This window comes from Carcharodon carcharias, chromosome 11, assembly GCF_017639515.1.
Source record: "Carcharodon carcharias isolate sCarCar2 chromosome 11, sCarCar2.pri, whole genome shotgun sequence".
Classification (NCBI taxonomy): domain Eukaryota; kingdom Metazoa; phylum Chordata; class Chondrichthyes; order Lamniformes; family Lamnidae; genus Carcharodon; species Carcharodon carcharias.
In genome coordinates this window covers 4,478,958-4,611,767 of record NC_054477.1, presented here as the reverse complement: position 1 = coordinate 4,611,767, position 132,810 = coordinate 4,478,958, and the positions used below count along the sequence as shown (strand labels likewise).

Below are 132,810 nucleotides of genomic sequence, written 5' to 3'. Positions count from 1 at the left end.
CAGGCAGCCAGGGCAGTGCGGTTTGCCCCAACCGCGGGACTCCCCAAGTGCAAGGAGCAATTAACTGTCCAGACATGGCTCCGAGAGTCTCTGGGACCGCCTGCAGCTTTCATTAACAGATTGGGGTTTCACTCCCTCAATGCAGGTCTGTGATCCCAGGAAACGAATCCTTCAGGCATGTGTGCGCTACCCAGGGACCTCTCACGATGCTCACATCCTGAATGACTCCCAGGTGCCACAAGTGTTTGACCATCTCCCCCACCCCCCACCCCCCCCCCCCACCCCCATTGACTGCAGGGTTGGTTCCTTGGTGACAGGGGGATGCTCACAGAGGATTTGGCTGCTGACCGTTGTGCAGAGCCGGCAAAGTGCCGCCAAGGAGAGGTACAATGCTGCCCATTCCTCAGTCAGGACAGCAATAGAGCAGATCATTGGACCGGTAAAGGTGAGTTCCCGCTGGACCTCTCAGCTTCAGTGCTGCAGTACTGGCCGGAAAAGTGTCCAGGACCATTGGGTCCGGCTGCAGCCTGTACAACCTCCCTCAGCGAATTTTCAGAGGGAGAGATGGAGGAGCCAGGTTTCTCCTGTGACCAGGGATGAAGGGGGAAAACAATGCTGCTGACAGGGGACTGGATGTGGCAGAAGCCGGGGCCAAGGTGGGAGGTGGGAGACAGACCCCACGAACCCCTCTCATCAGCACCAGATTCCAGGCCGAGGGAGGCACCGATATCGACTGCGCTGTGGGTTCAAACCCGCCTGTTGGCTGGGTGGCCGATGCTCCCGCTTTTGCTCCATTTCATTGTTCTTATGTCCTGGTGGCCGCATTAAATTTGACATTTTCACACTAAATTGCTGGTATTTTGATCCTGTGTACGGGCTGATCTGAAATAAAACGTATCCCACTGATCAGGAACAAACACACTTAAATACAGGTGACCATTGCAGCGACTAGCAGCGTAAAGAAAATACAACATACACAGATAAAGTGAAATTAAATATACATTTACAAGTGTGTTTAATACATACAGTTATGACACACCTGTGCCACCTTTGTGCCCTTATGATTTCTTAATCTTTCTTTTCCAATCACTAGGTCTAGGTGCAGTCCCGACATCCACAGCTGAGGTGGAGGCCGCCTGCTGACTGCTACGCCCTGTTGACTGTGATGACTTTGGTGGGTGTTCTCTGATGGCCCAGCCTGCTAAGGGTCTCCTGCTCAGGTACAAGTGCACCCTCCTTGGCCTGACCTGCTGGAGGAGATGGGGTCACTGGCGGAGGGAAGGTGGAATGACAGGGCACCCTTGGAGTGTCCTGGGCTGAAGCCCCCAGGGTGCCTGACTGGGACTCCCCCCTCCCCCCACTCCCTGTAAGGATGGCACCTCCCTGACACATTGCAAAGGGCTACCTGGAGGGAGGTCAAGATGCCCTGTCCCCCTCTCGCTTTGTCACTGCTGCGCTGCACACATGCCTAGTGTGAGTGGAGGTCTGAGTGCAAATCAGGCAGCCACTGAGTACCCTGACAGACAGGCCCTCCATGCTGGCTGCCATCTTTTCCATGGAGGAAACCACAACAGTCGTCCAACTTTCAGTCCAGATTCTTCATGCCCTCTGGGGTGGGGGTGTTGTTGCGGGTGGCAGTGTGGTTGGGGCTGGGGTTGGAGGTGTGGTTGGGGTGGGAGTGTGGTGGGGGCTTGGGTTGGTGGTGGGCATGGGGGTGTGATTGGAGATTGGGGTGGGGGTGTGGTTGGAGGTGGGGGTAGAAAAACTTAAACATACACACAAGATTAGAGTTACACAGTTACAACAGTTCCCAAAATTTCTACTTAACCAGGCTCCCAACTACACATGCCCTTTAAGGCAACAGTCCAAATAGATTCCAAATTTATAAAGTCATCCAGTAATATTACCACAAGCACTCACTTGACAATGGACTTCCAAAGGCTTTTAACACAACTTTGGTTACTGGAACAGTAAACATCTTCAGGGTGGCTAAAGGCTATTTTTCCAAGTCTGTTTCACACAGTCACATTTCAATTGATGTTATTTGATATTAAATATCTTCCAAAAGGTTTAATTTAATTTAAAGGGGTAAGTCATGGCAGAAGAGCTCAAAGCTGTGTTGTGCTCCTCCTGTTCTATGTGGTAATCTTAGAACATTTCCAGTGCCTGGGACCAGCATGTGTGCTGAAAGTGTCTCCAGCTGCAGCTCCTGGAAGCCTGGGTTTCGGTGCTGGAGTGGCGGCTGGGGACATTGTGGAGGATCCGTGAGGCAGAGAGTATCATGGATAGCATGTACAGGGAGGTAGTCACACTGCAGGCTAAGAGTCCACAGGCAGGAAGGGACAGGGTGACCACCAGGCAGAGCAAGAGGACTAGGCAGGCAGTGCAGGAATCTCCTGTGGCTATTCCACTGTAAAACAGATATACCGCTTTGGATACTGTTGGGGGGAATGGCCTCTCAGGGGAAAGCACCAACAGCCAAATTTGTTGCACCGCGGTTGGCTCTGCTGCACAGGGGAGGAGTAAAAAGTGTGGGAATGCAATGGTTATCGGGGATTCAACTGTAAGTGGAATAGATAGGCGTTTCTGTGGCCACAAATGAGACTCCAGGATGGTATGTTGCCTCCCTGGTGCTAGGGTCAAGGATGGTCTCAGAGCAGCTACAGCTGAAGGGGGAGGGTGAACAGCCAGTGGTTGTGGTACACATTGGTACAAACAACATAGGTAAAAAAAGGGATGAGGTCCTAAAAGCAGAATACAGGGAGTTAGGAAATAAGTTAAAAAGTAGGACCTCAAAGGTAGTGATCTCAGGATTATGACCAGTGCCACATGCAGTCAGAGTAGAAATAGCAGGATATATGCGATGAATACGTGGCTGAAGAGATGGTGTGAGGGGGAGGGTTTCAGATTCCTGGGGCATTGGGACTGGTTCTGGGGGAGGTTGGACCAGTGCAAACTGGACAGCTTAGACCTGGGCAGGACTGGGACTGATGGCCTGGAGGGAATATTTACTAGACTGGTTGGGGAGGGTTTAAACTAAAATGGCAGGGGGATGGGAACCTATGCAAGGAGTCAGAGGAAGGGGAATCAAGGACAAGAACAAAGGACAGAAAGGGGAATAAGATAAGTGATAGACAGAGAAATCAAGGGCAAGAATCAAACAGGGCCTCAGTGAAAAATAGTGGGAACAGGACAAGTAATGTTAAAGAGACAAACCTTAATTAAGGCTTTGTGCCTTAACACAAGGAGCATTCACAATAAAGTAGATGAATTAACCGCGCAAATAGATGTAAACAGGTATGATATAGTCGGGATTACAGAGACAAGGCTGCAGGGTGACCAGGGATGGGAACTGAACATCCAGGGGTATTCAGTATTTAGGAAGGACAGACAATAAGGAAAAGGCGGTGGAGTTGCGTTGCTGTTTAAAGAGGAAATTAATGCAACAGTGAGGAAAGATATTAGCTCCGGCGATGTGGATCTGTATCGGTCGAGCTGAGAAACACTAAGGGGCAAAAAACATTAGTGGGGATTGCATATAGACCCCCAAACTGTAGTGGTGATGTTGGGAATGGCATTAAACAGGAAATTAGAGATGCATGCAATAAAGAAACATCTGTAATTATGGGTGACTTTAATCTGCATATAGATTGGGCAAATCAAATTGGTAACAATACCATAGAGGAGGAATTCCTGGAGCGTATACGGGATGGTTTTCTGGACCAATACATTGAGGAACCAACTAGAGAACAGGCCATCCTAGACAGGGTATTGTGTAATGAGAGAGGAATAAATGGCAATCTAGTTGTACGAGGCCCCTTGGGGATGAGTGACCATAATATGATAGAATTCTTCATCAAGATGGAGAGTGACGTAGTTGACTCTGAGACTAGGATCCTGAATCTTAATAAAGGAAACTACAGTGGTATGAGGTGTGAGTTGGCTATGATGGATTGGGAAACGTTACTTAAAGGGATGACGGTGGATAGGCATGGCAAACATTCAAAGAGTGTATGGGTGAACTGCAACAATTGTTTATTCATGTCTGGCGCAAAAGTAAAACAGGAAAGGTGGCCAAACCATGGCTTACAAGGGAAATTAGAGATTGTATTAGATCCAAGGAAGAGGCATGCAAATTGGCCAGAAAAAACAACAGACCTGAGGATTGGAAGCACTTTAGAACTCAGCAAAAGAGGACCAAGAGATTGATTAAGAAGGGGGAAATAGAGTACGAGAGTAAGCTTGCAGGGAACATAAAAACTGACTGTAAAAGTTTCTATAGGTATGTGCAGAGAAAAAGATTGGTGAAGAGAAATGTAGATCCCTTACTGTCAGAAACAGGGGAATTTATAATGGGGAACAAAGAAATGGCTGACCAACTAAATACATACTTTAGTTCTGTCTCCACAAAGGAGGACACTAATAACATACCAGAAATGTTGGGGAACACAGGGTTTAGTGAGAGGGAGGAACTGAAAGAAATCAGTATTAGTAGGGAAGTGTGAGGTCATGCACTTTGGTAGGAAGAATAGAGGCATAGACTATTTTCTAAATGGGGAGAGAATTCAGAAATCTGGAGTGCAAAGGGATTTGGGAGTCCTAGTCCAGGATTTTCTTAAGGTTAACTTGCAGGTTGAGTTGTTAGTTAGGAAGGCAAATGCAATGTTGGCATTTATTTCAAGAGGACTAGTATATAAAAGCAGGGATGTGCTGCTGAGGCTTTATAAGGCTCTGGTCAGACCACATTTAGAATATTGTGAGTAATTTTGGGCCACATATCTCAGGAAGGATGTTCTGACCCTGGAGAGGGTCCAGAGGAGATTCACAAGAATGATCCCAAGAGTGAAAGGCTTAACATATGAGGAACGTTTGAGGACTCTGGGTCTGTACTCAATGGAGTTTAGAAGGATGAGTGGGGTTCTGATTGAAACTTACAGAATACTGAAAGGCCTGGATAGAGTGGACGTGGGGAAGATGTTTCCATTAGTAGGAGAGACTAAGACCCGAGGGCACAGCCTCAGAGTAAAGGGAAGACCTTTTAGAACAGAGATGAGGAGAAACTTCTTTAGCCAGAGAGTGGTGAATCTATGGAATTCATTGCCACAGAAGGCTGTGGAGGCCAGATCATTGAGTGTATTTAAGACTGAGATAGATAGGTTCTTGATTGGTAAGGGGATCAAAGGTTACGGGGAGAAGGTGGGAGAATGGGTTTGAGAAAGTTATCAGCCATGATTGAATGGCAGAGCAGACTCGATGGACCAAATGGCCTAATTTCTGCTCCTATGTCTTATGGTCTTATGGAAATGATGCTGGGGAAATTGATGGGATTGAAGGCTGATAAATCCCCGGGACCTGATAATCTACATCTCAGAGTACTTAAGGAAGTGGCCCTAGAAATAGTGGATGCATTGGTGGTCATCTTCCAAGATTCTATAGACTCTAGAACAGTTCCTACAGATTGGAGGGTAGCTAATGTAACCCCACTATTTAAAAAGGGAGGTAGAGAGAAAACAAGGAATTATAGACCAGTCAGCCTGACGTCGGTAGTGGGGAAAATTCTGGAGTCTATTATAAAAGATTTAATAGCTGAGCACTTGAAAAACAATGGTAGAATCGAACAGAGTCAGAATGGATTTACAAAAGGGAAACCATGCTTGACAAATCTACTGGAATTTTACGAGGATGTAACTAGTAGAGTTGAGGAGGGGGAGCCAGTAGATGTGGTATATTTGGACTTTCAGAAGGCTTTCGACAAAGTCCCACATAAGAGATTGGCGTGTAAAATTAAAGTGCATGGGATTGGGGTAGTGTATTGAGATGGATAGAAAACTGGTTGGCAGACAGGAAACAAAGAGTAGGAATAAATGGGTCTTTTTCTGAATGGCAGGCAGTGACTAGTGGAGTACCGCAGGGATCGGTGCTGAGACCCCAGCTATTCACAATATATATTAATGATTTAGATGAGGGAACTAAATGTAATATCTCCAAATTTGCAGATGACACAAAGCTGGGTGGGAGGGTGAGCTGTGAGGAGGATGCAGAGATGCTTCAGTGTGATTTGGACAAGCTGAGTGAGTGGGCAAATGCATGGCAGATGCAGTATAATGTGGATAAATGTGAGGTTATCCATTTTGGTAGCAAAAACAGGAAGACAGATTATTATCTGAATGGCTATAAATTGAGAGCGGGGAATGTTCAACGAGACCTGGGTGTCCTTGTACACCAGTCGCTGAAGGTAAGCATGCAGGTGCAGCAGGCAGTAAAGAAGGCAAATGGTATGTTAGCCTTCATAGTGAGAGGATTCGAGTACAGGAACAGGGGTGTCTTGCTGCAATTATACAGGGCCTTGGTGAGACCACACCTGGAATATTGTGTGCAGTTTTGGTCTCCTTATCTGAGGAAGGATGTACTTGCTTTCGGGGGAGTGCAACGAAGGTTTACCCGACTGATTCCTGGGATGGCGGGACTGACATATGAGGAGAGATTGAGTCAGTTAGGATTATATTGGCTGGAGTTCAGAAGAATGAGGAGGGATCTCATAGAAACCTATAAAATTCTAACAGGATTAGACAGGGTAGATGCAGGAAGGATGTACGCGATGGTGGGGGAGTCCAGGGCCAGGGGTCACAGTATGAGGATATGGGGTAGACCATTTAGGACTGAGATGAGGAGAAATTTCTTCACCCGGAGAGTGGTGAGTCTGTGGAATTCGTTACCACAGAAAGTAGTTGAGTCCAAAACATTGTATGTTTTCAAGAAGGAGTTAGATATAGCTCTTGGGGCGAAAGGGATCAAAGGATAAGGGGAGAAAGCGGGAGCAGGCTATTGAGTCGGATGATCAGCCATGATCATAATGAATGGCAGAGCAGGCTCGAAGGGCCGAATGGCCTACTCCTGCTCCTAGTTTCTATGTTTCTGACATCTCACGCCACACCTCACACAGCCTTCCATCCTTCTTTAGATATATTTTACCCTTTTGATTTGTCTATCCAATTGTTTCCACTTGTCTTTAGAAGTTACCTTTCCCATGATATAAAAATCTTTCATGTTATCATTATGGTCAGCGCTTTTGGGAAAAATCAACGTAATAACCTTGCCTTATTTATCTTGCCAGTTGTAAACATTTCCCATGTCCCTTTGGAAATCAAATACTTCTCTTACCTAAAAATGCAAATTCCATTCTCACCCTAGCTTTACTGAAGTTCATTTGAAACACCTGTTTTACACCTCATTTCTTTGATATTTTAAACCTTGCAGTCTAATCATCTCTAATTTAATTAAATTAGTCACACACAGAGAAGCATACACCCACATACTAGGGATGGGCAATAAATGCTGGCCCAGCCAGCGAATCCCACATCCCATGAATGAGTAAAACACACAGACACAGAGAGACACAAATGCACACAGATAAGCCTGCTTTAAAATGTCCCACAATAATATTAGGAAACATATAATAGTTTCTTGGCACCATTGTGTCTATACTGGCTTTCTGAATGAGCAATTCTCCTAGTGCCACTCCCCTACCATCTCTCCAATGGCCCTGCATATTCTTCCTTTCCAGGTCATAATCTAATTCCCTCTTCAATCTGTCTCCACCACACTCTCAGGCAGTGCATTCTAGATCCTAACCACTCACTGCATAAACAAGCTTTTCCTCATGTCACCAATGCTTCTTTCAGTAATTACTTTAAATCTGGTTCTCTGGTTCTTGATCCTTCTACCAATGGGAACAGTTTCTCTGCATCTACTGTCCAGACCCCTCATGATTTTAAATCTCTATCAAATCTCCTCTCAACCTTCCCTTCTCCAAGAACAGTCCCAATTGTTTGACTTAAGTGGAACATTGAGAGATACAAGACAGAGAAGATGTTACAAGTGCCTATAGAAAAGTATAAGCTTATCCACTTTGGATCCAAGGAGGACTGACCAGAGCATTTGTTAATGGGGAGAAGCTGGGAATTATGGAGGAGCAGAGATTTGGGTATCTTGTATTCATTTATGGGACCTGGCATCACTGGCAAGGCCAATATTTATTGTCCATCTCTAATTTTCCTTGAGAAGGTGGGAGTGAGCTGCCTTCTTGAATCGCTGCAGTCCATGTGGTGTAGGTACATCTACAGTGCTGTTAGGGAGAGAGTTCCAACACTTTGACCCAGCAACAGTGAAGGAATGGTGATGCACAGTAGCAGCAGTGTGTACCATCTACAAGATGCACTGCAGCAATTCACCAAGGCTCCTTCAACAGCACCTTCCAAACTCATGACTGCTACCATCTAGAAGGACAAGGGCAGCAGACACATGGGAACACCATCAATTGCAAGTTACCCTCCAAACCTCTCACCATCCTGATTTGGAAATATATCACCGTTTCTTCACTGTCACTTGGTCAAAATCTTGGAACTCCCTCCCTAACAGCACCGTGGATGTACCTGCCTTCTTCTTCTCAGGCAAGATCCAGGATGACTCCCCTCCATTCCTGTTGGATGGGTTCTGAGATGGCTGATAGGTCCAGTCGACTATCTGCAGACTCTGCCACATGTGGGGCAGATGGCGTTTGCAGGGTTGGGTGGATGAGTTGTTTGGAGGTTTGTGCACTCCCTCCAATGCCTCAGCTTTACCTCTGCTTTTTCCTAAGGAATTCTCTCGATGTGTTCGGTGCCTTCCCGTTTTAATCTTCTACAAGTTGGCTGGTCACAAGCCAGGGTCTCCCTTGGTGGAAATGTCTGACCTCTTCAGGGATGCTTTGAGGACATCCCTAAAGTGTTTCCACTGTCCACCTGGGAGTCTCCTGCTGCGACCAAGTTCTGAGTAGAACGGTTTGCTCTGGTGTTGGACGTACAAATGTCCTGTCCAACAGAGCTGGTTTTAAATGTTGAACATCTCGATGCTGGGCATGTTGGCCTGGGAGAGGATGCTGCTGTTGGATCACCTTTCTTGCCACCAGATTTGAAGGATCTTGCGAAGCCACCGTTGGTGGTACTTCTCCAGTGGTTTGAGATGCCTCCTGCAGGTCGTCCAAGCCTCTGAAGCAAAGAGGAGCGCGGAGATCACCACTGCCCAGGAAATCGTGATCTTAGTCTCAGGTTTGAGATCCTGGTCCTCAAATACTCTTTTCCTTTGTCGGCTGAAGGCTGAGCTGGCACATTGGAGGCGATGATGAATTTGAATACTTTTAAGGCAGAGGTGGATAGATTCTTGGTAAGCAAGGAGGTGATACATTATCGGGGATAGGTGGAATACAGATTTCAGGTTTCTATCAACTATGATCTTATTAAATGGTGGAGCAGGCTCGAGGGGCTGAATGGCACACTCCAGCTCCTCATGTTCGTATGATCTTTTAATTCAAGGCCTTTTCCCCAGTCTCTACCCACAGATATACTATTGTTTTATTTGAATTTACCCTTCTATTTCTCTTGCCTTAGTTGGCAAGACTCACCAGTTGTTGGCTCCTGGTCCAGCATTGCATTGATTTTGAAATTCTCATCTTTGTTTTCAGATTCCTCCATGGCCTCATCCCCTATCTCTGTCATCTCCAGGCCTGCAACTCTCCGAGTTCTCCGCACTTCTCCAATTCTGGTCTGCTGTACATCCCTGATCACTCCACCATGAATGGCCGTTAGCTTCAGTTGTCTGGGCCCTAAGCTCTGGAATTGCATCCTTACACCCTGCCACTTCTCCCACTCCACCTTTAAGATGCTGCTTGAAACCTACATCTTTGACCAAGCTTTTCCAAATACCTCATGTGATTTGGTGCCAAATTCTGTTTGATAATGCTCCTATGAAATGCCTTGGGGTGTTTTATTATTTTAAAGGTGCTATATAAATCCAGGTTACTGTTAACTCAGAAGGTTATGGATTAGGGGAGGCAGTGGCGTAGTGGTATTGTCAATGGTAATCCAGAGACCCAGGGTAATGCTCTAGGGACCCGGGTTTGAATCCCACCATGACAGATGGTACACCCTGTCTCACAAGCAGCAGAATTGTACTCAACCACAATCTGTAACCTCATGGCCCGGCATATCCCCCACTCTACCATTACCAGCAAACCAGGGGTTAAATCCTGGTCCAATGAAGAGTGCAGGAGTGCATGCCAGGAGCAGCACCAGGCATACCTAAAAATGAGGTGCCAACCTGGAGAAGCTACAACTCAGGACTACTTGTGTGCCAAACTGCATAAGCAGCAAGTGTTAGACAGAAAAACCAATGGATCAGATCTAAGCTCTGCAGTCCTGCCACATCCAGCCATGAATGGTGATGGACAATTAAACAACTCACTGGAGGAGGAGGCTCCACAAATATCCCCATCCTCAATGGTAGAGGAGCCCAGCACATCAGTAGACTGATCATTTTCAGCCAAGAGTGCTGAGTGGATAATCCATCTTGGCCTAGCATCACAGATGCCAGTCTTCAGCCAATTCGATTCACTCCATGAGATATCAAGAAACGGCTGAAGACACTGGATACTGTAAAGGCTGTGGGTCCTGATAATATCTTGGCAATAGCAGTGAAGACTTGTGCTCCAGAACTTACCGTGCCTCTAGCCAAGCTGTTCCAAATTAGCTACAACACTGGCAACTACCCGGCTATGTGGAAAATTGGCACCACACCCACAAATATTCACTGCCTCCACCACCGATGCACAGTAGCAGCAGTGTGTACCATCTACAAGATGCACTGCAAAAACTCACCAAGGCTCCTTAGGCAGCACCTTCCAAACCTACAACCACTACCATCTAGAAGGACATGGGCAGCAGATAGATGGGAACACCACCACCTGGAAGTTCCCCTCCAAGTCACTCACCATCCTGACTTGGAAATATATCGCCGTTCCTTCACTGTCGCTGGGTCAAAATCCTGGAACTCCCTCCCTAACAGCACTGTGGGTGTACCTACACCACAGGGACTGCAGTGGTTCAAGAAGGCAGCTCAGCACCACCTTCTCAAGGGCAACTAGGGATGGACAATAAATGCTGGTCCAGCCAGCAAAGCCCACATCCCATAAATGAATTAAAAAACTCCAGGGCTGAGCACATAATCTAGGTGAGTAGGGGGAAGGTGAGTAGGGGGAAGGGGAGTGTGAGTGCTGTGTTGTTGGAGGTGCTGTCCTTTGGAAGTGGTTAGGTGGGTGTTAAAGATCCCATTAAATTATTAGGTCAGAGGGGGAGTTCTTTCAATGCCCTGGACAGCAGATAACTTTCAAAGTGACTGTAAGTGGAGCATTTCAAGATTTTAAGTGATGCACCAATACACACTATAAATTGGAAATCGGTCTCTCTTTAATGCAAAGTCCATAAAGTTAGTTTCAATAAAACAGCAGTGACTTGTAAGAATAAATCAGAAATACAAGTGTTATATAAATTATATAAATGGTTAGCAATTTCCATTTGAGTAATGCTGCCTAGCCCAGGAACTCAACAGTAGTGTGTTCAGGATCCAGTAGGTGGAAACAGTGGGTAGACGGGTTAGTGAATATTGACCATTGCACAGGTCACAACAAGGGACAAGGAGGCAGGCACAAGGTCTTCATATTTCCCACACATGCACCAGTGAGAACAGGATGTAAATAGCAAGGGTCCGAGCACAGGGATTACACAGGCTAGCACCATGGCTCTAGAACATTGGGAGAGTCTCCCCAGTCCAGTCCCGACCTGATTGAAAGTTTCTAATTGCCAAGGGTTCCTCTCTGACAGGGACAGTGGGGGTCAGACATTGACCTTTCACTCTCTGGAACCTGGGGTCAAATTCAGCTGCAGAGAAGATACAGGTTGTAACTGGAGATACAGGTTGTAACTGGAGGATGACTGGAAGAGAGGAAGTTTCAGAATGTTTGCACAGGTAGAGTTGCAAGCAGATCCAGGTTAGGAGTGTACTGCAAGTAATAAAACTAATGTCTGTAGCTGACTTTTACAAATATTGTTCTTTAACAATGATGAAAACAGTCACCCGTACCAGTCCCACCCTGGAGAGTCACAGACAGAGACAGACAGTGTTTCTGTACCAGTTCCACGGACAGACAGTGCCCCTTTCCAGGAATAAGCACTGGACCATGATCAGGAGCAGTAACCCGGGTTGATTTCCCCTCTCTCTCTCTCTCTAACCCAGGGATAAGTTAACAGGCTTCTTCTCAATTTGAATTTAAGTCTCTGATGTAACCAGACTGGATGATAATGAAGGCCTTGTACCCCCAGGCATTAGCAGAGTTCTCGTCAATATAAATCAGGCAGTGAGAAAAGGCTGCAACAGACACACTCACTGTAAACAAATGGAGACAGTAACATGTTTTTGAAACTCAGAGATCTCAATTCAGAGTCCAGGAGCAGTGAGAGTCTTCATGGTGGAATAGTCCTGCATAGGCTGCGTGTGGTTACTGGAAGCTGTAAGGCTGACGGGTTGGGGGTAAAGGGGGGCAAAATCCTTCCATCCCCTTACTCTACTTGTCTTGCATCTTTTCCATTATAGGCACAATCATGTCGAACTTTGGTCTTTTCGCTGGATCCTCATTCATGCAGATCTTCATCAGTTTGCAAATGTGAGGGGAGATTCCAGGGGGGATGGTGGGCCGGAGACCTTCCAGAGACACCTGTAAAATCAGAGTCATCAGGATCAAAAACTTCAAATACTCTATTTAATATAACAGCTCATCTGAAAGAAAGGCCCTCAAACTGTGCAGCACTCCCTCAGTGCTGACCCTCCGACAGTGCAGCATTCTCTCAGTGCTGACCCTCCAACAGTGCAGCACTCTCTCAGTGCTGACCCTCCAACAGTGCAGCACTCCCTCAGTGCTGACCCTCCAACAGTACAGCACTGCCGTAGTGCTGACCCTCCGACAGTGCAGCACTCGTCAGTACTCACCTTCTGACAGTGCAGCACTCCCTCAGTACAGACCCTCCGACATTGCTGGATCCTACAGTACTGATCCTCTGACAGTGCAGCACTCCCTCAGTACAGACCCTCCGATAGCGCAGTGCTCCATCAGTATTGACCCTCCAACCCTGCGGCACTCCCATAGTACAGGCGGGAGGCGATGACGTTGTGGTATTGTCAATGGACTAGTAATCAAGAGACCCAGGGTAATGCTTTGGGGATCCGGGTTCAAATCCCACCACTGGAGATGGTGAAATTTGAATTCAATAAAAATCTGGAATTAAAAGTCTAATGATGAATTAAAAGTCTAATGATGATCAGGAAACCATTGTCGATTTTGTAAAAACCCATCTGGGTCACTAACGTCATCCTGTCAAAATCTGTCATCCTTACCTGGTCTGGCCTACATGTGACTCCAGACCCACAGCAATGTGGTTGACTCTGAAATGGCTGAACCAGACACTCAGTTGTAACAAACCGCTACAAAGTTACAATACAGGAACGAAACTGGACGGACCACCCGGCATTGACCTAGGCACCGGAAACAACAACGGCAAACTCAGCCCTGTCAACCCTGCAAAGTCCCCCTTACTAACATCTGGGGTCTAGTGCCAAAATTGGAAGAGCTGTCTCACAGACTAGTCAAGCAACAGCCTGACATAGTCATCCTCACGGAATCATATCTTACAGATAATGTCCCAGACTCCACCATCACCATCCCTGGGTATGTCCTGTCCCACCGGCAGGTCAGACCCAGCAAAGGTGACAGCACAGTGGTATACAGTCGGGAGGGAGTTGCCCTGGGAGTCCTCTGCATCGACTCCGGACCCCATGAAGTCTCATGGCATCAGGTCAAAAATGGGCAAGGAAACCTCCTGCTGATTATCAGATACCACCCTTCCTCAGCTGATGAATCAGTGCTCCTCCATGTCGAACATCACTTGGAGGAAGCACTGAGGGTGGCAAAGGCACAGAATGTACCCTGGGTGGGGACTTCAATGTCCATTCCCGAGAGTGGCTCGCTAGCACCACTACTGACTGAGCTGGCCGAGTCCTAAAGGATATAACTGCTAGACTGGGTCTGCAGCAGGTGGTGAGGGAACCAACAAGAGGGAAAAACATACTTGATCTCATCCTCATCAACCTGCCTGTCACAGATGCATCTGTCCATGATGGTATTGGTAGGAGTGACCACCGCACAGTCGTTGTGGAGATGAAGTCCTGTCTTCACATTGAGGATACCCTCCATCGTGTTGTGTGTCACTACCACGCTAAATGGGATAGATTTTGAACAGATCTAGCAACTCAAGACTGGGCATCCATGAGGTGCTGTGGGGCATCAGCAGCAGCAGAATTGTACTCGAACACAATCTGTAACCTCATGGCCCAGCATATCCCCCACTCTACCACTACCATCAAACCAGGGGATCAACCCTGGTTCAATGAAAAGTGCAGGAGGACATGCCAGGAGCAGCACCAGGCATACCTAAAAATGAGGTGTCAACCTGGTGAAGCTATAACACAGGACTACTTGTGTGTCAAACAGCATAAGCAGCAAGTGATAGATAGGCCTAAGAGATCCACAACCAACGGATCAGATCTAAGCTCTGCAGTCCTGCCACATCGTGAATGGTGGTGGACAATTAAACAACTCACTGGAAGAGGAGGCTCCACAAATATCCCCATCCTTAATGATGGAGGAGCCCAGAACATCAGTGCAAAAGATAAGGCTGAAGCATTTACTACAATCTTCAGCCAGAAGTGCCGAGTGGATGATCCATCTCAGCCTCTTCCGGAGGTCCCCAGCATCACAGATGCCAGTCTTCAGCCAATTCGATTCACTCCATGTGATATCAAGAAACAGCTGAAGGCACTGGATACAGCAAAGGTTATGGGCCCTGACAATATTCTGGCAATAGTACTGAAGACTTGTGCTCCAGATCTTGCCACACCCCTAGCCAAGCTGTTCCAGTACAGCTACAACAGTGGCATCTACCCAGCTATGTGGAAAATTGCCCAGTTATGTCCTGTACACAAAAAGCAGGACAAATCCAACCCGGCCAATTACCGCCCCATCAGTCTACTCTTGATCATCAGTAAAGTAATGGAAGGGGTTATCAACAGTGCGATCAAGCGGCACTTGCTTTGCAATAACCTGCTCATGACACCCAGGTTGGGTTCTGCCAGGGTCACTCAGCTCCTGACCTCATTACAGCCTTGGTTCAAACAAGGACAAAAGAGCTAAACTCCCGAGGTGAGTGAGAGTGACTGCCCTTGACATCAAGGCAGTATTTGACTGAGTGTGGCATCAAGGAGCCCTAGCAAAACTGGAGTCAATGGGAATCAGGGGGAAAACTCTCCGCTAGTTGGAGTCATACCGAGCACAAAGGAAGATGGTTGTGGATGTTAGAGGTCAGTCATCTCAGCTCCAGGACACCACAGCAGGAGTTCCTCAGGGTAGTGTCCCAACCATCTTTCAGTTGCTTCATCAATGACCTTCCTTCCATCATAAGGTCAGAAGTGGGGGTGTTCGCTGATGATTGCACAATGTGCAGCACCATTCACAACTCCTCATATACTGAAGCAGTCCATGTCCAAATGCAGCAAGACCTGGACAATATCCAGGCTTGGGTTGACAAGTGGCAAGTAACATTCATGCCACACAAGTGCCAGGCAATGACCATCTCCAACAAGAAAGAATCCAACCATCGCCCCTTGATGTTCAATGGCATTACCATCACTGAATCCCCCACTATCAACATCCTGGGGCTTACCATTGACCAGAAACTGAACTGGACTAGCCATATAAATACTGTGGCTATAAGAGCAGGTCAGAGGCTAGGAATCCTGCGGTGAGTAACTCACCTCCTGACTCCCCAAAGCCTGTCCACCATCTACAAGGCACAAGTCAGGAGTGTGATGGAATACTCCCCACTTGTCTGGATAAGTGCAGCTGCCACAACACTCAAGAAGCTTGACATCGTCCAGGACAAAGCAGTCCGCTTGATTGGCACCACATACACAAACATTCACTCCCTCCACCACCGATGCACAGTAGCAGCAGTGTGTGTACCACCTACAAGATGCACTGCAGGAATTCACCAAGGCTTCTTCGACAGCACCTTCCAAATCCATGACCACTACCATCTAGAAGGGTAAGGGCAGCAGATAGATGGGAACATCACCACCTGGTAGTTCACCTCAAAGTAACTCAACATTCTGACTTGGAAATATATCACTGTCGTTGGGTCAAAATCCTGGAACTCCCTTCCTAACAGCACTGTGGGTGTACCTACACCAGATGGACTGCAGCAGTTTAACAATACAGCTCACCACCACCTTCTCAAGGGCAACTAGAGATGGGCAATAAATGCTGACTAAGCCAGCGAAGCCCACATCCCATGAATGTTTAAAAAACCCTCCGACAGTGCAGCACTCCCTCAGTACTGACCCTCTGACAGTGCAGCACTCCCTCAGTACTGACCCTCTGATCGTGCAGCACTCCCTCAGGACTGACCCTCTGACAGTGTGGGACTCCCACTACCACAATGGGAATTTCACCCTGGATTTCCATTTCAAGTCTCTGATATGGGACTGGATCCCATGATTCAGAGGTTAGAGTGTTACTCACTGGCCATAGTTAACACCCTGTAATTTTTGCACCTCAACCCTGAAATTTGTAAATCCAAGGAAATTTCAGCAACCTGCCTTCATAACTGAACCCTTTGATTCCTGCAGAACACCTGACATACCCACGTGACACTTTATATTGACTATGTGTTCAGAGGGATGGGAGCAAGGAGTTAAATCTTTTTCCCTTGGAGAGCTCCCACTCCAGGAGTGGAGACAAACTCACCTTCATCCCGATCTCCATGTTGGAGAGATCTGCAAAGGGCACCTCCCGGGTTACCAGCTCCCACAGGAGAATGGCAAAGCTCCACATGTCCGCAGAACGCCTGTTAATCTCTTCTGGCTTTTTCTGAAGAGCTGCATTCAGAGAAGGGAAACAATACAGAAGCACAGCATTATAATTAATATTATCTGAGCTTCTAACAAACCACAGCACAACAATTCAACCTGTTACACCACAGGCTTACAATAGTTCTATTTAACATTGATATTAGCAGGCCAGAGAGGGAGGTAATGAGGGTTTGGTCAAGTGCTGCGGTATTAAGTCACCAGCTGATCTCCACAATTTATTCACTCAACACTGAACCTGAATGGCAATCTGGATATTGGACAATGAGTCTAATCCGGATATCGGACAGTGAGGCTAATCCAGATATCCAGCAGTGAGGCTAATCCAGATATCCAGCAGTGAAGCTAATCCAGATATCCAGCAGTGAGGCTAATCCAAATATCGGACAGTGAGGCTAATCCAGGTATCCAGAGTGAGGCTAATCTGAATATCGGACAGTGGGGCTAATCCGGATTTTGGACAATGAGTTGAATCCAGATATCCGACAGCGAAGCTAATCCGGATATCAGACGGAGTCTAATCCAGATTTCGGACAGTGAGGCTCATCTGGATTTCTGACAGTTGAATCCGGATATCCAGCAGTGAGGCTAATCCGGATATCCGACAGAGTCTAATCCCGATATCGGACAGTGAGTCGAATCCGGATATCTGACAGAGTCAAATCCGGATATCCAGCAGTGAGGCTAATCCAGATATCCGACAGAGAGTCTAATCCCGATATCAGACAGTGAGTCGAATCTGGATTTCTGACAGTGAGTTGAATCCGGATATCCGACAGTGAGTCAAATCCAGATATCTGACAGAGAGTCAAATCCGGATATCCGACAGTGGGCTAATCCGGATATCCGACAATGAGTCTAATCCGGATATCCAACAGTGAGTCAAATCCAGATATCCGACAATGAGGCTAATCCGGATATCCGACAGTGAGTGGAATCCGGATATCCGACAGTGAGTCGCATCTGGATATCTGACAGTGAGGCTAATCTGACAGTGAGTTGAATCTGGATATCCAACAGTGAGTCGATTCCGGATATCCGACAGTGAGGCGAATCCGGATATCCGACAGTGAGGCGAATCTGGATATCTGACAGTGAGTCCAATCCGGATATCTGACAGTGAGTCAAATCCGGATATCCGACAGTGAGTCGAATCCGGATACCCGACAGTGAGTCGAATCCGGATACCCGACAGTGAGGCTAATCCGGATATCCGACAGTGAGGCTAATCCGGATATCCGACAGTGAGGCTAATCCGGATATCCGACAGTGAGTCGAATCCGGATATCCGACAGTGAGTCGAATCCGGATATCCGACAGTGAGTCGAATCCGGATACCCGACAGTGAGTCGAATCCGGATATCCGACAGTGAGTCGAATCCGGATACCCGACAGTGAGGCTAATCCGGATACCCGACAGTGAGGCTAATCCGGATACCCGACAGTGAGGCTAATCCGGATACCCGACAGTGAGGCTAATCCGGATACCCGACAGTGAGGCTAATCCGGATACCCGACAGTGAGGCTAATCCGGATATCCGACAGTGAGGCTAATCCGGATATCCGACAGTGGGGCTAATCCAGATATCCGACAGTGAGGCTAATCCAGATATCCAACAGTGAGGCTAATCCAGATATCCGACAGTGAGGCTAATCCAGATATCCAACAGTGGGCTAATCTGGATATCCAACAGTGGGCTAATCCGGATATCCAACAGTGGGCTAATCCGGATATCCGACAATGAGGCTAATCCGGATATCCGACAGTATGCTAATCCGGATATCCAACAGTGAGGCTAATCCAGATATCCAACAGTGGGCTAATCCGGATATCCGACAATGAGGCTAATCCGGATATCCGACGGTGAGTTGAATCCAGATTTCTGATCAAGAGTCTAATCTGGAGATCGGACAGAGAGTTGAATCTAGATATCCGAATTAGGCTCATGGAATGATGCCTCCCTAGTGCCAGGATCAAGGATGTCATTGAGTAGCTGCAGGACATTCTGAAAGTGGAGGATGAACAGCCAGAAGTTGTGGTCCCTATTGGTAGCAATGACATAGGTAAAAAGAGGGATGAGGTACTGAAAGCAGAATATAGGGAGCAAGGAAATAAATTAAAAAGCAGAACCTCAGTAGGTAGTAATCTCAGGATTACTCGCAATGCCACATGCTAGCGAGATCAGGAATGGGAGACTAGATCAGATGAATACGTGGCTAGAGAGATGGTTTAGCAAGGAGGGATTTAGGCTCCTGAGGTATTGAAACTGATTCTGGGGAAGATGGGACCTGTACAAGCTGGACAGGTTGCACCCCAGCAGGACCGGGACCAATATCTTTGCAGGGGTATTTGCTAGTACTGTGGGGCAGGGTTTAAACTAGATTGGCAAGGAGATGGGAACCTGAGCGGGGAGACACAAGAGAGGGAAGCAAAGATAGGAATGAAACACAGAGAAGTAGAAAGTAAAAGTGGAAGGCAGAGGAAACAAGGGCCAGCAGCAAATAGTTCAAAAATAGATGTGTAAAAATGTTAAAAAAATACATGTCTAAAGGCACTGCATCTGAATGCACGGAGTTTTTAGGAAGAATAGGCAAAAAGGAAAAGGTGTTGTTAGTTAAGGATGAAATTAGTGCAATAGTGAGAAAGGACATTGGCTCAGGTAATCTAGATATAGACGCAGTCTGGATGGAGGTAACTAGGGGTGGGAGTTGGTGATAGGCCTCCAAACAGTAGTGGTAAGGTAGGGGATGGCATTAAACAGGAAATTAGAGATGCAGGTAACAAGGATGTTACAGTAATCAAGGATGACTCTAATCTACATGCAGACTGCTCAAACTAAATTAACAATGATACTGTGGCAGATGAATTCCTGGAGTGTGTGTGAGATGTTTTCTTTTCAGCCAGTATGTCAAGGAACCACCTAGGGAGCAAACTATCCTAGATTTATTTACATGGAGAAAGACTGCAGAAAGCTGCAGCACAGAGGGATTTGAGGGTCCTTGTGCATGAACCCCAAAAAGCTAACATACAAGTTCAGCAGGTAATAGGGAAGGCAAATGGAATGTTGGCCTTTATTTCAAAGGGAATGGAGCATAAAAATAGCTAAGTCCTGCTAAAACTATACAAGGCGCTAGTTAGACCACACCTAGAATACTGTGAACAGTTTTAGCCCCCTTATCTAAGGAAAGATATACTGGCATTGGAGGCAGTCCAGAGAAGGTTCACTAGGTTGATCCCGGGGATGGAGGGATTTTCTTATGAGGAGAGGTGAGTAGGTTGGGCCTGTACTCATTGCAGTTTAGAAGAATGAGAGGTGACCTTATTGAAACATATAAGATTCTTAGGGGGCTTGACGGGATAGATGCTGAGAGATTGTTTCCCCTTCTGGGAGAGTCTAGGACCAGAGGGCATAATCTCAGATAAAGGGCGCCCATTTAAAACAGAGATGAGGAGGAGTTTCTTCTCTCAGAGGGTAGTGAATCTGTGGAATTCTTTACCACAGAGGGCTGTAGAGGCTGGGTCATTAAGTATATTCAAGGCTGAGATAAACAGGTTTTTAATCAGTAAGGGAATCAAGGGTTATGGGGAAAAGGCAGGAAAGTGGAGTTGAGGATTATCAGACCAGCACAAACTCACTGAATGGCAGTGCAGACTCAATGGACCAAATGGGCCTACTTCTGCTCCTACGTCTTATGGTCTTATTTGGTACTATGCAATGAGAAGGGGTTAATTAATAATCTTGTTGTGTGGGTCCTTTAGGGAACAGTGATCATAACATATTAGAATTCTTCATTAGGATGGAAAGTGAAGTAGTCCAATCGAAACTAGGGTCCTAAGTCCAAACCAAGGAAACTACGAAAGTATGAGGTGTGAGTTGGCTACGATAGATTGGGAAACTTCATTAAAAGGCATGATGGTGGAGAGGCAATGGCTAATATTTAAGGAATGAATGTATCCATTGCAACAGTTATACATTCCATTCTGGTGCAAAAAGACAACAGGAGAAGCAGCCTAGCCATGGCTAACAAAAGAAATTAAGGATAGTATTAAATTCAAAGAGGAGTCATATAAAGTTGCTAGAAAAAGTAGCAAGCCTGAGGATTGGGAACAGTTTAGAATTCAGCAAAGGAGGACCAAGAGATTGAATAAGAGGGGAAAAATAAAGTATGAGAGTAAACTTGCAAAGAACATAAAAGAGGACTGTAAAAGCTTCTATAAGTCTGTAAAAAGAAAAAGACTGGTGAAGACAAATGTCGATCCCTTATAGTCCGAAATGAGAGAATTTATAATAGAGAACAAGGAAATGGCAGGACTTTAGTTCCGTCTTTACTGAGGAAGACACAAGTACCTTCTCAGAAATACTAGGGAATCAAGGGTCTAATGAGAAGGAGGAATTGAAGGAAATTAGTATTACTAAAAAATAGTGCTGGAGAAATTAATGGGACTGAAAGCCGATAAATCCCCAGGGCCTGATAATCTACATCCCAGGGTACTAAAGGAGGTGGCCATGGAAATAATGTGTTGGTTGTCATCTTCCAAAATTCTGTAGATTCTGGAACCGCCCTGGCAGGTTGGAGGGTGACAAATGTAACCCCCCTATTTAAAAAAGAAGGGATGGGGGGAGGTAGGAAACGGAATTACAGGCCGGTTAGCCTAACATCAGTAGTAGGGAAAATGCTAGAGGCTATTATAAAGGATGTGATAACAGGACAGTTAGAAAATATCAACGAGAATAGACAAAGTCAACATAGATTTATGAAAGGGAAATCATGTTTGACAAACCTACAGGAGTTTTTTGAGGACATAACGAGCAGAATAGATAAGGGAGAACCAGTGGATGTGGTGTATTTGGATTTTCAGGAAGTTTTTGATAAAGTCCCACATGAGGTTAGTGTGTAAAATTAAAGCACACGGGATTAGGGATAATATATTAGCATGGATTGAGAATTGGTTAGCAGACAGGAAACAGAGAGTAGGAATAAATGGGTCTTTTTCAGAGTAGCAGGCAATGACAGTGAACTTTGGAAGATGACAACCAACACATCCACTAGTGGGGTACCACAGGAATCAGTGCTTGGGCCCAGCTATTCACAATATATATCAATGGTTTGGATGAGGGAACCAAATGTAATATTTCCAAGTTTACTGATGACACGAAACAAGGTGGGATTGTGAGTGGTGAGGAGGATGTTAAGTGGCTTCAAGGTGATTTAGACAAGTTGAGTGAGTGGTCAAATACATGGCAGATGCAGTATAACGTGGATAAGTATGAAGTTATCCACTTCAGTAGGAAAAACAGAATGGCAGAGCATTATATAAATGGTGATAGATTGGGAAATGTTGATGTACAAAGGGACCTGGGTATCCTTGTACACCAATCACTGAAAGCAAGCATGCAGATGCAGCAAGCAGTTAATGCAAATGGTATGTAGGCCTTCATTGCGAGAGGACTTGAGCACAGGAGCAAGGATGTCTTCCTGCAGCTGTACAGGGCCTTGGTGAGACCACACCTGGAGTATTGTGTGCAGTTTTGGTCTCCTTACTTAACAGAGGATATATTTGCCACAGAGGGAGTGCAGTGAAGGTTCACCAGACTGATTCCTGGGATGGCGGGATTGTCGTATGAGGAGAGATTGGGCTGACTGGGCCTGTATTCACTGGAGTTTAGAAGCATGAGAGGGGATCTCATTGAAACATATAAAATTCTGACAGGGCTGGACAGACCGGATGCAGGGATGACGTTTCCTCTGACTGGGCTGCGGGGGGGGGTCTAGAACAAGGGATCACAATCTCAGGATATGGGGTGGGCCATTTAGGACTGAGATGAGTAGAAGTTTGTTCACTCAGAGGGTGATGAACTTGTGGAATTCTCTACCACAGAGGCTGTGGAGGCCAAATCACTGAATATATTTAAGAAGGAAATAGATTTCTAGATCCTAAAGGCGTCAAGGGGCATGGGGAGAGCGTGGGAGTATTGCACTGAGATAGAGGATCGGCCATGATCATTCTGTATGGCGGAGCAAGCTCGAAAGGTTGAATGACCTACTCCTGCTCCAATTTTCTATGTCTATGTCTATCCAACAGGGAATGAGTCCAATCTGGAAATCCAACAGTGAGTCTAAACCTGATTTCTGACAGTGAGTCTAATCCAGATATCTGACAATGAATTAGCCTGATTCGGACATCTGACACTGAATACCCAGCTTTAGGAGCGAGCATGTTTCTATTCCAGCGCATGTTAACGTGGGACCCGGAGAAGAAGAAACTCGCTGGGTGTTGCGATGTCTACGGTTCAATTGTCAGTGATGAAGAGACGAGTGGAATACTTCACCTTCTGGAGCAACCCAGGCTGGGGCGTACATTCTCCCTGGGCACTGGAAGGAGAATTTGACGTCAGCCATGCTGATTCGAGCTGTCATGTCCTCGTCAATCTGCTCATTGCAAAACAAAAAATGATAAACAGGGCTGAGCCATGAGGTACAAGGGGAGAAAAGGTTCCTGCTCATGTTTCAAAGTCAATGTGAGATTGATCCAGGAACACAGGAGCAGGAGGAAGCCATTGAACTCCTTTAGACTGTTTCATCATTCAATGAGATCATCCCTGATCTGCAAACAAACTCCAAATGTCCACCATTGTTTGATATCCCTTAAAACCCATGGTTAAGCAAGATCTATTAACATCAGGTGTAAAATTAACAATTAGAATCACAGAATGGTTATGGCACAAGCGGAGGCCACACTCTCGTCTGCTCCACCCTCCTATTTTTCTACGCACTTGCACGCTGTACCGGGTGTAATACAGGGGTTACTATCTTTGAGGTGCTGCTCGCTTGTTTCCCTCCCAGCTCCCTAAACTCTGCCTGCAGGATTACATCCCTCTTTCTACCTATGTCATTGGTACTGATGTGCACTACAACTGCTGGCTGTTCACCCTCCCCCCTCTGAGTGCTCTGAAGCCACTCAGTGATACCCCTGACCCTGAAACCAGCGAGGCAACACACCTCCCCGGAGTCAAGTCCACAGCCACAGAAACACCTGTTTGTTCCCCTAACTACTGAATCCCTTTGCACTATTGCTTTCTCATTCTTCCATCTGAGCCAGCTGTGGTGCCTTGGACCTGACTCTAGTTCTCTAGTTGCACTCCCCGGATATACCAGCACTTTCACCAATATTCCAAACTGACCCAGCATCAATTGCCACTTGTAGAAGATAGTTCCAAACTCCTACCAACCTTTGTGTGGAGAAGTGTTTCCTCATCTCACTCCTAAAAGGTCTGTCTCTAATTTTCAGACTCTGCCTCCTAGGCCTAGACTCCCCAACCAGTGAAAATAGTTTCTCTCTACTGACCCTATCTGTTCCCCTTAACATCTTGAAGACTTTGACCAAATCATCTTAAACCTTCCAAATTCCAGGGAATACAGCCCTAGTTTGTGTAATCTCTCCTTGTGAATTAACCCTTCAAATTCAGTTATCATTCATGGGAGGGTTTACCCCCTCAGACTTGATTTATAAGGAAAACACATCCCAGCACGTCCCCCACCCTTAAGGGGCTGCATCACGGAGAATGCCCTGTGATGCCCTGTTTATGGGGACCGTGGATCCACCAACCTTGCCAGTGCTCCAATGGAACCCCTGTTTTTGCTGGATATATCCTCTGGTACTTTGCTATTCAACTACGGGGAGGCAGAACAATGAACCCTGGTCCGCCCCCTCACCTAATCCAGGAACTGGTGGCTGTTGAGAGCAGGAAAAATGAATGAGTGTGTGTTCTAAACTGAGGGATGCTTAGGCCATTTGTCTGTGGCTGAGATCAGGAAATTCTGTTTAAAATTACAACACTGACATTTTGCATTCCTCACCACAGTTGCTGCTCGATACTCCACTTCCCCACACAAACCCTATTGTTGCTCCCCCCCCTCCCCCCACCCAGCCCTGTACACAGGTCTGAGGCTGGCTGGTGTAAAATTGCACAAGGTCAGTTTTTGAGTGAATCAAGATGCAGACAGCTCACCATGATGCTCTTGCTGTTGACGTAGTGTCTGGGGATAAGGGGCTCGAGGGTGTGCAGAAAGGCCAACCCCCGGGCAATGTCCAAGGCAAACTTTACCGCCTGGGTCTGGTCCACCACAAAATCTGAAAAGGTGAGAGCAGAAGTTCAGGAGACAGCTGTTAATCCCCAAGTTTAGCCCAAGAAGTAATGTGCTCCAGTCTAGCGAGCAGACAGTGCTAGGTTGCCTTTAAGTTAACTGAATTTCAGTCGAGCTGAAATAAGTTTCTGCCTCAGCCCCAGCGAGCATAATGCAAGCCCAGGGTCTCTCACACAGCTTTAAACAGGCAAGTCCCAAATCATACGCTGCTATTCCAACACAGAGTCAAAACCAGGGCTCCGGTGAACAGCTCCCGCTGATGGATGTACTGATGGGTGGGAGAGGGAGTCATGGTAAATTGTGTACCTTTTCTAGGATGTTGACCATGACTCAGCAGGCACACCTCTTAGTCAGAAGGCTGTGGGTTCAAATGCTACTCCAGAGGCAATAAGGCAATTCTGAGGGAGTGCTGCACTGTCAGAGGGTCAGTACTGAGGGAGTGCTGCACTGTCAGAGGGTCAGTACTGAGGGAGTGCTGCACTGTCAGAGGGTCAGTACTGAGGGAGTGCTGCACTGTCAGAGGGTCAGTACTGAGGGAGTGCTGCACTGTCAGAGGGTCAGTACTGAGGGAGTGCTGCACTGTCAGAGGGTCAGTACTGAGGGAGTGCTGCACTGTCAGAGGGTCAGTACTGAGGGAGTGCTGCACTGTCGGAGGGTCAGGACTGAGGGAGTGCTGCACTGTCGGAGGGTCAGGACTGAGGGAGTACAGCACCGTCAGGGAGTAAGTACTGGTGGAGTGCTGCACTGTCGGAGGGTCAATACTGAGGGTACGCCACACTCTCAAATGCAACGTTTAGGTGCCTTCTTTCAGATGAAACACCGTGTAGCCCTCTAAGCTGAAAGTAAAGGATCCCACAACACTGTTGGAAGAGGTGTTTCAATACTTAACTATTCCAATGCACTCCTAACCATCCTCCCACATTCTACCCTCTATAAACATAAGGTCATCCAAAACTCTACTGCCTGCGTCCTTACTCGTACCAAGTATCTATCACCTCTGCTTGCTGATTTGCAATTGATTCTCAGTAAAGCAATGCCATTTTAGGATTGTCACCCTCATTTCCAAATCCCTCCAGAGCCTCGCCCCTCCCTATCTTTATAATCTCAAACACACCCCTCTGAGATTGCACCCCTCCCTCTGCACTCCTCTAATTCTGGCTTGATTTTAACTGGTCAGTTTTCGCTGAAGATGTTAAAAACTGGCAGTGAAGGACAACTCTAAGTGTCTATTCTGTGTGTGCGAGCTTTTAACAGTAAAGTTTGGCCATCAACTAATGGGGGATATCACAGCCCAGTCTTCCTATCAAAGTCCAATTCTCACACACAGATTTTCCCACAGGGAATACTGGATGGGGATTAGAAACTCTGGATGACATTTCCCCAATTAAACTTAGGGAAGGGTCTGGCAGGGCAGGGGAGCGCCGAGTTAACAACACTAACTGCATTCTGTAAATAACTCATGAACTATGAAACACTGTAAAGGCACGAGATAAATGCAAGTTCTTTCTTATCCAGCAATAGCTCGAGTGCTGCCCAGGGAGAGATCAATGCACAGGAAGCTGCAACCTTCTCAGTCCAAATGGTGGGAGTTAATCAGCAGAAATTTGCTTTCAGGGGTTTTTACAAACACTCACTTGTTCCCTCATGCAGGACATTATACAGAGATCCATAAGGCATCCAGTGTGTGATGATGATGGGGTGTGGGGCTGGTGGTGATTGACAGGCTCCAAGAACAGGCAGCACGTTGGGATGTGAGAATATTCTGTGAAAAGAGAGGTGAACATTAAAACAAAGAATCGGTACAGAGAACAGACTGATTCCACTGCTCACACAAGCTCACGCCTCACATACCAGCCCATGCTCACGCCCCACATACAATCCCACGCTCACGCCCCACATACAATCCCACGCTCACGCCCCACATACAATCCCACGCTCACGCCTCACATACAATCCCACGCTCACACCTCACATACAATCCCACGCTCACACCTCACATACAATCCCACGCTCACGCCCCACATACAATCCCACGCTCACGCCTCACATACAATCCCACGCTCACACCTCACATACAATCCCACGCTCACACCTCACATACAATCCCACGCTCACGCCTCACATACAATCCCACGCTCACGCCTCACATACAATCCCACGCTCACGTCCCACATACAATCCCACGCTCACGCCCCACATACAATCCCACGCTCACACCCCACATACAATCCCACGCTCACGCCCCACATACAATCCCACGCTCACGCCCCACATACAATCCCACGCTCACGCCCACATACAATCCCACGCTCACGTCCCACATACAATCCCACGCTCACGTCCCACATACAATCCCATGCTCACGCCCCACATACAATCCCACGCTCACGTCCCACATACAATCCCACGCTCACGCCCCACATACATTCCCATGCTCACGCCCCACATACATTCCCATGCTCACGCCCCACATACAATCCCACGCTCACGCACCACATACAATCCCACGCTCACGTCCCACATACAATCCCACGCTCACGCCCCACATACCAGCTCACGCTCACACCCCACATACAATCTCACGCTCATGTCCCACATACAATCCCACGCTCACGCCCCACATACCAGCTCACGCCCACGCCCCACATACAATCTCACGCTCATGTCCCACATACAATCCCACGCTCACGCCTCACATACAATCCCACGCTCACGTCCCACATACAATCCCACGCTCACGTCCCACATACAATCCCACGCTCACGTCCCACATACAATCCCACGCTCACGCCTCACATACAATCCCACGCTCACGCCTCACATACAATCCCATGCTCACGCCCCACATACAATCCCACGCTCACGTCCCACATACAATCCCACGCTCACGCCCCACATACATTCCCATGCTCACGCCCCACATACATTCCCATGCTCACGCCCCACATACAATCCCACGCTCACGCCTCACATACAATCCCACGCTCACGCCCCACATACCAGCCCACCCTCACGCCCCACATACAATCCCACGCTCACGCCCCACATACCAGCCCACGCTCACGCCCCACATACAATCCCACACTCACGCCTCACATACAATCCCACGCTCACGCCTCACATACAATCCCACGCTCACGCCCCACATACAATCCCACGCTCACGCCCCACATACAATCCCACACTCACACCTCACATACAATCTCACGCCTCACATACAATCCCACGCTCACGCACCACTCACCTAAGCTTTGGATACTCCTCGTTGAAGTCCCGGCTTTTCCGTGTGGTCCAGTCACGCACCTTGAGGACTTTGATCACAATGTCATTCCCCTGCCACCTGCCTTTCCATAGCTGGAAGCAAAGTAAAGACACCCTTGATTAACAAACGTGACTCATTCACTGTTCCATAGTCTAAAGCTCCCTCCCTTCTAGCAGAGGAGAATCAACAATAAGAGATGGGCCACAAATGCTGTCTTTTCCAGCAACACTCACATCCCATGAATAAATTTAAAAAATACTCTTGAGCCTGAGGATTGAATGACTTTGGGATTGATTTGATTTGCAAAGTTTCAGCTGGTTAACTTGGCACACTGACCTGCCCTTTGCAGGGTTCTGCTCCAGTAGGGATGTGTGAAGTGCAGGGGTAATTAAGGGGGTAGAGCAAATTGTGATGGTTTAAATAGTGAGGGCAGGTTGCATAAACCCAGCTTTTCCACCTCTTGAGTTTAGAAGGTTGAGGGCTGATTTACTTGAGATGTTTAAAATGATAAAGGAATTTCATAGGGTTGAACAGCAGCTAATATTCATGTGTTCATGTGGGTGAATTCTTAGGGGTGACAATGGCATGGTGGTAATGTTGCTGGACTAGTAACCCAGAGTTCAAATCCCACTACAGCAGGTGTGGTGCTTGAATAAATCGGGAATAAAAAGCTATGGTGACCGTGAAACCATTGCCGGCTGTTGTAAAAATCTATCTGGTTCACTAACTCTGGTTCCTCCCCTTTAGGGAAGGAAATCTGCCGTCCTTACCTGGTCTGGCCTACATGTGACTCCAGACCCACAGCAATGTGGTTGACCCTTAACTGTCCTCTGAAATGGACGAGCAAAATACTCAGTTCAAGGGCAGTTAGGGGATAAAGAAAAAGAAAAAATTCACTCAGTGCAAATATAGGTAGGAAAGCAAGTTGTGAGAAGGACACAGAGTCTGCAAAGAGATATAGGTAGATTGCGGGTGGAAATTTGGCAAATGAAGTATAGTGTGTGAAAATGTGAGGTTGTCCACTTTGGTAGGAAGAATCAAAAAGCAGAATATTAAATGGAGAGAGACTGCAGAATCCTGCAGTATAGAGGGATCTGGGTATCTTCAAGTCACAAAACGTTAGCATGTTAGTTCAGCATGTAATCAGGGAGGCAAATGGCCTTTATTGAAAGGATGCAGGAGCATAAAAGGGAAAAATTGCTACAACTGAACAGAATGTTTGTGAGACCACACCAGGAGCACTGTGTACAGTTTTGGTCCCCTTACTTGAGAAGGGGTATATTTGCATTGGAAGCAGTTCAGAGAAAGTTCACTGGGCTGTTTCCTGGGATGAAGGGGTTTGCCTTATTAGGAAATGTTCAGCAGGTGGGCCTATACCCATTGGAGTTTAGTTTGAGATATGATATTATTGAAACATATAAGATTCTGAGGGGACTTGACAAGGCAGATGCTTAGAAGACTAGAAGACGCTTCCTCTTATAGGGAAATCTAGAACTAAGGAGCACAGTTTAAAAACAAGGGGTCCCCATTTAAGGTGGAGATGAGGAGGAATTTCTTCTCTGAGGGCCGTTGGTGCTTGGAATTCTCTACCCCAGAGAGCAGGGGAGGCTGGTCATTGAATATATTCAAGGCTGAGTTAAACAGATTTTTGATCTACATGGGAGTCGAGGGTTATGAGAAGGGTGGGAAGGAAAGCGGTATTGAGATCACAGTCTTCCATGATCTTATTGATGGTGCTGCAGGCCTACTCCTGCTCCAATTTCTTATGTTCTTAGGTTCTGCGTGGAGATATATCTGTTTAGCCCTATAAGAATCCTATATTATTGCTGTGCACATGGTCCCTTCCTGTTCCATCTTGCCTGTCTCCCCGTTAATGACCCGTAATCCATACTGTGTCAACAAAGCAAGAAATTATAATATTTTTCTTTTGGTAATATCACTGTCATATTTAGGTACTGGAAGACAGGCTGTTGAGGGTTGTAAGTATGGTAATTGGGGTAAGAGACAGAGTAACTGCAATAGTCTAAAACCAAGTTAGAAATGGTTTTGATATGTCAATGAACCAAGAAGAACTTCAAAAAGAATTTTACACAAAGCAATAACAGAAGCAGTTTTGAATTGAGTTGTTTTAGTTCAAAGGGGGATATATGCAGGTTGTAAAAGGTGTAAGTAAGCAAGGTAAAGGTAGGGTATAAGCAAAAAACTGCGGATGCTGGAAATCCAAAACAAAAACAAAAATACCTGGAAAAACTCAGCAGGTCTGACAGTATTTGCAGAGAGGAACACAGTTAACGTTTTGAGTCCGTATGACTCTTCAACAGAACTAAGGAAAAATAGAAAAGAGGTGAAATATAAGGTTTAAGGTGGGGGGGGGTGGGACAGGTAGAGCTGGATAGAGGGCCACTGATAGGTGAAGATAACCAAAAGATGTCATAGACAAAAGGACAGAGAGGTGTTGAAGGTGGTGATATTATCTAAGGAATGTGCTAATAGGTGACATTAAGGGTAGAAAGCAGGACAAGCGAGGTACAAATAGCCCTAGTGGGGATGAGGTGGGGGGAAGGGATCGAAATAGGCTAAAAGATAGAGATAAAACAATGGATGGAAATACATTTAAAAATAATGGAAATAGATGGGAAAAGAAAAATCTATATAAATTATTGGAAAAAGGGGGGATCGAAAAGGGGATAGGGATGGAGGAGAGAGTTCATGATCTGAAGTTGTTGAACTCAATATTCAGTCCGGAAGGCTGTAAAATGCCTAGTCGGAAGATGAGGTGCTGTTCCTCCAGTTTGCGTTGAGCTTCACTAGAACAATGCAGCAAGCCAAGGACGGACATGTGGGCAAGAGAGCAGGGTGGAGTGTTGAAATAGCAAGCGACAGGGAGGTCTGGGTCATGCTTGCGGACAGACCGAAGGTGTTCCGCAAAGCGGTCACCCAGTCTGCATTTGGTCTCTCCAATGTAGAGGAAAGATAGATAAGATTGAGAGAGTGCAGAGAAGATTTACTAGGATGTTGCCGGGTCTTAAGGAGTTGAGTTACAGGGAAAGATTAAACAGGTTAGGACTTTATTCCTTGGAGCGTAGAAGAATGAGGGGAGATATGATAGAAGTTTACTAAATTATGGGGGGTATAGACAGAGTAAATGCGAGTAGGCTCTTTCCACTTAGATTAGGAGAAATAAACATGAGAGGACATGGCTTTAGGGTGAAAGGAGAAAGGTTTAGGAGGAACATTAGGGGGAACTTCTTCACTCAGAGAGTGGTGAGAGTGTGGAACGAGCTGCCATCTGACGTGGTAAATGCGGGCTCACTCTTATGTTTTAAGAATAAATTGGATAGATACATGGATGGGAGAGGTCTGCAGGGTTATGGACTAGGTGCAGGTCAATGGGACTAGTGGAATAATATTTCAGCACAGACTAGAAGGGCTGAATGGCCTGTTTTCTGTGCTGTACTGTTCTATGGTTCTATGGTAACCGCATTGGGAGCAGCGAATGCAGTAGACTAAATTAAGGGAAGTGCAAGTGAAATGCTGCTTCACTTGAAAGGAGTGTTTGGGCCCTTGGACAGTGAGGAGAGGGGGAGTAAAGGGGCAGGTGTTGCACCTTCTGCGGTTGCATGGGAAGGTGCCGTGGGAGGGGGTTGAGGTATAGTGGGTGAAGGAGGAGTGGACCAGGGAGTCCCAGAGGGAACGATCGCTGCAGAATGCCACCGGGGGGGGGGTGAAGGGAAGATATATTTGGTGGTGGCATCATGCTGGAGTTGGCGGAAATGGCGAAGGATGATCCTTTGAATGCAGAGGCTGGTAGGGTGATAAGTGAGGACAAGGGGGACCCTGTCATTTTTAAATGTATTTCCATCCATTGTTTTATCTGTACCTGTTAGTCTATTTCAATCCTTTCCCCCCACCCCACTCCAACTAGGGCTATTTGTACCTTGCTCGTCCTGCTTTCTACCCTTAATTAGCACATTCCTTAGATAATATCACCACCTTCAACACCTCTTTGTCCTTCTGTCTATGACATCTTTTGGTTATCTCCACCTATCACTGGCCCTCTATCCAGCTCTACCTGTCCCACCCCCCCCCCCCCTTAAACCAGCTTATATTTCACCTCTTTTCTATTTTTCCTTAGTTCGGTTGAAGAGTCATACGGACTCGAAACGTTAACTGTGTTCCTCTCCGCAGATGCTGCCAGACCTGCTGAGTTTTTCCAGGAATTTTTGTTTTTGTTTTGTTAAAGATAGGGTATGTTTATTTTTTAAAAGCCTAAGAGCTAGAGTAAAGAAACGAGTTTAATCAATTCTGGGAAGAAGGCATTTCTGAAGAGTCTGTTTAAGACAATACAGAGATCAAAGGGAAGGAACGCAATTAAGGAAATACTGAAGCCCAGGGGGCAGCTGCTCAAGTCTCCCAGATGCCAGCAAGATAGTTGGTCAGAACTCCTGGAAGACAGTATGAACAAGGCCAGACCGGGAGAGCCAGTTGCTGTCAGCCTCAGAGGACACTCAAGGAAAAAGGCACAGTGTGGTAAAAATTTCTAGAATTCTATAGATTTTCTATAAGGATAGCTGCTGAACAGTAAAGGGGCTCTGAGGGTAGTTAAAATCTTTGGAACTGTTTTAAAGTACTGTTTACTGTGTGAAGCCACCCTTGTGTTTAAGCGTAATTGTGTTTCTTTTGCTTTTTTTTTAAATAAACGTTTACTATAAAATCATCACAAGTAGTCGAGGACATCATTTCCTGATTTCAGGACCTCTCCTCATACTATACCAATCGCAAAAGCCGTTTTGGCAGCTGTTTCAAGCTTCCCTTTGGGATTTGGGCAGCTTGTTTTCTTGACAACTGTCTCTTAATTGCCCCTCCCCAATTCTCCCCTCCTGTGGGCTGTTCCCAGACAAAAGCATCAGGCATCTGAGATTCACAGTGGAATTTACTGACATTCTACTGTTTGTTGGAAAGCTCTGCCTTAACAGACCTGCACAGTTTGGGACTCATGGCCACAATCGCATTTTGGGTCATCCTTCATCCTCTACTTAGGGAGCAGGTGGCCACATGGTCCATGCCCAGTGCAGATTGGGTTCCGTGCTGTTCACTGTCTTCATTTGGGGGGGGGGGGGGGGGGGGGGTCAGTACCAGGGATCTCTGCTGCTGAGTCAGTGATGAGGTGTTGATTTATGTGCTGCATGTGTCCCTGATTCCATCCATCTGGATTGAGGGCTGAAACTAATTCATTTTTTAGGCCATTCCAGAGGACAGTTAAGAGTCAACCACATTGCTGTGGGTCTGGAATCACATGTTGCCCAGATCAGGTAAAGATGGCAGATTTCCTGCCCCTAAAGGATCTTAGTGAACTAGATGGGTTTTTGAGATAATCAGTGATAGTTGGCATGGTCACCATTGCTGAGACTAGCTTTATATTTCCAGTTTTATTAATTGAGTTTAAATTCCACCAGCTAGCATGGTGGGATTTCAACCCGTGTCCCTAGAGCATTAGAGCCTGGCCCGCTGGATTACTAGTCCAGTGACATTACTACTACACCACATCTCCCCTTAATCTTGCACTGGCCAGAGTGGATGAAGAGCGGTTTATGAAGAAATGCACATGTTTTTGTTGAGCCTTAGCTTGGCTGGTGAAACAGGCAGACAGATTTAAACAGTAAACACTGCCCTGTATGTTGACCATAGGTCAAGGGGCAGGGGGCAGGTCAGGTTACCTCTCCAGAGTGGTTCTCATTGATTTTATGATTGAGGGTCAGCTGCTTGAAGTCGATGCCAGCGTGTTTGTTCAATGTTCCATTTCCTGCACAAAATACCAGAGAGCAAGGAAATTAATTCCAATCTCCAGCCATCCCAGTATCTGATTGTTGGAAACAGTGCAACACCCCCATTCCCCTGCCCCTACATCAGATCACAGTTTCCATCCAATTCATTCCATAGAAGCTGAAGACCTCTCAATACATCATAGACCAAGGGAGCTGGCAAGATCCAAGGCTGAGGTTTTGATGCATAGAGATTTCTCAGGTTGCTGTCGTCTCTCAGCTCTAATGAGCTAATGAATTTAACCCAAATCTTTCAGACTACTGTTTTCCTCCCTCTGACTCCCACCCTGCACAAGCCAGAAGCCGAGTGGTCAATAATTCTATTATTGTACCAGGCCTCTACCAGGCTGATACACAGTTAACTAGGTGAACGCTGCTCTTTCTCATCCAGCCATTCCCACATCCTAAATTCTCCTTAACTCAGCTCAGACACAACAATTATGAATTACACTCTGGTCAAGACTGAATAAATGTTAGGGAGTCACTGACGGGGGCGAGTGCGTGTTGTTCCTTTCCAGAAGGTGTCCTTGTAGGGTACTTTAGTCAGACTCTGGCCCAGCTTCTCTGCACGTTCTGTGGGGGAGGAGATACAAAGGGAGAGAGAGTTAGGGGTGAGAATAAACAAGAACAAAAGGACATGACGGATTCGAGAAGGAAAACAACACACAGGTATTTCAAAGGGAGTGAAGGAACCTCTCAAACCCAGTACCATACACCGATCTTGCAGCACTGCACTGTCCAAACTGGTCCCGCCACTGACACTGGGCCAAGGCAGGGACACCCAGCTTATCACAGGACAGAATGACAAAGCTCCACATGTAATAGGTTCCTTCAAGTGCTTGTGTGGGCCACTGCACTGAACCAGGCATGGGCAGCAGCCCCAGTGCTGTCACATTTGGTTAAAAGTGAGCAGATTCGGTGATTTCAGTCCTCTCCACAATATTTCAGTTCTCTTTCACCAGCAGTTTTTTTTTTTTTACAGTTAATCAATTCTCCTTCTGGATGAATTCAGAATGTAGAAACATAGACAGGAATATAGGGCAGAATGTTTCGGTCGGCATTGGGACATGGGCCCGACCCCCTCAAGGGTAAAGTAGCGTGTGATGACATCGGGCTAGCGTCCCAAAGTCATCCTGTTCGTCGTGCGATATTTCGGTCGGTAGGCGCATGCAAAAGCTGGAAGCGCACTCGCTGACAATTGAGCTCATTAAAGTTCCAATTGTCCCCGACTTTTCATGGTCCGTCCAACCTTATGGTTAGCGGAGGGGCGAATCTGCCAGGCGGACTTTGCATTTTTGATGAAACCTCATCCAAGGGCAGGATGAGGTTTCCATTATTAAATTTTAAAAATGTATGGACAGAATTTTCATCGTTTATATGTACAGACGACTGATTCTGATGCGTGGACAGTTTTTCCGGGTTTTAAAATCTTTATTTATTGGTTTTAAATTCTTCAGCCCCCTGAGGCAGCTCACTGTCTTCAGAGAGCTATCGTTCAGCGCTTCCCCTGCGCCCGTGCTTACGTCAGTGCCCACCCTCCTCCCACCCCTGACCCCGGCAGCACTGAGCATTTCAGCGCGCGCTACACACTGGGTGTTCCACCTCACTTGTTCTGGACTCGCCCTCACCAGAGGGAATAGTTTCTATTTATCGACCCGAGCCCTATCAAATCCTTTAGTCATCTTAAACGCTTAATTAGATCACCCTTTAATCTTCCATTTCAATGGAATAAAAGCCTGGATATGCAACCTGTCCTCATCATTTAACCCTTTTGTCTCAGATATCATTCTGTTGAAGCTGCGCTGCACTCCCTACAATGCCAAAGCCTCCTTTCTGAGGTGTAGTACCCTGAACACAGTTACTCCAAGTTAACTCTGTTTCTATCTCCACAGATGCTGTCAGGCCTGCTGAGGTTTTCCAGCATTTTCTGTTTTTATTTCAGAGTTTTATACAACTGTCGTATAATGTCCATCCCTTTGTACTCCAGCCACCTTCAGGTAAAGGTTTATATTCTATTAGCAATTTTGATTGGTTTTTGTGCCTGTCCACCAGTTATTAGTAATTTTATGTACCTGGACTCCCAAATCTCTGCTTCTCCACAGTTCCTTGCCTTTTGTCATTCAGAAAGTATTCTGATTTCTCTGTCCTGGGTCCAAGTTGGATTATTTCACACTTCTTCACAATGATCTCCATCTGCCAAAGCACTGCCCACTCACTTAATCTGTCTCTGTCCTTTGTAACTTCCAGCTCCTGTCTACAAAACTTACTGTGCCTTCTAACATTGTGTGTTCAGCAAACCTGGAATGGTGAGAATAAACACGTTCTCCTGACAATGCTCATTCTGTATACAGGCTGGGGATACATCATGCAGTATTTCTCCACGCTAACGCTGAGGAAGATTGTGAAAAATCGGGGTCAATTTCAAAATAAATCTTAGAAAATTCTTCCCCAAGTCCCAAAGGCAAATAAGAAGCTCAGTTACCATCACTACTGTATTGAACTAGCCCCTAACCCCATTCATCAGGGTGTCCTGCTCCCAGAAGAAGCTGTCAATTTCTTCTCGAGACTGTAGGATACCCAACAAATCCACTAGTAACATGACCTAGGATGACAACACTTAAACAAGATGCTTCCTACCACTTAATCTACTGCCAAAATATTTCACAAACATTATTTCCATAGTTGTGTTGAAGGGTCATGAGGACTCAAAACGTCAACTCTTTTCTTCTCCGCTGATGCTGCCAGACCTGCTGAGTTTTTCCAGGTAATTCTGGTTTTATTATTGCCATTATTCCTGGCTATTCAGTTTGTATGCCTGAAATACGTTACAAATTCTACCTCCACATGCACTTCCTGTCTGTATCACTTGACTCTCTGTCGTCATGTTTTTTGCCACATTTTATGTGTCAACTTTTCGCCCTTTGTGATTTTTTATTTGCTCTTTGGATGTGGACAAAACTGACAAGGTAACATTTCCCAGCTAGATGCTGTGAGAGCATTTACAATCAACCACAACTGTAGGACTGGAGTCAGAAGGAGACAGTGGCATAGTGGTAATGTCAAGGGGACTAGTGATCCAGAGGCTCAGATTAATCCTCTGGGGGCAGCTGGTGGAATTTAAATTCAATTAATAAATCTGGAATTGGAAGCTAGTCTCAGTAACGGTGAACATGAAACCACCTAAACAGAGTGTGAGAGTATTGGTGAGTTGAGGGAATCTTAAATATCTTTCTAAAAATCTAATACATTTAACTGCAAGTGCTGTTTGAATTCTAAGTCTCATCCAAGGACCAAACAGAGAGATAGAAGCTATCCATTGGCAACACTGAAATAGTTAAGGAAACTATCTTGAACTGGTTTGTTCTGTACCTGGGCTTAATCCCTTTGTTTCAGAACATATAAATTCAGACATTCTCAGTGCCAGCAGCACCGAGTGTAATTTTAACAGAGTGAGAGAGTTTGGTGAGCTGAGGGAGTTCAGTGAGGAAGGGAGGGAGGTACCACTTTGTTTTTTTTTCTAATATTCCACCTCCAGGAATTGGATCTTGCTCTGCTACAGGGAAGAAACTAGCTGTTTGGTAAGTATCTGGTAAGTGGATAAGTTTATTATATTCCGAATGTTCAAAATAGTACAGGAATTTGTGGTAAGATTTATAAAATACAGAAAAGAAATTAGATAATTGAATAAAATAATTAAGTAATTAATTAAATCACATAAAGATGGCAGGACATCAGTGTAAACATGTCTACACGAAGTGTTTGGGCCTTGAGGAGCTTCGGCTCAGTCATTGAGCTGGAGGCTGAGCTGCAGACAGTGTCACATTAGGGAGCAGGAAAGTTACCTGGACAGTTTATACCAGGAGGCAGTTACACCCCTTAAGATAGGGTCTTCTGATTTGGAAGGTGATCAGGGAAACCAGGCTGTGGCTGCGAATGAGGCAGGTAAAGGAATAGAGGCCGGGGGGGTGTCAGCATCTGCACCTGTCCAACAGGTTTGAGGTTCTCTCAGCTTGTTTGGATGGGAATGGGGACTGCAGGGTGATGAGCTAACTGACCGTGGCATTGTGGTACAGGAAGCCATTCAAGTAGGGGGAGCAAAAAGGAATGTAATGATAGTAGGCGACAGTGTAGTGAGGGGGCTTGTAGCAAAGAGCAAGAGTCCAGGCGGCTGTGTTGCTTGCCCAGTGCCAGGGTACAGGACATTGCTCAGGGCTGGAGAGGAACTTGGAGTGGGAGGGGGAGGATCCAGTTGTCATGGTCCATGTAGGTACCAATGATATAGACAGGACAAGAAAAGAGGTTCTGCATAGGCAGTATGAGGAGTTAGGCACCAAATTAAGAAGAACCTCAAAGGTAATAATCTCTGGATTATTTCATGAGCCAGATGCAAATTGGCATAGGGAAAATAAGGTTAGAGAAATTAATGCCTGGCTCTAAGACTCGTGTGGGAGAAGTGGGCAATTCTTCAGTCTTCTGGCAAGGCAAGCGAGAAAGGTACTAATATGGGAAATGATAAACAAAACATGACAGGAAGACAGAGAGTACAAATCTAAGAGTAGCAGATAACGACAGACATAACAAAAATAATAAAGGGACAAAATTAAAGGCTCCGTCTCTGAATGCACGTAGCATTTGAAAAGAAAAGATGAACTGACACGTCAAATAGTAATAAATAAGTATGATCTGATAGCCATTACAGAGACATGGCTGCAGGGTGACATAGATTGGGACCTGAATGTTGAAGACAATGCGATACTTAGGAAGGACAGGAAGTTAGGAAAAGGTGGAGCGGTGGTTCTGTTAATTAATGATGGTATTCGCACATTAGAGAGGGATGACCTAAATTCAGGAAACCAGAATGTAAAAGCAATTTGGGTTGAGATGAGAAACAATAAAGGCAAAAAGTCACTTGTGGGAGAGGTGTACAGGCCCCTTAATTGTCCTACTACCTGGTAGGACAGAATATAAAAGAAGAGATAATGGGAGTTTGTCAGAAAGGTACAGCAGTAATCATGGGGGATTTTAGTCTACAGGTAAATTAGAAAAATCAGAAAAGCAAAGATAGCTTAGATGAGAGGTTCATAGAATGTTTTTGGGATAGTTTCTAGGAACAGCACATTCTGCAGCCAACCAGAAAGCAGGCTATACTAGACCAGGTACTGTGCAATGAGATGGGATTAATAGCAAAAGCACCCCTAGGTAGCAGCGATCATAATTTGATTGAATTTTATACTCAGTTTGAGGGAGAGAAGAGTGGGTCCAGGTCTAGTATTTTAAACTTAAATAAGGGCAATTATGAGGGTATCAAAGCAGAGCTAACTAAAGTGAACTGGCAAATTAGGTTAAGGGATAGGTCCATAGAGATGCAGTGGCGGACATTTAAAGGGATATTTCTGAATACACAGAATACATACATTCCAACAGGAAAGAAAACTTCCAAGGGGAGAACCCACCATCCATGGTTAACTAAAAAAGTGAAAGACAATATCAAATGTAAAGAAAAAGCATATAATTGTGTAAAGATGGGCGGCGGGTCAGTAGATTGGACAGAATATAAAGACTAGCAAAGAATGACAACAAGATTAATAAGGAGAGAAAAATTAGTACGAGAGAAAGCAAGTTGGAAATATAGAGACAGATAGTAAGAGTTTCTTTGGATATTTAGATAAGAAAAGTGTTAACAAGGTGAGTGTTGGACCTATAGAAAGTGAGCCTGGGGAATAAATAATGGAAAGTAAGGAGATGACAGATGAATTGAACAGATATTTTGCATCAGTTATCACTATGGAGGATAAAAGTAACATCCCAGAAATAGCTGTAAATCAGGAAATGGGAGGGAGGAAGGAACTCAGGATAATTACAACCACCAGAGAACTGGCATTAAGCAAATTGTTGGGGCTGTGGGCTGACAAATCCCCGGGTCCTGATGGACTTCACCCTCGGGTCTTGAAGGAAGTGGCTAGTGAGATAGTTGATGCGATGGTTTTAATTTTCCAAAATTCCCCAGATTCGGGGAGGATTTCATTAGATTTGAAAATAACAAGTGCAATTCCTTTATTCAAAAAGGGAGAGAGACAGTAAGTAAGAAACTACAGGCCAGTTAGCTTAACATCTGTCATAGGGAAAATAGTAGTGTTATGGCACAGCGGATGCTAAATGCTGAGCTGCTTCAAATCCCAGAGGGAAACTTGAAACAGCTGCCACAACTGTTTTGCAATTTGTATTTTATTTTAGTTGTGTGCTCTGAACGCAGATGTAATAACACTACCATGACTTCAGAGGTTTTAGAAAATGAAATTAAACATTTATTAACAAACAATTTTAAACACATATACAGGTCAACAAATTACTATTATAATAACTCCTAAAACCCCGAATTAATCTAGCTTCCAGTTACACCTCCATTAAGGCAACAGTAAAAACAAACAGATTTAAACAGACCCAGGCAAAGCAACGCGATGCCCTGAACAATGATATTCAAAGTGAGTTTTCTCAGTTTCGGTTCTTGTAGACAGTTTGATGAGTGGTGTGCCACAGGGATCAGTGCTGGGACCTTGACTCTTTACAGTTTATATACATGACTTGGATAAAGGGGCAGACGGTATGTTTGCTAGCTTTGCTGATGACACAAAGGCAGGTAGGAAAGTAAGTTGTGAGGAGGACATAAGGAGGCTACAGAGTTACATCGATAGGTTAAGTGAGTGGGCAAAGATCTGACAGATGGAGTATAATGTGGGCAAATGTGAAATTGTCCATTTTGGCAAGAAGAATAAAAAAAGGTTATCTAAATGGCGAGAGATTGCAAAGCTCTGAGATTCATTGGGATCTGGGTGACCTAGTGCATGAATCGCTAAAAGCTAGTGTGCAGGTACAGCAAGTAATTAAGAAAGCTAACAGAATGTTATAATTTATTGCAAAAACAATTGAATACAAAAGCAGGGAGGTTATGCTTCAGTTGTACAGGGCACTGGTGAGACCACATCTGGAGTGCAGTGTACAGTACTGGTCTCCTTATTTAAGGAAAGATGTAAATGTGTTAGAAGCAGTTCAGGGAAGGTTTACTAGGTTGATAGCAGGAATAGACAGGTCGTTTTATGAGGAAAGGTAGGACAGGCTAGGCTTGTATCCACTGGAATTAGAAGAAGTGACTTGATCGAAATCTTTAAGATCCTGAGGGGTCTTGACAGGGTGGATGTGGAGTGGATGTTTCCTCTTGTGGGAGAATCTAGAAATAGGGGTCACTGTTTAAGACATAAGACATAGGAGCAGAAATTAGGCCATTCAGCCCATCGAGTCTGCTCCGCCATTCAATCATGGCTGATAACTTTCTCAAACCCATTCTCCCACCTTTTCCTCGTAACCTTTGATCCTCTTACCAATCAAGAACCTATCTATCTCGGTCTTAAATACACTCAATGACCTGGCCTCCACAGCCTTCTGTAGCAATGAATTCCATAGATTCACCACTCTCTGGCTAAAGACGTTTCTCCTCATCTCTGTTCTGAAAGGTCTTCCCTTTACTCTGAGGCTGTGCCCTCGGGTCTTAGTCTCTCCTACTAATGGAAACATCTTCCCCACGTCCACTCTATCCAGGCCTTTCAGTATTCTAAGTTTCAATCAGATCCCCCCTCATCCATCTAAACTCCATCGAGTATAGACCCAGAGTCCTCAAACGTTCCTCATATGTTAAGCCCTTCATTCCTGGGATCATTCTTGTGAATCTCCTCTGGACCCTCTCCAGGGCCAGAACATCCTCCCTGAGATACGGGGTCCAAAATTACTCACAATATTCTAAATGTGGTCTGACCAGAGACTTATAAAGCCTCAGCAGCACATTCCTGCTTTTATATTCTAGTCCTCTCGAAATAAATGCCAACATTGCATTTGTCTTCCTAACTACCAACTCAACCTGCAAGTTAACCTTAAGAGAATCCTGGACTAGGACTCTTAAGTCCCTTTGCACTCCAGATTTCTGGATTCTGTCCCCATTTAGAAAATAGTCTACGCCTCTATACTTCCTACCAATGTGCATGACCTCACACTTTCCCACGTTGTAGTCCATCTGCCACTTCTTTGCCCATTCTCCTAACCTGTCTAAATCCTTCTGCAGCCTCCCCGCCTCCTCAATACTACTCGTCGCTCCACCTATCTTTGTATCATCTGCAAACTTAGCCAGAATGCCCTCAGTTCCTTCATCTAGATCATTAATGTATAAAGTGAAAAGTTGTGGTCCCAACACTGACCCCTGCGGAACTGCACTAGTCACCGGCCGCCATCCTGAGAAGACCCCTCAGTCATCTCATCCTTAATAATGGACTCTAAAATCTTACCAACGACCAAGGTCAGGTTAATCAGCCTGTAATTTCCCATCTTTTGCCTCACTTCCTTCTTAAACAGGGGGGTTACATTAGTGATTTTCCAGTCCTCTGGGACCCTCCCTGACTCCAGTGATTCCTGAAAGATCACCACTAACGCCTCCACTATTTCTTCAGCTATCTCCTTCAGAACGCTGGGGTGTAATCCATCTGGTCCAGGTGATTTATCCACCTTCAGACCTTTCAGTTTTCCTAGCACCATCTCCTTGGTAATGGCCACCATACTCACCTCTGCCCCCGACTCTCTTGAACTTTGGGGATGTTACTCGTGTCTTCCACTGTGAAGACTGACGCAAAGTATCTATTCAGTTCCTCCGCCATTTCTTTGTTCCCCACTACTACTTCTCCAGCGTCATTTTCCATTGGCCCAATGTCCACTTTTGCCTCTCTCTTACCCTTTATATATCTAAAAAAGCTCTTGCAATCTTCTTTTATATTACTGGCTAGTTTGCCCTCATATTTAATCTTCTCCCTCCTTATTTCTTTTTCAGTTGTCCTCTGTTGGTCTTTGTAGGCTTCCCAATCCTCCAGCTTCCCACTGCTCTTCGCCGCATTGTACGCTTTCTCTTTAGCTTTTATGCTGTCCCTGACTTCCCTTGTCAGCCATGGTTGCCTCGTCCTCCCTTTAGTATGCTTCTTCTTCCTAGGGGTCACTCATTTAAGACAGAGATGAGGAGAATTTTTTTCTCTTAGGGAGTCGTTAGTCTTTAGAACTGTCTTCCTCAAAAGGCAAATTAAGCAAGGTCTTTGAATATTTTTACGGTAGAGCTACATAGATTCCTGGTTAGCAAGGGGTGAAAGGTTATTGGGTGTAAGCGGCTGGTTACAATTCGATCAGCCATGATCTTATTGAATGGTGTAGCAGACTTGAAGGGTTAAGTGGCCTACTCCTGCTCCTAGTTCATATGTTCGTATCATTGATTGTTATAAAAACCCATCTGGTTCACAAATGTCCTTTAGGGAAGGGAATCTGCCATCCTTACCCGGTCTGGCCTACATGCGGCTCCAGACTCACAGTATTGTGGTTGACTCTTAACTGCCCTCCGAAATGGCCGAGCAAGCCACTCAGTTCAAGGGCAATTAGGGATGAGAAACAAATGCCGGCCTTGCCATTGATGCTGACATCCCATGGAAGAAGGATTAAAAAAAACACGTAGTCCAGACCAGGCAGGGTTAAGATGGGCAAATGGAGTTAAGATACAGATAGGCCATGATCTAACTAATGACAAAGCAGGCCCGAAGAGCCCTGTAGCAATTTCTGATCACCATTAATCAGTGTAAATGGTACTACTGACCATTATATCGCTAACTTAACAGGCAGAATTTTTCCATTGGCGTGCGGAGGGAGGTGGGACCCACACATCGACGCGTGAAATGACGAGGGGTGATGGCGGGTGGAACTCTCGATGTCACCCCGCATCATTTACATCATCAGCCGACTCGGCTGCGTGCCCGCCAACCTGTCAATGGCCTATTAAGGCCATTAAGAAACCAATTCAGCTCATCAATGGACCTGCCTGTCCAACCTTAGGGGTGGTGGGCAGCTCGGGAGCCCAGGTGGGCTTGTGAAAAAGCATGAAAGCCCCTCATCCGTGGGTGGGATGAGGCTTCCTGAGGGATTGAAATTTTAATGAAAGGTTGCAATAAAAGTTACGGACATGTCCCAACTCGTGACAATGAGGGGACATGGCAGGGAAAATTTTTAAACTCCTTTATTATAAGTTTCAAAACGGAAACGATCTCCCTGAGGCAGCACTTAGTCTCACGCATGCACGCAAGAGCGCACTCCCATCTGAGGGAATATCCCCCCCCCCAGCCCACACGGGGAGCACACAGCACTTCCTGGCGCACGTTGAGCTGGGCGGGCCTTAATTGGCCCGTAAAATGGTGGCATACTCCCGACCGGGGGCACCGATCGGGAACCCACCCCCCCCGCTCTTCCCCCACCCCGACGGGGAGAAAATTTTTCCCAATGCTGCTATGTCAACTGTCACCATACAGTTGCAGACACTGGCCACTAGATGGAGTGAAGTCTCTATCTCAGCTCCATCAGGACAGTGTCAGTGAATGGATATACAGACACACGTATGCAGCAAAGCCACAGGCAATTTACCAGTTTTAGATGAACTTCGAACACCTGACTGGTTGGATAAAGCAGCGTACATACCCTTCAGTAGCTCACGCAAGTGGGCTTTTCCCTTGTCCAATGGAGTCTCTCCGTACTTACTGCAGATGCTGACTAAGGCTCCATTGAGCACCAGATCCTGAAAGGGAAGAGACAGCGGATTTACTACAAGCGGGTCTCCTGTCACACAGAGATCCCTGTGTAGTATGTGACTACGTTGGAGCTTCACCACCCAGTGACGGCAGGCTGTCTCCATACCGTCACTGGGACCCACTAAATATGGCATTTCCCATCATCACTGGTTACATAGGCTTTTGCAATGTTAAATGTGGATCTAAGGCCAAAAATACTCAACAGGAAATGAAGTTTGTCAGTAAGGGATAGGCGTTAACAGCTTTTACAGCTGTTCTGCGACATTACACAGTAAGTGTTGTCTTCAAGAAAGGTGGAATTAGAGACCACAGAATCCAGGACACAGACATCAATGACTCCCATTTTAAGTCAGGCATTCTGCCCTACATTTTATTTTTCCCCTATAATTTCCTGAGTCCATACTCATAATGGAAGCTGCTGCCTTTGCAATTGCCGTAATTAAACCCTCCTGGCAATGGTGGTGCTGTGGTTTTATATACAGAATATCACATACCCAGGGGTGAGTTACAGGCTGAATGTCCTGCTGAAGGATATAATGTTTTCACTACAAGCTTAGTTAATGTAGTGTGATGATGTACTGTCTGGCAAAAAGCTCAGGAACAAGGATACAGCAATCCCTGTCTGAGGCAGACGGTATATTAGCTGTGTTGGTGGCCAGGACAACTCTAGTTCTGTGGGCTGATGATAGCTGGGGCAAAAAGTCTTATTCTTTGCCAAATCATGAAAGGACTAGGCAGAGCAGAGAGAGAGAAAAACAGTTCCCATAAGCAGAACTCAAGAACCAGAAGACACCAACATAAGGCGATGGGTAAATGAATGAATGGCAACATGAAGAAAATCTTTTTCACACAGCGGGTGGTTAGGACCTGGAATGCAACGCCTGAGAATGTGGTGGAGGCAGATTCAATCAAGGCTTTCAAAAGGGAATTGGATAAGGAACTGAAGAGGGAAAGTTGGCAGGGCTATAGGGAAAGGGCAGGGGAGTGTGGCAAGCTCAACTGCCCTGCACCTTCTATGCTGCAACTATTCCATGATTCCTCAACCTGGTCAATATCTCACTGGTGACAATAGTGACAGCACAGAATGTGGAAATGTGATTGAGTAAAACTTGGAACAGATCCACTCATGCTGTACAGTTAATGTTGATTCATAGACATTCACAAAGGTACATTTCGGTATAACAAAGATTCTAGAAGGATTCATCATTCGTGGCTAACTATGGAAGTTAAAGATAGTATCAAATTGAAAGAAAAAGTGTACAATTCTGCAAAGGTTAGTGGCAAGTCAGAAGATTGGACAGAATATAAAAACCAGCAAAGATTAACTTAAAAAATGAGGGAGAAGTTATAGTATGACAGTAAGCTAGCTAGAAATATAAAAACAGATAGTAAGAGTTTCTGCAAATATTTAAAAAGGAAAAGAGTGTTTCTAGACAATTAATGGAATTAATAATGGAAAATAAGGAAATGGTGGATGAATTGAACAGATATTTTGTGTCTGTCTTCGCTGGTGATACAAATAACATTCCAGAAGTAATTGTAAATCAAGAGGTGACAGTAAGGAAGGAACTTAAAACAATTACAATCACCAGGGAAAGGGTCCTAAGAAAATTATTAGAACCAAAAGCTGACAAGGTCAGAGGCCAGGAATCCTGTGGTGAGTAAGTCATGCCCTGACTCTTCAAAGCCTGTCCACCATCTGCAAGGCACAAGTCAGGAGTGTGATGGAATACTCCCCACTTGCCTGGATGAGTACAGCTCCAACAACACACAAGAAGCTGGACATCGTCCAGGACAAAGCTGCCCGCTTGACTGGCACCACATCCACAAACATTCACTCCCTCCACCACTGACACACAGTAGCAGCAGCGTGTACCATATTGCAGGAATTCACCAAGGCTCCTTAAACAGCACCTTCTAAACCCATGACATTACCATCTAGAAGGACAAGGGCAGCAGATAGATGGGAACACCACTAACTGGGAGTTCCCCTCCAAGCCACTCACCACCCTGATTTGGAACTATATCGCTGTTCCTTCACTGTCGCTGAGTCAAATACTGGAACTCCCTCCCTAACAGCATTGTGGGTGTACGTACACCACATAGACTGCAGCGGTTCAAGGAGGCAGCTCACTACCACCTTCTCCAGGGCAATTAAGGATAGGGAATAAATGCTGGCCCAGCCAGCGAGTCCCACATCCTGTAAATGAATAAAAAGTCCCCAGTTTCTGGTGGACAGGATTAATCAATGGCCTAAGAGTAAAGGCACCCTTAGTTACAGCAACCACAATACGATTGAACTTTACATACAGTTTGAAAGGGAAAAGAGTGGGTCTAAGACTAACATTTTAAACCTAAATAAGGGCAAGTATATGGGCATGAAAGCTGAGCTAGCTGAAGTGAACTGGGAAACTAGGTTAGGGGATAGATCAATAGAGAAGCAGTGGCAGACATTTAGGAGGATATTTCAGAATATTTAGGATAAGTACATTCCTACTATTAAAAACAATTCTAAGGGGAGGACCCAACATCCAGGGTTAACAAAAGGAGGAAAACATCAAACTTAAGGAAAAACCATATAATTGGGCAGGTCAGATGATTGGTCAGAATATAGAAATATAGACAACAGGAGCAGCAGTAGATCATTCAGCTCTTCGAGCCTGCTCCGCCATTCAATATGACCATGGCTGATCCTCTATCTTAACAAATACTCCTGCTCTCTCCCCATATCCCTTGATGCCTTTAGAGTTGAGAAATCTATCTATTTTCTGATTTGGCCTTCACAGCCTCTGTGGTAGAGAATTCCATAGGATCACCAGCCTCTGAATGAAGAAGTTTCTCCTCATCTCAGTCCGAGATGACCTACCGGTATCAAATGGCAGAGAATGACTGAAAGGTTAATCAAGAGAAAAAAATTAAGAGTATGAGAAGAGGCTGGCTAGAAATGCAAACAAAAGGATAGCAAGAGTTCTACAGGTTTTTAAAAAGGAAAAGAATAAATCAAGTGAGTGTTGGTCCTCTAGAGAGTGACAGTGGGGAGTTAATAGTAGATAATGAGGAAGTGGCAGATGAAATGGAATTTTGCTTCTGTCTTCACTATAGAGGATACAAAAAACATTCCAATCAGAGCTGTAAACCATGAGGCGGAAGGGAGGGGGATCTTGGTGAAATTATAATCACTAGGGACGCAGTACAGAGCAAACTGATGGAGCTGTGGGCTGACAAGTCTCTGGGTCCTGATGGACTTCATCCTAGGGACTTAAAAGAGGCGGCTAATGAGGTAGTAGAGGCGTTAGTGTTAATTTTCCTAAGTTCATTAGATTCTGGAAAGGTTCCATCAGACTGGAAAGTAGCAAATATAACCTCTCTATTCAAGAAGGGACGAAGACAGAAAAAAGGAAACAATAAGCTGGATAGCTTGACATCTGTTGTGGGCAAGGTGTTAGAATCGATCACTAAGGAGGTTGAAGCTGGGCACCTAGAGAAACTCAAGGTAATCAGGAAGATTCAGCATGGTTTTGTGAAAGTATAACCACATTTAATCAATTAATTGGAGTTCTTTGAAAAAGTAACATGCGCTGTGGATAAAGGGCAACCTATAGACGTACTGTGCTTGGATTTTCAAAAGGCGTTTGATAAAGTGCCACATCAAAGGTTATTGCAGAAAACAAAAGCTCATGGTGTAGGGGGTAACATTAGCATGGATAGAAGATTGGCTGGCTGGCAGAAAGCAGAGAGTATGCATAAATGGGTCTTTTTCTGATTGGCAGGATGTGACGAGTGGGGTCCCACAGGGGTCTGTACTGGGGCCTCAACTTTTTATAATTGAGATCAATGACTTACATGAGGAGAGTGAAGGCATGGTAGCTAAGTTTGCAGATGACATAAATATAGGTAGGAAAGTATGTTGTGAAGAGGACATAAGGAGGTTGCAGATGGACAGAGATAGATTGAGTGAATGGGCAAAAACCTGGAAGATAATGTTGGAAAATGTGAAGTTTTTCACTTTGGCAGGAAGAACAAAAATGCAGAGTATTATTTAAATGGAGAACGGCTGCATAATTCTGATGTACAGAGGGATCTAGGTGTTATAGTACATGAGTCACAAAAAGTTAGTATGCAGGTACTGCAAGTAATTAAGAAGGCTAATGGAACGCTACCCTTGATTACAAGAGGAATTGAACATAAAAGTAAGGATGTTATGCTTCAGGGCATTGCTGAGACAACATCCCAAATAGTGTGTGCAGTTTTGGCCTCCAGATTTAAGGAAGGATGAAAATGTGTTGGGCGCAGTTCAGAGGAGGTTTACTAGATTGATACCTGGAATGAGTGGGTTGTCTTATGAGGAAAGGTTGGACAGACTGGGTTTGTTTCCACAGGAGTTTAGAAGAACGAGGGGTGATTTGATTGAAGTATAAAAGATCCGGATCGGTATTGACAAGATGGACGTGGAAAAGGTGTTTCCTCTGGCGGGTGAGTCCAGAACTAGGGACCAATGTTTTAAAGAGAAGAGGAGAAATTTTTTTCTCTCAGAGGGTTGTGTGACTTTGGAACTCTCTGCCTCAGAAGGCGGTGTAGGTGGGGTCATTGAATATTTTTAAGGTTGAGTTAGATAAATTCTCGACTGACAAGGGAGTCAAAGATGTAGGGGACAGACAGGAAACTAGAGTTGAGGCCACAATCAGATCAACCATGATCTTATCAGATGGCGGAACAGGCTTGAGGGGCTGAATGACCCACTCATGCTCCTAATTTGCATGTTTGTATGCAATGGACTTTTGATCCATGCAATAACTGACCTCTGGTGTTTCAGAGCCCATGAATGCAGTGTTATACAAGCTCTCACCTCAGCGACCTCGTCATGACCCCAGAAACAGGCGTAGTGCAGTGGCGTGTTCCCATGTTCATTCACCGCGCTGACGTCTGCTTTACATTGGATAAGCTGCAGAGAGAAATGCAGAGGGTGATCCACCTGGGCTCCTCACAGATCCTGAATAGCATGAGGGCAAAATGTAATGTACCATTAACTGTTAACGTGATCGACTCCCCCTGCATGTCCATCTAATACCTTGCAATCTCCCTGCATCAGCCTCAGCAACAGGCATGAACAGGACATACAACCAGGGAGAGCATAAAAGCCAAACGCAATCCTTGCTTCACCCAAGACACAGGCCAGCAGATACAAACATGCACACAAATGTACATGCACGCAAACATGCACCCCATGTGTACAAGCACAAATTCGAGACTCACCGATGGCAATCAGAAGTGGGAATTCTGGCTGACTTTTTCTTCTCTTTAACTTGGGAACTTTGAGAGCCCAATTGTGACACCTCCACTCTAACCCACTGCTGAAATTGGCAAACTCAGCACTGGCTAGGGATGGAATGCAAATAGCCTATCCTGTTTCACCCGGCAACACACTGCACCACAGGCTTGGGAGGCAAGGGGTAGTGGGGGATGGGATGGGGGAGATGGGAGCAGTGGGGGAAGAGGAGATGGGGAAACTGGGAATTGAGGAGGGGATAGAGGGGATTAAGGGGTGAGAATGGGAGGGAAGTCTCAAATCAGACTGCACTAAGTCCTTCAACAAATCCTGTTTCACAGAATCACACAGTGAAGTGGCCCTTCAGCCCATCGAGTCTGCACCGACACGTTTCCTCCAGCAGAGGCTGAGATTTTTTTCTAAATTCAAGACTGCAACACTGCCCCATTTACAGGAACTAATAAACAGCAACACCAGACTTTCTAAGCAGAACCAATCCATAATCAGCATGCAGCAATTGAAACTCAGTCCTCAAAACCACTGAGAAAAGTAGGGGAACCTCTGTCTTCAACTGTTGCTTTTTTTAAAAAATAATTATGTAAATAGCTTCAATCGAACAGAGGATGTGTCTGGTCATGAGAGGGAAGGCAGATGTTCCCCTTTTGAAAACTAGATTGTCCTTTGATGACAGATTCACAGCAGTAACAGGTACCTTGTCTGCCAGTGCCAGTGCTGCTCTCAACACCAAGCCCTCAGAAACCCTGGATGGTGAGAGGTAGTCGAGCTACTGTCATGTACAAATTTTCTTATATCTCAGTCTGCTACTTGCGTACAACCCATGAGAAACATCATGAGATAAAGCCACAGATTGGCGAGCAATTAATGAGTGGATGAATTGAAACTCTGCTGGCAAATGCAACAACCCACACTGAAGGTCTCCATATACTTGTGCCAACCAAGCCGAACATGTTCCGTAAACACCGCACATACCTATTCCAACCACATGTTCCTGCCAGAGCGCATATACCTGTACAGTACACACCACATATTCCATTCTGTGATGGAATCCGTGGTTTCAAGGCTTGCAAATTTTTAAGAGAGAGCCTAACTGGAACCGAAACAGAAACTTCAGCTAACTGAAATGGAAAAGGAAACTTCAGTTTTCTGGGGAAACTGACACTGGTTAATAAAGGACTGAGGGATATGAAGAGAAGGTGGGTAGGTGGGGTTGAGGGGTTTGGGGAGAAGGTGGGTAGGTGGGATTGAGGGATGTGAGAGAAGGTGGGTAAGTGGGATTGAGGGATACAGGGAGAAGGTGGGTAGGTGGGATTTAGGGATATGGGAGAAGGTGGATGGGTGGGATTGAGCGATATGCCCTCTGAACAAGGGCAATTAGGGATGGGCAAAAAATGCTGGCCTAGCCAGCAACGCCCATATCCCATGAACAGATAAAACAAAAAGTGGGATTGAAGGATATGGGAAAAGGCGAGTAGGTGGGTTTGAGGGATATAAGGAGAAGATGGGTAGGTGGGATTGAGGGCTAGCAGGAGAAGGTTCATAGATGGAATTAAGGGATATGGAGAGCAGATGGGTAGGTGGCTTTGAGGGATATGAGGATAAGGTGGTTGGGTGGGGTTGGTCTGTGAACAAGAGGTGAAAAGTCTTATTTGATTTTAAAAGATGATAGTGTTCCACAGTATAAGAGGATACCTGTGAGCTCTGAAAAAGCTCTTACCTTCTGTACTCAGGTGCCCGTATCCTTACCTTCTGAACAATGTCCCGATGCCCATGGCTGGCAGCAAGGTGCAGTGGTGTGTCATCACCCCGGTTCATCACATTGATCCGAGCTCCACGCATTATCAACATGTCAACAACATTGGAGCGACCCTCACGGCAAGCCCAATGAAGGGGACTGAAGCCATGGTCATCTCTGCAAAACAGCAATGATCCCAGTCAGACAACAGCGGTGGAGTGCAGAATACCATATGATAGACTGATTAATACACCAGCGAAGTGGAGAATACCGCATGGTATAGTGATTAATATACCAGCAGAGCAAAGCAAATCTCATGCTGTAGGGCAATTCAAAAAGAGCAGGAGCTGAGAGTTAGAGCAGAGACTTAAAAAGAGCGGGAGCTGGGCTCGGGGCTGAAAGTGGCGCGAGGACAGAGCGAGAGTTCCGGGGAGACTCGGGGCTGAAACAGGCAATAGGACATCATGATTCAAAAAGTGACGTGACACAGGGGAGGCAGCTTATTGGTAAGTAGGGTCAGGTGAGTACTTCTACTTCTCTTACTAATTAAACTGCTGCAGTCCATTAGATTAAACAAAATAAGGTGAGGACTTTGGACTGTCGTGGGAGTGTTTAGTGTGGAATAAGACCCCTAGCGTAATTAATATTCTTTAAAGGGAGTAATTAACGAGCTTAATCTAAAGGGAAGTCATGGCAGCAGAGCTCGCACCCGTGATATGCCCCTCCTGTGCTATGTGGGAAGTCATCGGCACTTCCAGTGTCCCTGGCAACCATGTGTGCACAAAGTGTGTCCAGTTGCAGCTACTGGCTAACTGCATTTCGGAGCTGGAGCTGCAGGTGGATTCACTGTAGAACATCCGCAATGCTGAGATTGTCGTGGACAGCTCATTCAGTGATGTGGTCACACTGCAGGTAAAAATCTACAGGCAGAAAGAGGATGGGTGACCACCAGGCAGAGTAGATGAAGGCAGGTAGTACAGGAGTCCCCTGTGGCCGTCCCCCCTGTCTAACAGATTTACCGTTTTGGATACTGTTGGGGGGAGACGACTTCTCAGGGGAAAGCCAAGTCCATGGTACCAGGGGTGGATCTGCTGCACGAGAGGGGAGGAAGGAGAATGGTAGGGCTATAGTGATAGGGAATTCAATAGTAAGGGGAACACACAGGCATTTCTGCAGCCACAAAGGAGACTCCAGGATGGTATGTTGCCTCCCTGGTGCCAGGTCAAGGATGTCTTGGAGGGGCTGTGGGGCACTCTGACGGGGAGGGTGAACAGCCAGTGATCGTGGTACATATTGGTACCAACGGCATAGGTGAAAAGAAGGATGAGGTCCTACAAGCTGAATATAGGGAGTTTGGACGTTAATTAAAAAGTAGAACCTCAGAGACAGTAATCTCAGGATTACTACCAGTGCCATGTGCCAGCGAGAGTAGAATTAACAGGATATATCAGATGAATGCATGGCTGAATAAATGGTGTAGTGGGGAGGGATTCAGATTCCTGGGACATTGGGACCGGTTCTGGGGAAGGTGGGATCAGTACAAACTGGACGGGTTGTATCTCGGCAAGACCGGAACCAATGTCCTTGGGGTGGCTGTTTGCTAGTGCAGTTGGGGAGGGTTTAAACTGGAATGGCAGGGGGATGGGAACCTGAGCAGAGAGACAGAGGAAACAAGGATAGAAACAAAGGACAGAAAAGTAAGAAGCAAAAATGAAAGGCAGTAAAAACAAGGGTGAAAAACAAATAGGGTCATAGTGCAAAACAAAGCTAAGACGACTAACAAGGCTAAAAAGGTAAGTCTAAAGGCATCATATCTTAATCTCTTAAAGCGCGGAGCATTCGCAATAAGGTAGATGAATTAACAGCACAAATAGATATAAACAATTATGATATAGTTGCGGAGACATGGCTGCAGGGTGACCATATTCCTGCTTTCTCTCCCTTCCCCTTGATGCCCCTAATATCCAAAAAATTATCAATATTTTTCTTGAATATACTCAGTGACCCGGCCTCCACAACCTTCTGAGGTAGAGAATTCCACAGGTTGAGCACCCTCTGAGTGAAGAAACTTATCCTTATCTCAGTCCTAAATGGCCTGCCCTGTATCCTGAGACTGTGGCCCCTGGTTCTAGACTCCCCAATCAGGGGAAACATCCTCCCTGCATCCAGTCTGTCTCGCCCTGTTAGAATTTTATACATTTCAATCAGATCCGCTCTCATTCTTCTAAACTCTAGTGAATACAGAAACAAAAAAAATGCCAGAAAAACTCAGCAGGTCTGACAGCATCTGTGGAGAGAAAGACAGAGTTAACGTTTTGAGTCCGTATGGCTCTTCATCAGAGAAATCCTGTGTGGGATTCCAGACGGATCTCAGGAAGGATGTTTTGGCCCTGGAGAGGGTCCAGAGGAGATTCACAAGAATGATCCCAGGAATGAAGGGCTTAACATATGAGGAACGTTTGAGGACTCTGGGTCTATACTCAATGGAGTTTAGAAGGATGAGGGGGGATCTGATTGAAACTTACAGAATACTGAAAGGCCTGGATAGAGTGGACGTGGGGAAGATGTGTAAAGCACAGGTTTCTCTGAAGTTGACTCAATGATTGAAGGGGATTGATGGCCACAGGGGATGAGAGCACCTCCTGAGGGGGCGAGGGAGGGGAAGGGTGTGCAGGTAGAAATTGCGAAGGAGCCTTGGAAGGCATGGGGTGGGGGCATCATGAGGAGGTGGGGGGAGCGAGCACGAGAGTGCCTTGGGAGGGGATAGACAATGGGTGAAGGCACCTCAGGTCGAGGGGGAAGGGGGAACAGAGCAAGGGTGCTTCGGGAGGGTTGACAAGGGTAAGTACTCCTTGGGAAGGGGGAAAAAGGCATCTCTGGAAGGAGTGGATGAGGGGAGCTGAGCGAGGACACCTCAGGAGTAGGGAGACAAGGCTGCAAAGCATGCTTCCTGGTGGATATCTGGCTCAATCTGAATCTACAGCAAGGGCACGAGACATTCCCCTCAAGAAACACAGAAGAACAGAACATGTAGGGAAGCTTTGAGAGAGATGCACAGAGAATAAAAAGAAGCCATAATTACAGAGAGAGGGAGGGGGAGAGACACAGAGAGAGAGTGTGAGAGAGAGAGAGACAGAGGGAAACAGAGAGATAGAGTGTGCGCGTGAGCACTGAGTTGATTTGATAGATTTTGCCCGATGGAGGTGCCGTGTAGCTGGTACAAGAACCTCACCCTGAGCTCTGGGAGGCGCTCAATGAATGCCTGAACCGCACTATTCTCTGGAAATACCACGTTGGCAGTATGACTCAGTGTTTGGCAGCTTGCCAGCATTGCAGACCTCAGCGACCGTAGCCAAGGCTCTCTGAAACAGGAGGCACTGGCTGGGAGAGAGAGGCTGCAGGGGCCAGACCTGGCTGAAGCAGAGAATGCAGCAGAGAGGTGAAACCCACAGGCTTTAGACACATCAAACCTAGTCCCAACATGCTACAATGGCAAACTCCAGCATGCAGCCTCTAACCCCCCACCACCACCATCCCCCTCCCCCGACACCATCCACCCCCCCTCCCCCGAGCTGCTTCACTGCACACTCCACTCCAACACACTGTCCCACACTGCACTGGCATTACAACACCGCACATTGTCCCACCCTGCACTGTCATTACAACACGGCACACTGTCCCATCCTGCACTGGCATTACAACACTGCACACTGTCCCACCCTGCACTGGCATTACAACACTGCACACTGTCCCACCCTGCACTGGCATTACAACACTGCACACTGTCCCACCCTGCACTGGCATTACAACACTGCACACTGTCCCACCCTGCACTGGCATTACAACACTGCACACTGTCCCACCCTGCACTGGCATTACAACACTGCACACTGTCCCACCCTGCGCTGGCATTACAACACTGCACACTGTCCCACCCTGCACTGGCATTACGACACTGCACACTGTCCCACCCTGCACTGGCATTACAACACTGCACACTGTCCCACCCTGCGCTGGCATTACAACACTGCACACTGACACATCCTGCACTGGCATTACAACACTGCACACTGACACATCCTGCACTGGCATTACAACACTGCACACTGTCCCACCCTGCACTGGCACTGCATCATTCACACTCCACTCAAGCACAGGGCACACCCAACCCCCCACTCTCACAATGCCACCCTCCCTGCCTCCCACTGGCTATTGAGAATGAGCCCAGTCAGGCACAAAGGATGCCTTTAAATAGGACAGAGCAATTTACTGTGAAAAACAGCCCCTATGAACCCTCATATAACACCGAAAGAAATAACATTAAACAAGATCGACACATAACGTCTTGGATTTTTACAACAAAATAACTTGCATTTATATAGTGCCTTTAATGTAAAACATCCAAAGGCATTTCAAAGATGCATTATCAACTAAACTAGCCTGAGCCACATCCAGGGATACTAGATCTAGTGTCGAAAAGCTTCGCTAAAGAGGTAGGTTTTAAAGAATGTTAAAAGGAAGGAGACAGAGGTAGAGAGAGAGAGATGTACGGACAGAATTCTAGAGCTGAGGGCCCAGGCAGCGACTACAATCAGAGATGCTTAAGAAGACAGAATTGGAAGAATGCAGATAACTCGGAGGGTTGTAGGGCTGGAGGAAGAGGCTCCAGTAATAGGAAGGAACGATGCCACAGAGGAATTTGAAAACAAGGATCAGGTGTTGATGAAGTTCAGCAAGCATAGGGGTGATAGGTGAATGGGACTTGGTTTGAGATAAAAACAAAAAACTGCGGATGCTGGAAATCCAAAACAAAAACAGAATTACCTGGAAAAACTCAGCAGGTCTGGCAGCATCGGTGGAGAAGAAAAGAGTTGACGTTTCGAGTCCTCATGACCCTTCGACAGAACTAGGTGAATCCAAGGAACGGGTGAAATATAAGCTGGTTTAAGGTGGCGGGGGGTAGAGAGAAGTGGAGGGGGTGGTATGGTTGTAGGGACAAACAAGCAGTGATAGAAGCAGATCACCAAAAGATGTCACAGACAACAGAACAAAAAAACACATAGGTGTTAAAGTTGGTGATATTATCTAAACGAATGTGCTAATTAAGAATGGATGGTAGGGCACTCAAGGTATAGCTCTAGTGGGGGTGGGGAGAGCATAAAAGATTTTAAAATATTTTAAAATAATGGAAATAGGTGGGAAAAAGAAAAATCTATATAATTTATTGGAAAAAAACAAAAGGAAGGGGGAAACAGAAAGGGGTGGGGATGGAGGGGGGAGGTCAAGACCTAAAGTTGTTGAATTCAATATTCAGTCCGGAAGGCTGTAAAGTGCCTAGTCGGAAGATGAGGTGTTGTTCCTCCAGTTTGCGTTGGGCTTCACTGGAACAATGCAGCAAGCCAAGGACAGACATGTGGGCAAGAGAGCAGTGTGGAGTGTTGAAATGGCAAGCGACAGGGAGGTTTGGTTCATTCTTGTGGACAGACCGCAGGTGTTCTGCAAAGCGGTCGCCCGGTTTACGTTTGGTCTCTCCAATGTAGAGGAGACCGCATTGGGAGCAACGAATGCAGTAGACTAAGTTGGGGGAAATGCAAGTGAAATGTTGCTTCACTTGAAAGGAGTGTTTCTGCCCTTGGACGGTGAGGAGAGAGGAAGTGAAGGGGCAGGTGTTACATCTTTTGCGTGGGCATGGGGTGGTGCCATAGGAGGGGGTTGAGGAGTAGGGGGTGATGGAGGAGTGGACCAGGGTGTCCCGGAGGGAATGATCCCTACGGAATGCCGACAGTGGGGGTGAAGGGAATATGTGTTTGGTAGTGGCATCATGTTGGAGTTGGCGGAAATGGCGGAGGATGATCCTTTGAATGTGGAGGCTGGTGGGGTGATAAGTGAGGACAAGGGGGACCCTATCATGTTTCTGGGAGGGAGGAGAAGGCATGAGGGCGGATGCGCGGGAGATGGGCTGGACATGGTTGAGGGCCCCGTCAACGACCATGGGTGGAAAACCTCGGTTAAGGAAGAAGGAGGACACGTAAGAGAAACTGTTTTTGAAGGTAGCATCATCGGAACAGATGCGACGGAGGCGAAGGAACTGAGAGAATGGGATGGAGTCCTTACAGGAAGCGGGGTGTGAGCAGCTGTAGTCAAGGTAGCTGTGGGAGTCGGTAGGCTTGTAATGGATATTGGTGGACAGTCTATCACCAGAGATTGAGACAGCGAGGTCACGGAAGGGAAGGGAAGTGTCAGAGATGGACCACGTGAAAATGATGGAGGGGTGGAGATTGGAAGCAAAATTAATAAATTTTTCCAAGTCCCGACGAGAGCACGAAGCAGCACCGAAGTAATCATCGATGTACCGGAGAAAGAGTTGTGGAAGGGGGCCGGAGTAGGACTGGAACAAGGAATGTTCCATATACCCCATAAAGAGACAGGCATAGCTGGGGCCCATGCGGGTACCCATAGCCACACCTTTTATTTGGAGGAAGTGAGAGGAGTTGAAAGAGAAATTGTTCAGTGTGAGAAGTTTGAGTTTAGATATGGGCAGCAAAGCTTTCGATGAGCTGATGTTTATGGAGGTTTCTGACCTGCAACATATTTATCTCATATCGTCTTCACTCTCTCCTCAAAACATTTAGTCATCCTTAATATTTTTATCCTGTGTCTCTCTTACTGCTGTAATATCACAACTTTACTCCTAGGAAAACATTCCATGGAAAGGGGATGATTATTCTAAGCTGTTGGCAATGCTTAAAAACCAACAGGTCTTTGGCCAGCACTCTCAGAGCTCTGCAAAATATCCTCTTCCTAAAATCCACATATGTGGGCAGGTCCGTTAACTCTGCTACCAACTTAGGAAAAGGAATTTCAAAGCAATCCCTCTCCAGGGATACTGCCAAAGAAGGAAATCTCTCTCATTTCTCCACAGATATATCTCAGAGCAAGTGAGAGGGTGAGAAAGAGAGAAGGAGAGACAAAGACAGAGAGATAAAGAGAAAGCAAGCGAGCGAGGGAAAGGGAGAGAGACAGCGAGAGAGAGAGAGAGAGCGCAAGCGAGCGAGGGAGAGAAAGGGAGAGAGACAGCGAGAGAGAGAGAGAGCGCAAGCAAGCGAGGGTGAGAAAGAGAGAGGAGAAGAAAGAGAGCAATTACATGGAAGATATGACACAAAACAGGCCATTCGGCCCAATCAATCAATGCTGTTTTTTTATGCTCCACTCAAGCCTTCTCCAATCTTTCCTCATCTAAATCTATCCTCATAACCATCTAATAACTTCCCCTCAAACGTTTGTCTAGATTCCCTTAAATGCATCAAAATTAACAATTGTTTGGTGGTGCAGAACTTGAATATTGCCAAAGGGAGAAAGACGTTGGCGAAGTTTTTCATCTGACGGGCATAAGGACAAATGCAAGAATACCAAATATAAACAAGCACAACAATTCATTCTACAGAAGAAAAGAGTGCTGCTGATTGGTTGGCAAGTCGACTTGCACGGGAGAGTGTAAGGGCCAGGTGGGCACATGCAAGGTGTGGGAGGGGTAAACAGGAGGGAGACAGGGCATGCATGCTTGAAGGAGGGGGACACCCAACTATGCTCCCTCACTCCCAGCTGAGTGACAGTCCTGGGATGCAGCAGAGAGCAGGCAGGGTGCCAAGAGCACATGCTGAACATGAATACAGTGGCAGTAACTGGGCCTGGATAATGTGCTCTGAGCTGCAAGCCCCAGCAGCCAATGAATTCCTGACTCTGTTGTATCAGCGGCAATAGCACGGCAGGCATGCGAACAACGGAGGGGGACAGGGCCTGCAGATGCGCCTGAGGGCACCCACACGTGGCCATAAAGGGGGGTGCAGGACCGCCACATGTAACCTGGGGGGGATGGGGGCGGGGTAATCATGGTACCCACACAAGTCTGTGGAGTAGGCACGTGGAGGTGCAGGATGAGCACAAGTGGGTTGGAGGTGCAGGGTGGGCACATGTGGGTTGGGGTGCAGGGTGGGCACATGTGGGTTGGAGGTGCAGGGTGGGCACATGTGGGTTGGGGGTGCAGGGTGGGCACATGAGGGTTGGGGGTGCAGGGTGGGCACATGAGGGTTGGGGTGCAGGGTGGGCACATGTGGGTTGGGGGTGCAGGGTGGGCACATGTGGGTTGGGGTGCAGGGGGGCACATGAGGGTTGGGGTGCAGGGTGGGCACATGTGGGTTGGGGTGCAGGGTGGGCACATGTGGGTTGGGGGTGCAGGGTGGGCACATGTGGGTTGGGGGGCTGGGCGTCATGCGCGAGAGACATACAGGGTACGTTTAAAGGGAACAGGGTGCACAGTACAGTGATGGGGAGTTAGATGTGTGATGTGGTGATGGGGGTTTGGGAGTGTGATACGGTGATGGGGGTTTGGGAGTGTGATACGGTGATGGGGGTTTGGGAGTGTGATACGGTGATGGGGGTTTGGGTGTGTGATATGGTGATGGGGGTTTGGGTGTGTGATATGGTGTTGGGGGTTTGGGTGTGTGATACGGTGATGGGGGTTTGGGTGTGTGATACGGTGATGGGGGTTTGGGAGTGTGATACGGTGATGGGGGTTTGGGAGTATGATACGGTGATGGGGGTTTGGGAGTGTGATATGGGGATGGGGGTTTGGGAGTGTGATATGGTGATGGGGGTTTGGGTGTGTGATATGGGGATGGGGGTTTGGGTGTGTGATACAGTGATGGGGGTTTGGGTGTGTGATATGGGGATGGGGGTTTGGGTGTGTGATATGGGGATGGGGGTTTGGGCATGTGATACGGTGATGGGGGTTTGGGTGTGTGATATGGGGATGGGGGTTTGGGTGTGTGATATGGGGATGGGGGTTTGGGTGAGGAATATGGTGATGGGGGTTTGGGTGTGTGTTATGGTGATGGGGGTTTGGGTGTGTGATACGGTGATGGGGGTTTGGGAGTGTGATACGGTGATGGGGGTTTGGGTGTGTGATACGGTGATGGGGGTTTGGGTGTGTGATACGGTGATGGGGGTTTGGGTGTGTGATACGGTGATGGGGGTTTGGGTGTGTGGTATGGGGATGGGGGTTTGGGTGTGTGATACAGTGATGGGGAGTTAGGCGTGCGATACGGTGATGGAGGTTTTGGTGTGTGATACTGATATGGAGGTTTGGGTGTGTGATACAGTGAGGGGGGATGAGAGTGTGAGATACCGTGATGGAGGTTTGTCAGGTTGAAAAACGGTCTGCCTGTGATCACATCTTCAGAAGGTTTTTGTACGAGCCATCAGTAAACTGGGGTGACTCAGCCTCATTCATGCCACATTTATAATCTCTGACTGTTGTTCTGCCTTTACCACAGGCTCCTTCGATAAAACAGTGACTACACAAAATAACAAGAAAACTAACTGCAAGCTGAGGTCACATACGGCAGTTCAGGCAGGTTCTGAAAGAGGAACAAGGACAGGGTCAGATCTCAGGCAGAACCCCTCAACTCACTTGATGAAGTGGCCTCCACCTGAAACAGAAAGCTGCCTTTTCTCAATTAGCTGAAAGAGCTGTATTGTATATTCAGTGCTCCTACTTTCAGTTAAATGGCTGCATAAACCTGTTTACCTGGAAGTTATCCTGGAGAATGTGATCAGCAGGATCCTATCAGGTCCACCCAATGATAGTCTCTCACTCCCTGCTGAGTGACAGTCCTGGGATGCAGCAGAGAGCAGGCAAGGTGCCAAGAGCACATGCTGAACATGAATTCAGAGGCAGTAACTGAGCCTGGATAATGTGCTCTGAGCTGCGAAACCCAGCAGCCAATGAATTCCTGATTCTGTTGCATCTTACTCAGTCTCACCAGAATATAAAACTCCCAGCAACTAAAAATAAAGGATTCCACAGTCCCAAAAATTACAATATAGGAGTTCCAAGTGAATCTCATTTCATGACAGAGATGGACAGACTGGATGTTTCCTCTAGCTGAGGTGGGGGGGGGGCGGTCCTAGAACAAGGGGTTACAGTCTCAGGATACGGGGTAGACCATTTAGGGCTGAGATGAGGAAAAACTTCTTCACTCAGAGGATGATGAACCTGTGAAATTCTCTAAAGGTGGAAGGGTAGCACTATTAATCAAGGATGGCACTGCTGCTATTGTTAGAGATGACCTTGGTTCAGGAGACCAGGATATAAAATCGGTTTGAGTGGAGATGAGAAATAGCAGGGGAAAGAAATCACTTGTGGGAGTGGTCTACAACACCCCCCAACAGTAACCACAATGTCAGACAAAGTGTACAAAAAGAAATATTGGGTGCTTGTGATAAAACAGCCGGCAATAATCATGGATGATACATATAAATTGGAAAAATCACATTGGCAGCCTTTCAAGGTAGTTTCTTACAGCAGCCAACATGCAATGAAGATAAAGGGAAGCCTGTAGATGTGCTGTACTTGGATTTCCAGAAGGCATTTGATAAGGTGCCACAAGATTGGTGAAGATTTTCAGCAAGGGCAACAAGATGATGTCCGGCCACGGTAAAATTGGAGGGAAAGGGCGTGCCAAGGCCAAGACTCGCTTCTCCGGAGCCGGTCTCCAGTTCCCCGTCGGCTGTATCCACCAACTGCTGCACAAGGGTCACTATGCCGAGCGCATTGGAGCCACAGCTCCCATCTACCTGGCTGGCTTCCTTGAGTACTTGACGGCCGAGATCCTCAAGCTGGCCGGCAACGTGGTCCGGGAACAACAAGACGATCCGCATCAGCCCCCACCACCTGCAACTCACCATCCGCAGTGATGAGGAGCTCAACAAGCTGCTGGGAGGGGTCACCATAGCCCAGCGTGGGGTCCTGCCCAACATCCAGGTTGTGCTGCTGCCCAAGAAAACCGGGCACCCCAGCAAGGTTTATGTCTGAAGGGGCGAGATCAGAAAAAGATCAGAGATTATTATGGAAACTAAAAGCTCATGGTGTAGGGGATAACATATTAGCATGGATAGAAGATTGGCTGGCTGGCAGAAAGTGCAAATAAATGGGTCTTCTTCAGATTGGCAGGATGTGACAAGTGGGCCTGGCAGAGGTGTGTGCTGGGGCCTCAGCCTTTTACTAATTACTTTGTAAATACTTAGATGAGGGGAGCGAAGGCATGGTAGCTAAATCTGCAATGACACAAAGGTAGGTAGGAAAGTGGGTTGTGAAGAGGACATGAGGGGGTTGCAGACAGATATAGATAGGTCATGTGAGTGGGCAAAAATCTGGCAAGTGGAATAAATAATGTGGGGAAATGTGAAGTTGTTCACTTTGGCAGGCAGAATTAAAAGAGTATAATTTACATTTAAAACGCCTGCAGAATTCTGAAGTGCAGAGGGAGCTGGGTGTTCTAGCGCATGATTCACAAAAATTTAGTATGCAGGTGCAGCAAGTAATTTAGAAGGCTAATGGAATGGTATCCTTTATCATGAGAGGAATTCAGCATACAAGTAAGATGTTATGCTTCAGTTATACATGACAATGGTGAGACTGCACCTCAAAAACTATGCGTTGTTTTGATCTCCTTATTTAAGGAAGGATGTAAATACATTGGAGACAGTTCAGAGGAGGTTTACTAGATTGATACCTGGAATGAGTGGGTTGTCTTATGAGGAAAGGTTGGACAGACTGGGCTTGTTTCCACTGGAGTTTAGAAGAGTGAGGGGTGATTTGATTGAAGTTTACAAGATCCTGAACGGCCTTGACAAGGTGGGTGTGGAAAGGATGTTTCCTCTTGTGGGTGAGTCCAGAACTAGGGGGCACTGGTTTAAAATTAGGGGAGGCCCTTTTAGGACAGAGATGTGGAGATTTTTTTTTTCTCTCAGAGGGTTGTGCGACTTTGAAATTCTCTGCCTCAGAAGGTGGTGGAGGCAGGGTCACTAAATATTTTTAAGGCGGAGGTAGATTGAGTCCCTTGTTTAAGAAGAATCTAAGATTATCGGGAGGGTAGATGGGAATGTGAAACTCAAAACACAAACAGATCAGTCATGATCTTATTGACGTAACAGGCTTAAGGGGGCAATTGGCCTAATTCTGCTCCTATTTCATATGTTTGAGGCAAGGAGGGCTGGGGGCTCTGGAGGGAGGGAGGTCCAGGGACTCCGGTGTGATTGGCAAGGGGAAGGAAGGGCCGGGGCTCTGGAAGGTGAGTGGCAGGGTGAGCGATGGGGATGGAGGGAGGGCCGGGGGCTCGGGTGGGCTGCTGGGTGGGAGGGCTGAGATGAAAGCAGAGACAGGCAATATATCACAGAGGCGGAGGCAGACAGTCTTTGAGGTCGAGCGAATTACGAGGTCGGGAAGTTCAGCTCAATTGAATGGGCCAATGGCCAGATTAGGGGGTTGGGGTCAGGTCAGGAGTTCTAAGTTTGTGCCTACATGGGATTCCGAAGTTTGCTTTTACTGGTGAAACATCTTGCTAATGACTATTTATCAGACTGCACTGGCTACAGATCGCCTGCTGGATAGGCCACAAACTCAGATTATCACTCAACTTCCACAGCTCTAGTTTTGGAAATGAGACTGACTTCATACACTATCTGTCAGGCTCTGCACAGCAATGTGACAGTATCATATATCAACAGCTCTGGAATTTCCTTCCTAACCCTTTAGAAAGATAAGCTGTTGAGCTGGTGACAAGAATGGAACAGGTTTGCACATGTAGACTGTTATGGAAACTATACTTACCTTGTTGGGCTCAGAGGTTGGGAACTTCAACTCCTGGCAGACCCCTGACTTTCTATGTGCGCACAGGTCAGGAGCAGACTGAAGATGCTCAATCACTTTCACGTTCTGTGGGCTCAGTGCGCCTGCGCAAGAATGATTTTTTTTTATTATTCATTCACGGAATGTGGGCTTCACTGGCTAGGCCAGCATGTGTTGCCCATCACTAATTGCCCTTGTTCAGAGGGCATTTAAGAGTCAACCACATTGCTGTGGGTCTGGAGTCACATGTAGGGCAGATGAAGTAAGGACGGCAGATTTCCTTCCCTGAAGGGCATCAGTGAACCAGATGGGTTTTTGCAACAATTGGCAACGGTTTCCTGGTTATCTTCAGACTTATAATATTTATTGAATTCAAATTTCACCATCTGCCATGGTGGGGTTCAAACCTGAGTCCCCAGAGCATTACCCTGGGCCTCTAGAATACTAGTCTAATAACAATACCACTATGCTACCGCCTCCCCCCACCAAACAGTGCGGAGCACCATTGCCGACAAGTCTCTCAAGCAGGGGAAAGGGAGAAACCCCAAAAAGAGGAGAGGGGTCAGGGAGAGATCCCAAAAAGGAAGTCCCAGGTAAGGAACTGAGACAAACAACAGAATCAGGTCCCAGTTAAGTTAAGGAAAAAGAGAGGAGCGGAGAAAGAGGCTCCAGTTAGAGAAAGAGCTGTGGGTGCAGACTTTAAGTGAAGTGGGCTTGGGAGAAGCTCTGGTAATCTAAAGGGACCTCGGGAGAAGCACTGAAGATCCAAGAAAGCAGCCGAAGGTTAGTGACTCCATGCTGCGGGCTGTTGGGGCAAAGGTTCCCTTTGGAGCAGTGGTGTTCTTGGCGCAGACAAAGGTGTGAAGTTGTGCCTATAATTTGGTGTTTGAGTGTAGACTTGGGAATCCAGGGAAGCGGAATGTTGAGTGGCGAGACTGAAACCCGGCGAGGTGGGCCGTCATTGAAGCCGTCCGAGTTAGAACAACTTTTGGAGAAAATTCCAAGGCCAGATCTTCAAGGTGAAGGTTGGAAAGCCTCATGAGAGAGATGGAGTTTTAGCGAGATTGGTTGATTCACAATGTTACTGATGTCAGGGTGGGCTGTTGAGAAATCCATGGAATCTGTTTTGGTCTCATTTGGCGTTTATTGTGTAGTATGGTGTGTGCAACCAGGTTGCATATTAATTCATATGCATCTCATATTAACCCTGAATATTACAGTATAAGATAGATATTGTAAATTGTTTTATCTTTCTGACCTTGTACAGTAAAGTTTATTTTTGTTTGTTCAAAACCCCATGGAATCTTATGGCTTTCTTCACTGGGCAAGTGTCTAGAATCTCAAACTTTGTCTACTTTAAACAATACGTACTGGTCCCTAACCGAATATTATCAACTTAGGGGTCTGGCCCAGGATCATAACACAGGATCATACAAGACACCAAGAGAAACACACAGGGACAGAGACCAATATAAAGGCAGAGACAGACACACAGGCTGATGTTCAAGGTTACTGCTAGAGATTGCATAAAAGGAGAATTTTCAAGGGCCATGGGGAAAAGCAGACGAGTGGGATTAATTGGATAGCTCGATTAAAAGAGTCAGCACTGGCACAATGTGCCAATTGGCCTCCTTATGTTCTAACAGGATCAGATACCACATGAAGACAAATCTTGTCACAATCAGGATGGGAGGAGTGCACTGTCTGTCTCTAGTCCCACTACTCCACAGGTCACAACATATACTTAAATGATGTTTCCAGATAGTTATATGGCCACATATGTGATTTCCCTATTAATCTCAGAATGACCACTTAATGATCAGGTTTCTTCGACAAACAACAAAATTATTAGTTTATTACAAAAACAGTCTTGTCAAATAGAAAGACAAAGCTTAGTAACATACAGTATGAAATATGAAGGTATACTAATTACTCTTTTGAACACCCTTAGTCACACACAAAAAAAATAAAAATAGAGGAGTTCTGCCAAAGATCAAAAGTCAACGCTTCAAAGGGTAAAGAATAGATGGAGGAGCTCTTGAAATGGCGTCCTGGTTATACAGTTAGTATCTCAATGCTGATCCGCAAAACAATCGATGACCCTTGCAGTTCTTTTCAAGCAGACTTGAGGGTACTCAATCCCAATACGTAGAGCAACTTAGGAATAGTCTATATCCACTTTTGGCTCTGGACTGCAAAAAGGCTGCTGTCTTCCTCACAAGCAGTTGTTCCTTCTCTTCTCAAAACAAATCCAAAACCCACTTTAGACACAGATTTTCCAGAGCCATAGTTCACCAGGATCAAGACGTTTCCAGCTTCTTTGCAACTGCTTAATTACCTTTTCCTGTAAATGGATGTCTCTTCCAAGAAAAGCAATCAGCGTTCTTGCATCGAGCCTTTAAGAAACAGTGTCCTTTATAACACAGATTCTTCCAGGATGTTTAGTCCTTGAAGATGAACCATTTTCTGTGATTAAAGTGTTCATGAAACTCTTCCTTTCTATTTTATAACCTCGATCCAACAATTATGCAGGTTATTTGATAAATTAATCCATGGCTTGGTGAGTACTCAGCACTGTTGTCTTTGAGGCAGAAGGTGGTATGTTCAAGTCCCACACCAGAGACTTGACACCAAATTCTAGGCCAGCAGTCCCAGTGCAGAACTGAGGCAGAGCTGCACTGTCAGAGGTACCATCTTTTGGAAAAGACATTTAACCGAGGTCCTGCCTGTCTTCCCAGGTGGACAGAAAAGGGTTCAATTGGGAAGAAAAGCAGGAAGGTTTCCTGTGATATCAATGGCCAATATTTATGCCTCACCCGACACCTAAACCAGATCCTTGATCATTTATTTAATTGCTGTTTGTGGGAGTTTGCTGAGTACATAGCGTTTATCACTGTTCCTGAGCTTGTGAAAGGCACCTATAAAAATGCAACTTCTTTCATTCTTTATTTGCATTCATTGAGTGTTTGCGATGTTTCTTTTCAATCATATAGATGACAAATCTCACCACTGTTCCCACACACTCATTGTGGCCAAGTTCCTCATCGGCTGTCCCTCGATTCAAGGGTGATGTCTACTCAGCGTCGTGAGGTCCTGCCATGGGTCGTGTGAATGAACAGGCTATTTACTATCTCACACCTAGTTCACTGATGAGGCGTGGAAGGCAGCTCCAGGCTGTAGGACAAGGTTGGTGCAAAGCAGTCAGTAAGGGTGAGCGAAGAGGTGAAGGATGAAGACCACGAATACCACATAGATACCTGCCCACTAACTGGTGTGCTGCATGACCATCACTAATCTATCTAATCATAGCCAGAGAATCATTTCCAATGGGTTCTCTTTCTGCTCCCACACCGTTACCTCTGGTATCCCTCAAGGATCTATCCTTGACCCCCTCCTATTTCTCATCGACATGCTTCCCCATGTCAACATCATCTGAAAACAGCATCAGTTTTCATACACACACTGACACCACCCAGCTCTACCTCACCACCACCTCCTTAAATCCTGCGTTGCTGATAAATTATCAGTTGGCTTGTCCCACATCCAGTACTGGATGAGCAGAAACTTCCTCCAATTAAATATTGGGAAGACTGAAGCCATTGTTTTCTGTTCCCATTGCAAACTGTGTCCCCTGGTTGCCTACTCCATGCCTCTCTTGTCAACTGCCTGAGGCTAAACCAGTCTGTTCTCAAGCATATGACCCTGAGATGAGCTTCCGACCGCATAACATCTTAGAAACCACTTATTTATGTCTCTGTAGCATCACCCAACTCCATCCCTACCTCAGCTCATCTGCTGTTGAAACCTCTTCCAGGCCTTAATCACCTCTAGACTTAATCGGGGCCCGGGGGTGGGGGGGTTAACATATTAGTGTTAGTAGAAGATTGGCTGGCTGGCAGGGAGTATGCATAAAGGGTTTTTTTCTGATTGGCAGGATGTGACAAGTGGAGTCCCACAGGGGTCTGTACTGGGGCCTCAATTTTTTAGGATTTATATCAATGACTTAGATGAGGGGAGTGAAGACATGGTAGCTAAACTTGCGGATGACGCAAAGATAGGTAGGAAAGTATGTCGTGAAGAGGACATGAGAAGGTTGCAGATGGATAGAGATAGGTTGAATGAGTGTGCAAATGGAGTTTAATGAGGGAAAATGTGAAGTTGCTCACTTTGACAGAAAGAACAAAAAAGCAGAGTATTACTTAAATGGAGAACGGCCGCATAATTCTGAAGTACTAGGTGTTCTAGCGCATGAGTCCAGCAGTCACAGTGCAGTGGTGGGAAGGGAAGCCATTGCAGGGGAAGATCTGGCTACAAGCAGACAGATAATAATGAAATCAAAGGAAGACAGTGACTTGGAGCTGACAGCAAGGGCGAGGTATTCTCGACATTTATACTCATGCACAAGGATCAATTAAAATCAGAATCAAGCAGCCACAGATATCGTAATCCACTAATTTGAAGAAAGAATATTTGGGCAGTGATTATAAACTATGACCCAATTGGTTGAATTAGATTACAGCCTGCTACTTATTGAAAAGGTGCAAGGTCAGTAACAACACAGAGCTAAGGCTCACTGAAGATTATAACCTTTAGAATGATTGACCTAAATGGAGTTGGTGTATTTGGTGACCACTCTGGTGCCTTCGGAGGCGGCATGTTTGGCCAGTTCCCCTGGCAGCATGAGCCAGACGGCGCTCTGGATCTCCCTGGCTGAGATGGTGTGGAGTTTGTTGTAGTGAATGTGGTGCAAAGCATCGGAGGCGACACGCACGAAAATATCAACACAAAAGAATTCCTAACACACCTGGCCTTGGATGAGGTCCTGATGGAAGGGTAGACCTGGGTCAGCCCCCTGTACAGGTAAGCAGAATAGCTCTGCTTGCAAGATTTCTTCTGCTTCTTGGGCAGCTTCTTGGTGACTTTAGTCAGCGATTACATCAACGCCTTGCAGAATGTATCTTCCTTAGCCACAGCTACCACATCAGGCGTTCCACTCGAATTGGACCAACTCAAGTCAGCGCACGGTTGCACTGCCAGAGGATGAGCATCAACAGGAGCTCTGGATTCAGAACCCTGGCCAGGAGGCAGTGACAAAGGACTGATCCAGTCACTGACTTTCCCCCTACCCCTCCATTCTCTCTCCCACCTGTGTGGCCCCCTCCTCTGGGCAGCTGCTCCATCAAACTGGTTCTCTCATTCTCCCCAGCACAACCACTTTGATACTGCTTCCCCGTGCCCCTAAACAACACAGCACACACCCGACACTGGCAGCTGTGAGACCTCACTCTCATTTAATGCTTTCAATAGCCAAGTCTCTCCTCTTTCTTACCAACCCTGTGACCATTTCAAACATTATTGATAGCAGTTTGAGGGTAGTGAGCAGCTGAGGGATTGGTTCCTGTCGTTGGCTGATCACACTATACAGCTGGCTAGAAACCGAGCCTGTCATTTTCTACTTTTTGATACATAAAAGCCTAGATCTGCAATAAATAAGGATTCCTCCCCAAACAGACTGGGAGAAGTGCATTAATACAGCTGCTTAATACACTCATTGTCAGTAATAAAACAGGAAATCTCTAAATAAGAGCAATGACTAGAATCTATTTTGGATGATGTTGTCTGAGAAATAAATATTGGCACCAGGAAATCGGAGCAAACATGCTGGATCTCCTTCAGATAATGCGACATGATCTTTTACATCCACTAGAAAGAAGAAACATGCAAAAGATAGCACCTCCAACAGTGCAGCACTCCCTCAGCACTGACTCTCCGACAGACCGGCGCTCCTTCAGAACTGACCCTCCGACAGTACAGTGCTCCCTCAGTACTGATCCTCTGACAGTGCAGCGCTCCTTCAGAACTGACTCTCCAACAGTGCAGCACTGACCCTCCGACAGAGCAGCGCTCCTTCAGAACTGACCCTCCGACAGTACAGTGCTCCCTCAGTACCGATCCTCTGACAGTGCAGCGCTCCTTCAGAACTGACTCTCCAACACTGCAGCATTCCCTCAATACAGACCCTCCAACAGTGCAGTGCTCCCTCAGTTCTTCATCTCCAACAGTGCAGCGTTCCCGCAGTACTGCATTTCCCACGGTACCAACTCTCCAACTGTGCAGCACTCTCTCAGTACTGACTGTCTGACAGTGCAACTCTCACTTAGTACTAACTCTCCGACAGTGCAGTGCTCCCTCAGTACTGCCCCTCTGACAGTACAGCACACGCTCAGTACTGACTGAAAGTGCAGCACTCCCTCAGTACTGAGCCTCCAATAGGGCAACACCCCCTCAATAATGAAACTACGATATTGTTGCACTAATTCAGTACTGCCCTTCTGACAGTGCGACACACTTTCAGAACAATGCAGCACCTAGGGAGCACTACTCTGGCCGAGGTTGCTCAGCTCCATTCTGGGGCCGTGGTTGCCCACTTCTGCTCCAGGTCGCTCAGTCAGTACTGTCTCATTCAGCTTCTTAACCCAGGGGCAGGTGGTGCTGTGTGCCTTGGCACCTCGCTCAGTCCCTCAAGTTTAATAAAACGCAGAAGGCCGTGTTATTTTTAGCCGGGGGAGGGGGCTGTGGATAGGAGAGGGGGGTGTTAATGGGGGCGAGGGAATGCAGCAGTGGCAGGAGGGGAGAAGGGATGGGGAGGCTACATGTTTTATAGGATAGATTACATTCCTGTGGAACAGAGATCTGCCACTGTGTGTCTGCATTTCTTGTCACCCAATGGCCTATAGCACCCAAGCAAAGGCCTTCACATAAAGCACTCCAAACATCTTTAAATGGAGAAGATTGTGGCTCTAACACAATCGACAGAGAGTCAGCAGGACGCAAGGCAGAGGCTCCCTCCTGGGGTAAACAGTATAATTTTAGAAAGACATCATCTGTCCAGATTTCACTCTGGTTAGAATGTGAAATTCCTGTCAATACCACCCCTCCCCCCATTATACAGAAAAGAATAAAGCGCATTTTTCTCTCTCCTCTTGGGAACACTGCCCCTCCTCAGAGCACTAGGGTAAGGCCAGCTCTGCATGATTCTGTATGATTTCCAATATAGGAAAGGAAGTAATGGCAGTGGGGGCAGTGACAAATCCAGAAAGTCAGTTCAAGAATGAGAGCTCAGAGTTGGGAGGAAACATGAACAGACAAGATTCAGAATGACCTATTAGAAGTTTTAAAAACTGTGTGTAAGGTTTTGGGATGGCAAATTTCCAGCAGTTGGGCAATAGATGACAGGGACAGGATTTTTTTTTAAATCGTTGAGGGAATGAGAGCATCATTAGCAAGGCCTGTATTTATTGCCCATCCATCGTTGCCATGAAAAGGTGGTGGGGAAACTTCTTGTTGAACCACTGGTCATCAGTTCAGTAACACAGAGTGGTAATTTCGGACAGCATTTCAGGGGGTGCTAGGTTGGTGAGGGAGTGGATTCACACACAGGCTCGGAGCAGGTATCAGATTTCCTTTCCTAAAGGACAATCTGACAGCTTCATGGTCACTTTTGCTGACTCCAGATTTATGCTTCCAGATTGTATATTTTGAAACTGAAGTCAAATTCTCAAACTTCCCTCGGAGGGATTTGAACTCAAATTCTCTGAATTACTAGTCCAGTAAAAAGCCACCATGGTATTACTCCTCTTACTCTTCCTAAGTCTACCTCTGTCCCCATTAAACACTCCCAGGACAGGTGCAGCACGGGGTTAGATACAGAGGAGAGCTCCATCTACACTGTCCCCATCAACAGTCCATGTCCAAATGTAGCAAGGCCTGGACAATATCCAGGCTTGGGCTGACAAGTGGCAAGTAACATTCACACCACACAAGTGCCAGACAAAGACCATCTCCAACAAGAGAGAATCCAACCATCGCCCCTTGATGTTCAATGGCATTACCATCACTGAATCCCCCACTATCAACATCATGGGGTTTACCATTGACCCGAAACTGAACTGGACTTGCGATAGGCTACAAGAGCAGGTTTTTTTTATTCATTCATGGGACGTGGGCTTCACTAACAGGGCGAAGGTCAGAAGCCAGGAATCCTGCGACGAGTAACCCAACTCCTAACTCCCCAAAGCCTGCCCACCATCTACCAGGCACAAGTCAGGGCTGCGATGGAATACTTCCTACTTGCCTGGATGAGTGCAGCTCCCAAAACACTCAAGAAGCTTGACACCATCCAGGACAAAGCAGCCCGCTTAATTGGCACCACATCCACAAACATTCATTCCCTCCACCACTGACACACAGTGGCAGCAGTGTGTCCCATCTACAACTGCAGGAATTCACCAAGGCTCCTGGCACCTTCCAAATCCATGACCACTACCATCTAGAAGGGTAAGGGCAGCAGATAAATGGGAACACCACCACCTGGAAGTTACCCTCCAAGTCACTCACCATCCTGACTGGGAAATATATCGCCGTTCCTTCACTGTTGCTGGGTCAAAATCCTGGAACTCCCTCCCTAACAGCACTGTGGGTGTACCTACACCACATGGGCTGCAGCAGCTCAAGAAGGCAGCTCACCACCACCTTCTCAAGGGTAACTAGGGATGGGCAATAAATGCTGGCCCAGCCAGTGAAGCCCACACCCTGTGAATGAATAAAGAAAACTCCCAGGACAGGTACAGCACGGGTTGGTTAAGCAGCTTGTGCTAAGGAAATTTACAACTTTGCAGTGTTGCCATTTCTACCCTGTTCTCTCTCGACCTTACACACAGCCACAGTCACCAATCCCACATAGATTCCGTCTGTGCAATAGCGCAGGAAGCTTGCAGGAGGAATGCAGGAAGAATCTTTACAACTCTGGGCAGAACTCCAAACTCAATGTGAAATGAAATGACAGAATGGCCAAAATATGCGGAAGTGGGAGCTTAAGAGAGAGCAGAATAAACACCTACTTCCTTTGGGACATGGTTTCAACTTACTGCATGCCATGCATTCAATTCAGGGAGAGTTAATGAGCAGGCCAGGGAGCACGAGAGTCTGCAAATATTGATGCCAAACCACACTGCTGAAAGCTGATGACACTGCTTTGCGCATTTTTTTCCTCTTTTCCCTGCAGGCACACATTCTGCTATTGTACATATTGGCCAGGACTCAATGGTGACTCACTCTCCTGAACGATGAGATTATGGCTTCATCCAATACAGAACCTCAAGCCCTAAAGTTCAGGCTGACACACCTCTGCGCATTACTAAGGAAATACTACGCTGTTGGAAGTGTGGCACTCCAGAGCAGCGCACTGTCAGAGGATCAGTACTGAGAGGGTGCTGTACTGTCAGAGGATCAGTACTGAGAGGGTGCTGTACTGTCAGAGGATCAGTACTGAGGGAGTGCTGTACTGTCAGAGGATCAGTACTGAGAGGGTGCTGTACTGTCAGAGGATCAGTACTGAGAGGGTGCTGTACTGTCAGAGGATCAGTACTGAGAGGGTGCTGTACTGTCGGAGGGTCAGTACTGAGAGGGTGCTGTACTGTCAGAGGATCAGTACTGAGAGGGTGCTGTACTGTCGGAGGGTCAGTACTGAGAGGGTGCTGTACTGTCAGAGGATCAGTACTGAGAGGGTGCTGTACTGTCAGAGGATCAGTACTGAGAGGGTGCTGTACTGTCGGAGGGTCAGTACTGAGGGAGTGCTGCACTGTCAGAGGATCAGTACTGAGAGGGTGCTGTACTGTCGGAGGGTCAGTACTGAGAGGGTGCTGTACTGTCAGAGGATCAGTACTGAGAGGGTGCTGTACTGTCGGAGGGTCAGTACTGAGAGGGTGCTGTACTGTCGGAGGGTCAGTACTGAGAGGGTGCTGTACTGTCGGAGGGTCAGTACTGAGAGGGTGCTGTACTGTCAGAGGATCAGTACTGAGAGGGTGCTGTACTGTCGGAGGGTCAGTACTGAGAGGGTGCTGTACTGTCAGAGGATCAGTACTGAGAGGGTGCTGTACTGTCAGAGGATCAGTACTGAGAGGGTGCTGTACTGTCAGAGGATCAGTACTGAGAGGGTGCTGTACTGTCAGAGGATCAGTACTGAGAGGGTGCTGTACTGTCAGAGGATCAGTACTGAGAGGGTGCTGTACTGTCAGAGGATCAGTACTGAGAGGGTGCTGTACTGTCGGAGGGTCAGTACTGAGAGGGTGCTGTACTGTCGGAGGGTCAGTACTGAGAGGGTGTTTTGGCCTCTACTACTTTCTGTGGTAATGAATTCCACAGGTTCACCACTCTCTGGGTGAAATTTCTCCTCATCTCAGTCTTAAACGGTCTACTCCATATCCTCAGACTGTGACCCCTGGTTCTGGACTCCCCCACCATTGGGAACATTCTTCCTGCATCTACCCTGTCTAGTCCTGTTAGAATTTTATAGATTTCTATGAAATCTCCAGCAAATATAATCCTAACCGACTCAATCTCTCTGCATATATCAGTCCCGCCATCCCAGGAACCAGTCTGGTAAACCTACGCTGCATTCCCTTTACAGCAAGAACATCCTTCCTAGATAAGAAGACCAAAACTGCACACAATATTCCAGGTGTGGTCTCACCAAGGCCCTGTATAATTGCAGCAAGACACCCCTGTTCCTGCACTCGAATCCTCTGGCTGTGAAGGCTAACATACCATTTGCCTTCTTTACTGTCTGGTGCACCTGCATGCTTACCTTCAGCGACTGGTTTTAGAGGACACCCAGATCTCGTTGCACATTCCCCGCTCTCAATTTATAGCCATTCAGATAATAATCTGCCTTCCTGTTTTTGCTACCAAAGTGGATAACTTCACATTTATCCACATTATACTGCATCTGCCATGCATTTGCCCACTCACTCAGCTTGTCCAAATCACACTGAAGCATCTCTGCATCCTCCTCACAGCTCATCCTCCCACCCAGCTTTGTGTCATCTGCAAATTTGGAGATATTACATTTAGTTCCCTCATCTAAATCATTAATATATATTGTGAATAGCTGGGGTCCCAGCACCGATCCCTGTGGTACTCCACTAGTCACTGCCTGCCATTCAGAAAAAGACCAGTTTATTCCTACTCTTTGTTTCCTGTCTGCCAACCAGTTTTCAATGCATCTCAATACACTACCCCCAATCCCATGCGCTTTCATTTTACATGCTAATCTCTTATGTGGGACTTTGTCGAAAGCCTTCTGAAAGTCCAAATAAACCACATCCACTGGTTCCCCCTCATCAACTCTACTAGTTACATCCTCGAAAAATTCCAGTAGATTTGTCAAGCATGATTTCCCTTTTACAAATCCATGCTGACTTTGTTCGATTCTGCCACTGTTTTCCAAGTGCTCAGCTATTAAATCTTTTATAATGGACTCTAGAATTTTCCCTCACTACCGACGTCAGGCTGACTGATCTATAATTCCCTGTTTTCTCTCTACCTCCCTTTTTAAATAGTGGGGTTACATTAGCTACCCTCCAATCTGTAGGAACTGTTCCAAAGTCTACAGAATCTCAGAAGATGACCACCAATGCATCCACTATTTCTAGTTCCATACAAATCTCATTCCACCCTGTTTATCTTACACTATCAGCATATACTTCTATTTCTTTCTCCCTCATATTAATCTAGCCCTCCCCACCTCTTAACTGCATTGACACTGATTGCTTCATCCACTCATTTTATACCAAGCCTAAACACTTAACTGTTGCAAAGTACACTTCTCATTAAATGACAAATAATTTCTTCAAATTGCTTCAACATAATCATCAGTGACACATCAAACAATAAATGCAAACAATCCCATGGCACTATTTGAAAACAAAGAGGGGAGTTCTTCCTGATGTCCTGGCTAAATATTTATCCAAAAATGAATATCACGAAAACAAGATGATCTGGTCATGATCACATTGCTGTTTGCGGGAGCTCACTGTGCGCAAATTGGCTGCTGCATTTCCTACATTAGAATGGAGACAACACTTCAAAAATGCTTCATTGGTTGTAAAGCACTTTGAGGCATCCTGAGGTCCTGAGTTGTGCATTAGAAATGCAAGTCTTTCTTTTTATCAGGCACAGAAACCTCGGATTCGTGTAAAACTACTAGAGCTGGCAGAGCACTGAACCTGCCTAGATTCTCAAACACTTTCCTTCAGTTCACTTCAGCTCCACTCAGAACCACATGTTTCCCGTCACATCACTATTTCATAACTCCAGCAGCAATAGTAGCAAGCTCTAAACGAGCACTGCTCAGACAGACATTCAGAGGGAGGGCTGGCTGCCCGGAATCTGGCACTCACCCCTGGTTCAGGTCATTCTCCGTGTTGTCCAGCCAGAGCCGGACTGCAACCGCATTGCCTTCTCGGCACTGGGTAAAGATGTCATCCATCCTGCTCTTCTTGTGTCAGCTGCTCCAACTCTGCTCCCGTTAGGCACCAGGTGTAGAAGACAATCTGAATGTATCAATCCAGCTGGGTCCAGGCATCCACCAGGTCCAATCCCGAGACAGCCAGAATCCAATCTCACCAACAATACAATCTGAAAGGAAGTAGGCGGTTTTCAGTTACAACTGCCAGCACCATCCATATTACAGACCTGGCGTTTCCAGTGTAGGCCTATCAATCAAGTGAACATTACTCAGGTAACCTAGAAGCTGTTTCTCTCCCCCTTTGGCCCCCAACTGTATTGATAAACACCAGGAGGACTAAGACCATGGAATTCAGTCTCCCACATCCCCAAACTTCATTCCCAAGTCACTGACTTCATCACTTTCCCTGGCCTCTTTCTGTGGCTAAACAAGACCATTCACAACGTTGCAGTCCTATTTGACCTCAAACTGAGTTTCTGACCCCATAGGTAAAAGCAAAATATTGCAGATACTGGAAATCTGAAACAAAAACAGAAAATGCTGGAAAAACTCAGTGGTTCTGACAGCATCTGTGGAGAGAGAAACAGAGTTTCGAGTCCATATGACTCTTCTTCAGAGCTGAGAGAAGTAAAAATTTCAAAACAATATAAATTTCATCATATTTTTACTTCTCTTTAGCTCTGAAGAAGTGTCATACAGACTCAAAATGTTAACTCTGTTTTTCTCTCTACAAATGCTGTAGACCTGCTGAATTTTTACAGCATTTTCTGTTTTTGTTTCTGACCCCATAGCTGCTCTATCACCAAGACCGGCTACTCCCATCTCCTAATATATGCACGTTTCCAGTCGATGGAGTTGTGGAAATAAGGAAGGAAAGAGTCCTCAACTGGAGCCATTCACCTCATGTTCCCAAATTACACAGGAGATTGATAGAAATAATAGGTTTTGACAGAAAAGGTGACTACAATATCAGCCATGGCTCAGTGAGTAGTGCTGCACCTCTGAATCAGGATTCAATTCCACTGCAGGCTCTTCAGCACTAATTCCAGGCTGACGCTCCCAGTGTTGTACTGTGGCAGTGCTGCACTGTTGGACGCACATTTATTTGGATGAATCATTAAATGGAAGATGCATCTGCTCCTCAGTGAGGGGCACAGTCAATAAGGGAGACTATGCCTGAGTGAGACGGAGACAGAGTGAATGCTTGGGAATTTGATTCCAAGTGGGGATTTGGTGCATAGGTAGATAAGGTTTATTGCAAGAAATAGAACTTGCTGAGTTGGAAATTCGGTGAGGAGTGGGAGGAGGTGCTCCTTCCTTATGCTCTTTTTCAGCCTCCAGCATTTGACTTCCACTTTGGTGAAGCAGGAGTAGGTTAATCAGTAACTGGTAATTAATTGGAGAGATCTGAGAGCTTAAAGCAGAGGAGAGAGAGAGCTGGGAATTTGCAGATAAAATCTAATAGTGATGTCACTATTAAGTTGATTGGTTGATAAGAATAGGCCTTTCCAGACTCAGCAGAGGAGATGACTGGTGAGTGACAGGTTAGTTATTATTATACCATACTGTCATAAACGCTTTATATAAAGTCTAAGGTACACCAGTGCAGCTTGACCTGCAGGATTGGGGAGTTGTGCTGGTACAAAGTGTCCCTGACAATTACATCTGCAGGAAGTGTTGAAACTCGAATGGTGGCCGGAGTCACTGTGGTGCTTCTGCAAGGTTGAGGATTATGTGGATAGCTTGTTTAGAGAGGTTGTCACTCCATAGCTCAGTAGTACACAGACAGAGAAGGAATGGGTGACCAGAGTGTCTAAGAGAAACAGGTAGTGCAGGGATCCCCTGGGGCTATCTCACTCTTTTCCCATTTTTCCATTTTGGATATTGGTCAGCGAGATGATTCCTCAGAGGACTGTAGCAAGGGCCAAGTTTGTGGCACCACAGGTGGCTCAGCTGCACAAGGGGGAAGGGGGAAGAGTCACTGTCATCGGGTCAAAATCCTGGAACTCCCTCCCTAACAGCACTGTGAGTGTACCTTATGGACAGTAGCGGTTCAAGAAGGCAGCTCACCACCGCCTTCTCAAGGGCAATTAGGGATGGGCACTAAATGCTGGCCTAGTCAGCGACGCCCACATTCCATAAATGAATAAAAAAAGGAAGAGCTATCGTGGTAGGGGATCCCATAGTTAGGGGAGCAGACAGGTGTTTCTGTGGCCGTAGATGTGGCTCCAGGATGGGATGTTGCCTCCCTGGCGCCAGGGTCAAGGATGTCACAGAGCAGCTACAGGGCATTCTTTTGGGGGAGGTTGAAAAGCTAGAGGTCATGGTCCAAATTAGGACCAATGAGATAGGTAGGAAAAGGGATGAAGCCCTGAAAGCAGATTTTAGGGAGTTCAGAAGGGAATTAAAAAGCAGAACCTCAACAGCAGTAATCTTAGGATTACTCCCAGTGCCACCTATTAATGAACATCAGAATAAGAAGACTGAGCAGTTCAGCATGTGGCTAGAGAAATGGAGTAGGAGGGAGGGCTTTAGATTTCTGAGGCACTGGAACCAGTTCTACGGCAGGTGGGACCAGTGGAAGAAGGATTGGTCACATCTTAACAGGACTGGGACTAATGTCCTCGTGAGGAGGTTTGCTCATGCAGCCGAGGAGGGTTTAAACAAGGTTGGCAGGGAGATGGGAACCTGAGGGGCAATTCAGAGTGCAGAGGAGAAAAAACTGGTTGTGGGAAGCAGAGAAGTATTAACTGATAAGGAGGATATATCAGAGTATTATCAAGGTAAATAGAATACTTGGGAAGAGTTTGATAAAACTAGAGCAGGCAATAAGTCATTAGATGGGGTTGGAGTAAGGGGGAAAGTAAAGCCTACATTAGGGTTAAGGTGCGTATATGTGAATGCATGGAGTGTGCTTAATAAGGTTGGTGAACCACAGGCACAGGCTGACAAATGGAATTATGAGATTATTGCCTTGGCAGAGACCTGGCTCAAAGAAGGCCAGCACTGGGCAATAAATATTCCCGGGTACAAGGTGCTTGGGAGAGACAGGAAAGGAAGAAAAGGGAGGGGTGGGGGTGCCAGTATTGATTAAAGATGGCATTGCAGTACTGGAGAGAGAGGGTGTTCCAGAGGGGTCAAGGATAGAATCTCTCTGACTACAGGTAAGGGATGAAAAAGGTGCAATAACATTGATTGGTGTAGTATACAGACCATCAACTAGTGGAAGGGATGTAGAGGAACTTGCAAAGAAATTATAGACAGGTGCAAGAATTATAGAGTAATCATAATGGGCGACTTCAGTTATCCAAATATTGACTGGGATAAGGATAGTCCAAAGGGACAAGAGGGGTGAGAGTTCCCGGTATCTGTTCAAGATAATTTTCTGCAGCAGTATGTTTCCCGTCCAATGAGAGGGCAGGCACTGATGGTCCTGGTTCTGGTGAATGAGTTGGACAAAGTGGATCAAATATCAGTGGGAGAGCATTTATAGGGGACAGTGACCATTGTATTATAAGGTTTAGGTTGGCGATGGAAAAGGGCAAGGAACAATCCAGAGCAGGGAGATTTAATTGGGAGAAAGCCAACTTTGATGGGATGAGAATGCATCTGAGTTGAGTGAGTTGGAATCAAATGTTGGCAGAAAAGAACAATGGGCTACCTTCAAAGAAAAAGTATTGCAGGAAATGTCAAGGTATATTCCCTTGAAAGGGAAAGGTGGGACAAATAAATCCAGAGCACCCTGGATGACAAGAGAGATAGAGGTGAAGATGGAAAGGAAGAAGTGCCCACACAACAGATGTCAGGTAAAAATACAATGGAGAATCAGGATGAATATAGAAGGACCAAAGGGGAAGTGAAGAAACTAATAAGAAAAGCAAGGAGAGAGCATGAAGAGAGACTGGCAGCTAATATAAAAGGGAATCTCAATGCCTTCTATAAGCATATAAATAATAAAAGGGTGGTGATAAAGAGAAGAATTTACAATTGAGAAGCAGGTTTTAGAAAGGCTATCCTGACTTAAACTAGATAAGGTACCAGGGCCGGATGAGATGCATCCAAGGGTACTGAGGGAAGTGAGAATGGAAATTCCAGAGGCACTAGTGATAACCTTCCACAGGGTTGGTGCCAGGGGACTGGAGAATTGCGAATGTTACACCCTTGTTCAAAAAGGGGTGCAAGGATAAAGCTGGCAACGACAGACCAGTCAATTTGACCTCAGTGGTAGGGAAATTTCTGGAAACTATAGCTCAGGACAAAATCAACAGTCACTTAGACAAGGGCAGGGTAATTAAGGAAAGCCAGCATAGATTCATTAAGAGAAAATCATTTTGAGGAGGTAACAGAGATGGTTGATAAGGATAACACTGTTGATGTGGATTTTCAAAAGGAATTTGATACATTGCCACACAACAGACTCATGGAATAAAAGGGAAAGGAGGCACTTGGATAAGAAATTGGCTGAGGGACAGGAAACAGAGTAGTGATAAATGGTTGATTTCCAGATTGGAGGAAGGTCTATAGTGGAGATCCCCAGGCATCAGTTTTGGGTCCCTTGCTCTTCCTGATATATATATATTAATGATCTAGGCTGTGGTATTGCAGATGGTAGGAAGACTGGAAGCATTGTCAACTGTGGCGCGGATAGTCTTGAACTTCAAAAGGGCATAGACGTGTTGGTGAGTTGGACAGACAAGTGGCAGATAAAGTTCAATGCAGAGAAGTGTGAGGTGATTCATTTTGGCAGGAAAAATATGGTGAGACAGTATAAAATAAAGGGAGAAACTCTAAAGGAGGTGCAGGATCAGAGGGACCTCTGTGCATATGTACATCAGTCATTGAAGATGGCAGGGCATATTGAGAGAGCAGCTAATAACGTTGTATGTTAGGCTTTATTAATAGGGGCATTGAGTGCAAGAGTAAAGAGGTCATATTGAACTCGTATAAGACACTATTTAGGCCTCACCAGGAGTAATGTGTCCAGTTCTAGGTGCCATACTTGAGGAAGGATGTGAAGGCATTGCAGAAAGAACAAGAGGAGATTCACAAGAATGATTCCAGAGATAAAGGACTGTCACTATGAGGATAAATTGGAGAGGTTGGGACTGTTTTCCTTGGAAAAAGGCTGAGAGGAGACTTGATAGAGATATTCAAGATCCTGAGGGGTATGGACAAGGTAAATAGTGAGAAACTATTCCCACTCAAGAGAAAATCAAGAACTAGAGAGCACAGATTCAAAATAATTGACAAAAGGAGTAAAAGTGTTGAAAGGAAATGTTTTTTTCACCCACAGGGTGTTTGGGAGTCTGGAATGAACTTCCTGAGAGGGTAGTGGTGGCAGGTTTGATCGAGCTATTCAAAAGGCAATTAGATTGCTATATGAAAATAAAGATTGTGCAAGTTATGGGAATAAGGCAGGGGGGTGGGACTCAGTTGAATGCTCTTTCAGAGAGCCAGTGCAGACTCAAATGGACCGAATGGCCTCCTTCTGCACTGTAAAGATTCTGTGATTCACAGGTGGATGTAAAAGATCCCAATGCACCGTTCAAAAAAGAGCAGCAAGTTCTCCCCGGGTGTAATACTTATTCTTCAACCAACATCATTAAGCACAAATTAACTAAAGCAAAATACTGCAGATGTTGGAAATTTGAAAAACAGAAAATGCTGGAAAAATTCAGGAGTGGCAGAGTTAACACTTTGAGTCGAATATGACTCTTCAAGAAGATGCTGCCAGTCCTGCTGAGCATTTCCAGCACTTTGTTTTTCACTCATGACAGATGATCTGTCTCTCTATCCTTCCCCAAATGCTGGGCCTGACTCTGCAGCAAGGGAGGTTCCACACTGCGGCCCACAGAGCTTGCCAGCCCAGGCAACCCAGTCCTCTCTAATGCAAATAAAAGCAAAACACTGCGGATGCTGGAAATCTGAAACAATAACAAAAATACTTGGAAAAACTCAGCAGGTCTGACAGCATCTGCGGAGAGGAACGCAGTTAACGTTTCGAGTCCGTATGACTCTTCATCAGAACTAAGAAATATAGAAATGAGGTGGAATATAAGCTGGTTGAAGTGGGGTGGGGCAGGTAGAGCTGGATAGAAGGCCAGTGATAGGTGGAGGCAAAGAAGAGATTGCCAAAGATGTCATAAACAAAAGGTTCAAAGGGGTGTTGACGGTGGTGATATTAGCTGAGGAATGTGCTAATGGGGACATTAAGGGTAGAAAGCAGGACGAGCAAGAGACAGATAGCCCTAGTGGGGGTGGGGTGGGGGGAAGGGATCAAAATTGGCTAGAAGTTAGAGATAAAACAATGGATGGAAATACATTTAAAAATAATGGAAATAGGTGGGAAAAGAAAAAAATATATAAATAAAAATATATATAAAAAATCAGAACTGATGAGTCATACGGACTAAAAATGTCAACTGTGTTCCTTTCCGCAGATGCTGTCAGACCTGGTGATTTATACTTTAAACCCTCAGGAGGACAAGACATGTTGGAGGCTGTTGTTCTGATGAGGTCATTGCCAATAGTGAAGTTTAGGAATATAGGAGCCTATTCCACCATTCAGTATGATCATGGCTGAAAAAGTTGCGGTCTCAACTCTACTCTTTGTCTGCCTCCCCACAACTCTCGACTCCCTTGCCTAACAAAAATCTGTCTAACTCCGTCTTGAATAAATTCAAACACGCAGTCATCACTCCTTTCTGGGGAAGGGAATTCTCCATTCTACCCACCCTCTGGGAGAAAAAAATTCTCCTAATCTGTCTCTTAAAAGTAAGACCTCTTATTTTTAAACTCTGTCCTCTAGTTTTAATCTCCCCCACAAGAGGAAACATCCTCTGGATATCCACCCTGTCAAGTCCCCTCAGGATCTTATATATTTCAATAAAATCACCTCTCATTTCTCTAAGCTCCAGTAAGTAAAAGCTCAACCTTTCTTCATGAAACAACCCCTTCTTCGCAGGAGTGAGTCCAGTGTTCCTTCTCTGACTGCTCTTAAAGCAATTATATATTTTCTCAAATAAGGAATCCAAAACTGTACACAGTACTTCAGATGTAGTCTCACCAAGACCCTGTACAGCTGTTGTAAAACTTCCCGACTTTTATATTCCAATCTTCTTGCAAGAAACATCAACACTCCATTTGCCTTCCTAATAACTTGCTGTACCTACATAATAACATTTTGTGATTCATGTACCAGGACACCCAGATTCCTCTGGGCCACTGAATTCTGTAAGTTTTCTCAATTTAAATAATATGCTACTTTTCTGTTCTTCCTGCCAAAGTGGACAAGTTCACATTTCCCCACATTATACTCCATCTGCCAAATTTTGGCCCACTCACTTAACCTATCTCTATCACTTTGCAGACTCTCAACCTCTTGACAACTTACATTCCTATCATCGGAAATTTAGCTACCATACATTCACTCCCTTCTCCATGTCATTGATGTAGATTGTAAATAGTTGAGGCCCCAGCACTGATCCCTGTGGCACTCCACCAGTTAGAGCTTGTCAAACCGCAAAAGACCCATTTATGTAGCCCAACGCAAACTGGAGGAACAGCACTTCATCTTCTGATTAGGAACTTTACATCTGGGCTTAACATCGAGTTCAACAACTTCAGACTATGAACTCTCTCCTCTATCTTCACCCCTTTTTTAATCTCTTTTTTAATTTTTATTCATTGTTTTATCCCTTTTTTAAATCCTTTTTATGCCTACTCTCAGTTTCCTGTTAGCTAATCAACCCTCTATCCATGCTAATATGTTACCCCCTACACCATGAGCTCTTATCTTGGGTGGTTACCTTTGATGTGGCACCTTATCAAATGCCCTTTATAGCTTCAGAATCAGAGATTGGAGCCAAATTTTTTAAATGCTGCACTGGGGAACTCCTTAAACTGCTCAGCTGGCTGATACACAAATCGTAGTGTGATTCTGGATTGGCATCAGGTTCACCAATGTTCATCAAAGTGGAGTCCGCTTGAGCTCCTACACTGAAATTTTATCCAGGGATTTCTGCTGCAAAAGCAGAGCGTGCCAGGACACAATTGGGCTTGCCCATCATGTTTTCTGATACTCCAGGTTCCCTGTGTAACTGAGCGGCCAGGGCTCTGATAGGCCTCAATGAACTGTACTGAAACCCGGCAGGGAATCAGTATCTGCACAAATTCAGAGCTGGGTAGAAAAGGGCCATCCAAAAAAAAGCAATGAATTCCGAACCATGTCCAGCAATCAGACTGTGCTCAGTATACATTGCAGACACTTGGCAAGGTTTAGGAGCTGCCAAAAACAATTAATGTTAAGCACATCCCGTGAGTAAATGCCACGAACAGGTTACCTGCAGAAATGAATCTACTGATTTTAAAAGGAAGACTGTGATGAACTATTTTTTTTAAACACCCTTAGGGAGTTAAACCCAGGAACACAGAGAACAGCAGCTGATGCTGTCTGACGGGTGAAAGTGTTAAACTTGACCAACAGACGTACCCAGAGGTACAAAGGGCACATTTTAAATCATAGCTCAGAGGTGGAAGGTTTCTTTTCAAGGCAGTGGAATGTTCTTCTTCCTTCATCCTTCCACCCTCCAACCTGGAAGCACTTGAACCCAGGCTTGACATTGCCCAGCAAGGCGGGGGGCTGGAGGGGGTGACAGATACACATAGCAAACCTTTAAAATGTGCTGAAAAAGGATGTGAGCCCAATTTGATGAGGGACACCTCTTAACTCACAATATACAAATTAGGAGCAAGAGTAGGCCACTCAGCCCTTCAAGCCTCCTCCGCTGTTCAATAAGATCATGGCTGATCTGATTTTTAACCTCAACTTCACATTCCTGCCTATCCCAGATAACCTTTCACCAAATCATAACTCATACCAAATCCTGTTTCCCTATCACCCTGCGCTAATAGTGCTACACTGACTCCTGGCCACGTAATGTCTTGACTTTAAAATTTTCATTCTTGTTTTCAAATCCCTCCATGCCATGGTCTGCCTCACCTCTCAGTCTCTCTTCCAGCCCCAGGACTTCCGAGAACTCTGTATTCGTCTAATTCTGGCCACTTGTACAACCCCAACTGTAATCACTCCATCACTGGCAGCCATACCTTCAGCACCATGGGCCCCAAGCTCTGGGATTCAATCTCTCCACCTCCCCACCCCTTTCTTTCCCTCTTTAAGACACTCCTCAAAATCTTTCAGCAAGCTTTTGGTCGCCTGTCCGAATATCTCCTTGCGTGGCTAGGTATCACATTTTGTTTTTTAAATTGCTCCCGTAAAGCAGGGTGTTTTACTGTGTTACTTCGAAAAACTCAGCAGCTCTGGCGCCAGACCTGCTGAGTTTTTCCAGGTAATTCTGTTTTTGTTTTGGATTTCTAGCATCTGCAGTTTTTTGTTTTTATCTCTGTGTTTTACTGTGTTAATGGAGCTGCTGAGGTTAATGTGAAAGGCGCTATGTATATGCAAGTCTCTCTCCCTCCACTCTTGCCCTGCCCTGGGTGATGGGGCTCCCAGTCCCTGGAGGCTCTATGTGGATCCCAGAGTTCCGGCTTCCAACATCCCTACACTCTCCGGAGAAGCAGAAGGGAGTCCATTCAGCCCAGCCCACTGCCCCCTCCCACCCGGCTCCCGCAAATGCTCAGAGGTTTGTGCAAAGGGTGAGAAAACTTCCACAACCCCCGCTCCCAAACACTGCCACACTGCCTTGGCCCCTGGCCCCCGGCCCCCTATACCCCCCACTCCAGTGCAAGATGAGACCCAGAGCAAGCCTGGACTTGGTCTGAACCCACAGGCCGACTGGACCCAGGACTGGACTGAAAACAGAGCATAAGGCAAACAGGACCCAGTGAGTCTGGCCCAGGCACAGGCTATGCCCAGGTCAAATGGGATAGTAGGTTTGCAATGGGGCGGGGGAAGCACTAAAAGGCTGACACAAATATTATAAACTTAACAAGAGTTAGTGATTGGAATAGTTACAACATTAATACTTCACAGAGTAACACGATGCTTTTTACAGTCAGTGTTGCACTAACTGGTGCCTGTGATCTCTCTGCCCACTCTCTTTATCTATATATGTCAGGTTTTCCCTGCTGCACTTAAATATAGGTTGCTTGACCTATAAGCAGTAGCATGCCGTCACTCTTATGTCTTACACAGTCCAACAGTCACTCACTCCAACTCATTTTTAAAAGCCTTCTCTATTTCTCATCATTAAAATACATATTTCTCAGGACTACCTGCCCCTCACTCCTTCACCCGCACTCAGAGGCCCTCTACATCGACATTTACCAGCAGCACAGCCTGATCTCAGGACAATCTGGTGTAATGGTAATTTCCTGAGGTCCAGGCTAACACTCTGGGGACATGGGTTCAAATCCCACCACAGCAGCTGGTGAAATTTAAATTTAATGAATAAATCTCTCAGTATAGAGCTAGTCTCAGTAATGATGACCATGAAGCTATCATCGGTTGTCGTTAAAAACCCATCTGGTTCAGCAATGCTCTTTAGGAAGGGAAATCTACTGTCCCTACCTGGTCTGGCCTACTTGTGAGTCCAGGTCCACAGCAATGTGGATAACTCTTAACTGTCCTGTGAAATGCCCTGCAAGCCACCCTGTTCAAGGGTAATTAGGGATGGGCAACAAATTCTGGCCTTGCCAACAATGCCCACATCTCATCAAAGAATAAATAAAAAGGATACCCTACCAACCTGTGTGGTGTGGGCAAGTCAGAGAGGAGCTGAAAAATGCCCTGAAAAGGGAGTTTTATACCTGATGTGGTATTGTAACTCAGTGGATAGCACTCTGGTCAGAAGGATTGTGAGCATCAGTCTCACTCCAGTTTGAGCACACAACGTAAACCGACACTGAATGCTGTACTGAACTAGTGCTGAATCTGCTTCCTCTAGCCTTTCAGGCAGTGGATTCCAGATCACAACTTTACTGTGCAAAAAAACACCCTCCATTTCACCTCTGGATTTTTTGCTAATTATTTTAAATCGAGCAACTGAGCCTCCTGCCACTGGAAACAGTTTCTCCTTATTTACCCTATCAAAACTCTTCCTAATTTTGAACACATCAATTAAATCTCCCTTTAACCTTCTCTGCTCTAAGGAGAACTGTTGGAGGAGATTTCTTTGCACAGAATAACAGTGCTCTGTAACAGTGAATATCACTGGCCCAGGGCAGCTTCTGTTGCAGCTCAGTGACTTGCTGCTTTAATGCATTAAACTTCTTAGGGGAGGGTCAGAGTGAGGGTCACAGACCCCAGGTACCATTGGCACGGCTGAAGTTCGAGGTTCTGAAAGACAAAGATGGAGTGACGTGGATGGGGTTCAGGAGCGCAGTGCAGAGTGGATGTGAGATGGCTAAATGCTCTGCTACCTGATTTGGGGGTGAGGGTGGGGGTGGGAGAAGGGCAATGCGGTGAGAATTCACAGGTGGACCAGAGTCAGAAGAGTGGTGAGCACAAGCTGGATCAATAGAGACTGAGGTCAAGGAAGAATGAGGGTGAGGATTTAGAATTCAATGGATGGGGAAACATTAATACTTCACAGAGTAACACGATGCTTTTTACAGTCAGTGTTGCACTAACTGGTGCCTGTGATCTCTCTGCCCACTCTCTTTATCTATATATGTCAGGTTTTCCCTGCTGCACTTAAATATCGGTTGCTTGACCTATAAGCAGTAGCATGCCGTCACTCTTATGTCTTACACAGTCTGACAGTCACTCACTCCAACTCATTTTTAAAAGCCCTCTCTATTTCCCATCATTAAAATACATACTTCTCAGGACCAAATGCTCAGAGGTTTGTGCAAAGGGTGAGAAAACTTCCACAGCCCCTGCTCCCAAACACTGCCACACTGACTTGGCCCCTGGCCCCCAGCCCCCCATACCCCCCACTCCAGTGCAAGACGAGACCCGGAGCAAGCCTGGACTTGGTCTGAACCCACAGGCCGACTAGACCCAGGACTGGACTGAAAACAGAGCATGAGGATAAGGATGACCAAGTGGGGAGAAATGCCCAGTTGAAATCAGGATGAGGTTTTTCAACAAACATGATTTTTGAAAGAGATACATCGCTGTGATCACTAAGCCAGTGAGTCACAGTACGAGGAACATAGGACAGGTTTCCTGTGGTGTTTAAGGCATTGTGAAATGAAGTGTACACTCATGTTTACCATGCCTATCCCAGCCCAGCCCAGCCCAATCCAATAGTTTTTCAAAGCATCTAGGGCCATTTGATGCAATTCACTCGCGAACATTACCACAACCTCTGGAACATCTGTCCAACTAGATGGTTTCTCCCAGACACTGATGGACAATATCTGCTGCTGAACCCAGGCTCTTGTCTCTAACATACTCAGGAGTTTTCAGTCACTGACTTTGTTTTGCCCTTCCTTTCCTTTGGGTGTCAGGTTGGCTCAGGGGATAGCACCTCTTGCCTCTGAGTCAGACAGTCATAGGTTCAGTTCCCACTCCAAACAACTGAGTACAGAACACAGACCCTTCTGTGCTGAACTGAGGGATTGCCACAATATTAGAGGTGCTGTTCTTTGATGAAAAGTTAAACCAAGATCCCTCAGGTGGATGTACAAGATCCCAGGACAACGAATGGAAGAATACACGACCCTTGTCCTATGTGCTGTCTATTATTTACTCTTCAGCAATTATCATTAAAACAGGTCACCTGCATTGCTGTTTCTGGGATCTTACTGTGCTCAATTTGATTACTACGTTTCCAACATTACAGTAACAGTGACATTTTAAAAGTACTTCATTGGCTGTAAAGCACATTGGGACGTCCTGAGGTCATGAAAGTCACCACAGAAATGCAAAATTTTCTTTTCTTTTTCACAGGTGAATTCAGGGAACTGTTGAGGAGCACTTGCTGCCTCCTCCCAGCGAACAGTGGTGAGCACTGGCTGCCTCCTCCCGGCGAACGGTGGTGAACACTGGCTGACTCCTCCCGGCAAATGGTGGTGAGCACTGGCTGCCTCCTCCCAGTGAACAGCAGCGAGCACTGGCTGCCTCCTCCCAGTGAACAGCAGCGAGCACTGGCTGCCTCCTCCCAGTGAACAGCAGCGAGCACTGGCTGCCTCCTCCCAGTGAACAGCAGCGAGCACTGGCTGCCTCCTCCCAGTAACAGCAGCGAGCACTGGCTGCCTCCCCCCAGTGAACAGCAGTGAGCACTGGCTGCCCCCTCCCGGCGAACCGTGGTGAACACTGGCTGCCTCTTCCCGGTGAACAGTGGTGAACACTGGCTTTCTCCTCCTGATGAATACTGGTTATCTCCTGCCAGTGAACAGACTGCAGAATTGAAACAAAAACAGAATTACCTGGAAAAACTCAGCAGGTCTGGCAGCATCGGCGGAGAAGAAAAGAGTTGACGATTCGAGTCCTCATGACCCTTCGACAGAACTTGAGTGAATCCAAGAAAGGGGTGAAATATAAGCTGGTTTAAGGTGTGTGTGGGTGGGTGTGTGTGTGTGTGTGTGTGTGTGTGGGGGGGGGGGGGCGGGGGTTGGGGTGGGGGGAGAGAGAGAGAAGTGGAGGGGGTTGGTGTGGTTGTAGGGACAAACAAGCAGTGATAGAAGCAGATCATCAAAAGATGTCACATCTTTTGATGATCTGCTTCTATCACTGCTTGTTTGTCCCTACAACCACACCAACCCCCTCCACTTCTCTCTCTCTCTCTCTCCGCTCCCCCCCCCCCCCACACACTTTAAACCAGCTTATATTTCACCCCTTTCTTGGATTCACTCAAATTCTGTCGAAGGGTCATGAGGACTCAAAACGTCAACTCTTTTCTTCTCCGCCGATGCTGCCAGACCTGCTGAGTTTTTCCAGGTAATTCTGTTTCTGTGTTGGATTTCCAGCATCCGCAGTTTGTTTGTTTTTAGACTGCAGAACTAGTTCAGTTACTTAGAAATTAACAACCTGGCTGTTTAGCTACACAGATCCCCCTCCCCACAAGAGATTCCTGACTCGGAGACAGGATGGAGATTAAAAAGGTGCAAGGATATTTTGCTTGTAGTCTGTTGGCTGGGTGACATGTTTGCCCCAGTCTGGCTCTCCAATGCTCTCTTGTTCCGTGTGACTGACAGGCAGAGTGAGGGACACCCTGGTCCACTCCTCCATCACCTCCTACTCCTCAACCCCCTCCGATGGCACCACCCCTTGCCCACGCAAAAGATGTAACACCTGCCCCTTCACTTCCTCTCTCCTCACTGTCCAAGGGCCCAAACACTCCTTTCAAGTGAAGCAGCATTTCACTTGCATTTCCACCAACTTAGTCTACAGCTTTCATTGCTCCCAATGCGGTCTCCTCTACATTGGAGAAACGAAACGTAAACTGGGTGACCGCTTTGCAGAACACCTGCGGACTGTCCGCAAGAATGACCCAAACCTCCCTGTCGCTTGCCATTTCAACACTCCACCCTGCTCTCTTGCCCACATGTCTGTCCTTGGCTTGCTGCATTGTTCCAGTGAAGCCCAACGCAAACTGGAGGAACAACACCTCATCTTCCGACTAGGCACTTTACAGCCTTCCGGACTGAATATTGAATTCAACGCCTTTAGGTCTTGAGCTCCCTCCCCCATCCCCACCCCCGTTCTGTTTCTTCCCCCTTCCTTTTGTTTTTTCCAATAAATTATATAGATTTTTCTCTTCCTACCTATTTCCATTATTTTTAAATCTTTTATGCTCCCCCCACCCCCACTAGAGCAATACCTTGAGTGCCCTACCATCCATTCTTAATTAGCACATTAGTTTAGATAATATCACCAACTTTAACACCTATGTGTTCTTTTGTTCTGTTGTCTGTGACATCTTTTGGTGATCTGCTTCTATCACTGCTTGTTTGTCCCTACAACCACACCAACCCCCTCCACTTCTCTCTACCCCCCGCCACCTTAAACCAGCTTATATTTCACCCCTTCCTTGGATTCACTCAAGTTCTGTCGAAGGGTCATGAGGACTCAAAACGTCAACTCTTTTCTTCTCCGCTGATGCTGCCAGACCTGCTGAGTTTTTCTAGGTAATTCTGTTTTTGTTTTGGATTTCCAGCATCCGCAGTTTTTTTGTTTTTATATAGAGTGAACAGTTTATTGCTTGCTCTCTGTCAGACTACTCTAAAGGTTAAAAGCGTCCCCATCCATGCCCCCCCCCTCTTTTGGGCCTCAAACTCTGCAGGCTCTCTACATCTTGCTGCATACTCCTTCAAACATTAATATCAGACAAAATCTCACACTGCTCAAGAACGAAATCACCAAATGACCTAACTGAAAGCTGTTTTTTTTTTCGAATAATGGAGGAAAGACACAATTCTATTATCGGAACCAGATGTAAAACGAGATTATTTTGTTACTGCAAGGTCACTATAAAATACAAATAGCAAAGTGGCTTAATTAGGTAGTGGGAGTGTTTGTCACTTAATGTTCGAATGAATTTGAAGTTTGGAAAAACCATGTAAAATGCGGCAAAGTCACAGCCATAGGAAGCAGGAAGTCATTCAGCCCTTTCAGTCTGTTCCGCTATTCCATTAGATCAAGGCTGATCTGTATCTTAATTCCATCTACCTACCTTAACATCATAACCCTTAATACCTTTGCCTAACAAATATCTTTCAATCTTACTACTGAAAACTTCAATTAATCCCCAGCATCCACAAGGTTTTTGGGGGAGAGAGTTCCAGACTTCCACTCCCCTTTGTGTGAAGAAGTGCTTATTGACATCATCCCTGAACAGCTTGGCTCTAATTTTGAAGTTCTGTCCCCTCGTTCTGGGCTCTCCATACCAGAGGAAATAGTTTCTCTCTACCAACCCTATCAAATGTCTGTGTGTGGTGCTGGCAAACTTGGTTAGCAGACTGCAGATTAAATCATTTTGTCACCAATTCACCCCAGCCATAATAGCAAACTGATCGTTCACAAATCAACCAAAAGGATTTGAGTCTGATAACGCAAATGGACCAAGTTGTTTTTAAAATTAAGTTACAATTTCTCTTGACTGAAGTGGGGTCAAACCCCACTTCAGAGACCAGAGCCCATGATGCAGGTAGATAGTTGAGAAATTGTTTTCATTCCTAGTGTCAGTGGTTTTGCCACAAGGTGATGGAAAGCATCAAGTCCAGCTGCATGGTCAACTGCCACTGGCTAGCTTATAGCAAAGAGGGAGCCGAGTGCTTTAGTCTCCCCTGCCTATAGACAGACCCTGCTCTGTAGTGCATCCTTATACGCAGTATACGAAATAAGGTAAATGAGCTTGTGGCGCAGATTGAAATTGGCAGGTACGATGTGGTGGGCATCACGGAGACATGGCTGCAAGGGGATCAGGACTGGGAGCGAAATATCCAAGGATATACAAAACAAAAACAGAATTACCTGGAAAAACTCAGCAGGTCTGGCAGCATCGGTGGAGAAGAAAAGAGTTGACGTTTCGAGTCCTCATGACCCTTCAACAGAACTAGGTGAATCCAAGGAAGGGGTGAAATATAAGCTGGTTTAAGGTGTGTGTGTGTGTGGGGGGGGGGGGGGGTGGGGGGGGGGGTGGTTTGGGTGGGGGGAGAGAAGTGGAGGGGTGGTGGTGTGGTAGGGACAAACAAGCAGTGATAGAAACAGATCACCAAAAGATGTCACAGACAACACTGATGTCTGTGACATCTTTTGATGATCTGCTTCTATCACTGCTTGTTTGTCCCTACAACCACACCACCCCCCCCTCCACTTCTCTCCCGCCACCCAAACCACCCACCCACCAACACCCCCCCCCCACCTCCCCCCACCCACCCACCCACCCCCCCCCACACACCTTAAACCAGCTTATATTTCACCCCTTCCTTGGATTCACCTAGTTCAGTTGAAGGGTCATGAGGACTCGAAACGCCAACTCTTTTCTTCTCCACCGATGCTGCCAGACCTGCTGAGTTTTTCCAGGTAATTCTGTTTTTGTTTTGGATTTCCAGCATCCGCAGTTTTTTTGTTTTTATCCAAGGATATACATCCTATCGAAAAGATAGGCAGGTTGGCAGAGGGGGTGGGGTTGCTTTGTTAGTAAGAAATGAAATTAAATTGATGGCAAGAAATGATGTAGGGTCAGATGATGTAGAATCTGTGTGGGTAGAGTTGACAGTAGTCAGGATGTGGGGCACAAGATTCACCAGGAGATAGAAAAGGTGTGTAAGAAAGGCAAGGTTACAGTGATCATGGGGGATTTCAATATGCAGGTAGACTGGGAAAATCAGGTTGGTAGTGGATCCCAAGAAAAGGAATTTGTGGAATGTCTACGAGATGGCTTTTTGGAGCAGCTTGTGGTGGAGCCACTAGGGAACAGGCAATTCTAGATTTAGTGATGTGTAATGAGGCAGATTTGATAAGGGAGCTTAAAGCGAAGGAACCCTTAGGAGGAAGTGACCATAATATGATAGAATTTACCCTGCAATTTGAGAGGAAAAAGCTGGAATCAGATGTATTGGTATTACACTTGAATAAAGGCAACTACAGAGGCATGAGGGAGGAGCTGGCCAGAATTGATTGGGAGATGAGCCTAGCAGGAAAGACAGTGGAACAACAATGGCAGGAGTTTCTGGGAGTAATTTGGGAGACACAGAAAAATTCATCCCTAGGAAGAAGAAACATACTAAAGGGAGGACGAGGCAACCATGGCTGACAAGGGAAGTCAGGGACAGCATAAAAGCTAAAGAGAAAGCATAAAATGCAGCGAAGAGCAGTGGGAAACCAGGGGATTGGGAAGTCTACAAAGACCAACAGAGGACAACTAAAAAAGAAATAAGGAGGGAGAAGATTAAATATGAGGGCAAACTAGCCAGTAATATAAAAGAAGATTGTAAGCAAGAGTTTTTTTAGATATATAAAGGGTAAGAGAGAGGCAAAAGTGGACATTGGGCCACTGGAAAATGACGCTGGAGAAGTAGTAGTGGGGAACAAAGAAATGGCAGAGGAACTGAATAGGTATTTTGCGTCAGTCTTCACAGTGGAAGACATGAGTGACATCCCCAAAGTTCAAGAGAGTCGGGGGGCAGAGGTGAGTATGGTGGCCATTACCAAGGAGAAGGTGCTACGAAAACTGAAAGGTCTGAAGGTGGATAAATCACCTGGACCAGATGGATTACACCCCAGAGTTCTGAAGGAGATTGCTGAAGAGATAGTGGAGGCGTTAGTGGTGATCTTTCAGGAATCACTGGAGTCAGGGAGGGTCCTAGAGGACTGGAAAATGGCTAATGTAACCCCCCTGTTTAAGAAGGGAGTGAGGCAAAAGATGGGAAATTACAGGCTGATTAGCCTGACCTCGGTCGTTGGTAAGATTTTAGAGTCCATTATTAAGGATGAGATTTCAGAATACTTGAAAGTACATGATAAAATAGGGCAAAGTCAGCATGGTTTCACCAAGAGGAGGTCATGCCTGACAAATCTGTTAGAATTCTTGGAGATAACGAGTAGGTTAGACAAAGGAGAGCCAATGGAAATTATCTACTTGGACTTCCAGAAGGCCTTTGACAAGGTGCCGCACAGGAGGCTGCTCAGTAAGATAAGAGCCCATGGTGTTAGAGGCAAGGTACTAGCATGGATAGAAGATTGGCTGTCTGGCAGGAGGCAGAGAGTGGGGATAAGGGGGTCCTTCTCAGGATGGCGGCTGGTGACTAGTGGAGTTCCGCAGGGGTCAGTGTTGGGACCACAACTTTTCACTTTATACATTAATGATCTAGATGAAGGAACTGAGGGCATCCTGGCTAAGTTTGCAGATGATACAAAGATAGGTGGAGGGACAGGTAGTATTGAGGAGGCAGGGAGGCTGCAGAAGGATTTGGACAGGTTAGGAGAATGGGCAAAGAAGTGGCAGATGGAATACAATGTGGGGAAGTGTGAGGTCATGCACATTGGTGGGAAGAATAGAGGCAGAGACTACTTTCTAAATGGGGAGAGAATTCAGAAATCTGGAGTGCAAAGGGACTTGGGAGTCCTAGTCCAGGATTCTCTTAAGGTTAACTTGCAGGTTGAGTTGGTAGTTAGGAAGGCAAATGCAATGTTGGCATTTATTTCGAGAGGACTAGAATATAAAAGCAGGGATGTGCTGCTGAGGCTTTATAAGACTCTGGTCAGACCACGTTTAGAATATTGAGAGCAATTTTGGGCCGCGTATCTGAGGAAGAATGTGCTGGCCCTGGAGAGGGTCCAGAGGAGGTTCACGAAAATGATCCCAGGAATGAAAAGCTTAACATATGAGGAACATTTGAGGATGCGGGGTCTGTACTTGATGGAACTTAGGAGGATGAGGGGAGGATCTGATTGAAACTTACAGAATACTGAAAGGCCTGGATAGAGTGGACGTGGGGAAGATGTTTCCATTAGGAGAGACCAGGACCTGAGGGCACAGCCTCAGAGTAAAGGGAAGACCTTTTAGAACAGAGATGAGGAGAAACTTCTTTAGCCAGAGAGTGGTGAATCTATGGAATTCATTGCCACAGAAGGCTGTGGAGGCCAGGTCATTGAGTGTAGTTAAGACCGAGATAGGTAGGTTCTTGATTGGTAAGGGGATCAAAGGTTACGGGGAGAAGGCGGGAGAATGGGGTTGAGAAACTTATCAGACATGACTGAATTGCAGAGCAGACTCGATGGGCCGAATGGCCTAATTTCTGCTCCTATGTCTTATGGTCTTATGTCCCAAGGCACAACTGCAGGGGATCTTGGAGGAACCTTGGCACCCCGCCAAGAGATGTGATATACAGGCTCATTAGCATGTGGGCACACCCCGGTGTCCATCAGCCAGGTCTCAACAACGGATCAAATAGTACCCACTGCCTTGTTGGTCTGGCTCGGGAGAGTAAAAGGCACTGCAGTGGAGACCTATAGGCAACTGTAAGCAACCACCTTCCGGCAATTCCTACAACTGAGTTGGTTCCAGAAATAGGGGCTCCTGCCCTTCCTCTGGATTCATTCTATACACTCGAAAGGGAAATGCAAATACTGGGCAAGTCTGTCTCTGGCTCTACAACTCCTACCAAGAAAATGGCTCAATAACTTCCATCTCTGGTGTCTACAATGCATCCCCAGCATCACATGGAAAAGCAAAGATACCAATGAAGTTCCAAAGCAGACACCAGTCCTGCAAACATGGCTTCAGCAGAGATCATCCTGCACCAGCAGCAAGGGATAGCTTCACGTTGGGCACTTCTGGCAGATTTTGCCTTTCCCAATCAACTTGTTCAGCCGGCAAAAGAAGTGCAGATGATCTCATCTGACCTCACCAAATTTCTGAGGCTGCATTCCTGTTATCTTTCAAAGTTAGTTTCAAACCCACAGCCTTTCCCACCTAAAAGGACAAAGGCAACAGAAGCATGGGAACACCACCACCTGCAAGTTCCCCTCCAAGGCCCATCCAGCCAGCTCCACCATTCAATATGACCATGGCTGATCTTGGGCTTCACCTCCACTCCCCATATCCCTTGATTCTGAGAGACCAAATACATCTGTATCAACCTTAAATGTATTCAATAATGGAGGATCCACAAAGCTCTGGGATAGAGGATTCCAAAATCCATGCACCTTTGAGTTGAGAAATTGCTCCTCATCTCAATCCTAAATGATCACACCCTTATCCTGAGACTGTACCCCCATGTTCTAGATTCCCTGGCCAGGGGAAACAATCTCTCAGTATCTACCCAATCAAGCCCCTTCAGAATCTTGAATGCTTCAATGGGATCACCTCTCATTCTTTTAAACACGAGAGAATATAGACACCATTAACTCAGCCTCTCATCCCGTTGTATTGCCTCCAATGCAATCATATCCTTCCTTCAATTTAGAGAACAAAATTGCACACAGTATTCCAGGTGTGGCTTCACCAATTGGAGCAAGACATATTTATTCCTGTAGTACAATCCGCTTGCAATTAAGGCCAATATACCACTTGTCTTCCTAATTGCTTTCTGTATGTCCACGCTAACTTTTGAGTTCCTTCTCCGAGCACAAATTCCTCTGAACATCAACATTTACAAGTTTCAGGCCTTTTAAAAAAATATTCTGCTTTTATATTCTTACAACCAAGGTGATTAACCTCACACTTTCCTACATTATAAGCCATCTCTTCCATCTACAGCCACCCCCCACCCCCCAGCTTGCATTCCCACCCAGCTTTGTATCATCAGCAACTTAGACATATTACTCTCAGTCGCTAAGTCAATAATATAGATTGTAAATGGCTAGGGTGCAGCACTGATCCTTGCAGCACTCCACTAGGAGGAGATGCTGGGAATGTCACTGGACTAGTAATCCAGAGGCCCAGGATAATGTTCTGGGGACATGGGTTCAAATCCCAACATGGCAGCTGGTGGAATTTAAGTTCAAATCGTAAAATCTAGAATATAGTTATGGTGACCATGAGAACTAACACTGATTGTCATAAAAACCCATCTAGTTGACTAATTAATGCCCTTTAGGCATGCCTACATGTGACTCCAGACCGACAGCAAAGTGACTGTCTCATAACTGCCCTCTGAAATGACTTGGGAAGCCACTCATTTCAGGGGCAATTAAGGATGGGTAACAAATACTGGCACATTCCATAAAAGAATTAGAAAATTCCCCATCTATCCCTACTCTCTGCTTCCTGTGCGTTCCTCCAACCATACTAATATGGGGTGGCACCTTATCGAATGCCTTTTGGAAACCCAAGTATACAACATCTACCATCTCCCCTTTATCTATCCTACTAGTTACATCCTCAAAAGACTCGAATAAATTTGTGAAACAGGATTTCCCTGTCATAGAACCATGTTGGCTTGTTCTAATCACACTATGCTTTTCTAAGTGCATTGTTAAGACTTCCTTCCACCATTCTGACTTGGAACTATATCGCTGTTCCTTCAATATCACTGTGTCAAAATCCTGGAACCCCCTTCCTAATGGTAGAATCACAGAATTGTAACAGGGCAGAAGGAGGTCATTCAGCCCATCATGTGCGCACCAGTTCTCCCAATAAGCAATTCACTGTGCTATTCCTTGCCTTCTGTCGTAACCCTGCACATTCACCATTTTCAGATAATAATCCAATTGCCTCTCGAATGCCTTAACTGAACCTGCCTCTGCCATACCCTCACGCAGCACATTCCACATCTGGCAATTCACTCCAAGGGGCACGGTGGGTGTACTGTACCAACACCGCATGGACTGCAGTGGTTCAAGAGAGTGGCTCGCCACTACCTTCTCAAAGGCAATTAGTGATTGGCAATAAATGCATGAAAATAATCAAAAGGTGCTGTTTAATGCCCTGTTTTTGAATGATAGCCACTTTGCAGAAATTAAATACAAATTTCAATTTAATGACAAAAATACAAAGGGCTGAGTCAGTGAACATAGGAAATTGGAGCAGAAGGCCATTCAGCCCCTTGAAACTGCTCTATCAATCAAACAGATCCACCTCAATGCCATCTTCCCAGACTATCCCCATATCCCTTTATTTAATATCTAGAATTCTATCAAGCGATGCCTTGAAAATATTCATAAGCATCACAACGGAACAATGCATTCCCCCTCCCAGCACCCCCCCCCCCAAACCCCAAACTCAACACCAACCACCCCACCAACCCCCAACCCCAAACTCAACCCCCAGACCCAACCCCAAACTCAACACCAACCACCCCGCCAACCCCCAACCCCAAACTCAACACCAACCCCCAACCCAAACTCAACACTAACCACCCCGCCAACCCCCAACCCCAAACTCAACACCAACCCCCAACCCAAACTCAACACTAACCACCCCGCCAACCCCCAACCCCAAACTCAACACCAACCCCCAACCCAAACTCAACACTAACCACCCCGCCAACCCCCAACCCCAAACTCAACATCAACCCCCCCCACCTCAAAACCAAACCCCAAACTCAACATCAACCCCCCTCACCTCAAAACCAAACCCCAAACTCAATATCAACCCCCCCAACACCAAACCCCTAACCCAACACCCCCAAACCCAAACCCAAAACCCCACCCTCCACCAAACCCCAACCCCAACCCCCCTAGAGGCCCCGCGGGCCCCCACACCCAACAGAGACCTTGTGCCCCCGACCCCCCCAAGAAGACCTCATCCCGCAAAGCCCAGTGCCCCCCGCCCACCGGGCCGGTCACCCCCTCCCCCTGGTTAGTGACCACCGCCCGTTGCCCCTGGTTACCACCCTCCCCTCCCCGGGTTTCCCGTTGCCCCTGGTTACCCCCCTCCCCGGGTTTCCCGTTGCCCCTGGTTACCGGCTCCTTACCCGCTCCTTCAGATTCGCCCCGAAGTCGGGAAAGTTTGAGGGACCGCGCGCCTGCGCAAACCGAGTGGCCCCGCCCGCCCCTGGAGGTGGATCTGCGCATGCGCGGCGCCATTTCACCCGCCGGGTGACGGAACCCGGGAGAATCCGGGTCCATCTCGAAGACGCCCCCCACAATCGGGACCTTCTGTAACCCCCCCCCCAATCCGGACCGTCCGTAACCCCCCCCAATCCGGACCGTCCGTAACCCCCCCCAGTCCGGACCGTCCATAACCCCCCCCAACCCGGACCGTCCGTAACCCCCCCCAACCCGGACCGTCCGTAACCCCCCCCCAGTCCGGACCGTCCGTAACCCCCCCCAATCCGGACCGTCCGTAACCCCCCCCCAGTCCGGACTGTCCGTAACCCCCCCCAACCCGGACCGTCCATAAACCCTCCCCAGTCCGGACCGTCCGTAACCCCCCCCAGTCCGGACTGGCCGTAACCCCCCCCCCAATCCGGACCGTCCGTAACCCCCCCCAACCCGGACCGTCCATAAACCCTCCCCAGTCCGGACCGTCCGTAACCCCCCCCAACCCGGACCGTCCGTAACCCCCCCCAATCCGGACCGTCCGTAACCCCCCCCAACCCGGACCGTCCATAAACCCTCCCCAATCCGGACCGTCCGTAACCCCCCCCAACCCGGACCGTCCATAAACCCTCCCCAGTCCGGACCGTCCGTAACCCCCCCCAACCCGGACCGTCCGTAACCCCCCCCAATCCGGACCGTCCGTAACCCCCCCCCAATCCGGACCGTCCGTAACCCCCCCCCAATCCGGACCGTCCGTAACCCCCCCCAATCCGGACCGTCCGTAACCCCCCCCCCAGTCCGGACTGTCCGTAACCCCCCCCAACCCGGACTGTCTGTTATCTCCCCCCAAACCCGGACTGTCCGTAACCCCCCCCAACCCGGACTGTCTGTAAACTCCCCCCAAACCCGGACTGTCCGTAAACTCCCCCCAAACCCGGACTGTCCGTAAACTCCCCCCAAACCCGGACTGTCCGTAAACTCCCCCCAAACCCGGACTGTCCGTAAACTCCCCCCCAAACCCGGACTGTCCGTAAACTCCCCCCCAACCCGGACTGTCCGTAAACTCCCCCCCCAACCCGGACTGTCCGTAAACTCCCCGCCAACCCTGACCGTCCGTAAACTTCCCCCCCAACCCGGACCCTCCATTAACTTACCCCCAACCCGGACCGTCCGTAACCCCCCCCAACCCGGACCATCCGTAACCCCCCCCCCAACCCGGACCTTCCGTAACCCCCTCCAATCCGGACTGTCCGTAACCCCCCCCAACCTGGACCGTCCATAAACTTCCCCCCAACCCGGACCGTCCGTAACCACCCCCCCCCAACCCGGACCGTCCATAAACTTCCCCCCCAACCCAGACCGTCCGTAACCCCCCTCCCAACCCGGACTGTTCGTAAACTTTCCCCCCAACCCAGACTGTCCATAACCCCCCCAACCCGGACGGTCCATAACCCCCCCAATCCGGACTGTCCGTAACCCCTCCCATCCGGACCGTCCGTAACCCCCCACAATCCGGACCGTCCGTAACCCCCCCACAATCCGGACCTTCCGTAACCCCCCCCCCCAATCCAGACCATCCATAAACCCCCCCAATCCAGACCGTCCGTAACCTCCCCTAAATCCGGACCGTCCGTAACCCCCCCCCCCAACCCGGACTGTCCTTAACCCCCCCGGACTGTCCGTAAACCCCCCCCAAAACCCGGACTGTCCTTAACGCCCCCCCCCAGGACTGTCCGTAAGCCCCCCCACAAAACCCGGACTGTCTTTAACCCCCCCCAGGACTGTCCGTAAGCCCCCCCACAAAACCCGGACTGTCCGTACCCACCCCCCCCAATCCGGACTGTGTGTAACTCCCCCCCCGCCCCTCAAATCCGGACTGTCCGTAACCCCTCCTCCAACCCGGACTGTCCGTAAACTCCCCCCCAACCCGGACTGTCCGTAAACTCCCCCCCAACCCGGACTGTCCGTAAACTCCCCCCCAACCCGGACTGTCCGTAAACTCCCCCCCAACCTGGACTGTCCGTAAACTACCCCCCAACCCGGACTGTCTGTAAACTCCCCCCCAACCTGGACTGTCCGTAAACTACCCCCCAACCCGGACTGTCTGTAAACTCCCCCCCACCCTGGACTGTCCGTAACCCCCCCAACCCGGACTGTCTGTAAACTCCCCCCCAACCCGGACTGTCCGTAAACTCCCACCCACCCTGGACTGTCCGTAAACTACCCCCCAACCCGGACTGTCTGTAAACTCCCCCCCACCCTGGACTGTCCGTAAACTCCCCTCCTGGACTGTCCGTAAACTACCCCCCAACCCGGACTGTCTGTAAACTCCCCCCCCAACCCGGACCGTCCGTAAACTCCCCCCCAACCCGGACTGTCTGTAAACTCCCCCCCAACCCGGACTGTCTGTAAACTCCCCCCCAACCCGGACTGTCCGTAACCCCCCCAACCCGGACTGTCTGTAAACTCCCCCCCCAACCCGGACTGTCCGTAAACTCCCCCCCAACCCGGACTGTCTGTAAACTCCCCCCCACCCTGGACTGTCCGTAAACTCCCCCCCAACCCGGACTGTCTGTAAACTCCCCCCCACCCTGGACTGTCCGTAAACTCCCCTCCTGGACTGTCTGTAAATTCCCGCCCCGGTCTGTCCATAACACCAGCACCCGGAGCGTCCGTAAACCGCCCCCCCCCCGGGCTGTCAGTAAACTCTCCTTCATCACCCAGACTGTCCGTACAGCCTCCCCCTCCCCCAGACTGACCGTACAGCCTCCCCCTCCCCCAGACTGACCGTACAGCCTCCCCCTCCCCCAGACTGACCGTAAAGCCTCCCCCACCCCCAGACTGTCCGTACAGCCTCCCCCTCCCCCAGACTGTCCATACAGCCTCCCCCTCCCCCAGACTGACCGTACAGCCTCCCCCTCCCCCAGACTGACCGTACAGCCTCCCCCTCCCCCAGACTGTCAGTGAACTCTCCTTCGTCACCCAGATTGTCTGTATACTCTCCCTTATCACCAACATTGCCTCCAACCCTCTGACAGGGTCAGTACTGAGAGAGTGCTGCACTGTCACTGACCCCGCGACAATGCAGCCCTCCCTCAGTACTGACCTTCTGACAGTGCAGCACTCCCTCCACTGCTGTGAGGCATCAGCCTGCATTATTTAATGAAATCTCTGCATGCTGCTTAAACTTCCAAAACTCTGACTCAGAGCTGAGAGTGTTCCCCACTGAGCAATGGCTCATAGCTGTGATGAAATCCCCAGCTGCAAACTCACACTAACACCTGCCAGCAGGCATAGCTACGCTTAGATGGAAGCCGTACACTAGGCACAGCTGTCAGGGTTGGGAATAAATGCCAGGTCTGAGGTTTATTTCAGCCATGAAGCACATTCCTGAGGGGCTAATAACATAGTTTCAAACAGATATCTGTGCCTGTCAGGTGTGAAACATTGAATGGTTCCAGCACACAAGGAGGATACTTGGCCCATCATGTCCATACCAGTTCTCTGCTGCAGCAAATCACCTCGTTCCACTTTCTTGCCTTTTCCCCATAGCCCTGCAATTTTTTTCTTCAGAGAATGATCCGATTCTCTTTTGAAAGCCACAATCAAACCTGCCACCCACCACCACACACTCAGGCAGTGCCTTCCAGACCTGATCCATTCACTATGTAAAGATCCTTTTCCTCATGTCACCTTTTGTTGTTTTGTCATCGACCTTAAATCGTAAATAGGGGCTATTATTTAAAATGAATAATTTAAATAACACATGGTGGAATTTCAAAGCACCCTCGCCCCCAATGGGAACAGTTTCTCTGTATCTACTCCGTTAAGTCCCTTCAAGATTTGAACACCTTTACCAAATCTGCTCTCAACATTCTCTTCAAAGGACACAGAAGAATTAGGAGCAGGAGTTGGCCATTCGGCCCATTGAGCCTGCTCCGCTGTTCAATCCGATCATGGTTGATCTAACCGTGACCTTAACTCCACTTCCCTGCCTGCCCCCCCAAACCCTTGACTCTCTTGCAGATCAAAAATCTGTTTGGAACTACCCCGACTTCTCCAATCTATCCTTGTTACTGTGTTTTGTGTTGAAGGTTCTGAGGAACAAAATCTGGTGGATCAAGGACTGTATAGCGGTAATGCGAGTAATCATGTTGCACAGGACAGTGAGGTCCATGGACTGATAGAACGGGGGTGAAACACTGGAGAGTACGAAAGTGGTGCAAGTTCTAATAGTGGGTTTGGATGTGCCTCTTTCATCAGAAAACAATCATGGACCAGAGGTGGAGGGAGATCTCACAGTAAGAGTCCCAACAGACATAAAAGTGCAAGTAGAGGCCACAGCTCCAATAGATTATTAAAGAAATAAAGGTCACAGAACAGACTGAACAAAAATAAAAGTATATTCTGGACAGGTCCCAGCAGATTGCTGCAAATGTAACACCTCCATTCAAGAAAGATGGGGGCAGAAAGCCTGAAACTATAGGCCAGTCAGCTTAACATCTGTCATTGGGAAAATGCTGGAATCCATTATGAAGGAAGTAGCAGCAGGACAATTAGAAAATCATGATTTTTAAGGCAGTGTCAACATGGTTTTGTGAAAAGGAAATCATAGAGTCATAGTCGTTTACGGCACAGACAGAGGCCATTTGGCCCATCAAGTCAATGCTGCCTCCCCACAGAGCAATCCAGTCAGTTCTACCCCTCTGCTCGATTCCTGGAGCCCTGCAAGTTTATTTGCTTCAAGTGCCCATCCAATTGCCTTTTAAAGTCATTGATTGTCTCTGCTTCCACCACACTAGCCTCGTAGGCAGTGAGTTCCAAGTCATTATCACTCATTGTGTAAGAAGCTCCTCCTCACAATGCCCCTGTATCTCTTGCCAAAAATTATAAATCTGTGTCCTCATAGTCCTTGTACCATCAGCCAATGGGAAGAGTAATTCTTTGTCTACCTTATCCAAACCTGTCATAATCTTGTCCACCTCTATCAAATCTCTCCTCTTCTCCTTTCCTCCAAAGAGGAAAACCCCAGCTTCTCTGACCTAACATTGTAACTAAAATTCCCCATCCCTGGAACTGATCTGGTAAATCGCGTCTGCACTCTTTCAATGTTTGACTAATTTATTCAAGTTCTTCGAGAATGTAACAAGCAGAGTGGACAAAGGGGAACCAGTAGATGTGGTGTATTTGGATTTCGAAAAGGCATTTGTAAAGGTCCCACATAAAAGATTACTGCGCAAGATAGGAGCTCATGGTGTTGGCGTGATATATTATCATATATGGAGGATTGGCTAACTAATATGAAACAGAGAATCATGATAAATGGGTCATTTCAGGTTGGCAAACTGTAACTAGTGGAGTTCCAAAGGGATCAGTGCTGGGGCCTCTGATATTTACATTCTGTACTGATGACTTGGATGAAGATACTGACTGCATTGTGGCCAGATTTGCTGCCGGTATAAAAATAGGTAGGAAACCAAGTTGTGAGGAGGATGCAAAGAGTCCGCAAAGTGATTTGGATAGGTTTAGTGAGAGGGCAAAAATTTGGAGGATGGAGTATAGTGTGGGAAAATGTTAACTTTTCCATTTTGGCAGGAAGAATAGAAAAGCAGAATATTATTTAAATGGAGAGAGATTGCAGAATGCTGCGGTGCAGAGATCTCAATGTCCTGGTACATGAATCACAAAAAGTTACCATGATTAAGGATTGCAGTTTTCACAGAATATTGATCCCCAAAACACCAGTTAAAAGTTTAGTAATAAAATTGTGATTTGTCCTCACCAGCCCATTCCCTATTCCTCAATGCCTCCTTCTTACCACTAGGGGGTGGTGAATGGGAGACGGTTAGGGTTGGGAGGGGGAGATGAGTGGGAGGGAATAAGGGTGAAGGTTAAGGTCGGGGGGGGTGATGGTGAGCAGGAGGGAGTAAGGGTTAAGGTTAGGGTTGGGAAGGGGCGGTGAGTGGGAGGGAGTAAGAGTTAGGTTAGGGTCGGGAGTGGGCGGTGAGCAGGAGGGAGTAAGGATTAGGGTTAAGATCAGGACAGGGGGGTGAGTGGGAGGGAGTAAGAGTTAGGGTTAGGGTTGAGAGTGGGTGGTGAGCAGGAGGCAGTAAGGTTTAGGGTCGGGAGTGGGAGGAGTAAGAGTTAGGGTTAAATACAGAAGGGGCCGGTGAGCAGGAGGGAGTAAGGGTTAAAAACAAAAAAACTGCGGATGCTGGAAATCCAAAACAAAAACAAAAACAGAATTACCTGGAAAAACTCAGGGTTAGTTTAGGCTTGGGAAGGGATGATGAGCAGGTGGGTGTTAGGGTTAGGGTTAGGGTCAGGAGAGGGCGGTGAGCAGGAGGGAGTAAGGGTTAGGTTAGGCTTGGGAAGGAATGGTGAGTAGGAGGGAGTAAGGGTTAGGGTTAGAGTCAGGAGTGGGTGGTGAGTAGGAGGGAGTAAGGGTTAGGGTTAAGGTTGGGAAGGGGTGGTGAGCGGGAGGGAGTAAGGGTTAGGTTAGGGTTGGGACTGGGTGGTGAGAGGGAGGTGTCAGGAACAGGGTGGCGAGCAGAATGCAGTAAGTGGGGGGCAAACATTCAACACACACACAGCAATGACAGCAGCGGTGAAAGAAACTGCACAGGGGCCGGTGGACGGTGTGTTGCTGACTTCCTGTTTCAGTTTGGTGTCAGAAGATACAATGATCACAGAAAGTCAATATGCTGGTACAGCTAGTAATTAGGAAGGCAAACAGAATGTTGGACTTTATTGTAAAAGGAATGGAGTATAAAAGTAGAGAAGTCGTGCTACAATTGCACAGGATGTTGGTGAGACCACACCTGGAGTATATTGTACAGTCTTGGTCTCCTTACTCAAGGAGTGACATACTTGCATTGGAGACGGTTCAGAGAAGGTTCACTCGACTGATTCCAGGGATGAAGATGTTGTCTTCTGAGGAAAGATTGAGGAGGTTGAGCTTATACTCATTGGAGTTTAGAAGAATGAGAGGTGATCTCCTTGAAACATATAAGATTCTGAGGGGGCTTGACAGGGTAGATGCTGAGAGAATGTTTCCCCTCGTGTGAATCTAGAACTACAGAGCAGAGTTTAAAAATAAGGGGTTTACCATTTCAGATGAGATGAGGGGCCATTAGTGTTTGGAATTCTCATCCCCAGAGAGCACTGGAGACTGGGTCATTGAATATATTCAGGGCCGAGTTACTCAGGTTTTTGATCTACAAGGGAGTCAAAGGTTATGGGGAATGGGTAGGAAAGTGGATTTAAGGCCGCAAACAGATCAGCCACTATCTTAATTGAATAGCAGAGCAGGTTCGTGTCGTGTCTTTATAATATAAAAAGCACAAATTTCTCATAAGAAATTATACAAACATGTGGGTACATTTATAATAAATAAAAACAGAAAATGCTGGGAAATCTCAGCAGGTCTGACAGCATCTGCGGAGAGAGAAACAGAGTTAACATTTTGAGTCCATATGACCCTTCTTCAGAGCTAAATAAAAGTAGAAATGTGATGAAATTTATACTGTTTAAGGAGGGGGTGGAGCAGATGAAGCTGGATAAGGCCACTGATGGGTGGGGGCTGAGGAGAGATTGACAAAGATGTCTTGGACAAAAGGGTGTTAATGGTAATGGTAAGGACTAAAGGAGGTGCTGATAGTGGCATAAAGGTCAGAAAACAGATTGTGTTAATAGCAAAACAAGGGTAAGCACTCTGCGAAAGAACAACATGAAACAAGTAACAGATAGCCCTTTTGGGGGTGGGGTGGGGGAGGGGACAGTGGTTGGAGAAAAAGGATGGGGAAAAGGATTAAACAAGGGGATAAAACAATGAATAAATGAATAAAAATGAAATTAAGTGGATAAAAAAATTAATAAAGGGGACTAAAAAGGGGTGAAGATAGAGGAAAGAGTTCATGGTTAAGTCCGGAAGGCTGTAAAGTGCCTAGTCGGAAGATGAGGTGTTGTTCCTCCAGTTTGCGTTGAGCTTCACTGGAACAATGCAGCAAGCCAAGGGCGGACATGTGGGCAAGAGAGCAGGGTGGAGTGTTGAAATGGCAAGCGACAGGGAGATCTGGGTCATGCTTGTGGACAAACCGAAGGTGTTCCGCAAAGCGGTCACCCAGTCTGCGTTTGGTCTCTCCAATGTAGAGGAAAGTGCATTGGGAGCAGCAAGTGCAGTAGACTAAATTGAAGGGGGTGCTACTGAAGCACTGCTTCACCTGAAAGGAGTGTTTGGGCTCTTGGACGGTGAGGAGGGAGGAGGTAAAGGGGCAGGTGTTGCACCTTCTGTGATTGCATGGGGAGGTGCTGTGGGAGGGAGATGAAGTTTTGGGAGTGTTGGAGGAGTGGACCAGGATGTCCCGAAGGGAACAGTCCCTATGGAATGCCAACGGGGGCAGGGGGGGGAGATGTGTTTGGTGGTGGCATCAAGCTGGAGTTGGCGGAAATGGTGGAAGATGACCCTTTGAATGTGGAGGCTGGTAGGGTGATAAGTGAGGACAAGGGGGACCCTTTCATGATTCTGTGAGGGAGAGGAAGGTGTGAGGGCAGAGGTGAGGAAGATGGGTCACGGTTGAGGGCCCTGTCAACCACCGTGGGTGGGAAACTTCAGTCAAGGAAGAAGGAAGACCTGTCAGAGGAACTGGTTTGGAAAGTGGCATCATTAGAACAGATGCGAAGGAACTGAGAGAATGGGATGGAGTCCTTACAGGAAGCGGGGTGTGAAGAGCTGTAGTCGAGGTAGCTGTGGAGGTTGGTGGGCTTGTAATGAATATTAGTGGACAGTCTATCACTAGAAATGGCGACAGAGAGGTCAAGGAAGGGAAAGGGAAGTGTCAGAGATGGACCATGTGAAGATGTTTGGAAGCAAAATTGATAAAAATTTTTCCAGGTCCAGACGAGGGCATGAAGCAGCACCGAAGTAATCATTGATGTCCCGGAGAAAGAGTTGTGGGAGGGGCCCTGAGTAGGACTGGAACAAGGAATGTTCCATATACCCCATAAAAAGACAGGCATAACGGGGGCCCAAGTGGGTACCCATAGCCAATTTGGAGGAAATGCGACAAGCTTAAGGAGAAAATGTTCAATGAGAGAACAAATTCAGCCAGACGGAGGAGAGTAGTGCTGGATGGGGATTGTTTGGGCCTCTGTTCAAGGAAGAAGCAGAGAGCCCTCAGACCATCCTGGTGAGGGATGGAGGTGTAGAGGGATTGGACGTCCATGGTGAAGAGGAGGCAGTTAGGGCCAGGAAACTGGAAATTGTTGATATGACAGAGGGCATCAGAGGAATTGCGGATATACGTGGGAAGAGACTGGACAAGGGGAGACAGAATGGGGTCAAGATAGGAAGAAATTAATTCCATGGGGCAGGAACAGGCTGACACAATGGGTCTACCAGGATAGTCCTGTTTGTGGATTTTGGAAAGGAGGTAGAAGCGGACTTTTTATTTGGTCTAGACATATGGGAACATTTACACAGGGTAAGAAGTAGTGTGATCAATATTCCACTTCTCGCACATATCCTGAAAAGGCTTACCAATAAATTGCAGCCCGTTATCCGTAACGATCTCTCTAGGTGCACTGAATAAACTGAAAATAGACATGGAATGTGCACGACAGTTGTGCTTGATGCAGTGCACAATTGTCGAATAATGGGATACCTGGTAAAGTAGCTGATGAGTTTGAAGTTAGTGCCATGAACATGAAAGAGGTTGGATGTAATTTTGGACCAAGGATGGGTAGGAACTTCATGCAGAATGAATGGTGCTTTGTGCTGACTTGGCATATGCTCTTCACATCCCTTATACTTCTTGCTGATGACTTCAATGTCATTGTTCCAATAGACCAATAGACCATCTTTCTTGCGAGTCTTCTCATCCAATCTATGTCTAAGTGAGTGATGAAGTTGTTGAAGAATATCAGGTCACAAATATTCCGGTGTAATGACCTATACCTTTAAAACTGACTCCCCAGGAGATGCCTAGCTCATCCCAATAAGGCCAAAATGGTCTCACATGTTAATGGACACACTCAATTGAATCAGGCCATCCTTCAGTGATTGTTTTCCACAATTTCTATAGTGGGGAATCTTCCACCATTTCTTCTTGTAGCTGCTGGCATTTGCGTTGCACAAAATGTACCAGATCAATTGACAGACTTGCATTCTCCTGCAAGTGTAATGTTGCTGCTCCCTTGAAACTGACAATTTTGTTGAAACATTCTGGATGTTTCAATGTTAGGTCATGAACTGAGGTGATAGGAGTAGGTTCTGACGTTGATTTGCCATGTGATGTCTGACTAATTCCATAGATTGTTACTAGTGAGAGGTCATAGCATGTTTGTAGGCCTGTGATTGCTGGACCTTTAGTCTCCACAATGTAGAACGTCTGTGACACCCAGGAAGATTGATTGTTCTTGCACTCCAGGACAATGGAATTAGTGAACTGTTATACACTGAAAGTTGTGCAGTAATGAATAGTTCCCAACTTCCTTAGGGCAAATAATTTGAATTTTGGCAAACACTGCAGACAGCATAAGGGAGTCTATGTTTTCCAGGAGAATGATGGTGTGAAACATGTTCACCACTTTTTGTTTCATCATACACATCATCGTCATTTTCTGGTTGTCACTCACCTCAAATATATGTTTCTGACTGATACCAGATGGTCATTCTTAGTAATTGAATGTGCCCATTGTGTATAGTCTGTATCAGTGCACAGCTCTTTGTAGCTGCATCAGCCTTTGCTCTAATGCACTGCCACTGCCAACGGCCCCTTTCTGCCACATGCCTCACAGAATTGACAGAAAGCTGGGCATTGGGAAGGCCACACCTTCCATATGGCTTCCAATGTTTAGATGGTCTAGTGAGTCCATCAACAATTGGGGTAGTATTTAGGGCTGTAATCTTTGTCAATCTACGGGGATCGCTTTGTACTTACATTGTGTACAAACATATCTTCAAGATCTGTCTTTTCTTTCAAAGAACCTTACATCATTTGGACACTTGGGTTTTTTTTAAGTAAGGTCATAAGTTCACCTTGGGCTGAGAGAAAGCATGCTTCCTCCAGGAAATCACCTGATTAGCATGGTACTTCAGGAGGAGAGCTATTTGCTTACTTGAACAGTAATTACTTTAATGGCTGGGGGAAAAAAACCTATTTTAAAGGCAAAGGCCCTGGTGATTTACTGGAAATCACCCGACGAAGATGAGCTTTAAGTCTTGAACTTGTTTCTTTGAACTCAGCTGGGAATGAACTGGGAAGAGTAAAAGTTGCCCAGCTCACACTCTGATTGCCTTGCCCGAGATAGTATATGGATATCAGTATCCAGCTAAGAATCTTCTTCTCAGTGGAACTTATCTGTATTTGGAAACCCAAGATGCTGAGATGAGAAGGCTTGATCCGGCTCCATTCTCCTTCATGTCAAAGCTCTGTTGGTGAGAACCTTCAAGCATCTGCTGGGACCAGTGATCTGTCATCACAAAAGGGAGTTCCAGATCGACAGGGTTGAAACCCTGTGAACTTTATCCTTTGTTTTATAAAGCCTCTTCTTCAACCACCCATTTCTGTAGAGACCTTATTTGTTCATCCTTTGTTTGTTTGTGTGTGTGTGTGCTGGGGAATTTTAAACTGGATAGATAGATACAGTTCCAGATGACAAATTTGTGTTAACCAGCTCTTGAAATTTGTTTTAAAAATAAGTTTCGTTTTATAATAAATCAATCATTCTGAGTTTATTGAAAGAAGCCTGGTTAAAGTCTGGTTTTATTCTGGGTCTAACAGTAACAAAGGTAAATAATTTGTCATTTTGGTAAGTGAATTAAACATTTACACTGATGTTGAGACCTGTAGAGTAGTGGAACTAGATCAACTGTGCACTCTTCCCATCTCGGTCATAAAAATGCCCATCCTTGAGTAACCCTTTCATGCTATATGCTTTGGGCTTGTTTAGCAGATCCTTCTGGAACAATTTCATGGTAGTGGATACAATCACAAGCTCAACAATTCTAAAACAAAAACAGAATTACCTAGAAAAACTCAGCAGGTCTGGCAGCATCGGCGGAGAAGAAAAGAGTTGACGTTTCGAGTCCCCATGACCCTTCAACAGAACTGATCTTTCTTTACAAGGAGAGGGAAATATAAGCTGGTTTAAGGTTGAGGGGGGGGGAGTGGAGGGGGGTGGTGTTAGGATAGGAGCAGATCATCAAAAGATGTCACAGACAAAAGAACACAGAGGTGTTGAAGTTGGTGATATTATCTAAACGAATGTGCTAATTAAGAATGGATGGTAGGGCACTCAAGGTACAGCTCTAGTGGGGGTAGGGGGCATAAAAGATTTAAAAATAATGGAAATAGGTGGGAAAAGAAAAATCTATATAAATTATTGGAAAAAAAACAAAAGGTAGGGGGAAGAAACAGAAAGGGCTTGGGGAAGGAGGAGGGAGCTCAAGACCTAAAGTTGTTGAATTCAATATTCAGTCCGGAAGGCTGTAAAGTGCCTAGTCAGAAGATGAGGTGTTGTTCCTCCAGTTTGCGTTGGGCTTCACGGGAACAATGCAGCAAGCCAGGGACAGACATGTGGGCAAGAGAGCAGGGTGGAGTGTTGAAATGGCAAGCGACAGGGAGGTTTGGATCATTCTTGGGGACAGAATGTGTTCTGCAAAACGGTTGCCTGGTTTACATTTGGTCTCTCCAATGTAGAGGAGACCGGATTGGGAGCAACGAATACAGTAGACTAAGTTGGGGGAAATGTAAGTGAAATGCTGCTTCACTTGAAAGGAGTGTTTGGGCCCTTGGACGGTGAGGAGAGAGGAAGTGAAGGGGCAGGTGTTACATCTTTTGAGTGGGCATGGGGAGGTGCCATAGGTGGGGGCTGAGGAGTAGGGGGTGATGGAGGAGTGGACCAGGGTGTCCCGGAGGGAACGCTCCCTACGGAATGCCGATAGGGGGGGTGAAGGGAAGATGTGTTTGGTGGTGGCATCATGCTGGAGTTGGCGGAAATGGCGGAGGATGATCCTTTGAATGCGGAGGCTGGTGGGGTGATAAGTGAGGACAAAGTGGACCCATGTTTCTGGGAGGGAGGAGAAGGTGTGAAGGCAGATGTGCGAGAGATGGGCCGGACACGGTTGAGGGCCCTGTCAACGACCGTGGGTGGAAAACCTCGGTTAAGGAAGAAGGAAGACATGTCAGAGGAACTGCTTTTGAAGGTAGCCTCATCAGAACAGATGCTACGGAGGCGAAGGAACTGAGAGAATGGGATGGTATCCTTACAGGAAGCGGGGTGTGAGGAGCTGCAGTCGAGGTCGCTGTGGGAGTCGGTAGGCTTGTAATGGATATTGGTGGACAGTCTATCACCAGAGATTGAGACAGAGAGGTCAAGGAAGGGAAGGGAAGTTTCAGAGATTTTAGTTCATCAATTCTGTCTGCTAACTCTGCATTTGAAAAATCACACTCTGTACCCTTTTCTCTGCATCTGCTGACAAAGTTGTCTATGGATTCTGAAGGCTGTTGTCAAAATGACACGAGCTCCTTGATTCTGAACCAATCTCTCAATGTTGTCCATATCTTTTGGGGTTCCTATAGCTCTTCTGCTGTTAATCCTGATGTGTTCAGCCTGTGTAGACCTTCATTCCTAATTGCGAGGTGAACTTTTATGGATTGCCTGTCTGGTTCAGATACACCTGAATCAAGAAACTAGAGCTCTGTACGCTGTTTAAACATTTTGAATTTGGGTAAAAGGTCAGTTGGATCCCAATTCAAACTGGGAACTTTTGTGAACATTTTGACAATATCCTTTTGACCTTCCTCATCCCAAAGTACCTGCAATGAATGTAGCTTCTTTTACCTGCTTTTTCAAAGCCCCACCCATTATAATTGCAACATTCCCAGGGCTGATTATGACATTTTTATTTGTTATTTTTTTGTTTGACTCTTCCCCGCTTGGCACCGATCCAGCCCACACCCTGGTCACTCGCCTTTCCTGGATGAGCTAACTTGGTGCTGGTCCTCTTGACGTGCTGACCCTCTCACGGAACTGACAGGCCAAGCGCTGCAATCTTACCATGAGGGATCTGTCTGCTTACTGGCTTTTCATTTGAGCACTGTCTCACTATGTCTTCAAAGCTTTTCTTTGCAGTCACCACGCTGCTATTTCAACACACTCTGAAGCTGCAACTCATTTGTAGTCTGAGCAAAATGTTGAGTGTTGACTCATGCCATGTAGCATGATCTAAGACCATTCACCATGTCGTACCTTTTTTTTATTCATTCATGGGATGTAGGTTTAGCTGGCTAGGCCAGCATTTATTGTCCATCCCTAATTGTCCTTGTTCAGAGGGCATTTTAAGAGTCAACCTGTACTGCATCTTGCTGCTAGGCTGAGCACTATGTCGTTTAGAAGACACCACTGCTGCACACCAGAGTCACGCGTGTTATAATGATATAAAAATCACTCCGAAGGCATTGTGTAAACATGTTGTGAGTTCATTTATTGAGACTGGGCGCATGGGAACATTTATACACAGGTACAAAGCTTGAAGACACCAGAGATGCAGAGCTGTGGGTCTGTGCTCTACTGAGAAAGGAAAAGTGAAACTAAACTGAATTGTATGACATACGTCCTTCTAGTGATGTCATGCAGCAATCTCTTAAAGGCATATTACAAATGCTCAAGGGGCTGAATGGCCTAAGCCTGCTCTTATTTCTTATGCTCTTTATTCTTTCATGGTGTCAGGTTCTAAGGCCTCACTCTCTCACTACACATATTTTATAAAAATGTGTGTGTGTATATATCTGTATATATATATATATATATCTATCATTATGGCTAATTTATAAAATTTAAAATAAACTGGATAAAAGCTTTAAAATGGCTGAAGCCATGGCTGGCTGTGACTCAAACAGAGGGAAAGTTCTGGCATTCAGAGAAGCTGACACCTCATTATCTCTAAAGATGCTAATGACCCCCTGTGACTGAAGAGGTCAAATCCAAGGAAATTGTACAAGGACTGTTTACATTTCTAAGGCCAGGCCTGGTCAGCAGAGGCTACCAGAATGATAGGATAAAGGGCCCTGAAACCACTTCTGAAATTTTGAGCAGTTCAAATATTAACCGTCTCAAGAATCCAGACTAAGGAAGATATATCCTTTGTCCAAGCCAAGGTAGAGAGCAGGGAGTCCCATGACACAGCCCTCCCCTCACGGCCCCCCTCCCAAAGCTGGTGGAACCCGTAATATTGCCTTGTGGAGTTGCACAGCCCGGGCTGCCTTTTTTCATCCAGCAAGCAGCAGGTCAGAAAAAGGGGTCTGTCCAGGTCTGGGTTCACCCTACCTCGAGTTTGCTTTGGAGTTGTTAATAGAAATTGGGTAGCATCAAAACTGAGGGGTTGGGAAAATACTTATAAAGGGGGAAATCAAAAATCAAAAACATGTTCAAAAAGGAAATGGGAAGGGTACAGGCTCAACATGTTCCCTCTAGGGTGATAGGAAGGAGTAACAAGCCCAGAGAACCATGGATGACCAGAGATATTCAGGTTACGATGAGAAGGAAAAGAGAGGCTTTTAGCAGATACCAGGGAAGCAAATCAGCAGAGACATTAGTGTATTACAGACAGTGCAGGGTGAAGCTTAAGAAAGCAATTAGGCGAGCAAAGAGGGGATATGAGAAAGCTCTGGCTGGTAAAAGTAGGGAAAATCCCAAGATATTCTATAAGTATATCAATGGGAAGAAGAAAACCAGGGAAAGAGTAGGGCCCATTAGGGACCAAGTGGGCAATCTATGGGTGGAGCCAGAGGACATCGCTAGAGTGTTGAATGAATACTTCACATCCGTCTTCACCCAAGAGAATGAGGATGAAGGTATCAGACTCGGGGAGAGAGACTGCGATGTTCTTAAGCAAATTGATATAGGGAGTGACAAGGTGTTGGCAGGCTTAAAAGTGGACAAATCTCCAGGTCCAGATGATTTGTGTCCCAGACTGCTGAGGGAGGTGACCTGATCGAGGTGTACAAGATTATGAGGGACATGGACAGGGTGGATAGGGAGTAGCTGTTCTCCTTAGTTGAAGGGTCAGTCACAAGGGGGCATAAGTTCAAGGTGAGGGACAGGAAGTTGAGTGGGGATGTGAGGAGAAACTTTTTTACCCAGAGGGTGGTGACGGTCTGGAATGCGCTGCCTGGGAGGGTGGTGGAGGCGGGTTGCCTCACATCCTTTAAAAAGTACCTGGATGAGCACTTGGCACATCATAACATTCAAGGCTATGGGCCAAGTGCTGTTAAATGGGATTAGGTAGGTAGGTCAGGTGTTTCTCATGTGTCGGTGCAGATTCAATGGGCCGAAGGGCCTCTTCTGCACTGTGATTCTTTGATTCTGTGATTCCTGTTTACGGATGGTGCGAGGAGAAATCAGGGCTGTTTAAATTAAACTCACTCCTGTCTGTAGCAATGGGACGTGGGCCTCACTAGGCGCATTTATTGCCCGTCCCTAATTGCCCTTGAGAAGGTGGTGGTGAGCTGCCTTCTTGAACCGCTGCAGTCCATGTGGTGTAGGTACACCCACAGTGCTGTTAGGGAGGGAGTTCCAGGATTTTGACCCAGCGACAGTGAAGGAACGGCGATATATTTCCAAGTCAGGATGGTGAGTGACTTGGAGGGGAACTTCCAGATGGTGGTGTCCCCATGTAGATGTAATAGAGCCATAGAGTTATACAGCACAGAAACAGGCCTTTCAACCCATCGTGACCATGTTGGCCATCAAGCCCCTATCTGTTCTAATCCCATTTTCCACCATTTGGCCCGTAGCCCTGTGTGCTATTGCATTTCAAATGCTCACCTAGATACTTATTAAATGTTGTGAGAGTTCCTGCCTCTACCACCCCCTCAGGCAGTGAGTTCCAGATTCCAACCACCCGTTGGGTGAAAAAAAATGGTCTCAAATCCCCTCTAAACCTCCTGCCCCTCACCTTAAATCTATGCCCCTTGGTTATTGGCCCCTCCACTAAGATGAAATGTTTCTTCCTGTTTACCCTATCTATGCCCCTCATAATTTTGTTTACCTCTATCAGGTCCCCCTCAGCCTTCTCTGCTCTAAGGAAAACAACCCCAGCCTATCCAGTCTCTCTTCATAGTTGAAATGCTCCAGCCCAGGCAACATCCTGGTGAATCTCCTCTGCACCCCCTCCAGTACAATCACATCCTTCCTAAAGTGTGGCAACCAGAACTGCACACAGTACTCTAGCTGCGGCCCAACTAGCATTTTATATAGTTCCAACATAACCTCCCTTCACTTGTATTCTATGCCTCAGTTAATAAAGGCTTGTCCCATATGCCTTCTTACCTGTCTATATATCTTTACTTGTCTATAATGCTTTTATTTGGATTTCCAAAAGGTGCTCAATAAGGTACTGCACATAAGGCTACTTAATAAGATAAGAGCCCATGGTGTTGGGGGCTGTACATTAGCATGGATAGAGGATTGGCTAACTAATAGGAGACAGAGAGTTGGGATAAGGGGAGCATTTTCATAATGGCAACCTGTAACTAGTGGAGTGCCACAGGGATCAGTGCTGGGGCCACAATTATTTACAATATATATTAATGACTTGGATGAGGGAAGTGAATGTACTATTGCCAAGTTTGTGGATGACTCAAAAATAGGTGAGAAGGCAAGTGGTGAGGATGACACAAGGAGTCTACAAGAGGGATATAGACAGGTTAAGTGAGTGGATAATAAACTTGGCAGATGGAATATAATGTGGGAAAATGTGAGGTTATGCACTTTGGCAGCAAGAATAGAGGAGCTGAGTATTATTTACATGGAGAAACACTGCAGAAAGCTGCAGCACAGAGGGATTTGGGAATCCTTGTGCATGAATCCCAAAAAGCTAACATACAAGTTCAACAGGTAATAGGGAAGGCAAATGGAATGCTGGCTTTTATCTCAAAGGGAATGGAGTATAAAAGTAGGGAAAAAGATTAAAGCAAAATACTGCGGATGCTGGAAATCTGAAACAAAAACAAAAAATGCTGGAAAAACTCAGCAGGTCTGACAGCATCTGTGGAGAGAAAGAGAGAGTTAACATTTTGATCCATATGGACTCAAAACATTAACTCTGTAATTTTCTACAGATGCTGTCAGACCTGCAGAGTTTTTCTAGCATTTTTTGTTTTGTGTGTGATAAAGATAAGGGAGCTTTGCTAAAACTATACAAGGCACCAGTTAGACCACACTTAGGATATTGTGAACAGCTGTGGTCCCCTTATCTAAAGAAAGATATACTGGCTTTGGAGGCAGTCCAGAGAAGGTTCACTAGGTTGATTTCGGAGATAGAAGTTGAGGAGGTTGAGCCTGTACTCATTGGAGTTTAGAAGAATGAGAGGCGACCTTATTGAAACAAATAAGATTCTTAGGGGGCTTGACAGGGTGAATGCTGAGAGGCTGTTTCCCCTTGTAGGAGAGTCTAGGACCATAGGGCATAACCCCAGAGTAAAGGGTCGCCCATTTAAGACAGAGATGAAGAGGAATTTCTTCTCTCAGAGGGTGGTGAATCTGTGGAATTCTTTACTGCAGAGGGCTATAGAGGTTGGATCGTTAAGTATATTCAAGGTTGAGATAGATTTTTAATCAGTAAGGGAATCAAGGGCTGTGGGGAAAAGGCAGGAAAGTGGAGGTGAGGATTATCAGATCAGCCATGAACTCAGAATCACAGAATCACACAGAAGAGGCCCTTCGGCCCATCGAGTCTGCACCGACACATGAGAAACACCTGACCTACCTACCTAATCCAATTTACCAGCACTTGGCCCATAGCCTTGAATGTTATGATGTGCCAAGTGCTCATCCAGGTACTTTTTAAAGGATGTGAGGCAACCCGCCTCCACCACCCTCCCAGGCAGCGCATTCCAGACCGTCACCACCCTCTGAGTTAAAAAAGCTTTTCCTCACATCCCCCCTAAACCTCCTGCCCCTCACCTTGAACTCGTGCCCCCTTGTGACTGACCCTTCAACTAAGGGGAACAGCTGCTCCCTCTCCACCCTGTCCATGCCCCTCATAATCTTGTAGAACTCAATGAATGGCAGAGCAGACTCGATGGGCCGAATGGCCTATGTCTGCTTCTCCTTTATTCTTCTAGATGGTAGTGGGTGTGGAAGGCGCTGTCTATGGAGCCTTGGTGAGTTGTTGCTGCTGCTGTGCTGGTGGTGAAGGGAGTGAATGTTGAAGGTGTTGGATTGGGAAGATCAAGACGACTTGCTTTAACCATCCAGGCAGTGCCACACACTGTGCTGGCGCTGGTCCTCCCGGGCGGGAGGTGGCGCTGTGACTGGCGTGTTCTCCCGGGCCGGAGGCGGCGCTGCGTGGTGTTTGTCCTCCCGGGCGGGAGGTGGCGCTGTATGGTGTTTGTACTCCCGGGCGGGAGGTGGCGCTGTGTGGTGTGTTCTCCCGGGCGGGAGGTGGCGCTGTGTGGTGTTTGTCCTCCCGGGCGGGAGGTGGAGCTGTATGGTGTTTGTCCTCCCGGGCGGGAGGTGGCGCTAGTCCTCCCGGGCCGGAGGTGGCGCTGTGACTGGCGTGTTCTCCCGGGCGGGAGGTGGCGCTGTGTGGTGTGTTCTCCCGGGCGGGAGGTGGCGCTGGTCCTCCCGGGCCGAAGGTGGCGCTGGTCCTCCCCGCCGGGAGGTGGCGCTGTGACTGGCGGCTCCTGGGGGTAGGCCTGAGGCCTGTGTGTGGTGTGCCCCGCGGTGAACGGTTAACACATGAGCCCGAGCCCGAGCCCAGCAGGTAAATGATGAGCGGCGTGGGGGCGGGAGTCGGGTTGACTCGGGCCGGGAGCTCGGGAGCTGATGTTTCCCCCTCACCAGCCGGGAATGTGGGAAATGACTTTTTGCTTTTCTTAAATTTGTGTCTGAGAAATTGTTCAAATTCCTCTCTCGGGGGTCAGGAGCTGGGGGGGGGGTACAGAGGACAGGAGGGGGGGTACAGGGGGGGAGGGGACAGGAGGGGGGGGTACAGGAGGGGGGGTACAGGGGGGACAGAGGACAGGAGGGGGGGTACAGGGGGGACAGAGGACAGGAGGGGGGGGTACAGGGGGGGAGGGGACAGGAGGGGGGGTACAGGAGGCGGGGTACAGGGGGGGTAAGGGGGGGAGGGGACAGGAGGGGGGAGGGGGAGAGGGGACAGGAGGGGGGGTACAGGGGGAGAGGGGACAGGAGGGGGGGTACAGGGGGAGAGGGGACAGGAGGGGGGTACAGGGGGAGAGGGGACAGGAGGGGGGGTACAGGGGGGGAGGGGACAGGAGGGGGGAGGGGGAGAGGGGACAGGAGGGGGGAGGGGGAGAGGGGACAGGAGGGGGGGTACAGGGGGAGAGGGGACAGGAGGGGGGGTACAGGGGGAGAGGGGACAGGAGGGGGGGTACAGGGGGAGAGGGGACAGGAGGGGGGAGGGGGAGAGGGGACAGGAGGGGGGGGTACAGGGGGAGAGGGGACAGGAGGGGGGGTACAGGGGGAGAGGGGACAGGAGGGGGGGGTACAGGGGGGAGGGGACAGGAGGGGGGGTACAGGGGGAGAGGGGACAGGAGGGGGGGTACAGGGGGAGAGGGGACAGGAGGGGGGGTACAGGGGGAGAGGGGACAGGAGGGGGGGTACAGGGGGGGAGGGGACAGGAGGGGGGGTACAGGGGGAGAGGGGACAGGAGGGGGGGTACAGGGGGGACAGAGGACAGGAGGGGGGTACAGGGGGGAGGGGACAGGAGGGGAGGTACAGGGGGGGAGGGGACAGGAGGGGGGGTACAGGGGGGGAGGGGACAGGAGGGGGAGAGGGGACAGGAGGGGAGGTACAGGGGGGGAGAGGACAGGAGGGGGGGTACAGGGGGAGAGGGGACAGGAGGGGGGGTACAGGGGGAGAGGGGACAGGAGGGGGGAGGGGGAGAGGGGACAGGAGGGGGGGTACAGGGGGAGGGGACAGGAGGGGGGGGTACAGGGGGGGAGGGGACAGGAGGGGGGGGTACAGGGGGGGAGGGGACAGGAGGGGGAGACAGGAGGGGGGGTACAGGGGGGAGGGGACAGAGGACAGGAGGGGGGGACAGGAGGGGGGGTACAGGGGGGGAGGGGACAGGACGGGGAGACAGGAGGGGGGGTACAGGGGGGAGGGGACAGAGGACAGGAGGGGGGGACAGGAGGGGGGGTACAGGGGGGGAGGGGACAGGACGGGGAGACAGGAGGGGGGGTACAGGGGGGAGGGGACAGAGGACAGGAGGGGGGGACAGGAGGGGGGGTACAGGGGGGGAGGGGACAGGAGGGGGAGAGGGGACAGGAGGGGAGGTACAGGGGGGGAGAGGACAGGAGGGGGGGTACAGGGGGGGAGGGGACAGGAGGGGGGGTACAGGGGGGGAGGGGACAGGAGGGGGGGTACAGGAGGCGGGGTACAGGGGGGGTAAGGGGGGGAGGGGACAGGAGGGGGGGTACAGGGGGAGAGGGGACAGGAGGGGGGGTACAGGGGGAGAGGGGACAGGAGGGGGGAGGGGGAGAGGGGACAGGAGGGGGGGTACAGGGGGGGAGGGGACAGGAGGGGGGTACAGGGGGAGAGGGGACAGGAGGGGGGAGGGGGAGAGGGGACAGGAGGGGGGAGGGGGAGAGGGGACAGGAGGGGGGAGGGGGAGAGGGGACAGGAGGGGGGAGGGGGGGAGGGGACAGGAGGGGGGTTACAGGGGGGAGGGGACAGGAGGGGAGGTACAGGGGGGGAGGGGACAGGAGGGGAGGTACAGGGGGGGAGGGGACAGGAGGGGGGGTACAGGGGGGGAGGGGACAGGAGGGGGGGTACAGGGGGGGAGGGGACAGGAGGGGGGAGGGGGAGAGGGGACAGGAGGGGGGGGTACAGGGGGGAGGGGACAGAGGACAGTGGGGAGGGGACAGGAGGGGAGGTACAGGGGGAGAGGGGACAGGAGGGGAGGTACAGGGGGGGAGGTACAGGAGGGGGGAGGGGGAGAGGGGACAGGAGGGGGGGTACAGGGGGGGAGGGGACAGGAGGGGGGAGGGGGAGAGGGGACAGGAGGGGGGGTACAGGGGGGAGGGGACAGGAGGGGAGGTACAGGGGGGGAGGGGACAGGAGGGGGGAGGGGGAGAGGGGACAGGAGGGGAGGTACAGGGGGGGAGGGGACAGGAGGGGGGAGTGGGAGAGGGGACAGGAGGGGGGAGGGGGAGAGGGGACAGGAGGGGGGGTACAGGGGGGGAGGGGGGACATAGAAACAGAACTTTGGAGCAGGACTGGGCCATTCAGCCCCTCGAGGCTGCTCCATCATTCAATACCATCATGGCAGATCTGGCTGTGGCTGCAACTCCACATTCCTGTCTGTTCCCCATAACCTTCCACTTCCTTGCTGATCAAAAATCTGTATAACTCTGCCTTGAATAAATTCAGTGACCCAGTCTCCATTGCTCTCGAGGGAAGAGAATTCCATAGAAACTAGGAGCAGGAGGAGGCCATTCAGCCTTTCGAGCCTGCTCCATAATTCATTATGATCATGGCTGAGCATCCGACTCAATAGCCTGCTCCCGCTTTCTCTCCTTATCCTTTGATGCCTTTCGCCCCAAGAGCTATATCTAACTCCTTCCTGAAAACACACAATGTTTTGGCCTCAACTACTTTCTGTGGTAATGAATTCCACAGGCTCACCACTCTCTGGGTGAAGAAATTTCTGCTCATCTCAGTCCTAAATGGTCTACCCCATATCCTCAGACTGTGACCCCTGGTCCTGGACTCCCCCACCATCGGGAACATCCTTCCTGCATCTACCCTGTCTAATCCTGTTAGAATTTTATAGGTTTCTATGAGATCCTCCCTCATTCTTCTGAACTCCAGCGAATATAATCCTGATCGATTCAATCTCTCCTCATATGTCAGACAGGGTGTGGGGGGTATGGGGAGGGTATTGATGTGTGGGGGGGAGGGTGATAGGGGAAGATGTGGAGGGTGGGCCAAGGATGGGGGGTGGTTGGGCCGGGTGTGGGCCAGGGAAAGGGTGGGGGTGCAACAAGATGTGAAAGGATAGGGGGTGGCAAAAACCAGGGTTGGGGGCGGAGATCGGGGGGAGTGGAGGGACAACCAGGGTGGGGTATGTAGTTGGGGAAGAACCAGGGAGGGGGTAGGAGTTGCCAGGGTTGGGGAGGGTGCTGGTATGGGTAGGGGCTAGGTGGGGGAGGATGTGATATAGGGTGGGGGTGATATTGATTTTGCTGGAGCTCTAACCTTGGTCTCCGGATAGATGGTGGGATTTGTAAACACTGCCCCCTCACCCCCCCCCGATTGTCTTTTCGATCTTACTGAAAGTCCAACTCTATCCCCAGCTGCCTGTTTCCCTTCACCAGAGGAGAGATGTTTGCTGAGGAGGATTGGAACGATGATCTGGAAGCCAGAGCTCTGAATAAAACTCTCTTTCACAAGGTGGAGGCTTCACACTGCATTGCTGAGTTGGTGAGTAGCAAAAACACTTACTTCGGGGCTGATAGAAGTCACTGAACCTTTTGTTCAATGTGCTTTGTCACAGAAATAAAAACAGAAAATGCTGACGACATTGAGCAGGTTTGGCAGCATCTGTGGAAATTTTAATGTTTCAGGGTCTATGTCCTGTATCTGACAAAAGATTATTCACTTGAATTGTTAACAGACACTGCTGCACTGTTTCATAGACGAGTCTTGTTCCAACACTGAATGCCCTGTACTCCGTGTGGGCATGCGTGGGTTTGCAGGTGGACTCTCCTGGGCACAGACTCTGGGGATCTGATACAGGGAAACCTGAGAACAGAGAAGAGCATAGCCTTGTGTCAGGAAAAATTGAGATATAGATTCTTCAACTTGTAGCTGATCTCCATTTGTTCCATATCCCTGAATACCCTTATCCAACACGAACCTATTATCTACTGTGCTGAAGGCTTCAGTTAACCCTTAGAATCCACACTTTTTTGGGGGGTGCGGGGGGTGGAGTTCAGATTTCCACTCCCCTATGTGTAAAGAAGAGCTTCTTGACATCACCCCTGAATGACTTGGCTCAAATTTTCCCCCTTATCCTGGACTCTCCTTGCTAGAGAAAATAGTTTCTCTTTATCAATCCGATCAAATCCTATAATCATCTTAAACACCTCGATTAGATCATTGCTTAATCTTCTAAATGTGAGGAAATAATAGTCTTTACAACCTGTTCTCGTAATGTAGCCCTTTTACTCAGGGCATCGTTCTGGTTATTCTATGCGGCACCTTCTCCAAGTCTGATCTGTCATCCCTGAGGTTTGGCGTATTACCGGAGAACACAGTATGCACTTGAACTAAATTCAACATTTAACTGGGGAAACAGTACTTCCGTGACTGAGTGCTCAATCTATTGGGAAGGCTCCTTGGGGCGATGCTTGGAAAAGTTGGTGTTTATTCATTCAAAAGCAAATTGCACAAAATGTGAATAATTTGAGACGAGACATGGTGAGTGAAGCGATCTTGGGAGGAATGGGTGACTTTGGATCTGTGATTCCCAAAGCTCTCCGCCACTGTGGATTTTCCTCACCTCATGTCTGCTTCTGCTGTCGACTCTTTGATAAGAGATTGATCACAGTGATTGGTCAGTAACTCCATTATTGTTGCATTACATGACTACCTGGGCGATAGAAGGTGAATTGGATGGACTTTGGTCTCCTCTTGTTCAGTCGTTCCCATGTTCCTGTGCAGCAGAGAGTGCTTGGATCTGATTCTTGGTGAGGTTTGGGGAGGGGAGACGCTAATACTAACTCTCACTATCATTATTAGAATGTGCAGGCACCTGGTGGGAAGAAGAAACAGAGGCTTCTGAATACACTGCGAACTCTCTCTGCAGCAGGAGCACCTGATCAGGACCCAGGAGGAACGCACTTCGACCCTGAGTGTGGAACAGCAAAGAAGAGCAAAAGGAAAAGAAACCGGGGAAAGAAGGAGAGGGTGGGTACGAGTCCGTCTGAACAGGACGTGGGGAAGGGAAGTGGAGCCCGTCTGAAATCACCACCTGCTCAGATTGCTGCAGGAAAGGAGAATCAGAGCAGAGTAGCGGGAGCTAAGGAGAATGGACACTTGGAGGCTGGTAATCGGGAGCTGGGAGAAGGAACCTCAGCCCCTTGCCTAAAGTTGCTGAGAAGTAACTCGGGACAGGGGACACTCACCCGCAAGCAGTGGAGGAACAGAATGAAAAACAAACATAGGAGCAAAAACAAGTTCCGACCCAGAGAAACATCCCTGGCAGAGAGTGGAGGACAAATGGAGAACATTGAACATGACAGGACTTTGATAAAATCAAGACCTGAACAGGGGGAAGAGAAAAGTGTGACTGATGCACATGAACCTAAAATAAAAAGAAGGAAAGGCAGAGGAGAAGAATGGAATAAACCAGCGGAGAGGACAGACTGTCACAGCAGCAATGAAAATATGACCAACTACGAGAAGAGAGCAAGGGATCAGACCCAAAAGGGTGAGACAATATCGAACTGTAAGAGAACCAGGAGGAAGGGGACGCCTGAAAAGATATTGATGCAGGAGCGAAAGGACTGTATCCCAGGTCAGCCTGGTTCCCTGGCCAGAGTCTTACCTACTGTGGAGGTAAACGGCACAGAATCACATCACTCTAGCCCGTCTACTGACCGCTCAGCAGCTCTGAGAACCAAGATGGAAGAGCGCCTGAAATCTGCCCACTTCCGCTACATCAATGAGCAGCTGTACACCTCAAGCAGTGCAGAAGCCATGAAGTTCTTTACAGAGGATAAGAATGCCTTTGAGATTTACCATCAAGGCTTCACGGCGCAGATAGAGCGCTGGCCAGAAAACCCAGTCAATCGTATCATTCAGTACATCAGAAACAGGTATTGCTGGGGAATGTGGCACTGGGGAGGCTCATGTGCAGGAGGGTTGGAGAGGAGTGTGTTGGAGCAAAGAGGGGGAAGAGAGATTTGAACTGGAGGGGAGGAGGGAGAGGGTTGGGGAAGGGAGGAGGAAGAGGGGTTGGAGAATGGGGAGTGGTGAGAGGGGGTTAGATCAGAGAGGGGAGAGGGATTGGAGAAAGAGGAGTGGAGAGAAGGGGGCTGGTTAAAGTTGGCAATTGGGAAGGTTCCTTTGACAGCACCTTCCACACCTGTGCCTTCTGCCACCCAGAAGGACAAGGCCAGCAGATGCACCACCACCTGCAAGTTCCCCTCCAAGCCACTCACCATCCATGGGGATGTGGTGAGACAGTTTGGGTGTGTGTTATGAGTTGGGGTTTGGGGACATGATGGGATTTACCCAGCTCCTGTACTTCGAGTGAGGTGGCTGACTCTCAGCTCCCCTGCCACTGGCACCATCTGCATTCAAAGCTCATACACAGTCAGAGTGTGTCAGCAGGAGATTGAGATAGGAGCCAAAGCACATCACAGCCAAGGTCAGTCCTCCTCCTGCCTGGAATCCATGCACATGGAACCCAGCAGGAGTGATAGATTGCGATGGGGCACAGGAACAGCCATCAATCTGTTGTTTCTCATTCTGACTTCATATTGATCTTGGATGCAACCTGAGACATTGGGATCTATTTGACTCAGTACCACAGGGGTGTACATCCCTCAGCTACGAAGGAACAAGGGGAAAGGGTTTAACTGGATTTGGTATTCTCCCATAGATCAGAAATTACACACACAACTCCGGTCTCCAGTGTAAATTGTTGGGAATTAGTTTTTTGTGTAGGTTCAGTTAAGGTCCAGCTGACTCTAAAATCCCTTGACATCTCCCACAGACCGTCCTCTGCTGTGGTGGCTGATTTTGGCTGTGGTGACTGTAAAATTGCTCGGAGCGTGAACAACAAGGTTTACTCGTTTGACTTGGTGGCGCTGAATGAATACGTGACCGTGTGTGACATGGCGAGTGTAAGTATTGCCGATGCCCAACTCTGCTTATCAGTGCCCGAGACACTCATCCACCCCTCCTATTGGACATGCATACTGACAAGGAGCAGGAATAGGCCATTCAGCCCCTCGAACCTGCTCAGCCATTTAATAAGATCATGGTTGATCTGATTGTAACCTCAAATCTGCATCCTGCCCACCACCGATAACACTTCACCCCCTTGCTTACCAAGGACCTATCCACCTCTACCTTAAAAATATTCAAACACTCTGCTTCCACCACCTTTTCGGGAAGAGAGTTCCAAAGACTCACGACCCTCTGAGAGGAAAAATTTCACTTAATCTCTGTTTTAAATGAGTGACTCCTTATTTTTAAACAGTGACCCCTGGTTCTAGATTCTCCCACAAGAGGAAACATCTTCTCCACATCCCCCCTGTCAAGGCCCCTCAGGATCTCATATGTTTCAATCAAGTTGCCTCTTCCTCTTCTAAACTCCATTGGATACAAGCCTAGTCTGTCCAACTTTTCCTCGAAAGACAACCATCCCATTCCAGGTATTAGTTTGGTTAACCTTCTCTGAACTGTTTCCAATGCATTTACATCATTCCTTAAATAAGGTGACCAATACTGTACACAGTACTCCAAATGTGGTCTCTTTTGTGCCCTGTACAACTGAAGCATAACCTCCCTACTTTTGTATTCAGTTCCCCTCACAATAAACAATAACATTCTATTAGCTTTCCTAATTACCTGCTGTACCTGCACACTGGCCTTTTGTGATTCATGCACTAGGATACCCAGATCCCTCTGAATCTCAGAGAGCTCTGCAATCTCTCACCATTTAGATAATATGCTTCTCTTGTAATCTTCCTACCAAAATGGACAATTTCACATTTTCCCACATTATATTCCATTTGCCAGATCCTTGCCCACTCACTCAACCCCACTCTCTATCTTTTTATGGCCTCATTATGACCTCTTCACAACTTATTTTCCTGTGTATTTTTGTGTGATCAGCACATTTGGCAACCATCCCATCCACCCCTTCATCCAAGTCATTTATATAAATTGTAAACAGTTGAGGTCCCAGCACTGATCCCTGTGGCTCACCACTCATTACATCTTGCCACCCTGAAAAGTACCCATTTATGCCTGCTCTCTGCTCCCTGTTAGGCAGCCAATCTTCTATCCATGTCAATATGTTACCCACTACACCATGAGCTATTGTTTTCCGCAATAACCTTGATGTGGCACTTTAATAGAAACACCTTCTGGAAATCTAAGTGCAATATATTCACCGGTTCCCTTCCATAGCACATGTTATTTCCTCAAAGAATTCCAAAAAGTTGGTTAAACATGATTTCCCTTTCACAAAACCATGCTGACTCTGCCTGATTACCTTGAGCTTATCCAAGTGTCCTGCTATAGCTTCTTTAATAATAGCTAGGCTAACTGGCCTGTAGTTTCCTGCTTTCTGTCTAATGGACCTACATTTGCTATCTTCCAATCTAATGGGACCTTACCTGAATCTAGGGAGTTTCAGAAAATTAAAACACATGCATCAACTATCTCTCTAGCTACTTCTCTTAAGCCCCTAGGATGAAGTCCATCAGGACCCGGGCAGTTGTCAGCCCGCAGCTCCAACAATTTACTCAGTACCACGTCTCTGGTGATTGTAATTTCCCAGGGTTCCTCCCTCCCTTCCATTTCCTGACTTATAGCTGCTTCTGGGATGTTACTTGTATCCTCTATAATGAATTCTGGTGCAAAATACCTGTTCAATTCATTTGCCGTCTCCTTGTTTTGCATTATCAATCCTCCAGACTCACTTTCTATAGGACCAACACCACACTTCGTTAACTCATTTCTTTTTTAAATATTTATAATAACTCTTACTATTTGTTTTTATATTTCTGGCTAGCTTCCTCTCGTACTCTAATTTTTCCCTCCTTATCAGCCTTTTGTTGATACTGCGCTATTCCTTATATTCTGCCCAATCTTCTGGCCTTCTGCCTTTCTTTGCAATTGTCCTCGAGGTAGTCGACCCTTTTGGAAGGGGGGGTGGGGGGCGGGTGGGTGGTATATTAGCCCTGGCACTCAGCCACTGCTCCCTCCCTCCTCATCCCTGCCCCCTTTGTTCCTGATTCCCCTCTCCCTCTGGTCCTGGGTTGTTTTTTTTTACAGTCCTGGTTTGCTCCTGATTCCCCTCTCCAGTCCCGGTTTGCTCCTGATTCCTCTCTCCAGTCCTGGTTTGCTCCTGATTCCTCTCTCCAGTCCCGGTTCGCTCCTGATTCCTCTCTGCAGTCCCGGTTTGCTCCTGATTCCTCTCTGCAGTCCCGGTTTGCTCCTGATTCCTCTCTGCAGTCCCGGTTTGCTCCTGATTCCTCTCTGCAGTCCCGGTTTGCTCCTGATTCCTCTCTGCAGTCCCGGTTTGCTCCTGATTCCTCTCTCCAGTCCCGGTTTGCTCCTGATTCCTCTCTCCAGTCCCGGTTTGCTCCTGATTCCTCTCTCCAGTCCCAGTTTGCTCCTGATTCCTCTCTCCAGTCCCGGTTTGCTCCTGATTCCTCTCTCCAGTCCCGGTTTGCTCCTGATTCCTCTCTCCAGTCCCGGTTTGCTCCTGATTCCTCTCTGTAGTCCCGGTTTGCTCCTGATTCCTCTCTCCAGTCCCGGTTTGCTCCTGATTCCTCTCTCCCTATGCCTGCTTTCGGGGCTCCCTGCAGATACTTGCCGCTTTCGGTCAGGAGATGAAGAGCACCACTGTTATGCAGTGCGTGTTCAGGCTCTTCTGTTCCATCCTCTGACCCTACAGGTATTGCTGGGAGGGGAAAGGTCGATCTTTTTGTGTTGTTATCAATGGAAGTATCTCCAACTGCAATCTCCAGTGAATGCAGCAGTTCCAGAAAGGAGCTCACCACCACTTTTTATCAGGTAATTAAGGATGGGCAATAAATGCTGGCCTAACCAGCAACACCCACACCCCATGAATGAATATAAAAAAAACTTAGTTACCTGAATAACATAATCTTTTTAATAAATTATATTTCTCCAGTTTGACCTTTCTTTGGTTTCTACAGTACTTGTGGGTGGGCTTGAGGATCCAGGGCAGAGACTCTGCAGTAGCAGCCCCAAGAGACCATTTGTTGTGTGAGCAGGACAATGCTAACAGGATGTTTGGCCTTTGGAGAGTGTAGCATAAACACTGTCCTATCCTCCTACTGTCTTCAGATATGTGTTTTTGGGAATATTTAGCAATTGTAACTCCGGGCTATTTATCTGCCTCACACTTGCTCGAGATTCTGATGTGAATTGTAGAACTTGCCAACTTATCTTCCAGAACTATGGGCCGGGTGCAGGAAGGTGGGATTAGAAAGGGCACCTGGGTGTCCTCAGGCTGGCATGGACCAGATGGGCCGAATGGCCTCCTTCTGTGCTGTAACTTTTCTATGGTTCTATAATGTGGCGCAAACTGACTGACTCTGTGAAGTTCAGACCCACAACTGGCTGGGGTTCAGCAAACTCCCCTTCCCTTCTGTTTGTAAGGATGCGATGGCTTTGCAGAGGGTGCAGAGGAGATTTACTGGAACAGTTCCGGGGATTACAGTTAATGGGAAGACAGGAGAAGCTTTGGTTGTTCTCCTTACAGCAGAGAAGGCTACAAGGAAATTATCAATGACTGGAGGGTCGTTAACCAGAGGGCACCGATTGAAGATGCCTAGCAAGAGAACTAGATTATACATAAGAAAAAGCTTTCTCATGCAACTGTGATTGGGATCCGGAATGCACTGCCTGATGGTGTGATTCAAAAGGGAATTTAAAAAGATTGGGTACATTAACACAGTGGCTATGTAATGGGATTACTAACACTTCAGCCTGGACTAATGTTCTGAAAACATGGGATCAATCCAACCACAGCAACTGAGGACTATAAATCCATTTAAATAAATCTGGAATATAAAGCTAGCCTCAGTAATGGTGACAGCGAATCTGCCAGATTATCAGAAAAACCCATCTGGTTCATTAATGTCCTTTAGGGAAGGAAATCTGCTGTCCTTACTCGGCCTGGTCTACATGTGGCTGACCCTGAACCCGCCCTCTGAAATGGCTGAGTATTCATAAGGAGATATTTCCAGCTCAATGGGACTAGCGGAATAATATTTCGGCACAGACTGGAAGGGCCGAATGGACTGTTTTCTGTGCTGTAGTGTTCTATGGTTCTAGCTCCCTGAAGTCAGTTAGGGATGGGTAATTAATGCTGGGCTTGCCAGTGACACTCTCAGCTGGTGAATGAATAAACAAATACTTGAAGGTAAAAAGTATATAGGGATATGGGGAAAGAGCGGGAGATGTGGGATTAACTGTAATGTTCTTTGAAATATTCAATGGGCTGAATGGCCTCCTGTACTCTAAGGTGCTATGAATTGCAGAAACTGAAACTGAACTTCCTTGTGACATTTTGCTATGTTTGAATGGGCTCTTCAGGTTCCTCTGACTGCTGAATCGGTTGATATTGTGGTCTTCTGTCTTGCTTTAATGGGCACTAACCTTCTGGATTTCCTGGCAGAGGCCACTCGAGTTCTCAGGCGAAGGTAGGGGCTGTTGGTCACATTATTCGACAATTTCACTTAACACGCAGGTTGCTTAGATTTTTCTGCACATTCCCAATTGACCGACCCCTGCTTCCCCACAACCCCTGCAAATCTCTCACATACACCTCCTAAAGAATTTGCACTTCTATAGTATCTTTCATGACATTAGGACCATCCCAAAGTGCTGCTTTTGCATTCCGGAGACTAGTTAGGAAATACCTTAATCTGGGATACAGTAACACAGCTGTAGCTCGGGGTTGAGATGTTGATGTCCTTTCCCGACACTGTTAACATTGGTGTGACCTGGGGGAGGTGGGGGGCAGTGTGGCGGGGCTGATGGGCAATGGGGAGGGGGATGATGAGCAAGAGTCACCCAGGGTCGGGGAGAGAGTGACCTGAGGTGAAGTGGATTGGTAGCTAGAGTGACCTGGGGAGCGAGCGTGACCCAGGGCCACTGTAACTGTGCAGCAGATTCAGAGTTTGTGTGTTACCTGATCCCTCTTTTGTCATCCTTTGACAGGGGGATTCTGAAGATTGCTGAAGTAGCCAGTAGATTTGAAGATGTCCAAAGTTTTATCAACGTCGTGGGATCTCTTGGCTTTAAGATGATTTCAAAGGTAACATTTAAAGCCATAATTTATTTGAACTCGTTGCGTCGGGGGGTAGGGGGGGGCAGTGCATGAAGATAAGAGAATATGGAAAAAGGATAACCGAAATCTCTGGAGTTGGATCTCCACATTAACATGGTCACTGGAGTTCGCAGAGATTGTGGGAATCGGGAGCAGGAAATATTATTCCATCTACTGGCTGATCTCTCGTGGCTGGGTGTTGGATTCTGGTTCACTAAGGTCAGGGGTAATTGCACCAGTGACTCAGACCCAGTTCAGTTTCACTCTGACATCAGACATTGTATCCAGACTATCTCACTTGGGATTTATGTCGTTAGATCCCCTCCTGTAGAATCGCAGTCAAACCCAATAGGAAATTTGTTCAAGTAGTCAGAGTTGGAAGGTGAGGAAAGGGAGGGTCTGAGGGAGATGGATGAGGAGGGTCAGGGGGAGAACTGTTGAAGGGGTGGTGTGGAAATGTTGGCTGCAAGATGAGGGGGAGGAGGGATGTAGAGAAAGGGAAGCTGAAAAGAGGGATTCAGATCAGTGGGTAGAGGCTTAAGCCTCGGACACTCATCAGGGAGAAGAGAGGCAGGTGGGATACCAGGCAGTTACTGGAATAATGAAGTTCTGGTGGGGTGGACTGTTAGAGGGAACTGCAATG

General features: G+C 47.2%; 2 protein-coding genes across 2 annotated transcripts in view; one reads left to right on the top strand and one right to left on the bottom strand.

Annotated features, from left to right (window-relative positions):
• Window positions 1-11,257: 11,257 nt before the first annotated feature.
• Window positions 11,258-100,096, bottom strand: ilk (integrin-linked kinase). The gene is made up of 13 exons (XM_041199782.1): window positions 100,018-100,096; window positions 76,676-76,913; window positions 51,760-51,925; window positions 49,576-49,671; window positions 44,620-44,716; window positions 34,567-34,650; window positions 33,973-34,058; window positions 28,238-28,347; window positions 26,628-26,755; window positions 24,858-24,979; window positions 23,178-23,277; window positions 16,724-16,854; window positions 11,258-12,583 (listed from the first exon to the last, which is right to left on the bottom strand). Exons 2-13 carry the CDS (start codon window positions 76,762-76,764, stop codon window positions 12,434-12,436), a joined length of 1,359 nt encoding a protein of 452 aa, XP_041055716.1. The 5' UTR covers window positions 76,765-76,913; window positions 100,018-100,096; the 3' UTR covers window positions 11,258-12,433.
• Window positions 100,097-119,687: 19,591 nt separating this feature from the next.
• The window catches only part of rrp8 (ribosomal RNA processing 8), a 14,058-nt gene continuing 935 nt past the window's right edge, over window positions 119,688-132,810 (top strand). The window contains exons 1-6 of the mRNA XM_041199902.1: window positions 119,688-119,855; window positions 123,415-123,541; window positions 124,862-125,940; window positions 126,843-126,972; window positions 131,432-131,538; window positions 132,059-132,155. Of these exons, the coding sequence (XP_041055836.1) occupies window positions 123,443-123,541; window positions 124,862-125,940; window positions 126,843-126,972; window positions 131,432-131,538; window positions 132,059-132,155 (1,512 nt within the window). The 5' untranslated portion in view covers window positions 119,688-119,855; window positions 123,415-123,442. The remainder of the gene's footprint in view (window positions 119,856-123,414; window positions 123,542-124,861; window positions 125,941-126,842; window positions 126,973-131,431; window positions 131,539-132,058; window positions 132,156-132,810) is intronic.

What these genes read in the sequence shown, in the direction of transcription:
- ilk (XM_041199782.1), bottom strand. Translation starts at nt 76,764, where the DNA reads ATGGATGACATCTTTACCCAGTGCCGAGAAGGCAATGCGGTTGCAGTC. An exon ending in AACAACACGCACTCGCCCCC is followed by an intron (nt 34,059 to 34,566) that starts GTCAGTGACTCC and finishes TATTTTGTGCAG; the next exon opens with GAAATGGAACATTGAACAAA. An exon ending in ACATGGAGATCGGGATGAAG is followed by an intron (nt 12,584 to 16,723) that starts GTGAGTTTGTCT and finishes CTGATTTTACAG; the next exon opens with GTGTCTCTGGAAGGTCTCCG.